This window comes from Arachis hypogaea, chromosome 4, assembly GCF_003086295.3.
Source record: "Arachis hypogaea cultivar Tifrunner chromosome 4, arahy.Tifrunner.gnm2.J5K5, whole genome shotgun sequence".
In the NCBI taxonomy this organism is placed as follows: Eukaryota; Viridiplantae; Streptophyta; class Magnoliopsida; order Fabales; family Fabaceae; genus Arachis; species Arachis hypogaea.
In genome coordinates, this window is record NC_092039.1 from 5,789,392 (window position 1) to 5,932,484 (window position 143,093).

The 143,093-nt window shown below is 35.1% G+C and overlaps 13 protein-coding genes across 25 annotated transcripts; 4 read left to right on the top strand and 9 right to left on the bottom strand.

Moving 5' to 3' along the window:
• Positions 1-2,338: 2,338 nt before the first annotated feature.
• Positions 2,339-6,689, bottom strand: LOC112795994 (uncharacterized). Of its 3 annotated transcripts, XM_025838229.3 has the most exons (6): positions 6,286-6,661; positions 5,881-5,923; positions 4,298-4,330; positions 3,295-3,827; positions 2,831-3,061; positions 2,339-2,679 (listed from the first exon to the last, which is right to left on the bottom strand). In XM_025838229.3, exons 4-6 carry the CDS (start codon positions 3,610-3,612, stop codon positions 2,593-2,595), a joined length of 636 nt encoding a protein of 211 aa, XP_025694014.2. In that variant the 5' UTR covers positions 3,613-3,827; positions 4,298-4,330; positions 5,881-5,923; positions 6,286-6,661; the 3' UTR covers positions 2,339-2,592. The 3 variants fall into 3 exon arrangements, with proteins under 3 accessions (XP_025694014.2, XP_072089996.1, XP_072089997.1); XM_072233895.1 differs by lacking the exon at positions 4,298-4,330 and having other exon boundaries at positions 6,286-6,689; XM_072233896.1 differs by lacking the exon at positions 4,298-4,330 and having other exon boundaries at positions 5,814-5,923.
• LOC112795991 (E3 ubiquitin-protein ligase UPL5-like) lies at positions 5,836-11,629 on the bottom strand. Its single transcript, XM_025838224.3, has 7 exons — positions 11,072-11,629; positions 10,093-10,867; positions 9,109-9,361; positions 8,896-8,969; positions 6,286-6,514; positions 6,120-6,156; positions 5,836-5,923 (listed from the first exon to the last, which is right to left on the bottom strand). Exons 2-7 carry the CDS (start codon positions 10,717-10,719, stop codon positions 5,836-5,838), a joined length of 1,308 nt encoding a protein of 435 aa, XP_025694009.2. The 5' UTR covers positions 10,720-10,867; positions 11,072-11,629.
• Positions 11,630-13,737: 2,108 nt separating this feature from the next.
• On the bottom strand, positions 13,738-20,762 carry LOC112795987 (phosphatidate cytidylyltransferase 1-like). Of its 3 annotated transcripts, XM_025838219.3 has the most exons (14): positions 20,270-20,653; positions 19,865-19,907; positions 18,281-18,313; positions 17,454-17,810; positions 16,997-17,250; positions 16,701-16,852; positions 16,399-16,540; positions 15,656-15,812; positions 15,291-15,338; positions 15,111-15,197; positions 14,742-14,870; positions 14,578-14,634; positions 14,207-14,290; positions 13,738-14,120 (listed from the first exon to the last, which is right to left on the bottom strand). In XM_025838219.3, the coding sequence occupies exons 1-14, from the start codon at positions 20,287-20,289 to the stop codon at positions 14,031-14,033; spliced, it is 1,653 nt and encodes a 550-aa protein (XP_025694004.1). In that variant the 5' UTR covers positions 20,290-20,653; the 3' UTR covers positions 13,738-14,030. The 3 variants fall into 3 exon arrangements, with proteins under 3 accessions (XP_025694004.1, XP_072089998.1, XP_072089999.1); XM_072233897.1 differs by lacking the exon at positions 18,281-18,313 and having other exon boundaries at positions 20,270-20,762; XM_072233898.1 differs by lacking the exon at positions 18,281-18,313 and having other exon boundaries at positions 19,798-19,907; positions 20,270-20,618.
• A 1,695-nt stretch (positions 20,763-22,457) lies between these two features.
• Positions 22,458-27,105, bottom strand: LOC112795990 (E3 ubiquitin-protein ligase UPL5-like). Its single transcript, XM_025838223.3, has 3 exons — positions 25,055-27,105; positions 24,076-24,850; positions 22,458-23,344 (listed from the first exon to the last, which is right to left on the bottom strand). The coding sequence occupies exons 2-3, from the start codon at positions 24,700-24,702 to the stop codon at positions 23,081-23,083; spliced, it is 891 nt and encodes a 296-aa protein (XP_025694008.1). The 5' UTR covers positions 24,703-24,850; positions 25,055-27,105; the 3' UTR covers positions 22,458-23,080.
• A 615-nt stretch (positions 27,106-27,720) lies between these two features.
• LOC112795988 (phosphatidate cytidylyltransferase 1-like) lies at positions 27,721-33,374 on the bottom strand. Of its 2 annotated transcripts, XM_072233899.1 has the most exons (12): positions 33,331-33,374; positions 31,422-31,564; positions 30,965-31,218; positions 30,669-30,820; positions 30,367-30,508; positions 29,624-29,780; positions 29,271-29,318; positions 29,091-29,177; positions 28,722-28,850; positions 28,558-28,614; positions 28,190-28,273; positions 27,721-28,103 (listed from the first exon to the last, which is right to left on the bottom strand). In XM_072233899.1, the coding sequence occupies exons 2-12, from the start codon at positions 31,494-31,496 to the stop codon at positions 28,014-28,016; spliced, it is 1,275 nt and encodes a 424-aa protein (XP_072090000.1). In that variant the 5' UTR covers positions 31,497-31,564; positions 33,331-33,374; the 3' UTR covers positions 27,721-28,013. The 2 variants fall into 2 exon arrangements, with proteins under 2 accessions (XP_072090000.1, XP_025694005.1); XM_025838220.2 differs by having other exon boundaries at positions 31,422-33,374.
• Positions 33,375-34,085: 711 nt separating this feature from the next.
• LOC112795989 (phosphatidate cytidylyltransferase 1-like) lies at positions 34,086-39,702 on the bottom strand. Of its 5 annotated transcripts, none has more exons than XM_072233902.1 (11): positions 39,459-39,690; positions 37,401-37,543; positions 37,004-37,196; positions 36,675-36,895; positions 35,993-36,149; positions 35,636-35,683; positions 35,456-35,542; positions 35,087-35,215; positions 34,923-34,979; positions 34,555-34,638; positions 34,086-34,468 (listed from the first exon to the last, which is right to left on the bottom strand). In XM_072233902.1, the coding sequence occupies exons 3-11, from the start codon at positions 37,046-37,048 to the stop codon at positions 34,379-34,381; spliced, it is 918 nt and encodes a 305-aa protein (XP_072090003.1). In that variant the 5' UTR covers positions 37,049-37,196; positions 37,401-37,543; positions 39,459-39,690; the 3' UTR covers positions 34,086-34,378. The 5 variants fall into 5 exon arrangements, with proteins under 5 accessions (XP_072090003.1, XP_072090004.1, XP_072090002.1 ...); XM_072233903.1 differs by having other exon boundaries at positions 37,401-37,496; positions 39,459-39,663; XM_072233901.1 differs by having other exon boundaries at positions 36,675-37,196; positions 37,401-37,496; positions 39,459-39,702.
• A 4,192-nt stretch (positions 39,703-43,894) lies between these two features.
• Positions 43,895-45,564, top strand: LOC112795992 (umecyanin). Its single transcript, XM_025838225.3, has 2 exons — positions 43,895-44,261; positions 45,031-45,564. Exons 1-2 carry the CDS (start codon positions 44,084-44,086, stop codon positions 45,396-45,398), a joined length of 546 nt encoding a protein of 181 aa, XP_025694010.1. The 5' UTR covers positions 43,895-44,083; the 3' UTR covers positions 45,399-45,564.
• A 560-nt stretch (positions 45,565-46,124) lies between these two features.
• Positions 46,125-50,341, bottom strand: LOC112795993 (uncharacterized). Of its 4 annotated transcripts, none has more exons than XM_025838227.3 (6): positions 49,702-50,220; positions 49,268-49,310; positions 47,683-47,715; positions 47,084-47,260; positions 46,616-46,846; positions 46,125-46,464 (listed from the first exon to the last, which is right to left on the bottom strand). In XM_025838227.3, exons 4-6 carry the CDS (start codon positions 47,252-47,254, stop codon positions 46,366-46,368), a joined length of 501 nt encoding a protein of 166 aa, XP_025694012.1. In that variant the 5' UTR covers positions 47,255-47,260; positions 47,683-47,715; positions 49,268-49,310; positions 49,702-50,220; the 3' UTR covers positions 46,125-46,365. The 4 variants fall into 4 exon arrangements, with proteins under 4 accessions (XP_025694012.1, XP_072090005.1, XP_025694011.1 ...); XM_072233904.1 differs by having other exon boundaries at positions 49,201-49,310; positions 49,702-49,995; XM_025838226.3 differs by lacking the exon at positions 47,683-47,715 and having other exon boundaries at positions 49,702-50,341.
• Positions 50,342-70,000: 19,659 nt separating this feature from the next.
• Positions 70,001-74,462, bottom strand: LOC112795985 (transcription initiation factor IIF subunit alpha). Its single transcript, XM_025838217.3, has 9 exons — positions 73,969-74,462; positions 73,580-73,738; positions 73,140-73,285; positions 72,639-73,015; positions 71,926-72,041; positions 71,674-71,817; positions 71,214-71,435; positions 70,493-70,723; positions 70,001-70,341 (listed from the first exon to the last, which is right to left on the bottom strand). Exons 1-9 carry the CDS (start codon positions 74,137-74,139, stop codon positions 70,243-70,245), a joined length of 1,665 nt encoding a protein of 554 aa, XP_025694002.1. The 5' UTR covers positions 74,140-74,462; the 3' UTR covers positions 70,001-70,242.
• Positions 74,463-82,685: 8,223 nt separating this feature from the next.
• On the top strand, positions 82,686-83,327 carry LOC140184023 (uncharacterized). Its single transcript, XM_072234302.1, has one exon. It carries the CDS (start codon positions 82,686-82,688, stop codon positions 83,325-83,327), a length of 642 nt encoding a protein of 213 aa, XP_072090403.1.
• Positions 83,328-102,157: 18,830 nt separating this feature from the next.
• Positions 102,158-106,512, top strand: LOC112795997 (fumarylacetoacetase). Its single transcript, XM_025838231.3, has 14 exons — positions 102,158-102,574; positions 103,027-103,105; positions 103,304-103,362; positions 103,458-103,582; positions 103,670-103,744; positions 104,091-104,166; positions 104,355-104,454; positions 104,544-104,603; positions 104,773-104,843; positions 104,968-105,030; positions 105,170-105,234; positions 105,462-105,558; positions 105,689-105,814; positions 106,101-106,512. The coding sequence occupies exons 1-14, from the start codon at positions 102,371-102,373 to the stop codon at positions 106,161-106,163; spliced, it is 1,263 nt and encodes a 420-aa protein (XP_025694016.1). The 5' UTR covers positions 102,158-102,370; the 3' UTR covers positions 106,164-106,512.
• Positions 106,513-107,443: 931 nt separating this feature from the next.
• LOC112795999 (BAG family molecular chaperone regulator 5, mitochondrial) lies at positions 107,444-108,629 on the top strand. The gene has a single exon (XM_025838234.3). It carries the CDS (start codon positions 107,883-107,885, stop codon positions 108,438-108,440), a length of 558 nt encoding a protein of 185 aa, XP_025694019.1. The 5' UTR covers positions 107,444-107,882; the 3' UTR covers positions 108,441-108,629.
• Positions 108,630-109,574: 945 nt separating this feature from the next.
• Positions 109,575-111,224, bottom strand: LOC112795998 (probable long-chain-alcohol O-fatty-acyltransferase 5). Its single transcript, XM_025838233.3, has 2 exons — positions 110,193-111,224; positions 109,575-110,033 (listed from the first exon to the last, which is right to left on the bottom strand). Exons 1-2 carry the CDS (start codon positions 111,042-111,044, stop codon positions 109,791-109,793), a joined length of 1,095 nt encoding a protein of 364 aa, XP_025694018.1. The 5' UTR covers positions 111,045-111,224; the 3' UTR covers positions 109,575-109,790.
• Positions 111,225-143,093: the final 31,869 nt, after the last annotated feature.

Consider the following 143,093-nt stretch of genomic DNA (forward strand, 5'->3'; position numbering starts at 1 on the left):
CTGTCATATGGTTGCTAGCTCCATTGTCAGATACCATGTACTATCTTCAGAATTTTGATCTTCCTTGAGCGTAAGGAATAATGTTGGTTTCTTTAATATCTTCACTATGCACAACAAGTTTATTTCTTCTTCTTTGGATGTCTGACACTCCCAAATAATTCCATTCTTTCCACATGAATAGCATTCAATGTGTCTTTTGTCAACTATTCTTCCTCTTCCACGACCTCGAACAAAATTTTGATTTCTTTTCTCTTGAGAATAATTTTTCTCATCTCTTCCTCTTCCGTAACCACGTCCTCGTCCTCGTCCACGGCCTCGACCTCGTCCTTGTCTTCCACTTTCGTTGGTTTTCCTCTACCATTCTACAAAAATTTTGCCTGCAACACATACTCCACACGTCTTGCTTGCCTTTATCCATTCTTTCTTCATGGGCCCGTAAGGAACCATTCAACTGATCAATAGATATCGATCCAAGTCTTTGACTCCTCAATGGCTACCACCACATGGTAAAATTTTGAGTTGAGAGAATGAAGAATTTTTTCAACAACACGAACATCTTCTAATTTTTCTCCAAGCCTTTTCATTTGTGCACTACCGTCAAAATTTTGGTGAAATAATCCGAAATGGATCCAGTCTCCTTCATCATTAGAGACTCAACTCAGCCCTTAGAGTTTGAAGACGAACCTTCTTCACCTTTTCAACTCCTATGACGGAATTTTGAAGAGTATCCAAAGTTTTTTTTGCATTGGTTATATCATCAATTTTCTCAAACATATCATCATCCAAACTTGAGAATGATAGTAAGTGCACATTGATATTTCTTTCTTTTATTTTCTAATTCTTCCTTCTGAGCTTCTGTTAGTTTCTCCACATTTCTGGTTCTACATAACCTTTCTCAACCATCTCCACACTCCTTGAGCACCGAGAATTGCTTTCATTCGAGCTGCCCAATTATCATAGTTGAGCTTAGATAATTGTGGGTATTGAAAAGATAAAGTAGTTGCTTTTGACGAAGACATTTATAAGTGGCTCTGATACCACTTTGTTGGAAAATAAAAGAACAAGGCACACACACTCACGAAGAATATAAAATGAAGAGGAATGTATGTATTGAATGTATTTATATGTTGTTATTTGAAATGATTGTTACATATGTAGTTATATCTTTCTTTGACATTTAAATTTAATACATCCTAATAAACAAATGATTTAAATTAAAACTAAATATAGATAATTTATTCAAACTGTAGTTTCTATTCATTCTTGAATTCTAACCATCAAATTTATTTTTAACATAAAGCAGAGAAGAATATGAAGCATGTGATGTGAGGAACCCTATCAGGATGTACAACGAGGGACTACATACCGTACCACTTGAGAGGGAAGGATCAGGTACTTCGCCAGCACAGACCCTCAAAACTGCAAGACTGGTCTTAAGCTACACCTTCACGTTCTTCCCAAGGATCATGATCATCATGATAACGCACCCCCAGTCACCAAAACAGTTGAGGCTGTTGCACCCTCTACCCCTTCTTCTGCTTATTCTCTCTCTTATCATTATGTCATGGAACGATTCTTGCGCTCGTGCTTATGTTCTTTGTCACCATGCTCCTTGCTTAGCTTCTTCATGCATGGTACAAGCAAGCACATATATTTACATGTATGAGAGGAGAATAATAATACAGAATATTTTCAGATCTTTCCTCTTATGTATCTTATTTTTTTTTAAAAAAGGAACATATTATTGTTTTATGAATGATTAAATTGGTTACCTGTGCTTACAGAATTTCTGTGTGTTCTCTAATTTGTGAATTTTACAAAGTCCGCTGATTCTGTTTGTTCTACTTTTGTTGGTTGCATTTTGTTTCAAATAGTAAATATTATGTAAAAAAAAAATACAAATGCTTTCTCATTTTATAATGAATTTAACTTTGATACATTTGCAACATAAAAATTTTTTAAACTGTTGACCAATTAAAAGTTGGCGTGACGAGAAAGGGAATTATATATCCGTTGTTATTTGGCGCTAATACTCCTAAACCTAAAGAATGCAGAGTTCGGATTCGAAAACCCAATGGAATTATATAGCAGAATAAGGCAGTCCATGAGTAAATAATTTCTGATTTTTCTTTGTCCCTATTTTGCTAGCAAATTCTCCTGCTTCATCAACTACATATGAAGAGAAGAATGGAAACCTGGTAAATGGGTATGAGGCAATTCTAATAAAAAAAATTATGTTTTCTGATTTATTATTTTTTAAAACTCGTAGCAGTGCTGGAGAGAACCCTTGTGCAGCGTTGACAGTGAATGGTGCGTGTGCTTGTGTTATGACCAAAAATAGATTAGAAAAAACTTAATTGATAGAAAACCAGTCATAATGATGTCCAAAATGTCAAGAATATACAAGGCATATTAAGTATCAACTGTTCTTTTGTTTTCTATATGAAGCTGCATCATCAGTCGCAGCCAATTATTGGGATAAAACATTTACAGCCATCTCTCAGGACAACAGAACTGGATCCATTTTTTCCGTTTGAATGCTACATCATCAACCACATTCAATAGGTGGGGCAGTTGATTTTCACTTATCTCTCAGGATAACATAACTGGGTCTATTTGAAGTTGGATTTCTCTGTATTTTAGATATTCTTTCAGGATCTCTGCAAATGCATCCTTATCCTGCACATAGAAGAGGCAGAAACCTTCAAAAACTGAACCGGGGAGAATACCAACAGTCCAATATAACTTCACAGATGTATTATAGGAATAATCAAGCAAATATATCAGTTTAAAACGAGGGTAAAGGCATATTAGCAGAAGCAGAGCTTACCTCTTTACATCTTAGTCTTGCCTTAAATTTAGCTACAAGATCCTGTGTGGTCACTCGAGTCTTTTGCTTAAACACAGCTCTGATTTCTTCTTCACTCACAGGTCCAGAAGCTGAAGTGGAAGTCCCAGGCTTTTGACGATGATGATGATGGCGGTGGTGGGCCGAACCTTTTGCAGATGCATTACTTTTAGAAGCAGTCCCGTGTACATCTTTACCGGATGACTTTTGTTCCTGAGTCAATAAGATAACAAAGAAAGTTCGATAGTAGTAATCCTAAGTTCCTCTTGTAATCCAAGAACCGGAAAAAAATATTTGACAATACATTTCAAAAATCCGGGAAAAAATATTTGACAAATATTAACTATTTTTTTATGTAATTTCCAATCCAAATCAACAAAGTGTGCTGTCAAACTCATATAAGTAAAATTTTGAATTGAAGTCCAAGTGTTAGTGGTTAGACATACTCTACCACAATTTGCCGAGAGAAAATCTTGCAACTTCATCTTCTCTTCAGCATTAAGAGCTCCAATGTCACGTGCTAATGTAGTCTGTGAAGGAACTTTGAATGTTGCTTGTAGGGCATGCACAAATCTTCGGAATTTCGGGCTTTCAACGAAGCGAAATGGTAGCTCTTCCCCAATAAACATTTCCACAAGTGCCCTTTGAGCCTCCTCTTGGTCAAATTTGGAAGCACTGGGTGAATTTAAAGCACCATGCTCATCTATAGTCGGTGTGGTCGTTATTTTTCTTTTGTTCGAATCATTATTAGGATTTGCTTGCATCTTCTCAAATGACCACCCATTGAGCTGGTTCCATTCCAATATTGTATTAAGCTACCACAATATTTGCATTTAGCCTTCTTCTCGGTATCATTCTCTACATCAAAATGATCCCAGACAGCTGACCGATCCTTACGAACACCTGACAGTGGAGAAGATGGTTGAGTGCTAGCGGACATCCCTGCTGCTTCAATATTACTGTTTTCAGTCATCTTGCTCTGCATATAAAACAAGGTGTACATAACTAAAAACATGGTGCCAAACATGCTAAAATTAACACACACTAATCCAAAGAAATAGCCGCCAATAAACTTCAGCATGATTCATAAACTAATCCATGTTCATATATCTCGCAAAGAAAAACACGGCCCAAAGATTATGAAATTAAAACTTCATATTAAGAATGATTTCAGCAAGATTCATAAACTATACACAGCCCAAAGAGAGACAAACAACTGATTGTACCAACTTAGTGTCTTGCATTTTATGAAAATAACATTATATTTGCAAAGAGATATATGTACATGGATTATGAGGCTATTTCACATAAACTTAAACAGTCTAAGCAAAAAATACTAAAATATTTTGCTAGCCATTCAAGTCAAGAGCCAATCTAGTTAGTAAGCTAGTTTTGCTCCATTCTACTATCATCACACAAATCATAAAGCCACTTGTACGTGGACCCCACCTCTCTAATACCCTGCCTTCTTGAATCCGTTTGCTAAGTGAAAACATAGAAACAAATAAAAAAAAGTGTTACAAATAACCAGGGCTAACGAAAAGCATAATAGTTAATAACCTCTGCAAAATTAATTCTGTTTTACAAACTGGCTACTAGGTTCGAAGAAAAATTTGGCATACTTACTAATTGATATTTACAATATTTTCCCAAAATATCCACAACTAATAAAAGAAAGTGACTATTTTCTTGGATCGATGCAAAGCTTCTCTGGAAACATAAATTCCTGAGCGTAAAATTCAAGCCAAAAGGGATCAAACTCTGAAGGAAATAGCTAAAATCCCAACTAGCTATTAACTCTGATATTAGAGAAATACTTATAAATGAAATTCGTAAAATCGAAGAATCATAGTCCTAAACTACAGGAAATAAGGTCAACAGAATTAACCGCCTCCACATTCTTTTCAACCCATCTTAACCAAGACACCCAACAGCCATTGGATCTCTCCGAAAACATCATTGGACGGCACAAATTAGCAACCACATAAAAGTAAAACATTCCAGCCCAGTTTCTCATCAAAACAGCCCAGTTCCAGCAACAATTTCAGCAATTTTGCAATAACGTAGTAAATTTTCACACAAGCAAACAATGTTCAAACCTATGAAGGGTAGGATTGGTGGAAGCAATTCATTCCCTCTTAATAGAAAAAAATCACATTAAAGTATTCTAAAATCTAAAAGCATACAGAAAAACAATGTCACTATCCATATTTAATCAGAGAAGAATGTAGCACATCAAGAAGGAAGCTTTCTAAATCACAAATCAATAGTTAGAGTAGTTTTGTTATAGCTAGTTATGCTTTAGAGTTTAAGTCACCATTTGAAGTGCTATTTGGTAAATTTTCAAGTAAACTGCAGACTTTTATATTCACAACTCCTACTTCAACTGAAAACACCACACCAGATATGAATCTGTCCCCCACTACTATTTATGTTACATAATTGCTAATTTCAAGCAATAAGACTGTTATAGATGTAAGACATGAGATTTAGTTAAGTTCCCAAGCAATAAGACTATTATAGGTTCTAAGTGGATTTTGCTATCAAAAGAGACCGTTTAGGGATAACATTATACATTATACATTTGCTATCAAAAGGGACTGTTTAGGAGCATCACCATAGGGATAACATTATACATTTGCAGTATATATGCCATGTACGATTGCCTATGACATTTTATGATCTCAATGTAAAGACTCACAAATCATGGCTAATTTATAAAGCCAAAGAGATATTATGTTGGAAGACCAATACCACTCATGTTCATGGAAATGCAAGCCAAAAATACAGAATTCAATATAAAATATCATTAGCTTCCCATCTATAAAGTATGTAGCAAGATTCTTGGTATTGATACCAGGCCAAAATGGTGCTACTTAGAGGCAATAATATACATTAAGAACCACTATTAAATCTTGAAACTAACAACAAAGAGTAGAAGCAAGCAATCACATCACAATATTACCAATTAATAGCTGCTTCATTACTCAAATAACGATGAACAGAACAGAAGGATAACCAGAGATATCTACCTCAGCAGCACCCGAAGAGGATCCCAACCCTGCTGAGCAATCCCTGTGAGCATTAAAAAATTTGCATCAGTAAATAACTAAATATTTAGCATATCAATTTTAAACTTCAGGAAAAGTTAGATTCAGAAGCATCATTGTCGCACGTTCTTTTTCTGCCTGTTTCAAGATTCATAGCCACCTATGATTTTTAGAAAAAAAACAAACATGGTGATCTCAAATTCACTCAAGGGTGAACTGACTGTCCAGCCCTCTTGAAAATGAATGAAAGTAGAAACCCTAAAATTTACACGGGTAAGTCTTTCACACACAATAAGAATATTTTAGAAAACCAACACAACCCAGTGAACTCACTTTGTTGGAACTACAACTTTATAGTAAGAAGAAGGAGAAATGGGTGGTACTAACCGTGTGAGGCTGTGACCCATAGGCAAGAAGCACGAGCAGAGGCGAATGGAAGGCAAAAGAACCGGAAGCCCACACCTGTGACGGCGATCGGCGACGGTGAAGACGACGGCGGAGAAGACCAAAGGCAGAAGAAGAGAAACAGAGGTGAGGCCCGTTCAACGTTGAATCTTGAATGAGACAATAGGGTGCCGGTGCCAGTTGCTTGCTCCGGTGCCGGCTGCGGCGGAGACTACCCGGTCGAAGGAGAATAGGCGAAGGAGAAGAGGAACTGGATTTCAGAATTTGTGCGACTTAAGGTAGAACTGGTTCCCGAATCAGAAATTCAGAATTAGGGTTTTTTTGAAATCTTAATTTGGATCTAGATTTAAAATCATTTAAATGGATTGGATTAAAAATTAAATTATAAAATAAATATAATTTGATTTGAATTTATTTTGGTTTAAAACTGATTTTTTTAATGATTTGGTTTAAAATCTAAAATTTTGATTTCTTTTTGTCCATTCTTAGACACATGTTTTTCTTTTAATTTCAGTCTCGCCATCAGATTCGGTGATTCCAAATCGTTTGTATCATTAAATAGTCCCATAACAAAATATATTTTTTAAATTTTTTTAATAACTGCTAAATAGTTCTTTTTTAAATTTAATTACAAATTAACCCAATATACTTTATTTAATTATAAAAACTATTTTTTATTTTATAAATAATTATTTTATCATAAATCTATCATGTTTATTAACAATCAGGAACAAAAACAATAACGAATTAGATCTTCTATTGATGCTAATAAATTTTTTTGGCCATTCCAATCAATTAAAAGATTATATTTGATCCGTGATGTTCGTGATGAACCATAAAATCATGTTTGATTGAAAACCAATCGATTGGATTACAGTTTACCACTAAACAATCGATTAAAAATTGTAAGGAAGCGTGGTTTTCGCATAAATCAATCGATTGGTCATATTAACCAATCGATTGAACGATGAGTTAAATGTGAATTTTGTATAATTCAATCGATTGTTTAGAATTTCCAATCGATTGAATGCTTCAAAACAAGCTGAGGTCTTACAATTCAATCGATTATTGTAACAATCGATTGAATTCACCAAAATAATATGGATTTGCTAAATTCAATCGATTGAAGTGTGCTACCCAATCTATTGAAATGTGTACTACGCCTATTTCAATCTTGTTATCGTTTTTAGAAATTATCTTGTTATGCATCTATCTTATCTTTAAAATTCTATGTTCAATTTTTGCGATTTTATTTTGATTTAGATACTCTAATCTTATCTTTTCCTTAATATTAACATTATAAATTGGTGAATAATTCATCACCAATTATTCAATTCCACCATTGAAATCGTGTATAATTTTCTTTGTTATAAAAAATTTCATTGTTTTTCTTTGGAACATCCATCTACTCAATATCCAAATTTTTTTATTTTTTTATCCGTCTATTTAATATCCACTATATCTTCATCGTTCAATCGATTGGTTAATATGACCAATCGATTGATTTATGCAAAAACTATGCTTCCTTGCAATTTTTAATCGATTGTTTAGTGGTAAACTGTAATCCAATCGATTGGTTTTCAATCAAACACGATTTTATGGTTCATCACAAACGTCACGGATCAAATATAATCTTTTAATCAATTGGAACGGCAAAATAATTTATTAGGATCAATGAAAAAACTAATTTATTATTGTTTTTGTTCTTGATTGTTAATAAATATGATAAATTTATGATAAAATAATTATTTATAAAATAAAAAATAATTTTTATAATTAAATAAAGTATATGGAGTTAATTTGTAATTAAATTTAAAAAATAACTATTTAATAGTTATTGAAAAAATTTAAAAAACATATTTTATTATGAAATTATTTAATGGTCCTTAGAGATATTATAGTCACAGTAGAATACACCGATCTATATAATAATTTCGTGTGTCATTGGGTGAAAGAAAGGACTTTTCTAAATCAAAGACGCGGAACTTCCACAAATTAAGTGCAGCAAGAGGATATTAAACAAAAGAATCAATTTACTCAACAAAACATTCTTGAAAAGTTGGCGAAAAACCGAATGTAACTATTTAGCAAAATTACCAATAAATAAATTAGAAGAAAGAAGCCAAAAGACTCCCCAACTCCCAAGTATTATAAACTGCTACATAAAAGTATGAAGAAAATAACTGAATTTCCATTCTTTCTTCTTTTTCCCTAAACTCATCTAGAAGTATTCATACCAACCAGATAGGAATATCTAAAATCTAATGTAAACCCATATTTAATCCCTTGACATCTAATGATTTTCTGTCACTGAAACAAGTGCAGTTTCTCTCCTGTGGGTTGCCTTGGCTGGAGTAGACGAGAATGCATAAACCCATAAATAGATTAAATAGTGAGAATGTTAGAAATTCTCAAACTCCTAATAGATTAAAAGGAGGAAGAGTTGCCCCTTGAACATGATTTTGTCCAAACTTACATGTCACCGGGGAAGATGAACCAAGACCAACACCTATTTACCAGAACAATGACCACATCACCACCAATATAATGAAATTTTCTTTTTTAATCCTGTTTTTATTTTTGACACTAGACCCCGATATAAACATTTGACAGAGCAGCAATGACATTCCAACCCTGAATTGATTCGGGAAACAGAACTACAGAACCTTCTCACATTATCCAATTCAAGGATAGATGAAACAATGATGCTATAACTGTGCAAAGCAGAGCAGTGATACTTTTCTGTGCAGTCAAAATGAAAACCACTTGTAGCCCCCAAATTGCAAATGTATTCTCACCAGGTACCGAAACTGCAACCGATGTGTCCTTGAGTGATGGTTCTAAGGCGATCTTGCATGACAGCCTTGGATGAATATGGCGGGAAACACAGCCTGTAAAAGCATGTGTGCGATGAAGGAAGGCGGTCTTCAGTTTCCATAGACCTGTAAATGTATAGACGGGAAGCTAAACCACGGAAACCTTCAACTGGCAGATATTTCACGGATGTCCAAAAGAACAGAAGAATTTTCCTTTGTTCTGCTGGCATTCTACCAACAATCTGCCAAATTTTTTTGGACGGAATATAATGTTAGATTTATTGTATTTCTGCAATTCATGATCCAAATAGAAAAATTTATAAATATTAAATAATCATACAGTATAGCTCAAACTGGAAAGAATATGAAAACAATGCAATTCATTAGCATATGGCTTCACAAAAGTACAGTGGCCAAACTATAGAAGTACTTTTTTTTCTTTTTTCTTTAAACAAAGCATCACCAATTATGATTAAAGTTAAATATTTTAAAATCATAGTATTTGGGGGCAAATGAACTGAAGGGAGACATCTGAGTGAGTGTGATATGTACTCTAGAATTGGTACCAGTAAGTGGCTATTATGTAAAAGAGTAGTGTGTAGAAAGAGGTGTTCTCAGCATGCGCTGAACATTAGAAATTTCGGAAGAATGCATATGTTAATCTGAGAGATTCAAGGAGGGAGTTAGGTAGCACCTAAAAAATTGAAGATATCAGGACTAAATGAAGAGAGTTAGCTAACAAAATAGAAGAAGTTGTATCATAAATTCATAGTTGTATCAGTGGCTGATTTCATGGCTTGAACCTAAAACCATGAGGTCATTCGGAAACAACTCAACTGTTGCTCCAAGTTCTTCAAAATGGGGAAGTAAAATTACATTCACAAAAGAAAAAGTTAACAAAAAGGGAGAGGAGAGAGTGGAGCAGAGAGGATGTAAAGACATGTTAGTTCCAGAAAGCCAGTATCATTAATACCTCCCAAAACCATGATATTTGACAGTCAGTCTCTTTATAGCCATTATACTCAGTATGCGCCTTCCAATCTTCGACAGAAATAGTACTTTCGCTCCCATGGAGCATCCAATCAAGGTCTTCAAGCTCTAAACTTTTAAAGAAGAACGGCTGTTGCCTTGAGTTAGAAAGGATATCACCAAAACCCTTGGCAAAATGTGATACCTGCTCAGATATCGATGTCTCAAAATAATTTTGAATGAGAAGAGAAACATACTTCTCCCTGTTCTTACTATTCACTACAAGGTTTTTCCCACCAGAGCAAAGTTCAACCACTTTCCTGTGTCCTAATTCATCCACCTCTCTCACAAACGTCAGTCCTAAAGCATCTGAATCAATGAAATCAGCATCCATCTCCAATATTTGCTTGCAGCTACTGTACAAGTAAGGATCTGCCGCCTGTATATCTTCTAAAGTAACAGACTTTCCAGCCAATTGCTTGAAAAACAAACGGTCAAAAACAATACCCACTTGCACCTTATGCATTAAAGCTAATGCAATAACACGACCAGCAAAACTGAAGTACTTTAGATGCAGAGGATCTACCTTAGATGCTGCAAACAAGAAGACATAGTAAACTTGGCTATGCATGAGTGCTTTATTAATATTCACAGATGATTAATGCAAATCCACCAATCATCCAAAAGGATGAGTATGCACGGATTGACATGGACTTCTATTTGCTTTTGTCATCAACAAGCAACTGGCCTCCATTTGCTTTGGTAACTTCTGGAACAGCCTGAGATTAAAGACAATGAAAACCAAATCACCTCAAATAGCAGAGAAAAATTTGCCCAGATAGATACCACTGGGATTGAAAAGAAGTCAGATATTGCTTCCAATCATTTGGTTTTTTTCAATTAGTATCTTGACAATTTTTCACTCTCCAATATTTTATGCAAAATATGGTTTACAGTGAGAAATCAAGGTTTAAACAAATAACCTCGGTTGAGCGTTTTCGGTGCCTAATCTTGGCACCAGTAGATGACGGGGCACTGGTACTAGTATCCTTCTGCATAGCTCTTCAATAAGATTTCACCTGATTGGAAGACAATGTGAAAATCACGTGTAGCCAGAAGATGACACCTGCAAAGTAAATGCATAAAATATACTTCTCTATACATATAAAGCATACAACTCAATACGCTTATCACACTATGTCCTATCACCTAACAAAATATCAGGGGGTAAAAGAAAATTCAAGTGAACTGAATCGGTGATTCCCGTTGAACGAAATTAAATTCTGCAAAAGAGCCTTAAATATTTTGGTATTTGATCTCATTTGCTATTTACTTATTACATCAACTCTCTTGTTGTCACTATCATTATCATGTACTTCTTCTCCATTAGTACACCTACAGAATCTGCCAAGGAACTTGATTATTTCCCATTAATTTAGCCACTTTATTTGGTGTGAAATATTGAATTTCACCTAAAAGAAGTTTATAATCATGATCAGTCATCCCTTCTTATCAACTAGATATCTGATACAACTTCCCTAACTTAGTGGACTATAAAACAGAATTTAATACAAAATGCCTGATATGCCTTTTTTTTATATATAGATAGAGAGATACAAAAGGTGTCATCAACCACAGAAAACTCAATTTAACACTTTTTTATTTCATTCACAAAAGCTCAGAGATGCTACACAAAAATTTAATCATGTATTAGAATGGTTAAATAGGGCATCACTAGAGGCCCTAATAGTCATATAGGAGGGGAGAGGTTAGCCATTGGGAGATGCTGGGTGTCAGGGATGACCCTCGGCCAAGGAATGTCTGCCAATATGGAGAAACCTATACGGGGAACTACCTATACTGATGAGCCATGGAAGGCTTTTAGCCTTTAGAGATTTCACACTGCCTTTGCAGCCAGCCTACCCTAAAAGGACTCTATTTGAATTCTTATGGATATCAAAAGTAAATCCCTCTTGCACTACGCTCTAAACAAGCTCTCTTCACCCCACAACCCCAAAACCACCCTATCGCCAACTTATACCTTTTAGGAATGATGCTCCTTGATAATCCATTTTGCAGAACATTTTCCCTCCATAGTTTTGATCACAAGCAATCCAAAAAGGCAACTCAATCTGATCAAAGCTCCATGAGAAATCAGTTTAATGGAGTCAAAGGCTTGTCTCGTGTGAGAAACCTAGGAGACTTAATCCTACTTCAATAGACATCATCTGTTAAATTGATTAATGTGCATGGTTGATGACTGAATCTGAATTCAAAAATGGAGACTCAATTGAAGATACTAGTATTGCAGTACAAGTACATGAATACAGCTATCACCCAGATACTGTTCGTCAATGTATGATATCCATCGCATATTCACATTTGCATAACATAAATTCAGAAATTGAAACCAAATCCCCGACCCACCTATGTTGACTTCATGTGCATCTATATAACTTCCTAATTTGGAGGAATGCTACACTTTCACGAACTACTGAGTACTGATCCCTAATCAGAAACTCCTCTATCCATTCAAATGATAAGACCTATTCACCACAAAACCACTCCTGCATTACCAATACTCCATCCCCACACGCTTGAACTTCCATAAAGTCGCTGACTTTGAAATTTCCGTATCCCATTCATCCCTCAACTGCTCCATGATGCAAAACATTTTCCAGTTATATCACACATCTATACCACAGACAAAAATACAAATAAATAATGCACAACTAAAATTTCTTATTTTTTCCTTATTTATACAATAAAATCATTTACAATAAACTCAAAGCTTTGTGAGTGACGAATCTCGAAGACTAAAGGTGCTTGGTGAAGCATGAAAGAAAAAACCAGATTCAAAATCAGAAACAGTTCATTACAGTTAAACCTATACCAGACTCGAAAATAATAACAAAAGCACACACTTGAAAAATCAACAATCCAAAAAGGAAAAACAAAGTGTAAATAAAGAAAAAGATAAAAATGGAAGATAAGTAATAGCGAGATAGTGAGTGTTAAAGTGAGAAGTTAAAAGATCTTTTAGAAAAGTAAAAACAATTTCATATTTGGATATCTTATATAAAAATATCTTTTTATTTAATAATTATGTTTGACTACAACAATATAAAAATACTTTTTGTTTACTTATTATGTAAAAAATATTTTTTAAGTTAAAAAAATCTTTAAAAAAATAAATTATAATTTCTAAAAAAATATATTTTTTTATTCTTCTAGTGTATTTTTATTACTAAAATTTTGCTAAACATATTAAACAATAAAAAAATTATTAAATTTTTTTTAACAACTTAACATATAAACAAGCTCATAATCTATTAAAAGAATATTATTTTCAATACTTGAACTCTTCACTTAGTTTAAATGTAGATACCTGATCATTTCGATTAAATTTATATTATTAGTTCACATTTTAATTTATAAAAGTGAATTTATAGGTACACTATTGCCTATTAATATACTAAGCATAATCGGGTATAACCAAGATTATTCCATATGAAAAATTTAAAATATGTAGGTATTACTCTACTTTGTGTTGAATTTCTGATCATTAAATCCCAGAGACAACAATGCTGTAAACGGATAGATATAGCTATGTTGGTTGCCGCTTTGAAAACAATGTTGCAAATGAGAATTTTTAGGTAATTGAAACATGCTAAATGATCTCAAGGAATTTATACAAATACAGCCTCTCATTTACAGATAAATGTGTAGGCAAAAACCTGAGTAAATAATATTCAGGAAATTGGGAATGAAACATCAACGGTCAAGATATATATATATACACATCTTGATAGCTTCCTGAATCCTTTGATTCTTTTTTCACTCAAATGGTAGAATACAAAATGTACAAAGTATCTTTTTCCATTTCCGCTTCTAAATAAACTTTGCAATAAGAGAGAACAAATTACACCTTTGGCATTGGAACTAAGAATGGCTTTGAAACCCTTGTTGCAATATTTCCCCCAGCCTCCTGTATAGAGCTTGTTGTTCATCGAATGATAGGTTCATGAATATCTGGAATAAACCATGGTTAAACCATTTCTCAATATATTCATTAATTGACATACAAAGTAAAATACAAAATAACATCAACAGAGTACCTGATCCAGGATCATTTCAACTGATAAATTTTGCGGCACAACAAATGACTGATGATATATATAGGCAAACACGGCCATTACCATCTGCACCAAGGATAAATAAATAAATTTGTCAATAATTCACAACTATATAATATTATACTTACAATTCAAAGGAGGGTATACTCTTAGATTGGAAAACAAATATGACTACTACTATCTCCATTTATCATCAAAGACACACCTTTCTTCTTTTTTTTTTTTTTTTTTGTCTTTTTGGTGGTGTTAACGGTGTATCCGAGCACGAGAAACCATGATTTTGGATGTATGATATTCTATATAATTCTAAAAGTTGTAAAAATATTAGCAATTTGTGATAAATAAGAGTCTACCTGGCAGTCCATTCTGTCAGTAATTCCCCCGTGTCCCGGAATACTGTCACCAAAGTCCTGCAAAACGTGGAAAATTCAGCTAATCTGTTCATACCTTTGACCTAGATGGATGATATTCATTTGCTCATTTGTATATCATAAAAGCAGAACTAAAGAGAGGATACCTTTATTTTAAAAGCCCTTTTGAAGCCACTTGCAAAGAAGCCTCCAAAAGGTGCAATAATCGAAGCAAACAAACCAAGACATAGAGCATGCCCTTGAACTGGCAGGATTGTTATCTCTTGCCAAGGAAACTGCATATTAAAAGATAGAATGTCACTCGTTATAATGTCATATATTATAGGAATCTGGATTGGCACTTCATGATTACAGTATTGTCATATTTTATAAGCTGAATGTTTTATTTTCGAATCCCACAACATGCTTTCTTTAATTGTGACTTGATCTTAGAAGAATGAAACCTGCATCAACTGGTCAAAATATTGCGGAGTGAGTTTAAGGATTATGAATTCAGCCGAATGTTAAGTGCTTACCCAGTGTGGAATCCATCCCGATAAGGAGTAAGGTTCTGGCTTAAACAGTGGGCCAGGATCACAATCAAGCCAACCAGTTGTCAAGTCCTGCATGTTATTCCCAGCAACATGAACATAAATAAATCAGTTGTCAAATAAAACTTCACAATATATCAATTAGTTAAGGTAGGCAAGAGGTACCTTCCTTGGACATGTTAGCCACTTAGATCGACCCATGACGTTAGCAAGCTACAAGAGAGTTTTATACAATCATATTAACATTCAATTCAGCACACAGCTTTATTGATTTATAATAACACTTCAGAAAGCATGTAACTGCGAAGAATTTCACCAAAAAACTAATCAAGTTTTCCAAGAGCAGAGAGTTTATTCAGGATGTTGGGTCATTTAATGACACAGGAACACAAAGCATCCTTAAAGATTCTGGTTGATTGGCAATGGCCCCAGCCCCCACCCAAACCACTCCAATGGTTGCATCTTCAACATCCCCCCCCCCCCCCCCCTTCTTTTTTTTTTATAAAAGGAAACCCTGAATTTTTGCTCACCAGAAATGCAGAGATGATAGTTGAAATTGAAGCCCCAATAAACCCCTCCCAAGTTTTCTTTGGAGATAACTTGATCAAAGGAGTTCTTCCAAAGAAGAAACCAAAAATATAAGCAGCAATGTCATTAATGACGATAAGTGTTGCAGGAAGAAGAAACCTGTATAGTAAGTTCAAGCATAAAAATAGCATTAATCAACTCAATTGTCAAACCATGTGCGTAAGTCTTGAAGCCAAAAGAGACTAATGGTAGCAAGGACATTTTATTTGAATTAAAGTAACGGGTGGCATAGGAACACTAAATACATGAATGAAACAATTATATCAACGATATAGGTCAACATATAAAAATCACCTTAACCTACAACTTCACAAAGAAAAAGAATATACTCAACAATGAACCGAAGATAAGTTAACGGGCATATATTTAACCTATGAGAAAGGCACTAAGGATAGGAATTTATTCATACAGCAAAAACGATAGGTATGGATATGACTATATTAACATAATTTGCCCATCTCAATTTTACTTTGTTCATGTAACTATGAATTTGCATGGAAGCTCGACAGCCTTGCAAGCCTATTTGTTTTACGAACTGCATAATCAAAGAAAATTACATTATATAGCCAGTTCCCTTATCTCTGGAAAGTAGGCAAATAATCTTGGTTTTAGAATGACAATTCTCCAATAGTCCTCTATGATGAAAATGTAAATGTGAATAATAAATTCCTTTTATAGATCGTACCAGAAAATCCCTTCGAAAATGCTTGCCACAGTGAAGGAGGACTGCCCAAATACAACAATTAGAATCATGTGAGTCCAAGCATACTGGCCAAATTGGTACTTGTACATCTTCTTCTTTAATGTGAGAATGAACCACATAAATCCTGAGACCAAACAATAAAATAATACATTTAACCAAAGTATTAGTATTCCCACAGCAAGCAGCATCACAACCCAATAAAATTAGCATGAAATTCAGGCATCTGGTAGACATATTCCACAAGCACAACCAAATGGATAATAAAATTATATGTATAAAATCACCTGAAATATAAAGGGCATAGCAGATAACCATATGATACTTTATAAGACTGCTCACTAGCCGATATAATACCATGTCTGAAGTTACTGTGTTAACGAGGCGTGGACTAAGAATACGTCCATAAACAAATAACATCGCGGTGAAGAAAAAATGCCTGAAATGGTAAATGCCAATGAAAAATGAAACATAGACAAGCTATTAAATAACTAAGAACAAGACTTGTTTCTGGCCATTTGTTGACAAGCTTATCTTGAAAATAACAAATAGTAATGGTTTGAAACAATTTTGTCACTAGTACCAATTTAATAGCCTAAATCCTGGAAGTTGCCTATCTTCATGTGCTCTCCTGAGTAGATTGAAAAGCTCTTTTGCCATGAAGATTTGAATAACAACCACCATTGCTGTAATATAAAGGTGACCCATATAGATGATTAATGCAAAGCCACCAATCATCCAAATGGATGAGTATGCACGAATTAACATGGACTTGTATTTGCTTTTGTCATCAACAAGCAACTGGCCTCCATTTGCTTTGGTAACTTCCGGAACAGCCTGAGATAAAAGACAATGAAAACCAAATCACCTCAAATAGCAGAGAAAAATTTGCCAGAAAGATACCACTGGGATTGAAAAGAAGTCAGATATTGCTTCCAATCATTTGGTTTTTCTCAATTAGTATCTTGACAATTTTTCATTCTCCAATATTTTATGCAAAATATGGTTTACAGTGAGAAATCAAGGTTTAAACAATTAACCTCAGTTGAGCGTTTTCGGTGCCTAATCTTGGCACCAGTAGATGACGGGGCACTGGGTGAATTTAAAGCACCATGCTCATCTATAGTCGGTGTGGTCGTTATTTTTCTTTTGTTCGAATCATTATTAGGATTTTGCTTGCATCTTCTCAAATGACCACCCATTGAGCTGGTTCCATTCCAATATTGTATTAAGCTACCACAATATTTGCATTTAGCCTTCTTCTCGGTATCATTCTCTACATCAAAATGATCCCAGACAGCTGACCGATCCTTACGAACACCTGACAGTGGAGAAGATGGTTGAGTGCTAGCGGACATCCCTGCTGCTTCAATATTACTGTTTTCAGTCATCTTGCTCTGCATATAAAACAAGGTGTACATAACTAAAAACATGGTGCCAAACATGCTAAAATTAACACACACTAATCCAAAGAAATAGCCGCCAATAAACTTCAGCATGATTCATAAACTAATCCATGTTCATATATCTCGCAAAGAAAAACACGGCCCAAAGATTATGAAATTAAAACTTCATATTAAGAATGATTTCAGCAAGATTCATAAACTATACACAGCCCAAAGAGAGACAAACAACTGATTGTACCAACTTAGTGTCTTGCATTTTATGAAAATAACATTATATTTGCAAAGAGATATATGTACATGGATTATGAGGCTATTTCACATAAACTTAAACAGTCTAAGCAAAAAATACTAAAATATTTTGCTAGCCATTCAAGTCAAGAGCCAATCTAGTTAGTAAGCTAGTTTTGCTCCATTCTACTATCATCACACAAATCATAAAGCCACTTGTACGTGGACCCCACCTCTCTAATACCCTGCCTTCTTGAATCCGTTTGCTAAGTGAAAACATAGAAACAAATAAAAAAAAGTGTTACAAATAACCAGGGCTAACGAAAAGCATAATAGTTAATAACCTCTGCAAAATTAATTCTGTTTTACAAACTGGCTACTAGGTTCGAAGAAAAATTTGGCATACTTACTAATTGATATTTACAATATTTTCCCAAAATATCCACAACTAATAAAAGAAAGTGACTATTTTCTTGGATCGATGCAAAGCTTCTCTGGAAACATAAATTCCTGAGCGTAAAATTCAAGCCAAAAGGGATCAAACTCTGAAGGAAATAGCTAAAATCCCAACTAGCTATTAACTCTGATATTAGAGAAATACTTATAAATGAAATTCGTAAAATCGAAGAATCATAGTCCTAAACTACAGGAAATAAGGTCAACAGAATTAACCGCCTCCACATTCTTTTCAACCCATCTTAACCAAGACACCCAACAGCCATTGGATCTCTCCGAAAACATCATTGGACGGCACAAATTAGCAACCACATAAAAGTAAAACATTCCAGCCCAGTTTCTCATCAAAACAGCCCAGTTCCAGCAACAATTTCAGCAATTTTGCAATAACGTAGTAAATTTTCACACAAGCAAACAATGTTCAAACCTATGAAGGGTAGGATTGGTGGAAGCAATTCATTCCCTCTTAATAGAAAAAAATCACATTAAAGTATTCTAAAATCTAAAAGCATACAGAAAAAACAATGTCACTATCCATATTTAATCAGAGAAGAATGTAGCACATCAAGAAGGAAGCTTTCTAAATCACAAATCAATAGTTAGAGTAGTTTTGTTATAGCTAGTTATGCTTTAGAGTTTAAGTCACCATTTGAAGTGCTATTTGGTAAATTTTCAAGTAAACTGCAGACTTTTATATTCACAACTCCTACTTCAACTGAAAACACCACACCAGATATGAATCTGTCCCCCACTACTATTTATGTTACATAATTGCTAATTTCAAGCAATAAGACTGTTATAGATGTAAGACATGAGATTTAGTTAAGTTCCCAAGCAATAAGACTATTATAGGTTCTAAGTGGATTTTGCTATCAAAAGAGACCGTTTAGGGATAACATTATACATTATACATTTGCTATCAAAAGGGACTGTTTAGGAGCATCACCATAGGGATAACATTATACATTTGCAGTATATATGCCATGTACGATTGCCTATGACATTTTATGATCTCAATGTAAAGACTCACAAATCATGGCTAATTTATAAAGCCAAAGAGATATTATGTTGGAAGACCAATACCACTCATGTTCATGGAAATGCAAGCCAAAAATACAGAATTCAATATAAAATATCATTAGCTTCCCATCTATAAAGTATGTAGCAAGATTCTTGGTATTGATACCAGGCCAAAATGGTGCTACTTAGAGGCAATAATATACATTAAGAACCACTATTAAATCTTGAAACTAACAACAAAGAGTAGAAGCAAGCAATCACATCACAATATTACCAATTAATAGCTGCTTCATTACTCAAATAACGATGAACAGAACAGAAGGATAACCAGAGATATCTACCTCAGCAGCACCCGAAGAGGATCCCAACCCTGCTGAGCAATCCCTGTGAGCATTAAAAAATTTGCATCAGTAAATAACTAAATATTTAGCATATCAATTTTAAACTTCAGGAAAAGTTAGATTCAGAAGCATCATTGTCGCACGTTCTTTTTCTGCCTGTTTCAAGATTCATAGCCACCTATGATTTTTAGAAAAAAAACAAACATGGTGATCTCAAATTCACTCAAGGGTGAACTGACTGTCCAGCCCTCTTGAAAATGAATGAAAGTAGAAACCCTAAAATTTACACGGGTAAGTCTTTCACACACAATAAGAATATTTTAGAAAACCAACACAACCCAGTGAACTCACTTTGTTGGAACTACAACTTTATAGTAAGAAGAAGGAGAAATGGGTGGTACTAACCGTGTGAGGCTGTGACCCATAGGCAAGAAGCACGAGCAGAGGCGAATGGAAGGCAAAAGAACCGGAAGCCCACACCTGTGACGGCGATCGGCGACGGTGAAGACGACGGCGGAGAAGACCAAAGGCAGAAGAAGAGAAACAGAGGTGAGGCCCGTTCAACGTTGAATCTTGAATGAGACAATAGGGTGCCGGTGCCAGTTGCTTGCTCCGGTGCCGGCTGCGGCGGAGACTACCCGGTCGAAGGAGAATAGGCGAAGGAGAAGAGGAACTGGATTTCAGAATTTGTGCGACTTAAGGTAGAACTGGTTCCCGAATCAGAAATTCAGAATTAGGGTTTTTTTGAAATCTTAATTTGGATCTAGATTTAAAATCATTTAAATGGATTGGATTAAAAATTAAATTATAAAATAAATATAATTTGATTTGAATTTATTTTGGTTTAAAACTGATTTTTTTAATGATTTGGTTTAAAATCTAAAATTTTGATTTTTTTTTGTCCATTCTTAGACATATGTTTTTCTTTTAATTTCAGTCTCGCCATCAGATTCGGTGATTCCAAATCGTTTGTATCATTAAATAGTCTCATAACAAAATATATTTTTTAAATTTTTTTAATAACTGCTAAATAGTTCTTTTTTAAATTTAATTACAAATTAACCCAATATACTTTATTTAATTATAAAAACTATTTTTTATTTTATAAATAATTATTTTATCATAAATCTATCATGTTTATTAACAATCAGGAACAAAAACAATAACGAATTAGATCTTCTATTGATGCTAATAAATTTTTTTGGCCATTCCAATCAATTAAAAGATTATATTTGATCCGTGATGTTCGTGATGAACCATAAAATCATGTTTGATTGAAAACCAATCGATTGGATTACAGTTTACCACTAAACAATCGATTAAAAATTGTAAGGAAGCGTGGTTTTCGCATAAATCAATCGATTGGTCATATTAACCAATCGATTGAACGATGAGTTAAATGTGAATTTTGTATAATTCAATCGATTGTTTAGAATTTCCAATCGATTGAATGCTTCAAAACAAGCTGAGGTCTTACAATTCAATCGATTATTGTAACAATCGATTGAATTCACCAAAATAATATGGATTTGCTAAATTCAATCGATTGAAGTGTGCTACCCAATCTATTGAAATGTGTACTACGCCTATTTCAATCTTGTTATCGTTTTTAGAAATTATCTTGTTATGCATCTATCTTATCTTTAAAATTCTATGTTCAATTTTTGCGATTTTATTTTGATTTAGATACTCTAATCTTATCTTTTCCTTAATATTAACATTATAAATTGGTGAATAATTCATCACCAATTATTCAATTCCACCATTGAAATCGTGTATAATTTTCTTTGTTATAAAAAATTTCATTGTTTTTCTTTGAAACATCCATCTACTCAATATCCAAATTTTTTTATTTTTTTATCCGTCTATTTAATATCCACTATATCTTCATCGTTCAATCGATTGGTTAATATGACCAATCGATTGATTTATACAAAAACTATGCTTCCTTGCAATTTTTAATCGATTGTTTAGTGGTAAACTGTAATCCAATCGATTGGTTTTCAATCAAACACGATTTTATGGTTCATCACAAACGTCACGGATCAAATATAATCTTTTAATCAATTGGAACGGCAAAATAATTTATTAGGATCAATGAAAAAACTAATTTATTATTGTTTTTGTTCTTGATTGTTAATAAATATGATAAATTTATGATAAAATAATTATTTATAAAATAAAAAATAATTTTTATAATTAAATAAAGTATATGGAGTTAATTTGTAATTAAATTTAAAAAATAACTATTTAATAGTTATTGAAAAATTTAAAAAACATATTTTATTATGAAATTATTTAATGGTCCTTAGAGATATTATAGTCACAGTAGAATACACCGATCTATATAATAATTTCGTGTGTCATTGGGTGAAAGAAAGGACTTTTCTAAATCAAAGACGCGGAACTTCCACAAATTAAGTGCAGCAAGAGGATATTAAACAAAAGAATCAATTTACTCAACAAAACATTCTTGAAAAGTTGGCGAAAAACCGAATGTAACTATTTAGCAAAATTACCAATAAATAAATTAGAAGAAAGAAGCCAAAAGACTCCCCAACTCCCAAGTATTATAAACTGCTACATAAAAGTATGAAGAAAATAACTGAATTTCCATTCTTTCTTCTTTTTCCCTAAACTCATCTAGAAGTATTCATACCAACCAGATAGGAATATCTAAAATCTAATGTAAACCCATATTTAATCCCTTGACATCTAATGATTTTCTGTCACTGAAACAAGTGCAGTTTCTCTCCTGTGGGTTGCCTTGGCTGGAGTAGACGAGAATGCATAAACCCATAAATAGGTTAAATAGTGAGAATGTTAGAAATTCTCAAACTCCTAATAGATTAAAAGGAGGAAGAGTTGCCCCTTGAACATGATTTTGTCCAAACTTACATGTCACCGGGGAAGATGAACCAAGACCAACACCTATTTACCAGAACAATGACCACATCACCACCAATATAATGAAATTTTCTTTTTTAATCCTGTTTTTATTTTTGACACTAGACCCCGATATAAACATTTGACAGAGCAGCAATGACATTCCAACCCTGAATTGATTCGGGAAATAGAACTACAGAACCTTCTCACATTATCCAATTCAAGGATAGATGGAACAATGATGCTATAACTGTGCAAAGCAGAGCAGTGATACTTCTCTGTGCAGTCAAAACGAAAACCACTTGTAGCCCCCAAATTGCAAATGTATTCTCACCAGGTACCGAAACTGCAACCGATGTGTCCTTGAGTGATGGTTCTAAGGCGATCTTGCATGACAGCCTTGGATGAATATGGCGGGAAACACAGCCTGTAAAAGCATGTGTGCGATGAAGGAAGGTGGTCTTCAGTTTCCATAGACCTGTAAATGTATAGACGGGAAGCTAAACCACGGAAACCTTCAACTGGCAGATATTTCACGGATGTCCAAAAGAACAGAAGAATCTTCCTTTGTTCTGCTGGCATTCTACCAACAATCTGCCAAATTTTTTTGGACGGAATATAATGTTAGATTTATTGTATTTCTGCAATTCATGATCCAAATAGAAAAATTTATAAATATTAAATAATCATACAGTATAGCTCAAACTGGAAAGAATATGAAAACAATGCAATTCATTAGCATATGGCTTCACAAAAGTACAGTGGCCAAACTATAGAAGTACTTTTTTTTCTTTTTTCTTTAAACAAAGCATCACCAATTATGATTAAAGTTAAATATTTTAAAATCATAGTATTTGGGGGCAAATGAACTGAAGGGAGACATCTGTGTGAGTGTGATATGTACTCTAGAACTGGTACCAGTAAGTGGCTATTATGTAAAAGAGTAGTGTGTAGAAAGAGGTGTTCTCAGCATGCGCTGAACATTAGAAATTTCGGAAGAATGCATATGTTAATCTGAGAGATTCAAGGAGGGAGTTAGGTAGCACCTAAAAAATTGAAGATATCAGGACTAAATGAAGAGAGTTAGCTAACAAAATAGAAGAAGTTGTATCATAAATTCATAGTTGTATCAGTGGCTGATTTCATGGCTTGAACCTAAAACCATGAGGTCATTCGGAAACAACTCAACTGTTGCTCCAAGTTCTTCAAAATGGGGAAGTAAAATTACATTCACAAAAGAAAAAGTTAACAAAAAGGGAGAGGAGAGAGTGGAGCAGAGAGGATGTAAAGACATGTTAGTTCCAGAAAGCCAGTATCATTAATACCTCCCAAAACCATGATATTTGACAGTCAGTCTCTTTATAGCCATTATACTCAGTATGCGCCTTCCAATCTTCGACAGAAATAGTACTTTCGCTCCCATGGAGCATCCAATCAAGGTCTTCAAGCTCTAAACTTTTAAAGAAGAACGGCTGTTGCCTTGAGTTAGAAAGGATATCACCAAAACCCTTGGCAAAATGTGATACCTGCTCAGATATCGATGTCTCAAAATAATTTTGAATGAGAAGAGAAACATACTTCTCCCTGTTCTTACTATTCACTACAAGGTTTTTCCCACCAGAGCAAAGTTCAACCACTTTCCTGTGTCCTAATTCATCCACCTCTCTCACAAACGTCAGTCCTAAAGCATCTGAATCAATGAAATCAGCATCCATCTCCAATATTTGCTTGCAGCTACTGTACAAGTAAGGATCTGCCGCCTGTATATCTTCTAAAGTAACAGACTTTCCAGCCAATTGCTTGAAAAACAAACGGTCAAAAACAATACCCACTTGCACCTTATGCATTAAAGCTAATGCAATAACACGACCAGCAAAACTGAAGTACTTTAGATGCAGAGGATCTACCTTAGATGCTGCAAACAAGAAGACATAGTAAACTTGGCTATGCATGAGTGCTTTATTAATATTCACAGATGATTAATGCAAATCCACCAATCATCCAAAAGGATGAGTATGCACGGATTGACATGGACTTCTATTTGCTTTTGTCATCAACAAGCAACTGGCCTCCATTTGCTTTGGTAACTTCTGGAACAGCCTGAGATTAAAGACAATGAAAACCAAATCACCTCAAATAGCAGAGAAAAATTTGCCCAGATAGATACCACTGGGATTGAAAAGAAGTCAGATATTGCTTCCAATCATTTGGTTTTTTTCAATTAGTATCTTGACAATTTTTCACTCTCCAATATTTTATGCAAAATATGGTTTACAGTGAGAAATCAAGGTTTAAACAAATAACCTCGGTTGAGCGTTTTCGGTGCCTAATCTTGGCACCAGTAGATGACGGGGCACTGGTACTAGTATCCTTCTGCATAGCTCTTCAATAAGATTTCACCTGATTGGAAGACAATGTGAAAATCACGTGTAGCCAGAAGATGACACCTGCAAAGTAAATGCATAAAATATACTTCTCTATACATATAAAGCATACAACTCAATACGCTTATCACACTATGTCCTATCACCTAACAAAATATCAGGGGGTAAAAGAAAATTCAAGTGAACTGAATCGGTGATTCCCGTTGAACGAAATTAAATTCTGCAAAAGAGCCTTAAATATTTTGGTATTTGATCTCATTTGCTATTTACTTATTACATCAACTCTCTTGTTGTCACTATCATTATCATGTACTTCTTCTCCATAGTACACCTACAGAATCTGCCAAGGAACTTGATTATTTCCCATTAATTTAGCCACTTTATTTGGTGTGAAATATTGAATTTCACCTAAAAGAAGTTTATAATCATGATCAGTCATCCCTTCTTATCAACTAGATATCTGATACAACTTCCCTAACTTAGTGGACTATAAAACAGAATTTAATACAAAATGCCTGATATGCCTTTTTTTATATATAGAGAGAGAGAGATACAAAAGGTGTCATCAACCACAGAAAACTCAATTTAACACTTTTTTATTTCATTCACAAAAGCTCAGAGATGCTACACAAAAAGTTAATCATGTATTAGAATGGTTAAATAGGGCATCACTAGAGGCCCTAATAGTCATATAGGAGGGGAGAGGTTAGCCATTGGGAGATGCTGGGTGTCAGGGATGACCCTCGGCCAAGGAATGTCTGCCAATATGGAGAAACCTATATGGGGAACTACCTATACTGATGAGCCATGGAAGGCTTTTAGCCTTTAAAGATTTCACACTGCCTTTGCAGCCAGCCTACCCTAAAAGGACTCTATTTGAATTCTTATGGATATCAAAAGTAAATCCCTCTTGCACTACGCTCTAAACAAGCTCTCTTCACCCCACAACCCCAAAACCACCCTATCGCCAACTTATACCTTTTATGAATGATGCTCCTTGATAATCCATTTTGCAGAACATTTTCCCTCCATAGTTTTGATCACAAGCAATCCAAAAATGCAACTCAATCTGATCAAAGCTCCATGAGAAATCAGTTTAATGGAGTCAAAGGCTTGTCTCGTGTGAGAAACCTAGGAGACTTAATCCTACTTCAATAGACATCATCTGTTAAATTGATTAATGTGCATGGTTGATGACTGAATCTGAATTCAAAAATGGAGACTCAATTGAAGATACTAGTATTGTAGTACAAGTACATGAATACAGCTATCACCCAGATACTGTTCGTCAATGTATGATATCCATCGCATATTCACATTTGCATAACATAAATTCAGAAATTGAAACCAAATCCCCGACCCACCTATGTTGACTTCATGTGCATCTATATAACTTCCTAATTTGGAGGAATGCTACACTTTCACGAACTACTGAGTACTGATCCCTAATCAGAAACTCCTCTATCCATTCAAATGATAAGACCTATTCACCACAAAACCACTCCTGCATTACCAATACTCCATCCCCACACGCTTGAACTTCCATAAAGTCGCTGACTTTGAAATTTCCGTATCCCATTCATCCCTCAACTGCTCCATGATGCAAAACATTTTCCAGTTATATCACACATCTATACCACAGACAAAAATACAAATAAATAATGCACAACTAAAATTTCTTATTTTTTCCTTATTTATACAATAAAATCATTTACAATAAACTCAAAGCTTTGTGAGTGACGAATCTCGAAGACTAAAGGTGCTTGGTGAAGCATGAAAGAAAAAACCAGATTCAAAATCAGAAACAGTTCATTACAGTTAAACCTATACCAGACTCGAAAATAATAACAAAAGCACACACTTGAAAAATCAACAATCCAAAAAGGAAAAACAAAGTGTAAATAAAGAAAAAGATAAAAATGGAAGATAAGTAATAGCGAGATAGTGAGTGTTAAAGTGAGAAGTTAAAAGATCTTTTAGAAAAGTAAAAACAATTTCATATTTGGATATCTTATATAAAAATATCTTTTTATTTAATAATTATGTTTGACTACAACAATATAAAAATACTTTTTGTTTACTTATTATGTAAAAAATATTTTTTAAGTTAAAAAAATTTTTAAAAAAATAAATTATAATTTCTAAAAAAATATATTTTTTTATTCTTCTAGTGTATTTTTATTACTAAAATTTTGCTAAACATATTAAACAATAAAAAAATTATTAAATTTTTTTTAACAACTTAACATATAAACAAGCTCATAATCTATTAAAAGAATATTATTTTCAATACTTGAACTCTTCACTTAGTTTAAATGTAGATAGCTGATCATTTCGATTAAATTTATATTATTAGTTCACATTTTAATTTATAAAAGTGAATTTATAGGTACACTATTGCCTATTAATATACTAAGCATAATCGGGTATAACCAAGATTATTCCATATGAAAAATTTAAAATATGTAGGTATTAATCTACTTTGTGTTGAATTTCTGATCATTAAATCCCAGAGACAACAATGCTGTAAACGGATAGATATAGCTATGTTGGTTGCCGCTTTGAAAACAATGTTGCAAATGAGAATTTTTAGGTAATTGAAACATGCTAAATGATCTCAAGGAATTTATACAAATACAGCCTCTCATTTACAGATAAATGTGTAGGCAAAAACCTGAGTAAATAATATTCAGGAAATTGGGAATGAAACATCAACGGTCAAGATATATATATATACACATCTTGATAGCTTCCTGAATCCTTTGATTCTTTTTTCACTCAAATGGTAGAATACAAAATGTACAAAGTATCTTTTTCCATTTCCGCTTCTAAATAAACTTTGCAATAAGAGAGAACAAATTACACCTTTGGCATTGGAACTAAGAATGGCTTTGAAACCCTTGTTGCAATATTTCCCCCAGCCTCCTGTATAGAGCTTGTTGTTCATCGAATGATAGGTTCATGAATATCTGGAATAAACCATGGTTAAACCATTTCTCAATATATTCATTAATTGACATACAAAGTAAAATACAAAATAACATCAACAGAGTACCTGATCCAGGATCATTTCAACTGATAAATTTTGCGGCACAACAAATGACTGATGATATATATAGGCAAACACGGCCATTACCATCTGCACCAAGGATAAATAAATAAATTTGTCAATAATTCACAACTATATAATATTATACTTACAATTCAAAGGAGGGTATACTCTTAGATTGGAAAACAAATATGACTACTACTATCTCCATTTATCATCAAAGACACACCTTTCTTCTTCTTCTTTTTTTTTGTCTTTTTGGTGGTGTTAACGGTGTATCCGAGCACGAGAAACCATGATTTTGGATGTATGATATTCTATATAATTCTAAAAGTTGTAAAAATATTAGCAATTTGTGATAAATAAGAGTCTACCTGGCAGTCCATTCTATCAGTAATTCCCCCGTGTCCCGGAATACTGTCACCAAAGTCCTGCAAAACGTGGAAAATTCAGCTAATCTGTTCATACCTTTGACCTAGATGGATGATATTCATTTGCTCATTTGTATATCATAAAAGCAGAACTAAAGAGAGGATACCTTTATTTTAAAAGCCCTTTTGAAGCCACTTGCAAAGAAGCCTCCAAAAGGTGCAATAATCGAAGCAAACAAACCAAGACATAGAGCATGCCCTTGAACTGGCAGGATTGTTATCTCTTGCCAAGGAAACTGCATATTAAAAGATAGAATGTCACTCGTTATAATGTCATATATTATAGGAATCTGGATTGGCACTTCATGATTACAGTATTGTCATATTTTATAAGCTGAATGTTTTATTTTCGAATCCCACAACATGCATTCTTTAATTGTGACTTGATCTTAGAAGAATGAAACCTGCATCAACTGGTCAAAATATTGCGGAGTGAGTTTAAGGATTATGAATTCAGCCGAATGTTAAGTGCTTACCCAGTGTGGAATCCATCCCGATAAGGAGTAAGGTTCTGGCTTAAACAGTGGGCCAGGATCACAATCAAGCCAACCAGTTGTCAAGTCCTGCATGTTATTCCCAGCAACATGAACATAAGTAAATCAGTTGTCAAATAAAACTTCACAATATATCAATTAGTTAAGGTAGGCAAGAGGTACCTTCCTTGGACATGTTAGCCACTTAGATCGACCCATGACGTTAGCAAGCTACAAGAGAGTTTTATACAATCATATTAACATTCAATTCAGCACACAGCTTTATTGATTTATAATAACACTTCAGAAAGCATGTAACTGCGAAGAATTTCACCAAAAAACTAATCAAGTTTTCCAAGAGCAGAGAGTTTATTCAGGATGTTGGGTCATTTAATGACACAGGAACACAAAGCATCCTTAAAGATTCTGGTTGATTGGCAATGGCCCCAGCCCCCACCCAAACCACTCCAATGGTTGCATCTTCAACATCCCCCCTTCTTTTTTTTTATAAAAGGAAACCCTGAATTTTTGCTCACCAGAAATGCAGAGATGATAGTTGAAATTGAAGCCCCAATAAACCCCTCCCAAGTTTTCTTTGGAGATAACTTGATCAAAGGAGTTCTTCCAAAGAAGAAACCAAAAATATAAGCAGTAATGTCATTAATGACGATAAGTGTTGCAGGAAGAAGAAACCTGTATAGTAAGTTCAAGCATAAAAATAGCATTAATCAACTCAATTGTCAAACCATGTGCGTAAGTCTTGAAGCCAAAAGAGACTAATGGTAGCAAGGACATTTTATTTGAATTAAAGTAACGGGTGGCATAGGAACACTAAATACATGAATGAAACAATTATATCAACGATATAGGTCAACATATAAAAATCACCTTAACCTACAACTTCACAAAGAAAAAGAATATACTCAACAATGAACCGAAGATAAGTTAACGGGCATATATTTAACCTATGAGAAAGGCACTAAGGATAGGAATTTATTCATACAGCAAAAACGATAGGTATGGATATGACTATATTAACATAATTTGCCCATCTCAATTTTACTTTGTTCATGTAACTATGAATTTGCATGGAAGCTCGACAGCCTTGCAAGCCTATTTGTTTTACGAACTGCATAATCAAAGAAAATTACATTATATAGTCAGTTCCCTTATCTCTGGAAAGTAAGCAAATAATCTTGGTTTTAGAATGACAATTCTCCAATAGTCCTCTATGATGAAAATGTAAATGTGAATAATAAATTCCTTTTATAGATCGTACCAGAAAATCCCTTCGAAAATGCTTGCCACAGTGAAGGAGGACTGCCCAAATTCAACAATTAGAATCATGTGAGTCCAAGCATACTGGCCAAATTGGTACTTGTACATCTTCTTCTTTAATGTGAGAATGAACCACATAAATCCTGAGACCAAACAATAAAATAATACATTTAACCAAAGTATTAGTATTCCCACAGCAAGCAGCATCACAACCCAATAAAATTAGCATGAAATTCAGGCATCTGGTAGACATATTCCACAAGCACAACCAAATGGACAATAAAATTATATGTATAAAATCACCTGAAATATAAAGGGCATAGCAGATAACCATATGATACTTTATAAGACTGCTCACTAGCCGATATAATACCATGTCTGAAGTTACTGTGTTAACGAGGCGTGGACTAAGAATACGTCCATAAACAAATAACATCGCGGTGAAGAAAAAATGCCTGAAATGGTAAATGCCAATGAAAAATGAAACATAGACAAGCTATTAAATAACTAAGAACAAGACTTGTTTCTGGCCATTTGTTGACAAGCTTATCTTGAAAATAACAAATAGTAATGGTTTGAAACAATTTTGTCACTAGTACCAATTTAATAGCCTAAATCCTGGAAGTTGCCTATCTTCATGTGCTCTCCTGAGTAGATTGAAAAGCTCTTTTGCCATGAAGATTTGAATAACAACCACCATTGCTGTAATATAAAGGTGACCCATATAGATGATTAATGCAAAGCCACCAATCATCCAAATGGATGAGTATGCACGAATTAACATGGACTTGTATTTGCTTTTGTCATCAACAAGCAACTGGCCTCCATTTGCTTTGGTAACTTCCGGAACAGCCTGAGATAAAAGACAATGAAAACCAAATCACCTCAAATAGCAGAGAAAAATTTGCCAGAAAGATACCACTGGGATTGAAAAGAAGTCAGATATTGCTTCCAATCATTTGGTTTTTCTCAATTAGTATCTTGACAATTTTTCATTCTCCAATATTTTATGCAAAATATGGTTTACAGTGAGAAATCAAGGTTTAAACAATTAACCTCAGTTGAGCGTTTTCGGTGCCTAATCTTGGCACCAGTAGATGACGGGGCACTGGTACTAGTATCCTTCTGCATAGCTCTTCAATAAGATTTCACCTGATTGGAAGACAATGTGAAAATCACGTGTAGCCAGAAGATGACACCTGCAAAGTAAATGCATAAAATATACTTCTCTATACATATAAAGCATACAACTCAATACGCTTATCACACTATGTCCTATCACCTAACAAAATATCAGGGGGTAAAAGAAAATTCAAGTGAACTGAATCGGTGATTCCCGTTGAACGAAATTAAATTCTGCAAAAGAGCCTTAAATATTTTGGTATTTGATCTCATTTGCTATTTACTTATTACATCAACTCTCTTGTTGTCACTATCATTATCATGTACTTCTTCTCCATTAGTACACCTACAGAATCTGCCAAGGAACTTGATTATTTCCCATTAATTTAGCCACTTTATTTGGTGTGAAATATTGAATTTCACCTAAAAGAAGTTTATAATCATGATCAGTCATCCCTTCTTATCAACTAGATATCTGATACAACTTCCCTAACTTAGTGGACTATAAAACAGAATTTAATACAAAATGCCTGATATGCCTTTTTTTATATATAGAGAGAGAGATACAAAAGGTGTCATCAACCACAGAAAACTCAATTTAACACTTTTTTATTTCATTCACAAAAGCTCAGAGATGCTACACAAAAAGTTAATCATGTATTAGAATGGTTAAATAGAGCATCACTAGAGGCCCTAATAGTCATATAGGAGGGGAGAGGTTAGCCATTGGGAGATGCTGGGTGTCAGGGATGACCCTCGGCCAAGGAATGTCTGCCAATATGGAGAAACCTATACGGGGAACTACCTATACTGATGAGCCATGGAAGGCTTTTAGCCTTTAGAGATTTCACACTGCCTTTGCAGCCAGCCTACCCTAAAAGGACTCTATTTGAATTCTTATGGATATCAAAAGTAAATCCCTCTTGCACTACGCTCTAAACAAGCTCTCTTCACCCCACAACCCCAAAACCACCCTATCGCCAACTTATACCTTTTAGGAATGATGCTCCTTGATAATCCATTTTGCAGAACATTTTCCCTCCATAGTTTTGATCACAAGCAATCCAAAAATGCAACTCAATCTGATCAAAGCTCCATGAGAAATCAGTTTAATGGAGTCAAAGGCTTGTCTCATGTGAGAAACCTAGGAGACTTAATCCTACTTCAATAGACATCATCTGTTAAATTGATTAATGTGCATGGTTGATGACTGAATCTGAATTCAAAAATGGAGACTCAATTGAAGATACTAGTATTGTAGTACAAGTACATGAATACAGCTATCACCCAGATACTGTTCGTCAATGTATGATATCCATCGCATATTCACATTTGCATAACATAAATTCAGAAATTGAAACCAAATCCCCGACCCACCTATGTTGACTTCATGTGCATCTATATAACTTCCTAATTTGGAGGAATGCTACACTTTCACGAACTACTGAGTACTGATCCCTAATCAGAAACTCCTCTATCCATTCAAATGATAAGACCTATTCACCACAAAACCACTCCTGCATTACCAATACTCCATCCCCACACGCTTGAACTTCCATAAAGTCGCTGACTTTGAAATTTCCGTATCCCATTCATCCCTCAACTGCTCCATGATGCAAAACATTTTCCAGTTATATCACACATCTATACCACAGACAAAAATACAAATAAATAATGCACAACTAAAATTTCTTATTTTTTCCTTATTTATACAATAAAATCATTTACAATAAACTCAAAGCTTTGTGAGTGACGAATCTCGAAGACTAAAGGTGCTTGGTGAAGCATGAAAGAAAAAACCAGATTCAAAATCAGAAACAGTTCATTACAGTTAAACCTATACCAGACTCGAAAATAATAACAAAAGCACACACTTGAAAAATCAACAATCCAAAAAGGAAAAACAAAGTGTAAATAAAGAAAAAGATAAAAATGGAAGATAAGTAATAGCGAGATAGTGAGTGTTAAAGTGAGAAGTTAAAAGATCTTTTAGAAAAGTAAAAACAATTTCATATTTGGATATCTTATATAAAAATATCTTTTTATTTAATAATTATGTTTGACTACAACAATATAAAAATACTTTTTGTTTACTTATTATGTAAAAAATATTTTTTAAGTTAAAAAAATTTTTAAAAAAATAAATTATAATTTCTAAAAAAATATATTTTTTTATTCTTCTAGTGTATTTTTATTACTAAAATTTTGCTAAACATATTAAACAATAAAAAATTATTAAATTTTTTTTAACAACTTAACATATAAACAAGCTCATAATCTATTAAAAGAATATTATTTTCAATACTTGAACTCTTCACTTAGTTTAAATGTAGATAGCTGATCATTTCGATTAAATTTATATTATTAGTTCACATTTTAATTTATAAAAGTGAATTTATAGGTACACTATTGCCTATTAATATACTAAGCATAATCGGGTATAACCAAGATTATTCCATATGAAAAATTTAAAATATGTAGGTATTAATCTACTTTGTGTTGAATTTCTGATCATTAAATCCCAGAGACAACAATGCTGTAAACGGATAGATATAGCTATGTTGGTTGCCGCTTTGAAAACAATGTTGCAAATGAGAATTTTTAGGTAATTGAAACATGCTAAATGATCTCAAGGAATTTATACAAATACAGCCTCTCATTTACAGATAAATGTGTAGGCAAAAACCTGAGTAAATAATATTCAGGAAATTGGGAATGAAACATCAACGGTCAAGATATATATATATACACATCTTGATAGCTTCCTGAATCCTTTGATTCTTTTTTCACTCAAATGGTAGAATACAAAATGTACAAAGTATCTTTTTCCATTTCCGCTTCTAAATAAACTTTGCAATAAGAGAGAACAAATTACACCTTTGGCATTGGAACTAAGAATGGCTTTGAAACCCTTGTTGCAATATTTCCCCCAGCCTCCTGTATAGAGCTTGTTGTTCATCGAATGATAGGTTCATGAATATCTGGAATAAACCATGGTTAAACCATTTCTCAATATATTCATTAATTGACATACAAAGTAAAATACAAAATAACATCAACAGAGTACCTGATCCAGGATCATTTCAACTGATAAATTTTGCGGCACAACAAATGACTGATGATATATATAGGCAAACACGGCCATTACCATCTGCACCAAGGATAAATAAATAAATTTGTCAATAATTCACAACTATATAATATTATACTTACAATTCAAAGGAGGGTATACTCTTAGATTGGAAAACAAATATGACTACTACTATCTCCATTTATCATCAAAGACACACCTTTCTTCTTCTTCTTTTTTTTTGTCTTTTTGGTGGTGTTAACGGTGTATCCGAGCACGAGAAACCATGATTTTGGATGTATGATATTCTATATAATTCTAAAAGTTGTAAAAATATTAGCAATTTGTGATAAATAAGAGTCTACCTGGCAGTCCATTCTATCAGTAATTCCCCCGTGTCCCGGAATACTGTCACCAAAGTCCTGCAAAACGTGGAAAATTCAGCTAATCTGTTCATACCTTTGACCTAGATGGATGATATTCATTTGCTCATTTGTATATCATAAAAGCAGAACTAAAGAGAGGATACCTTTATTTTAAAAGCCCTTTTGAAGCCACTTGCAAAGAAGCCTCCAAAAGGTGCAATAATCGAAGCAAACAAACCAAGACATAGAGCATGCCCTTGAACTGGCAGGATTGTTATCTCTTGCCAAGGAAACTGCATATTAAAAGATAGAATGTCACTCGTTATAATGTCATATATTATAGGAATCTGGATTGGCACTTCATGATTACAGTATTGTCATATTTTATAAGCTGAATGTTTTATTTTCGAATCCCACAACATGCATTCTTTAATTGTGACTTGATCTTAGAAGAATGAAACCTGCATCAACTGGTCAAAATATTGCGGAGTGAGTTTAAGGATTATGAATTCAGCCGAATGTTAAGTGCTTACCCAGTGTGGAATCCATCCCGATAAGGAGTAAGGTTCTGGCTTAAACAGTGGGCCAGGATCACAATCAAGCCAACCAGTTGTCAAGTCCTGCATGTTATTCCCAGCAACATGAACATAAGTAAATCAGTTGTCAAATAAAACTTCACAATATATCAATTAGTTAAGGTAGGCAAGAGGTACCTTCCTTGGACATGTTAGCCACTTAGATCGACCCATGACGTTAGCAAGCTACAAGAGAGTTTTATACAATCATATTAACATTCAATTCAGCACACAGCTTTATTGATTTATAATAACACTTCAGAAAGCATGTAACTGCGAAGAATTTCACCAAAAAACTAATCAAGTTTTCCAAGAGCAGAGAGTTTATTCAGGATGTTGGGTCATTTAATGACACAGGAACACAAAGCATCCTTAAAGATTCTGGTTGATTGGCAATGGCCCCAGCCCCCACCCAAACCACTCCAATGGTTGCATCTTCAACATCCCCCCCTTCTTTTTTTTTTTTATAAAAGGAAACCCTGAATTTTTGCTCACCAGAAATGCAGAGATGATAGTTGAAATTGAAGCCCCAATAAACCCCTCCCAAGTTTTCTTTGGAGATAACTTGATCAAAGGAGTTCTTCCAAAGAAGAAACCAAAAATATAAGCAGCAATGTCATTAATGACGATAAGTGTTGCAGGAAGAAGAAACCTGTATAGTAAGTTCAAGCATAAAAATAGCATTAATCAACTCAATTGTCAAACCATGTGCGTAAGTCTTGAAGCCAAAAGAGACTAATGGTAGCAAGGACATTTTATTTGAATTAAAGTAACGGGTGGCATAGGAACACTAAATACATGAATGAAACAATTATATCAACGATATAGGTCAACATATAAAAATCACCTTAACCTACAACTTCACAAAGAAAAAGAATATACTCAACAATGAACCGAAGATAAGTTAACGGGCATATATTTAACCTATGAGAAAGGCACTAAGGATAGGAATTTATTCATACAGCAAAAATGATAGGTATGGATATGACTATATTAACATAATTTGCCCATCTCAATTTTACTTTGTTCATGTAACTATGAATTTGCATGGAAGCTCGACAGCCTTGCAAGCCTATTTGTTTTACGAACTGCATAATCAAAGAAAATTACATTATATAGCCAGTTCCCTTATCTCTGGAAAGTAGGCAAATAATTTTTAATGAGAAGAGAAACATACTTCTCCCTGTTCTTACTATTCACTACAAGGTTTTTCCCACCAGAGCAAAGTTCAACCACTTTCCTGTGTCCTAATTCATCCACCTCTCTCACAAACGTCAGTCCTAAAGCATCTGAATCAATGAAATCAGCATCCATCTCCAATATTTGCTTGCAGCTACTGTACAAGTAAGGATCTGCCGCCTGTATATCTTCTAAAGTAACAGACTTTCCAGCCAATTGCTTGAAAAACAAACGGTCAAAAACAATACCCACTTGCACCTTATGCATTAAAGCTAATGCAATAACACGACCAGCAAAACTGAAGTACTTTAGATGCAGAGGATCTACCTTAGATGCTGCAAACAAGAAGACATAGTAAACTTGGCTATGCATGAGTGCTTTATTAATATTCACAGATGATTAATGCAAATCCACCAATCATCCAAAAGGATGAGTATGCACGGATTGACATGGACTTCTATTTGCTTTTGTCATCAACAAGCAACTGGCCTCCATTTGCTTTGGTAACTTCTGGAACAGCCTGAGATTAAAGACAATGAAAACCAAATCACCTCAAATAGCAGAGAAAAATTTGCCCAGATAGATACCACTGGGATTGAAAAGAAGTCAGATATTGCTTCCAATCATTTGGTTTTTTTCAATTAGTATCTTGACAATTTTTCACTCTCCAATATTTTATGCAAAATATGGTTTACAGTGAGAAATCAAGGTTTAAACAAATAACCTCGGTTGAGCGTTTTCGGTGCCTAATCTTGGCACCAGTAGATGACGGGGCACTGGTACTAGTATCATTCTGCATAGCTCTTCAATAAGATTTCACCTGATTGGAAGACAATGTGAAAATCACGTGTAGCTAGAAGATGACACCTGCAAAGTAAATGCATAAAATATACTTCTCTATACATATAAAGCATACAACTTAATACGCTTATCACACTATGTCCTATCACCTAACAAAATATCAGGGGGTAAAAGAAAATTCAAGTGAACTGAATCGGTGATTCCCGTTGAACGAAATTAAATTCTGCAAAAGAGCCTTAAATATTTTGGTATTTGATCTCATTTGCTATTTACTTATTACATCAACTCTCTTGTTGTCACTATCATTATCATGTACTTCTTCTCCATAGTACACCTACAGAATCTGCCAAGGAACTTGATTATTTCCCATTAATTTAGCCACTTTATTTGGTGTGAAATATTGAATTTCACCTAAAAGAAGTTTATAATCATGATCAGTCATCCCTTCTTATCAACTAGATATCTGATACAACTTCCCTAACTTAGTGGACTATAAAACAGAATTTAATACAAAATGCCTGATATGCCTTTTTTTATATATAGAGAGAGAGATACAAAAGGTGTCATCAACCACAGAAAACTCAATTTAACACTTTTTTATTTCATTCACAAAAGCTCAGAGATGCTACACAAAAAGTTAATCATGTATTAGAATGGTTAAATAGGGCATCACTAGAGGCCCTAATAGTCATATAGGAGGGGAGAGGTTAGCCATTGGGAGATGCTGGGTGTCAGGGATGACCCTCGGCCAAGGAATGTCTGCCAATATGGAGAAACCTATACGGGGAACTACCTATACTGATGAGCCATGGAAGGCTTTTAGCCTTTAGAGATTTCACACTGCCTTTGCAGCCAGCCTACCCTAAAAGGACTCTATTTGAATTCTTATGGATATCAAAAGTAAATCCCTCTTGCACTACGCTCTAAACAAGCTCTCGTCACCCCACAACCCCAAAACCACCCTATCGCCAACTTATACCTTTTAGGAATGATGCTCCTTGATAATCCATTTTGCAGAACATTTTCCCTCCATAGTTTTGATCACAAGCAATCCAAAAAGGCAACTCAATCTGATCAAAGCTCCATGAGAAATCAGTTTAATGGAGTCAAAGGCTTGTCTCGTGTGAGAAACCTAGGAGACTTAATCCTACTTCAATAGACATCATCTGTTAAATTGATTAATGTGCATGGTTGATGACTGAATCTGAATTCAAAAATGGAGACTCAATTGAAGATACTAGTATTGTAGTACAAGTACATGAATACAGCTATCACCCAGATACTGTTCGTCAATGTATGATATCCATCGCATATTCACATTTGCATAACATAAATTCAGAAATTGAAACCAAATCCCCGACCCACCTATGTTGACTTCATGTGCATCTATATAACTTCCTAATTTGGAGGAATGCTACACTTTCACGAACTACTGAGTACTGATCCCTAATCAGAAACTCCTCTATCCATTCAAATGATAAGACCTATTCACCACAAAACCACTCCTGCATTACCAATACTCCATCCCCACACGCTTGAACTTCCATAAAGTCGCTGACTTTGAAATTTCCGTATCCCATTCATCCCTCAACTGCTCCATGATGCAAAACATTTTCCAGTTATATCACACATCTATACCACAGACAAAAATACAAATAAATAATGCACAACTAAAATTTCTTATTTTTTCCTTATTTATACAATAAAATCATTTACAATAAACTCAAAGCTTTGTGAGTGACGAATCTCGAAGACTAAAGGTGCTTGGTGAAGCATGAAAGAAAAAACCAGATTCAAAATCAGAAACAGTTCATTACAGTTAAACCTATACCAGACTCGAAAATAATAACAAAAGCACACACTTGAAAAATCAACAATCCAAAAAGGAAAAACAAAGTGTAAATAAAGAAAAAGATAAAAATGGAAGATAAGTAATAGCGAGATAGTGAGTGTTAAAGTGAGAAGTTAAAAAGCATGGAACCTGGTTGGGTTGAAGAAGACGCTATGAGAGAGAAGAAGAAGAAGAAGAGAATGTGAAGAGTGAAGAATAATAGAGGAGGGAGGGAGGGGTAATAAGAGAAGAGAAGAGAAGAGAAGAGAAGAGAATCAGAGAATATAGACGAAAGCACGCAAAAACGGTGAAGCTTTTTTGTTAACGAGAAAGTGTAGACCAGAATTTCTTTGTTGTCAAACTCATCAACACCACCAACATCAAATTATTTGAGACTCCTTTTAATCAAATTAAATCATTCTTATGCAATTTATTATGCTTTATTTGGTTGTAATAACAGAATAAGATAAAATATTAGAATAAGACATAAATAATATAAACATAAAAATTAATATTTTTATATTTGATGGTAAATTAGATTATATTTATTATTTTTTATTATATAATATATAAAAATATTAAAAATTATTATAATATTACTTTTGTTAATTATTTTTAATTATTAACTTAATTTTTTTAGTTTAATAATCTAAAAATATATTTTAGTCTATATTTTTAAATATTAATAATTAATTTATGATAACAAATAAATAAATTATCATGATCTTTAATATTTTTTTATAATATATATTACATTATTATTTAAAATGTGTTTTTTCATTATATTAAGAAAAAATATTTGACTCTTTGAAGGTATATAAAAGGCTTAGAGAAGGGAGGAGTTAAATTTATGACTTTTTTTTTTAGCTTAATGAATTAACCCTTTTGAAATGAATTTGCGGTCTAAATCTGTTTGCATTAAGCAGCGGAAAATTTATGAGACAATTTCATTTTGTCTCACGAATATCAAAAAACAAGACAAAGTAGAGAAGAAAAAAGCTAACACCTCCATGTATCCTGATTCGGTTGCTTGTGCTATGCAACATATGTCCAGTCTCCTCCACAACAATGGAAGAGAACCTTAATTGTCGACGAAGAGATAATACTTATTGGTCTCTGAAATGTTGTTCGTATTTCAATACATAGTTGTAAAAACCGAACTGGATCGACTGGTTCGACCAGAAAACTAGTGAACCGGATTAGATCGGTTTACTCCTTGGACTGTTTAAGGAATAAATCGGTGTGAACCATTAAGAATCTGTGCAAACCGGTTTAACCAAACTGATATGCTTGAAAAAAAATTTAAAATGTTTTCACAAGGTCTCGAAGCAAGAACCTTGAAGCAAAAACAACCTCTACTTGCCACTTAACCATTACACTTCTAAGTGTTATATTTGACAAATACTAATTATATAGCATACATAAATATCTAATTTAATTTAATTTTTGTTTTTTCTATTTTTAAAATTAATTATATTTTAATTATATACTATTATTAATATAAATATAAATTTCACTAAAAATTTATTAATTTACTTGATTTATTTTATTGCTAGTATTGTGATTAAGGTTGTTTGTTTTGATGTTAGTGTTAAAATCTACTGATATTATAGTTAGATGATAAGATTCGTGAATTAATTATTTTTTTTATTGTGTCAAAATAAGATACTATTGTAGTATGAAAATTTTATGGTTTTTTTATAGGAAAAATTATTCTGAAGGACCGTTAGAGAGATTTAATTATTAAAAAGGACCTTTAATACAAAAATTAGTAAGAAGGACCAAATTTTTTTATAATATTTAAGAAGACAACCAAATCTTTTTATAACAAAGAGATAAATCTTTTTATAAAAAGTCCTCTTGTCATGAAAGGTGCCCTTGAAGCTTAGCCCATACTGCTGAAGAAGTAAATCCACCTTCCACTCCTCCATGATTTTATAGTCCCCTTTGGTGTAGTGTGGATAGTGAAGAGGCATTTGAAACTCTCAACAAGTAGTAGGATACTCTTATTGGGTCAATCCTTCTTCAACAGTTTTGTCAATAGTGTAGTACCCCAAAATATGGCAAGCTGAGTGAACAAGCCATCTAAGAGCCATTTAGTGCATGTTTGGGCGTCATTATTTTGTAAAAAAAAGATCTTTTTTATTTTTTAATGCGTTTGGCAAATTTTTAGTAGTAAAAGTAAAAGCACTAGTAAAATAAAAAAAAAAGATCTTTTTTGAGAAGCTGTAATTTACATCTTTTTTTAAAAGATCTTTTTTCCTTAAAAAAAGATGTTTTTCATGTAATAAATAAACAAAAAAGTACTTTTATATTGTTATACCTAAACATAATTGATAGATAAAAAGACCTTTTTATATGAGATATCCAAACAAAAAATTACTTTTACTTCTCTATAAGATCTTTTAAAAAAATATAACTCAAAAAAAGATCTTTTCTTAAAAGCTCACCCAAACAAGCCTTAAGGGTGAATATTAAACAATGTAATCTTAGAGGCAGTAGTGCTCCAATTTTTGTTTCAGGTGAATCTTGCACATATTAAACATGTTTATATATAGGTGCACTGTGCACAACAATAATGTATACATACATGAAACAATTTCGGACAAAATTAACAAAAAAATATTAAGATATTTGAATATTCATTCATACTCTTGCTAATAATTGAATGGTAGACATTTATTATTTGATTTTTTTTATTAATTACTTATTTATTTTTTTATTTTTGTGATCTTTAGCTAACGAAAAAAAAGACAAAAGATCATAAGAGTAAAAAATAAATAAATAATAAAAATGATTAAAATTTTAGAAAAAATAAAAATTGTTAATATAAAAATTATAAAAAAATAAATAAATAGTTAAAATTTAATATTTTAATAATTAAATATTCCTAACGATCTTTTAGAGTAATTTTTTTTAATTAATTAATTAATTAATCTCAAGTGAATATTCATACATATGTATATAACGTTGAGAATCAAACAACATATATTAAAGATTATAAAAAATAATTAAGGATATATTTATCTCCTTATAAAAAGATTTGGTCCTTCTTACTAATTTTGGTATTAAAAGTCCTTTTTAATAATTAAATCTTCTTAATAGTCCTTTAGAATAATTTTTCCTTTTTTATATTAGTTATTTTTAGAAGTTGAGACTTGATTCTTCATAAAATGTTAGTGAAGATATGTATTTCAAATTTTAATTTTAAGTTTTTAACTATTTTATATTTTATATTTAGGTGAGACCGATTTTATCGGTTCAACCAGTGATTTATCGGTTGAACCAATAAACCAGTGAACCAGTAGTTTGACCGGTTCGATCACTGGTTTGGTTCTAACAACTATGTTTCAATCTAATTTCAAAAATTTCGATTTACTCAATTTAGTCTCCCAACTTAATAGTTATGACTCACATTGGTTCCTAATCTTATTTTTGTCACTGTCTCACAAAATCGTTAACGACATGTTGAGATGGACTAACGACTGCTACATTATACATTCTAGCGACTATTTGACGTGGCAATCGAAATTTTTTTTTACCTTATTTTTTTCAACTAAATACTTAAAAAATCAAATTAAAGCTCGAATCTAACTTCAAAATATAACTTTAACTTATGTAGTGATTAATTTAAATGAGAATCAAATAAATCAAAATTCAACATCATTTTTATTAATGTTTTCAAATTCGAAATTTCTATACCAAAATTAACTAGGATTTTTTTTTAAATTAAAAATTTAATGAAATAGTGACTTTAATTATCTTAACCAATGTCCTAATTAATTACTTTTATGTCTTAAAAAAACTATATATGAGAAAAAAATAATTCATTTATCTACTTTAATAAATAGTTATTTTACTAAAATGAAAGAAACTATTTTTTTAGAATTTTTTAAGAACTAATTAATATTATATATTTTTTTTACACTACATTTAATTATAAAAAATTTATTTATTTTTAATGCTTATAAATAAAAAAATTAAATTAGTGAATCTTAATTTATAATATAATAATAATATAGTAATTATTTTATATATTGTACGAATATAAATTAATTGTTTTTTTATTTATAAAAATTTTAAGAAGCTTGAGCATATATATATATATATATATATATATATATATATATATATATATATATATATTGATGAATGTGATATATCTTTTTATGTAAATAATCTTTTAAAAAAAATCTAATAGTTAATCTATTACCTTTTTTGTTTTAGTCCAAATTAAATGTTTTTTATTGTTTTTAGAAAAAAAATATTTTGAGGAATTTAATAATATGTGATAAGAAACACCAAATAAATTATACAGAAACCAATTAAAACATAACATGAAAATATCTTTAAAAAAAATATTTTAAGCGTCTTTATCTGAGTGGCCTCCTTATTATTATATACGTTGTGTGCAATGAGGAAAAAAAATTATACAGTAAAAAAGTACACTTAATAATGTACTAAAAAATAATAAAAATATAATTTTCCACAATAACAATGATGATGATAGTAAATAAATAAATAAATAAATAAAAGAGAAATGGAAGATAGGCATATATAATAGCAAAGAGAGCGTGGGAGGGAATATACTCAATATAGACGATTATTGAGTGTGAGCGTGTGATCATGTGAAGTGAAGGTACCATCCATCAGCATTTTCCTCACTACATTTCGTAACTACCATTCTTCTATCTTCAGCTACGCGCAAATTAAACTCATCACATCTATATAAATATATATATACTCTTCACTTTCTCCCCTTCGCTCGACGGAAAATGAGTCGGGGAATGTCTGGTGCTCTTCTTCTTCTCGCTTTTGTTGTGGTTGCAACCAGCAAATGGCGCGTGGTAGCGGAGCTGCACCATGTCGTTGGTGGTGATCGTGGCTGGGATCCCGATTCTGACCTCCTTTCATGGTCTAATCACAGGGTCTTTAGGGTCGGAGACCAAATCTGTAAGCTTCTATCTATTTCTTCTTCTTCCATTTTCTTTACATTATTTTTCTTGCTTTCTTATTTAACACTATTAAATACGATGAATACTCATGTGTACTTATTTTATATGAAGTTGATAGTTAAGAGATATTAAATAATAATTTAATTAAATAAATTAAATTATCTAACTATCTTCGAATATAACTGTATGGATATAAATTTTTATCATTAAATATTTGTTGAGTTTATATACCATGGATAACTCGACCTCACACTCTCTCTAATAATAAAATATTTATAATCTGTATAATTTCTCATATATATGTTAGTCCCTTATTTGTTAAAAAAAAAGCATATTAAAAGTTAAAACATGACATAAAAATTTTCCATTGTTAGATTTGTTTGGATGTTCATAGACACCTCTTTTAATGTCTAAGTATCTAAACAACTCTTCTAAGGAAAAAAAATAACTGAGAAAAAATGTGATACTTTAACTTGCTTGTTTAAAAATCTCTTTTGTATTATTACGTGTGGGTATTGCCCTTGATTTTGTTCTTTTTCATTATGGTTTTGATGATTCTCAATCTGTTCGAAGCTTCCTATTCGTTTGTCATATGGCTTGGGACCTGGAGACACTGGGACCTCTACTTTGTGTCTTTTAACTTATATGAGAAAGAATGAGAAAAACTTAAAAATGATCTTATACTTATAAAAATGACTAGTCTTAATTGAATACATTAATATGGTTAAATTTTTGGTGGGGTACGTGGCACGTGCCAAAATGGGCAGGGTTCACATACTCAGTGGCGCAGGGACTAATAGCTGAGGTGGAAAGCAGAGAAGAATATGAAGCATGTGATGTGAGGAACCCTATCAAGATGTACAACGAGGGACTCCATACCGTACCACTTGAGAGGGAAGGGATCAGGTACTTCGCCAGCACAGACCCTCAAAACTGCAAGACTGGTCTTAAGCTACACCTTCACATTCTTCCCAAGGATCATGATCATCATGATAATGCACCCCCAGTCACCAAAATAGTTGAGGCTGTTGCACCCTCTACCCCTTCTTCTGCTTATTCTCTCTCTTATCATTATTGTCATGGAACGATTCTTGCGCTTGTGCTTATGTTCTTTGTCACCATGCTCCTTGCTTAGCTTCTTCATGCATGGTACAAGCAAGCACATATATTTACATGTATGAGAGGAGAACAATAATACAGAATATTTTCAGATCTTTCCTCTTATGTATCTATTTTTTTTAAAAAAAGGAACATATTATTGTTGTATGAATGATTAAATTGGTTACCTGTGCTTTACAGAATTTCTGTGTGTTCTCTAATTTGTGAATTTTACTAAGTCCGCTGATTCTGTTTGTTCTACTTTTGTTAGTTGCATATTGTTTGAAATAGTAAATATTATGTAAAAAAAATACAAATGCTTTTCTCATTTTATAATGAATTTAACTTTGATACATTTGCAACATAAAAAATTTTAAACTGTTGACCAATTAAAAGTTGGTGTGAGGAGAAAGGGAATTATATATCCGTTGTTATTTTGGCGCTAATACTCCTAAACCTAAAGAATGCAGAGTTCGGATTCGAAAACCCAATGGAATTATATAGCAGAATAAGGCAGTCCAGTGAGTAAATAATTTCTGATTTTTTCTTTGTCCCTATTTTGCAAGCAAATTCACCTGCTTCTTCAACTTCATATGAAGAGAAGAATGGAAACCTGGTAAATGGGTATGGAGGCAATTCTAATAAAAAAAAAATTGTTTTCTGATTTATTATTTTTTTAAAACTTCGTAGCAGTGCCTGGAGAGAACCCTTGTGCAGCGTGTGACAGTGAATGGTGCGTGTGCTTGTGTTATGACCAAAAATAGATTAGAAAAAACTTAATTGATAGAAAACCAATCATAATGATGTCCAAAAAGTGAAGAATTTACAAGGCATATTAAGTATCAACTGTTCTTTTGTTTTCTATATCAAGCTGCATCATCAGTCGCAGCCAATTATTGGGCTAATAGATTTACAGCCATCTCTCAGGACAACAGAACTGGATCCATTTTTTCCGTCTGAATGCTACATCATCAACCACATTCAATAGGTGGGGCAGTTGATTTTCACTTATCTCTCAGGATAACATAACTGGGTCTATTTGAAGTTGGATTTCTCTGTATTTTAGATATTCTTTTCAGGATCTCTGCAAATGCATACTTATCCTGCACATAGAAGAGGCAGAAACCTTCAAAAACTGAACCGGGGAGAATACCAACAGTCCAATATAACTTCACAGATGTATTATAGGAATAATCAAGCAAATATATCAGTTTAAAACGAGGGTAAAGGCATATTAGCAGAAGCAGAGCTTACCTCTTTACATCTTAGTCTTGCCTTAAATTTAGCTACAAGATGCTGTGTGGTCACTCGAGTCTTTTGCTTTAACACAGCTCTGATTTCTTCTTCACTCACAGGTCCAGAAGCTGCAGTGGAAGTCCCAGCTTTTGACGATGATGATGATGGCAGTGGTGGGGCCGAACCTTTTGCAGATGCATTACTTTTAGAAGCAGTCCCGTGTACATCTTTACCGGATGACTTTTGTTCCTGAGTCAATAAGATAACAAAGAAAGTTCGATAGTAGTAATCCTAAGTGCCTCTTGTAATCCAAGAACCGGAAAAAAAAATATTTGACAATACATTTCAAAAATCCGTTAAAAAATATTTGACAAAAATTAAGTTTTTTTTTTTATGTAATTTCCAATCCAAATCAACAAAGTGTGCTGTCAAACTCATATAAGTAAAATTTTGAATTGAAGTCCAAGTGTCAGTGGTTAGACATACTCTACCACAATTTGCCGAGAGAAAATCTTGCAACTTCATCTTCTCGATAGCATTCTCTACATCAAAATGATCCCAGACAGCTGACCGATTCTTACGAACACCTGACGGTGGAGAAGATGGTTGAGTGCTAGCGGACATCCCTGCTGCTTCAATATTACTGTTTTCAGTCATCTTGCTCTGCATATAAAGCAAGGTGTACATAACTCAAAATTTGGTGCCAAACATGCTAAAATTAACACAAACTAATCCATGTTCATATATCTCGCAAAGAAAACACGGCCCAAAGATTATGAAATTAAAACTTCATATTAAGAATGATTTCAGCACGATTCATAAACTATACACTGCCCAAAGAGAGACAAACAACTGATTGTACTAACTTAGTGTCTTGCATTTTATGAAAATAACATTATATTTGCAAAGAGATATATGTACATGGATTATGAGGCTATTTCACATAAACTTAAACAGTCTAAGCAAAAAATACTAAAAAATTTTGCTAGCCATTCAAGTCAAGAGCCAATCTAGTTAGTAAGCTAGTTTTGCTCCATTCTACTATCATCACACAAATCATAAAGCCACTTGTACGTGGACCCCACCTCTCTAATACCCTGCCTTCTTGAATCCGTTTGCTAAGTGAAAACATAAAACAAATAAAAAAAAAAAGTGTTACAAATAACCAGGGCTAACGAAAAGCATAATAGTTAATAACCTCTGCAAAATTAATTCTGTTTTACAAACTGGCTACTAGGTTCGAAGAAAAATTTGGCATACTTACTAATTGATATTTACAATATTTTCCCAAAATATCCACAACTAATAAAAGAAAGTGACTATTTTCTTGGATCGATGCAAAGCTTCTCTAGAAATATAAATTCCTGAGCGTAAAATTCAAGCCAAAAGGGATCAAACTCTGAAGGAAATAGCTAAAATCCCAACTAGCTATTAACTCTGATATTAGAGAAATACTTATAAATGAAATTCGTAAAATCGAAGAATCATAGTCCTAAAGTACAAGAAATAAGGTCAACAGAATTAACTGCCTCCACATTCTTTTCCACCCATCTTAACCAAGACACCCAACAGCCGTTGGATCTCTCCGAAAACATCATCGGACGGCACAAATTAGCAACCACATAAAAGTAAAACATCCCAGCCCAGTTTCTCATCAAAACAGCCCAGTTCCAGCAACAATTTCAGCAATTTTGCAATAACTTAGTAAATTTTCACACAAGCAAACAATGTTCAAACTATGAAGGGTAGGATTGGTGGAAGCAATTCATTCCCTTTTGATAGAAAAAAATCACATTAAAGTATTCTAAAATCTAAAAGCATACAGAAAAAACAATGTCACTATCCATATTTAATCAGAGAAGAATGTAGCACATCAAGAAGGAAGCTTTCTAAATCACAAATCAATAGTTAGAGTAGTTTTGTTATAGCCAGTTATGCTTTAGAATTTAAGTCACCATTTGAAGTGCTATTTGGTAAATTTTCAAGTAAACTGCAGACTTTTATATTCACAACTCCTACTTCAACTGAAAACACCACACCAGATATGAATCTGTCCCCCACTACTATTTATGTTACATAATTGCTAATTTCAAGCAATAAGACTGTTATAGATGTAAGACATGAGATTTAGTTAAGTTCCCAAGCAATAAGACTATTATAGGTTCTAAGTGGATTTTGCTATCAAAAGGGACCGTTTAGGGATAACATTATACATTATACATTTGCTATCAAAAGGGACTGTTTAGGGGGATCACCATAGGAATAACATTATACATTTGCAGTATATATGCCATGTATGATTGCCTATGACATTTTATGATCTCAATGTAAAGACTCACAAATCATGGCTAATTTATAAAGCCAAAGAGATATTATGTTGGAAGACCAATACCACTCATGTTCATGGAAATGCAAGCCAAAAATACAGAATTCAATATAAAATATCATTAGCTTCCCATCTATAAAGTATATAGCAAGATTCTTGGTATTGATACCAGGCCATAATGGTGCTACTTAGAGTAAATAATATACATTAAGAACCACTATTAAATCTTGAAACTAACAACAAAGAGTAGAAGCAAGCAATCACATCACAATATTACCAATTAATAGCTGCTTCATTACTCAAATAATGATGAACAGAACAGAAGGATAACCAGAGATATCTACCTCAGCAGCACCCGAAGAGGATCCCAACCCTGCTGAGCAATCCCTGTGAGCATTAAAAAATTTGCATCAGTAAATAACTAAATATTTAGCATATCAATTTTAAACTTCAGGAAAAGTTAGATTCAGAAGCATCATTGTGGCATGTTCTTTTCTGCCTGTTCCAAGATTCATAGCCACCTATGATTTTTATAAAAAAAAACAAACATGGTGATCTCAAATTCACTCAAGGGTGAACTGACTGTCCAACCCTCTTGAAAATGAATGAAAGTAGAATCCGAAAATTTAGACAGGTAAAGAAAGTATTTCACACACAAAAAGAATATTTTAGAAAACCAACACAACTCAGTGAACTCACTTTGTTGGAACTGCAACTTTATAGTTGTGAACGGGAAAGGCATTTATAGTAAGAAGAAGGAGAAATGGGTGGTACTAACCGTATGAGGCTGTGACCCAGAGGCAAGAAGCACGAGCAGAGGCGAATGGAAAGCAAAAGAACCGGAAGCCCACACCTGTGACGGCGATCGGCGACGGTGAAGACGACGGCGAAGAAGACCAAAGGCAGAAGAAAGAGAAACAGAAGTGAGGCCCGTTCAACGTTGAATGAGACAATAGGGTACCGGTGCCAGTTGCTTGCTCCGGAGCCGGGTGCGGCGGAGACTGCCCAGGCGAAGGAGAAGAGGAACCAGAAATTCAGAATTAGGGTTTTTTTGAGATTTGAATCTTAATTTGGATCTGAATCCAAATTTAAAACTATTTAAATGGATTTTCCAATAGTCACAAAAAAAAAATGGATTTTTCAATCAAATTATAAAATAAATATAATTTGGTTTAGATTTTTTTTATTTAAAATTAATTCTTTTTTAATGATTTGATTTAAATTTGGTTTAAAATTCAAAATTTGGAATTTTTTATCCACTCTTAGACACAGGTTTCTCTTTTAATCTCAGTCTTCTTTTCAAATACAGTCATGCTGACACTTTTATAGTCATATTAGAATACACCGATCTATATAATAATTTCGTGTGTCATTGGGTGAAAGAAAGGACTTTTCTAAATCAAAGACGCTGAACTTCCACAAATTAAGTGCAGCAAGAGGATATTAAACAAAAGAATCAATTTGGTTAAACATGCATAATGGATTTGAATATTTAACTAAGCACTACTATTTTGATCACAGTTTTTAAAGCAGAAATAGATCTACCTTTAAGAGCATGATTAGTTAAGCAATTCAACTGGGTATTTTTTAAAATTTTAAAAATGTATAATATTTAATCTTTTATTATAATAATTTAAAAAAAATTAAAATAAACACATCTAAAAATTATGAATAAATTTAGTGTTTTTTTTTAAATTAAATACGCATTTAAAATACAAACTAAATAAAATTTAAATTTAAATTTTAAATTTTAATTTCAGATTTAATATATTTAATTATTAATATATTATAATTTAATTACATATCTAAAAATCAAATTATTTAAATTTAAATTTAAAATTTTGATTTTAAAATTATAAAATAAATCTTAAACCATTTAATTATTAACCAAATCCGTACAAAACACTCAAAGAAACAGAAAAGTCACGTTCATCGAAAACCAGAGGCGCACATGGAAAACTCAGAGGCCCAAATCGAGAAGTCATCATCCGCCGTCCGCGCTACCTTTCTCTTCCACGCTCATCTTCGACGCTGCTTTTTTCGTTCTCGGTGCTTATTCACAACGCCACATTCCCCTCCGTTAACACTCATCTTCGTCGCCGCCTTCCTCCTCCTCGTCGCCGTCTTCCTCCTACTCGTCGCTGTTCGTCCGCATCAACGTCGCCGTTCGTCCACGCCGAAAACTTACTTAAGGTTTGGATGGGTCTCTGACACCATTATTTTTTTTATTATTCTGTATAAATTTTTTATTTTTTAAAATAAAAAATCGAATAAAATGGTTTGAAGAGATTTTCATATATATTGCAATGTTAAATTATTTTTGCATGTGCAATTTCTGGATTTTGGAAGTGTTTCAAGAATATTTTCTATATAACTTATTAATTTTAGATGTGTTACAATTGTTTTTTAATGTTTAAATTTAAATTTTAGATTTATGATTTTGGATATGTTTTAAAAACATTTTCTGTATAACTTAATAATTTTAGATTTGTTACAATTGAAAAAGAAACTATTAGTTTGTATATATAATTATATTCGACCATTCATCACTAGAAAATCATAAAACAGATCCTGCATTTTATCAATGGTACAATAAGTAAGGGATTAATTTTATTCAAAATGTACTGACTTTTAATTCTTTTTCTTCTGCAGATATAAATTAAAATATTGTAGCAGAATAGAAGAAAAAAAGAAAACCGTATTACACAGAGAGAAAAAACGTAAAAGAAAAAAATAATAACTAACTATGAAGTGGATAAGAAGTTAAAAAAATTTTTGTTTTTAAAATTTAAATTAATCTTAATTATAAATGTATATTCTAAAAAATATTAATTAAAAAATAATTAGATAATATTAAAAGCTGACCAAAGACTGAATTTTGTTATACAAGTAACATTTTCCTTAGTTAAGTGATCATAAAGGGCTTTTTTACGTAAATACGCATGGAAATAACTTTAATTCCCAAAATGCGCATGGCTGAAAATGCGCACTGCCAACTCGTTAGGATCACCCACGAAATGGAAATGGGCTACATTTCAAAGAGGGTGTCCACGAAATGGGTTCTGGGCACTAACATCAACCATTTCATTTGTGGCAGGAACGAAATGGAGCATGTCACACATGGTGTCCACGAAATGCACCACTACACCCATGGCAAACACGAAATGGGCAAGTTCACGGATGGCACACACGAAATGGGCCAACTCGCATATGTCATCCACGAGTTGGGCATTTCATGGGAGGCACACACGAAATGGCCTCTTCAAGTGTGGCAGGCACGAAATGGGGGGGGGGGCAGTCAAAGCAGCAACTCTCAGTGTTGCAGTTCCCGTACGAGCATGCATTGGGTGAAAGTGAGGCAATTTTATTATTGTGTTGTGAGGGTGAAGGATATAAAAGGAGGTGAAGGGAAGGGAGGGGACCAAGCAGTGACGGATCCAGAAAAATTTGTTAGTGGGAGCAATGCATATATAATATGATAATAATTTTTATAATTATATTTTATTATGGTAAAATATAATTAATTTTTAAATTGTCTAACAAATAAATTTAAACACTAAAATAATAAGTTAAACAGGTTTTATATTTTCTTCAATTGTCAATACAATCAAATATTTTTCTTTTTATATATGTTATTAAACAATTATTTAAAAATTCATCTCCCATATAATTACGAAATCGACTTTTTATAATATTTATAGCTGAAGAGATTTTTTCAAATAATGTTGTGGTTACTGAAAACCTAAAAACTAATTTAAAAAAAATATCAATAAAAAATAATATTCTTTCGGGTCTATGTAAATTTTTTTTATTTTAGAAACAAAGCTATTTAATTTCAGACAACATTTTTTTTGTTTTATTTTCAATCTTTTTTTTAGTCTTTTATTGATTAGATTTTAAAATTTTGCTACAAATTTTGATATAGGCAATTTATAAAAAAAATTCTTTAATAATATTTATTTACATAAACATACAAAAAATCTAAAATTATTTTTAAATATTCAAATAATTTAGATATTAACTTTTTATTAATATTAAGCAAACTAAATATATTTTTTTGGATAAATTTTTAATATTTTATAATAAAAAAATATTTAATGGAGTCAAATTTTGGCTCTTCATTATATTTATTTAATTTATTTAATTTGTTAAGCACTAAATTAACGAAGAAAAAATAATTTTATTTTAACATTGCTACAGTATATTAACTTTTAATGATAATAAATTTATTTATTAAAATTGAATTGATGTATTTTATTGGTGTTTTTATATATTTATTATTGATTAATATTTATATTTGGTATTTTTTTTCCATTTCTATACGGTGAGAAGTGTGTGAATCAACAAAAAAAAAAATTAGTGGGGTCAAATTTATTTTTTGAGTGGGGGCAATATATTATTTTTATATATTCTACATGAAGTTTCATAAAAATTCAATGGGAGCACTTGCCCCCACATAGTTAAAGGTAGATCCGTCCCTGGGACCAAGGTAAAAAAGAGGAGTGAAGTAGTTGGTTGCAGGAGAGATTTTTATTTGTTGCTTCGGTGAAAAAAAAGAGAGGTGGAGTAGTAATTTTATTATTAAAAAAATGAGTGAAAGTGGAATTAATGTGGAAGAAAACCTTAATAGGTTGGATGAATTTCACATTTCTGCTCATTTACATGTTTAGGTGAGTTTATTTTTTTAATTAAAATTAATAAAAAAATTTTGTTAATAATTTAAGAAATTGTTGTAAACTATATAATTGTGTTTTGATCTATTTCAATTTTAGCCGGCACGTGTGTTGACTCCGCATGGCACGCTGGTTGATGTTTTCTCTGTAGACGAAGCAGATCCGAGCATGGAGATTAGGAGGCAGATGCTGGAGCCGTATCTAAGAAGAGCCGGCTTCTATTATGCGTCTCTGATAAAGCGTTTTGAGTACGACAACCCAATGATTAGCGCTCTTGTGGAGAGATGGCGTCCTGAGACCCATACATTCCACCTCCCATGGGGTGAGTGTACTATCACTTTGGAGGATGTTGCCATGCAGGTGGGGTTACCAATCGATGGTGAACCGGTGAGCGGCACTCTAAGGTCATGGAGTAAGTTCCACCAGAGGGATATTTGGCAATGGTGTGAGGAACTCCTTGGAGAAGTTCTTGACGGACATGTTGGGACCACGAAGTATAACATAAAACTGAAGTGGCTCAGGAGTAGACTTCAACGGATGCCTCTTGACTCTCCCCAGGAGGCCCTCGTACGGTATGCACGTTGTTACATTATGTACTTATTGGGTGGCGTTTTACTTCCTGACAAAGCGAACAACACGGTTCACGTACGTTATCTTCCTCTCCTGGCAAACTATGAAGCCATTAGTACATATAGTTGGGGTAGTGTCGTGCTCTGTTGGTTGTATAGAGGCATGTGCCTAGCGACTGATTATAACGTCGAGGGAATGTCTGGTTGTCATACACTGTTGATGTCTTGGATATACTTCAGGCTTCCTTTCTGGGCACCGGACGTGACGAGCCCATACACGTTTCCGTTAGCTACAATGTAATATAATTTCTTGCATGTTTTCTGTATTTGTGCTTTGTGTTCTTATTTCCTCTGCGTATTTTTTTAAATGTGGTTATAAGATCATTGTGTTCTTTCGCAAGTGGGCGGGCAAGAGAGGAAAGAATGACTACGCCGAGCAACGCTTACAAAGGCACCGGCTTAGGTTGGACAATTTGAAAGTGGATGAGGTAACTATTCCTGTTGCATGACTCTCGCATGAATTTGTTTGGTCCCATGAAATTTGAGATTTCTTTGTAAATGACACTCAGATTTGGTAGTCTCTGTGGATGCCGTACAGGGATGCACGTATTTTGTCGAGGGTGCCTGCGGAATTTCTTGGTGCTCCACATGGGGATTTCTATACGGCGGTCGTGCCACTTATTCAGTTCCGTCTGTGCTATTCCCATCAACAAGGTACCCGTGTACTTACCATACAGGTGTGTTCCATCAACCGAAACTAAAGGTTTGCAGTGCTTGAATGCCTCGACACACGATGGGAATGACCAGAATACTTGATGAAACATGACACTTTCACGATCGAGGGTGTTGCCCACGTAGTATGGTCGGGTTTGTAGGTCAACAATTGTCCCTATGACGAAATTGCAAATTCGTAAGAGCGTGCAAAATATTACAAAACTAGTATGCAATCCGATAGATAGGCTTACCTGGAACAAAAGTTTGCAACGCGTTGAAGTATCTCTGTAGCTGGTTATAAGAATTATCCCAGTCTCCATAGATTCTCGCTATTGCCTTTTGCTTCGCTAGCCAAACCTTTTTGTAAGACACCTTGTATCCGTATGCCGACTCCACGGACCCCTGCAACACTTTTATGCAAATGGTTGCATCTGCTTGAACCATGGAGAATATGTGCTGGCATATGACATTTAAATCCAGTTGAGCATGATCTTGCGAAGTCGCAGACGCCAAACAAGTGTGAGGCCCTTGGTATTTTCGAACTTCCCAAAATCTGGACGCCCTCGTCTTCGCAACCATCACCATCCAGGAACATTGGTCACCAAAAAGTTTGCATCGACAAACATACCTAGTATGATCTGACTCAACTACTTTGAATTCTGCACTTCGACGGATGTTGTAGTTCTTAACAGCAAGCATTGCTGCATCCTTAGTCAGGAATTTCAGGCCAACCTCAAGCTCCATTTCACCGGTCAAACCATAGTTACTGGGTATGTCCTCTGCATTTGTCGAGTTCATTGGACCAAGACTGAGGTGCAGGTAATGGTTGGGGGTGCTGCTGGAAAGAGCTCCGACCCTTGCAACATTGATCGGTTCAACAACACTTGGGATGACCCTTTTGCCCTGAACCGGTTGGGTTTCCGGAACAACCTCTGCTTCCTCTCTACTATCATTCTCAATCTCGTCTTCCTCAGATGAGTCAGCCAACCCGTCAGCCATTCCTTCTGGATATGCAACATGGACATTGGGAAAGGGACGTCGGTCAGGTATTTCTGTATTCTGGGCAGGGGCCACGAAGGCATTAAAGGACGGACTACGACCCCTACCTATGTCCAAAAATGGAATGCCTTCACCAGCACCGGAATTTCGCATTTCCTCCATGTTATTCGAACTAGATGAGCTACCCCCCACATTTTGGAGCTTCACGCAGAGTTCCATCGAATAGATGCTTCCGATGCTACGATGATATGAAAACATCATCGACACGTGCTGGTCAGATTTAATATGCATTTTCTGATATGTAAACGAACTTGCTACAGCAACGGGCATCCTGTAAATGAGCGTATTGATCTCCTTTTTTCCAATCAGCCCAGTGTTCATCAGAATCATATTTTTTAGTTGTTGCAGACACGACTGTGAGGAAATCATTATCCAAAGTGGGTCGTCACACATAAAGGTCACTCCCTCAGCTGTATACGAAATTTCACCGTTGGGATATATGACCACATAAATATATTCAGATGCCATTATGACACCCAAAAATTAGTGAAAGTAGCTCCTGTGAGAGTGGAATTTTCGGAGAAAAAGGAATGGTAGAAGAAGTAAGAGTGAGAAATGTGGCTTTACTTCTGCTGGCGAAGGGTTTTTATTGCCTAGCCATTGTCCCAATTCGTGTGCAGTACACACAAATTTGTGACATTTCGTGTGCAGTACAGGAGACATGGATTCTGAACTCAGCCGTACACCCATTTCGCTGATGCCTGCCCACAGTTCCTCCTTCCATTTCGCTGCTGCACTCATGGAAATGGGATAGCCATTTCGTGTGTGGTTGGCATGACATGGATTGCCCATTTTGTGGGCATCTTAATTGAAATGGAGTTCATTTCCATTTCACGGGCAGAGGCCACAAAATGGCAATGCGCATTTACAGAAAGATTTCCAGCCATGCGCACTTTGGGAATTAATGTTTTTTAGATGCGCATTTAGGTAAAAAAGCCGATCATAAGGGGTAAAAAATTTTCATAGGCACGTCAAAATCATCCATCCATAGAAGTTTTACCTCATGTTTACTCAACTAAACATTCTTGAAAAGTTGGCGAAAAACCGAATGTAACTATTTAGCAAAATTACCAATAAATAAATTAGAAGAAAGAAGCCAAAAGACTCCCAACTCCCAAGTATTATAAACTGCTACATAAAAGTATGAAGAAAATAACTGAATTTCCATTCTTTCTTCTTTTTCATCTAGAAGTATTCATACCAACCATATAGGAATATCTAAAATCTAATGTAAACCCATATTTAATCCCTTGACATCTAATGATTTTCTGTCACTGAAACAAGTGCAGTTTCTCTCCTGTGGGTTGCCTTGGCTGGAGTAGACGAGAATGCATAAACCCATAAATAGGTTAAATAGTGAGAATGTTAGAAATTCTCAAACTCCTAATAGATTAAAAGGAGGAAGAGTTGCCCCTTGAACATGATTTTGTCCAAACTTACATGTCACCGGGGAAGATGAACCAAGACCAACACCTATTTACCAGACCAATGACCCCATCACCACCAATATAATGAAATTTTCTTTTTTAATCCTGTTTTTATTTTCGAGACTAGACCCCGATATAAACATTTGACAGAGCAGCAATGACATTCCAACCCTGAATTGATTCGAGAAACAGAACTACAGAACCTTCTCACATTATCCAATTCAAAGATAGATGGAACAATGATGCTATAACTGTGCAAAGCAGAGCAGTGATACTTCTCTGTGCAGTCAAAACGAAAACCACTTGTAGCCCCCAAATTGCAAATGTATTCTCACCAGGTACCGAAACTGCAACCGATGTGTTCTTGAGTGATGATTCTAAGGCGATCTTGCATGACAGCCTTGGATGAATATGGCGGGAAACACAGCCTGTAAAAGCATGTGTGCGATGAAGGAAGGTAGTCTTCAGTTTCCATAGACCTGTAAATGTATAGACGGGAAGCTAAACCACGGAAACCTTCAACTGGCAGATATTTCACGGATGTCCAAAAGAATAGAAGAATGTTCCTTTGTTCTGCTGGCATTCTACCAACAATCTGCCAAATTTTTTTGGACGGAATATAATGTTAGATTTATTGTATTTCTGCAATTCATGATTCAAATAGAAAAATTTATAATATTAGATAATAATACAGTATATCTCAAACTGGAAAGAATATGAAAAAAATGCAACTCATTAGCATATGGCTTCACAAAAGTACAGAGGCCAAACTATAGAAGTACTTTTTTTTCTTTTTTCTTTAAACAAAGCATCACCAATTATGATTAAAGTTAAATATTTTAAAATTATAGTATTTTGGGGGCAAATGAACTGAAGGGAGACATCTGTGTGAGTGTGATATGTACTATAGAACTGGTACCAGTAAGGGGCTATTATGTAAAAGAGTAGTGTGTAGAAAGAGGTATTCTCAGCATGCGCTGAACATTAGAAATTTCGGAAGAATGTATATGTTAATCTGAGAGATTCAAGGAGGGAGTTAGGTAGCACCTAAAAAATTGAAGATATCAGGACTAAAGGAAGAGAGTTAGCTAACAAAATAGAAGAAGTTGTATCATAAATTCATAATTGTATCAGTGGCTGATTTCATGGCTTGAACCCAAAACCGTGGGTCATTCGGAAACAACTCAACTGTTGCGCCAAGTTCTTCAAAATGGGGAAGTAAAATTACATTCGCAAAAGAAAAAGTTAACAAAAAGGGAGAGGAGAGAGTGGAGCAGAAAGGATGTAAAGACATGTTAGTTCCAGAAAACCAGTATCATTAATACCTCCCAAAACCAAGATATTTGACAGTCAGTCTCTTTATAGCCATTATACTCAGTATGAGCCTTCCAATTTTCCACAGAAATAGTACTTTTGCTCCCATGGAGCATCCAATCAAGGTCTTCAAGCTCTAAACTTTTAAAGAAGAACAGTAGTTGCCTTGAGTTAGAAAGGATATCACCAAAGCCCTTGGCAAAATGTGATACCTGCTCAGAATTGATTAATGTGCATGGTTGATGACTGAATCTGAATTCAAAAATGGAGGCTCAATTGAAGATACTAGTCTTGTAGTACAAGTACATGAATACAACTATCACCCAGAGACTGTTCGTCAGTGTATGATATCCATCGCATATTTACATTTGCATAGCATAAATTCAGAAATTGAAACCAAATCCCCAACCCACCTATGTTGACTTCATGTGCATTTATATTACTTCCCAATTTGGAGGAATGCTACACTTTCAGGAACTATTGAGAACTGATCCCTAATCAGAAACTCCTCTATCCATTCAAATGATAAGACCTATTCACCACAAAACCACTCCTGCATTACCAATACTCCATCCCCACACGCTTGAACTTCCATAAAGTCGCTGACTTTGAAATTACCGTATCCCATTCATCCCTCAACTGCTCCATGATGCAAAACATTTTCCAGTTATATCACACATCTATACCATAGACAAAAATACAAATAAATAATGCACAACTAAAATTTCTTATTTTTTCCTTATTTATACAATAAAATCATTTACAACTCAAAGCTTTGTGAGTGATGAATCTCGAAGATTAAAGGTGCTTGGTGAAGCATGAAAGAAAAAACCAGATTCAAAATCAGAAACAGTTCATTACAGTTAAACCTATACCAGACTTGAAAATAATAACAAAAGCACACACTTGAAAAATCAACAATCCAAAAAGGAAAAACAAAGTGTAAATAAAGAAAAAGATAAAAATAGAAGATAAGTAATAGCGAGATAGTGAGTGTTAAAGTGAGATGTTAAAAAGCATGGAACCTGGTTGGCTTGAAGAAGACGCTATGAGAGAGAAGAAGACGAAGAAGAGAATGTGAAAAGTGAAGAATAATAGAGGAGAGAGGGAGGGGTAATAAGACCATCTCCGGTAGGAACTCATCCCGGTTTCTGTTTATGGCCCACCTGTCATAAAAAGTAACTCCACATCAATAGGAACTCAAAACATTTCTCTCTTTTTTATTAGAAGGAACTAACTTGGGTCCCTATAATGGTCCCACTTAATTAATTAATTAAAATACTTGAAATTAATGTAATTAATTTTTTTCAATAATGTAATTTAAATTTATAAATTTAAAAATAATTCACTATTAAAAGATATTAATATTAAATAAATTCATATATAATAATAATACACAATATATAATTCGGAGTTATACTGATTTGTAAAATTACTTAATAAAAGAAAAACATAATTAAGCTTTATAGTTGACGACAAGCATTGTGAAATTGCCATGTATTCAGTCAAGTCCTCTTTCAATTGTCTATGTTGCTGCCTATTTCGAAGTTGGGCATTTCTTTGGAGAAATTGATGGTATGGTGCGAAATCTTATTCTCCCAACTGAGGTTGTGATAAGCCATTTTTGACATCATCATACTCTAAGCCCTGAGCAAAATTTCCTACATAAGTGTCTCTTTCATCCTCAACAATCATATTATGCAATATAATATAAGATCTCATTATGTTGGCAAGCTTCTTATTTTCCCAAAAACGAGCTGGACCACGTATAATTGCAAAGCGTGCTTGCAACACTCCGAATGCTTGCTCCACATCTTTTCTTTGCCCTTCTTGGTATTGTACAAATAACTTGCGTTTCTCCCCTTGTGGCTTTGAGATTGATTTGACAAATGTGGCCCATTCAGGATAAATACCATCTGCTAAATAGTGTCACATAGTATAATTATTATCATTAATAGTGTAATTTACCTCTGGAGCACGGTCGTTTAGAATATCATCGAACACTGGAGAACGATCTAACACGTTGATATCGTTATTTGAACCAGAAACTCCAAAGAACGCATGCCATATCCAAAGGTCTGAAGATGCTACAACCTCAAGTACTATGGTTGCAACCCCACGATAACCACTCATGTACGTACCTTTCTACGCCTTTGGATAATTTTTTCATTGCCAATGCATGCAGTCAATGCTACCCAACATGCCAGGAAAGCCACGACCCTCCGCCATTTGTAGCAGGCGTTATACGTCATTTGGTTTGGGTTTTCGCAAGTATTCATCCTCGAACACCGAAATGACACATTCAATAAAATTTTCCAAGCATTCAATTGTAGTGCTCTCACCTATGCGCACATAATCATCAACAGCATCAACTCCTACGCCATATGCTAACATGCGTATCGCAATGGTACATTTCTGGAGTGATGACAAGCCTCTTCTTCTAGTTGCATCAACCTTCTGTTGGAAATACGGATAGACGTTTGAGAGAGCATCTACTATCCGAAGGAACACATGTCTTCTCATTCGAAATCTCCGTCAAAAAATGTCAGCATTATACACTGGTTCATCTGCAAAGTAATCTTGAAAAAGGCGATCATGTCCTACTTCTCGATCTCTGTTGATCCATCTACGAGTAATTGGGATAGAGCTTCTATCGATATCTTCTTCTTCTGAATCTTCGAGTAAACACTCATCGATCCAATTATCTATGACTGTGTTATCTTGCCGTCTTCTTTTGCCATACAAAGCCTCATTAAATATATCATCAAAATTTCTAGCCATATTTAGAAATGTAATTTTTGGTTCTCTTTCGAGGTGAGAAATAAGAATTGAAGTGGAGTTGCAGAGTCATGGATAGTTGATATTTATAAGTGTGTCTGCAATAACTACCTTAACGGCTAGTTTTGCAACGGCTAGTTTTGCAACAGCTAGTTTTGCAACGGCTACTTTTGCAACGGCTACTTTGCAATGGCTACTTTTGCAACGGCTAGTTTTGTAACGGTCACCTTCATGAACAATAAGGGCACAATAATATTGACTAATTTAAAAACTTACATCAGAAATAAATAAAACAAACTACATCATAAACCAGTAATACGCAATAAAAATAAGAACATACTACATAACTCTACGAATACAAGGAACCACTAAGTAAACCACTTGACGATTATTTGCTCACATGCAATCATTTTTCACTCATTGTAGACGTGTCAGCATTAAGTATATATTTGCATATCCATTTCCCTTTCCCTTTTCTTGGCCATCCTTTCCATTTTCCTTTCTTTTGCTTTTATCTCCATTTCTTTAATATACCTCTGAGTTTGTAATTCTTTTTCTTTCATTGCTGCTTGAGCTTGTAATTCTTGTTCTTTCATTGCCGCTTGAATTTGTAACTCCTTCTCTTTGATTGTCATAATCTTTGCTCTATGTTCCTTCTCCTCTTCTCTTTCTTTTTCCCTATTCATTAGTTTCTTTTCTCTAACATTCTTAATATCTTCCATGAGAGATAATTTTTTGACAACCGATAATTTTTTTCGCTAAAATCTTCAGACATCTGTGCTTTTTCCTTACCTTTTCGCTTGCTCTTCTTTGATCCTTGTGGGCGAACGGGAGAGTCCACACTGGATTCGTCAGCCAACGGTGTTTCTGGGTTTGATGAGGATGAGTATGCTCCAGTTGCACTAACCTTGGTTCTCTTTGAGCCGCCACTCTGTGTAGGTAGTTGGCTTCTCCATTTTTGCTCCAACCGAAGCATGTTCCAATGCCTCTCAAAAGTGAACTTTTGACCATAATTTGTGGAATAAAGTTTATAAGCCAACTCCTTTATATCATGAACATTTGAACCACTCCTTATGTTTCGACTAGCTTGATCGTAGCAACCAGCAAATTGTGCAACAGCCTTGTTGATCTTACACCATCGTTTCTTATATGCAACTACCCCCCTTGTCATGTCGGAGCAAAATTCTACACAGTAGCTATGAATTCGACTCCAAAATGTTTTCCCCTTTTGATTGGTACCAACTACAGGATCAGTTGAAACATTTAACCATCCACTGATCAGCATCTCATCTTCTTTCCAATGCCAGTGTTGAATACTATCTTGCCTCCGATCTTCAATATCATCATCATTAAGGTCGATAGCATCTAATCCACGAGGGTTGGCAAAATCTGAATATTGCGAATTTGGACTAGATTGTATAGGAGTCTGAGAGGATGGGTTAGAAGAGCCACCAACACCAAATGAGTTGTCTTGATGCACTGAATTGAGTTGGAAACGGTAAGGAAGTTGGAGTAGCATTTCCGATAGAGGGGTTAAATATGGACGAAAATGGAAAATGGGGGTGTTTGTGAATTTTGATTTTGTGGTTGGAATATAGGAAACTGATTATTATAAGGAGCTTGAAAATTGAAATTAGAAAGATTTTGTGGATTTGGATTTTGAAATGAATTTGGTAATGTGAAGTTTTGATTTGGAACTTGAGAGTTTGAAGTTTGAGATTGTTGGGTATTTGGAATTTGAGGAAAGTTTTGTAAGTAATTGAAGAAAGAGTTGAGTTGGTTTTGATCCATTTTTTCGAACAAAAAATAATAGTAGCAGAACTTTGATTTCGTAAACTTGGAAGAAGATAAAGAAGAGTAGTAGATAGTGTGAGAATAGAAGTGTATCTAAGTGGTATATATAGAGTAATAAAATATTAATTTATTAATAATAACGGTAACATAATAACGGCTAGTTTCTAACGGCTAATTTTACAACGGCTAATTTAATATAATAATATAAATATAAATAATATTTAATATTAATTATGATATAAATAATTAATATAAATTATTAATTAAATAAAAATTTAATTATTTAATCTAATTAATTATTATAATTATTAATAAATTAATTGTAATTTAATTATTTAATTAATTATTATTTAAATAATTAATATAAATTATTAATTAAATAAAATTATAATTATTTAATTTAATTAATTATTATAATTATTATTAAATTGAATATTATTTAATTATTTAATATAATTATTTACTATAATTTAATTATTTAATATAATTATTTATTTAATTATAATTTTATATATATTTATTTAAAAGGTAACTTGCCATGTGGCAAGTTACCATTGATTGTCCTTGAGTCCTTTTGAGTAGGGACTCTTCCACCTTGAACTCCGTGAGGGAACTCGTTTCACTTCTTCTCCAACGGTAAGTTCTTCAAAGTGTCAGAAAAAAGTTGAATGGGGATCATTCATTAGAGGTGCTCTAAGAGAAGAGAAGAAAAGAGAAGAATCAGAGAATATAGACGAAAGCACACAAAACGGTAAAGAGTTTTTGGGTTTTTTTATTGAAATAAATAAAGAAAAAAAATTATTTCCCTAAATACACAGCTGTAAATAATTTTCAAAATGCGCAGTCTATCATCCACGAAGTGAATATACGCTCCAACTCGGTTTCAGTATCCACAAAATGACTCAGGTTTCCATTTTTTAGATAGCACCCACAAAATGAACGTTTCAAGAATATACGCTCCAACTCAGTTTCAGTGCTCACAAAATGGGCCAGGTTTCTATTTCTTGAATAGCGCCCACAAAATGAGCATTTCAAGGTTAACGTCAACGAATTAGACTATGACAATGGTGATACACGTAAAATGAAATTAGAAGAATATTGGCATATAGTTTTTATTTTATAACAAAATCTAATTATATATATAAATTATATATAAACTACAAAACTTTGGAATATATGAATATATATATATATATATATATATATATATATATATATATATATATATATATATATATATATATAGTTTAAGACATGTAAAGTTGGATCTAACAAAGGAAACACATTTTTCATTTGTTCAAGAAAAAAAAGCATATAATATTATTTGATGAGCGCTATTTCACTGTTGGTATTTTAAATTTAATACATACTAATTTACTTTCAATAATTACTATTCGCATTTAAGTGAAAATTCAATTTAAATGAAATATTGTTAAATACTAATATTTTTTCTAAACTCAATAAATGGGACAGGCCTTGTAATGTCTTAGTAATAACATCAGCAAAAAGGGATGCATTTTATTTATTTATTTTAACGATAAAAAAATTATATTATACAATTTCTATAATTCTATATACTCATATAATCAATGTTTAAAGTCAAAACCGGTATTTTTGTGCTTCAGAAGATAAATAAATTATAATATGGTAAGAACAAAGATAAAAAAGGCAAGATAATTTTGCCAATTTTTATTAAAATTAATTTTGATAAAATAAATATTATTTGAATAATATTAGTTAAAATTACTTATAAATAAATAATTAATTAATTACTAAAAAATATAATATTAAATTATAATATTTTTTTTAAGTATATATATATTTTTTTAGTATTTTTTATAATATTTTATTTTAGTATATTATAATTTTTTATTATTATAATAAAAATTAATATTTATTTATAAAATTAAAAATAACATATAAAAATTGATAATTTTTTAAGTATTTTTTGTATTAAAAATTAATATTTATTTATTAAATTAAAAATAATATACAAACATATTTTAGTATTTTTTTTATGTATTCTTAATACTCTTATTTTTAGTATTTTTTTAAGTACTCTTAATAATTTTATGTTTATTATTAATCTTAATCAATTGGTCAAAATTACTGCTCAAACAACTTAATCAATTAAATTAATTATTAATCTTAATTAATCATTTTATAATGTTCTATATTATATTGTTTAATTTTGTATTAACATTGGAATTAATGCGCAGAAATATCTTTATTGTTATAAAATGAAACTAGGTGCTAATATTCTTCTGCTTCCATTTCGCATGTACCATCATTGTCATGGCCAATTCGTGGACGCTCACCATGAAATGCCCATTTCGTGGGCGCTATCCAAAAAATGAAAATCTGGCTCATTTCGTGGACACCAAAGTTGAGTTGGAGTGTATATTCATTTCGTGGGTGATAGACCTGAGATGGAGTTGCGTATTTTGGAGATTATTTACAGTTGTGCATATTTAGAGAAATAATCATTTTTTTTATTTATTTCAATAAAAAAACCACTTTTTTGTTAACGAAAAAGTGTATACCAGAATTTCTTTGTTGTCAAACTCATCAACACCACCAACATCAAATTATTTGGGACTCCTCTTAATTGTTGTAAAATAACTAAATAAATAAGGAAGATGTAAATATAAAATAGAGAAATATAAATATAGAACTTTAGTTTTGATACTCACCAATATAATTATCGTAATATAATAATAGAAGAAACTTATATATTTATTGTTATTATATATTAGTAGCGTATAAAAGAGGGAGGAGAAAAGTTTAATATAAAGAGAAAGAATTGCTCTTTATTTTATTGTGTGTATATTGCATCTCATGATGCCTTCTATTTATACATGAAATGTGGCTTCATTTTCAACCTTCATTTATTGGATTTTGTCTTGTAAAATGATTCCTTTAATATTGAGAAGGTTAGCCCACCTAAGTCATACGTGGTCATCCACATCTTATCACAACACTCCCCCTTGGATGACTATTTAGGATTATACCTCGTTAAAACCTTACTAAAAAAAATCAAATGGGAAAAAACTTTAGTGAAGGAAAAAGAGTACAATATCCTTTGTGATGGGGACTGCCTCATTAAAAACCTTGTCAAAAAAAATTCAATGGGAAAAAATCTGATCAAGGAAAAAAGAGTACAGTCTCCCCCTCTTGCCGACATCATTTAATATCTCGAAATCGGCGCATACCAATCTCATTTACCAATCTTTTAAAGGAGGATTTTGGAAGTGATTTTGTAAATAAATCTGCCAGATTATCACTTGAACAGATCTGTTGCACATCAATTGTCCCTTAGTTTTGAAGATCATGAGTGAAGAAGAATTTGGGAGAAATATGCTTTGTTCTATCACCTTTGATGTATCCGCCTTTAAGTTGAGCAATACATATTGTATTATCTTCAAACAGGACAGTTGGAGCTATCTTATGGTCAATCATTCCACATGATGACATAATATATTGGATCAAACTTCTGAGCCAAAAACACTCGCGACTAGTTTCATGAATCGCCAGTATTTCAGCATGATTAAAGGAGGTTGCTGCTATCGTCTGTTTCGTGGACCTCCATGATATAGCTGTACCACTATATGTGAACAGGTATCCTATTTGAGATCTCCCTTTATATGGATCAGACAAGTAGCCAGCATCTACATAACCAACTAGTTGTGACTTGGATCCATAGGGATAAAGCAATCCCATATCAACCATTCCATGAAGATATCGAAAAATTTGCTTGATTCCGCTCCAATGTCTTCTAGTTGGAGAGGAACTATACCTTGCTAGTAAGTTCACAGCAAATGATATATCGGGTTGTGTATTATTAGCAAGATACATTAGCGCTCCAATGGCACTAAGATATGGTGACCAAGGATATCTTCATTTTCTTCTTTAGGACGGAATTGATCCTTCTCCACATCCAAAGATCTTACGATCATTGGGGTACTCAAGGGATGTGACTTATCCATATAAAATATTTTCAAGATTTTTTCTGTGTATGTTGTTTGATGAATGAAGATCCCATTTTTTATATGCTCGATCTGCAGGCTGAGACAAAATTTAGTCTTTCCAAGATATTTCATCTCAAACTCTTCTTTTAGAGTTTTTATAATTGTTGGAATCTTTTCAGGAGTCCCAATGATATTTAAATCATCAACGTACACAGCAATTATAATGAACCAGATGCAGATTTCTTTATGAAGCCACATGGACAGATATCATCATTCTTGAATCCATTTTTTGCCAGATACTCAGTAAGACGATTATACCACATTCGTCCAGATTGCTTTAGACCGTATAAAGATCTTTACAATTTAACTAAGTATAACCCTTGCAAATATTCATTGGATAGTTTAGATATCTTTAGTCTTTCAGGGATTTTCATATAGATATCCCGATCTAATGAGCCGTATAAATAGGCTGTTACCACATCCATTAAATGCATATACGGTTTATGATATGTAGATAAACTGACCAAATAACGCAATGTTATCGCATCCACTACAGGGGAATACGTTTCTTCATAAACTATACCGGGCCTTTGTGAAAAACCTTGTGCCACAAGTCGGCCTTTATAGCGCATAACTTCATTTTTCTCATTTCGTTTTCTCACAAATACCCATCTGTATCTAACAGGTTTTACATCTTCTGGTGTACGGACTACAAGTCCAAAGACTTCACGTTTTGCAAGTGAGTCTAATTCAGCCTTCATGGATGCTTCCCATTTTGGCCAATCATTTCTTTGTCGATATTCTTCGACTGATCTTGGCTCAAGATCCTTACTTTCATGCATGATATTTAATGCCACATTATATGCAAATATTTCATTGACAATTGTCTTATTTCGGTCCCATTTCTCTCCTGTAAAGACATAATTTATCGAGATCTCGTCATTTTCACAATTTTCATGTACCTGAACGTCTTTTGGCGTTAAAACTATATCAGAATTTTGGACAACTGCAGGTGTCTCTACTATGCTTTTTCAACAGGAATCGTATTTACCTCTTTTCTTTTTCGAGGATTTTTGTCTTTGGAACTAACAGGCCTGCCACGCTTCTGGCGTGTATTTGCTTCGGTGGCAATTTGTCCAACTGAGACATCAATTCGAATTGGGGCATTTTCCGCTGGTATATAAGAATTGGTTATCCTCTTTGTATCGGAAAATGCATCAGGCAATTTATTTGTTATTTTTTGCAAATGTATAATCTTTTGAACTTCTAGCTCACATTGCCCTGATCGAAGATCTAAATGCATCAACGATGATGCATTCCAATTAAGTTCCTTTTCAGGAAGCTTATTCTCTCCCCTCTAATGTTGAAAATTTTGATTCATCAAAATGACAATCCGCAAACCGGGTTTTAAATACATCTCCAGTTTGTATCTCAAGATACCTCACTATAGAAGGAGAATCATATTCAACATATATCCCCAATTTTCTTTGGGGTCCCATTTTGGTGCCATTAGGTGGTGCAATAGGAACATATATCGCACACCCAAATATTCTTAAATGGGAAACATTTGCATGTTGGCCAAATGCTAATTGCATAGGAGAGAACTGATGGTAACTCGTTGGCCTCAAACGAATAAGTACTGCAGCATGTAAAACAGCATGCCCCCAAACCGAGGTTGGGAGATTTGTTCTCATAAGTAAGGGTCTAGCAATTAATTGGAGGTACTTAATAAGTGATTCTGCTAACCCATTTTGTGTGTGAACATAAGCTACTGGATGTTCAACACTTATTCCATTAGCCATACAATAAGCATCAAAAGCTTGGGAAGTAAATTCACCAGCATTATGTGGACGAATTGCTTTGATTGGATTTTCTGAAAATTGTGCTTTTAATCGAATAATTTGAACCAGTAATCTCGCAAACGCTAGGTTGCGAGAAGACAATAAGCACACATGTGACCATCTCGAAGATGCGTCTATCAGGACCATAAAATATCTAAAAGATCCACATGGTGGATGAATAGGTCCACGTATATCACTTTGAATCCTTTCTAGGAATTCAGGGGACTCAAATCCAATCTTTACTGGTGATGGCCTTAAAATTAACTTTTCCTAAGAACACGCAGTACAACAAAATTCACTAGATTTAAAAATCTTCTGGTTTTTTAGTGAATATCCATGGGAGTTTTCAATAATTCTCCTCATCATGATTATTCCCGGATGACCCAATCTATCATGTCAAGTTATGAATTTATTTGGACTAGTAAACTTGTAGTTTACAATGGCATGTGATTCAATTACACTAATCTTAGTATAATACAATCTAAATGAAAATGATGGTAACTTTTCTAATATAACATTTTTATTTAAATCATGAGGTGTGATATATAAATACTCATGATTTCCCGCATTCATTGTTTCAATATGATATCCATTTAGGCGAATATCTTTGAAACTCAACAAGTTCCTCAAAGACTTGGTAGATAATAGTGTATTATTTATTATAAATTTTGTTCCTCCAGAAAACAAAATTATAGCTCTTCTGAGCCCTCTATTATAATTCCCTTTCTCGTCACACCAACTTTTAATTGGTCAACAGTTTAGCAAATTCACCTGCTTCTTCAACTTCATATGAAGAGAAGAATGGAAACCTGGTAAATGGGTATGGAGGCAATTCTAATAAAAAAAATTATGTTTTCTGATTTATTATTTTTTTAAAACTTCGTAGCAGTGCCTAGAGAGAACCCTTGTGCAGCGTGTGCTTGTGTTATGACCAAAAATAGATTAGAAAAAATTTAATTGATAGAAAACCAGTCATAATGATGTCCAAAATGTCAAGAATATACAAGGCATATTAAGTATCAACTGTTCTTTTGTTTTCTATATGAAGCTGCATCATCAGTCGCAGCCAATTATTGGGATAAAACATTTACAGCCATCTCTCAGGACAACAGAACTGGATCCATTTTTTCCGTTTGAATGCTACATCATCAACCACATTCAATAGGTGGGGCAGTTGAATTTTCACTTATCTCTCAGGATAACATAACTGGCTCTATTTGAAGTTGGAGTTCTCTGTATTTTAGATATTCTTTTCAGGATCTCTGCAAATGCATCCTTATCCTGCACATAGAAGAGGCAGAAACCTTCAAAAACTGAACCGGGGAGAATACCAACAGTCCAATATAACTTCACTGATGTATTATAGGAATAATCAAGCAAATATATCAGTCTAAAACGAGGGTAAAGGCATATTAGCAGAAGCAGAGCTTACCTCTTTACATTTTAGTCTTGCCTTAAATTTAGCCACAAGATCCTGTGTGGTCACTGGAGTCTTTTGCTTTAACACAGCTCTGATTTCTTCTTCACTCACAGGTCCAGAAGCTGCAATGGAAGTCCCAGCTTTTGACGATGATGATGATGGTGGTGGTGGGGCCGAACCTTTCGCAGATGCATTACTTTTAGAAGCAGTCCCATGTACATCTTTACCGGATGACTTTTGCTCCTGAGTCAATAAGATAACAAAGAAAATTCAATAATAGTAATCCTAAGTTCCTTTTGTAATCCAAGAACCGAAAAAAAATATTTGACAACAAGACATTTCAAAAATCCGTAAAACAAAGCAAAAGCCACATTGTGTTTATGCATTGAATGGAAAGTGCTTCCAAGCTAAGGTTAGAACCTTTGAGAAGTTGGAGTGTACGGGGTTATCAACTTTTAGATTATTCTCACAGGGGCCCCACAAATAATCCAAGATATTTATCCAAGGGTCTACAATGTACAATCCCACACTTTTCCCTTTAAATTATACAACCTCAGCTTTGATAATTAGCATATAACAGTTTTCCAGAATAAGCTGAAGGCCAACTTAATTGCTCAATTCTGAGTTATTTTCAAAAGTTATCCACTATATCTTTCAAAAAGCCAAAGTAGAGTAGTAATTACAATAGAGGGTCCTCATAATCAAGCTAGCTCAAAAAAAAGCAAGGACTTACATTTTCAGACTTAACCTTCTTTGGTGTTGCAGCATTCGATGGTTTTGGTTCCTCGGTTGTTTTCCTCTTTGCCTTTGAAGACTTCGAAGTAGAAGGTGCTCCCCGAGTTGCCCCTGCTGCTGCTGGTTTTGAAGGGCTGTTGTCAACAGGTTCTTCCTTAGGTTTAGGTGCATCCTTCTGCTTTGTAGCAGTCACAGGAGGGATGTTGACCTCATCATCCATCTACACAAACAAATGTGAGTCATAAAGGGATAAAAAGAGCTTATTGTCCAACTATAAATCTGAGATATTCACAAACTCAAAAGAAATAAAATAATCAGCCGCTTCCCCATGTAGAGAAGTCACAGAAAATGCAAAACGATATCCGTCCTACTCATCATAACAAGTAGTTTGCATTAAGCTATGCTTATCTTTCACCCTAGACATTACCCAAAATTAAAAGAAGGAACAGAGGCCATACATCATCGTCGTCGTCATCATCATCATCTTCCTCCGCATCGGATTCATTCATACCACTTGCTCGCCCTAGCAACTCCTTCAGCTCTTTCCCAGATTTACTCAGACCTTTCCCCTCTTCATTATCTTCGTCTTCTTCCTCTTCATCCTGCACGTATAATTCAAGAAAGAATCACCAAATATGCTACAAGGGTAACTGAACATGAGTATGTCCCCAGGTCACTGCTCAAACGTGTTGGTGGAGATGAACACTAACCTGCTTGATTTCAGGAGGAGCAGGAACTTCTGGAGCCAAATCTTCCCTTTCCTCGGGATCATTGCCTACAGCTTCATCATCATCAGTGAAGATCTCTTCATGCTCCCAATCATCACCTGTATACTCAGGAGAAAGAATGCTAAGCATAACTTACTGCTCTGTAAGTTTGAATAACAAGCCAATCAGCTCATGCATTTCATATGCCTAAATTAACTGTCTATTAATGCTTTTTAGTTCTAATTCATATCAAAAAATAAAAATTTTGGTTCCTGATGGCTATGCCAAGAAGGGGCTGCAGTAGGAAGTTATTTTTCCACACACACACACACACCACACAAGAAAAAAAAAGGCAGAATATGGTCACTCTTTGCATAACATTCCAATGAGTCAGGTGTATAGACCAATGTCAAACTAATATGGAAAGCTGTAAACTCAACACTGTTATTGGACTAAACCCGCAGCTATTCCTGAATGGACTTTTTAAGTTCTGGTATGGGAAAAATTCATGCTCTGACATTTCCCATTTCATAAACGATCGTTTATTATGGCTCACCTAGTTTGACATACAAACTGATTGATGTTTTCTTGACACAACAGCCAAGCCTTTTCAAAAACTACCCAGATATAAAATGATATGATATGACCTTCACCAATCATCACCATTCTAATCAAAAGATACAATGACTAACGAGCAAACAAGGCAAGATTCTCACCCTTCTCAATATCATCATCATCTAGATCAAGGTCTCCACCCCTTAGACCTTCATCATCATCATCATCACCATCTCTTTTATTAAGTCCAAGTCTATTCTTTCTTTCTGCTTCCTCATCTTCGTCCTCCTCCCCTTTATCTGAGGCCTGACCTTCATCATCCTCGCTAGTTTTTTTCCGGCTTCTTCCTCCACCACCGCCTGTGTTGCTTTCCTTGTCATCTAACTTCCCATGTTCCCCGAATGCAGCAGCCCCATTATTTGCTGCTTTCATCATCCATCTTTGATATCCATCTGCAGTTTTCTTTCTATTCCTTATCTTCTCTTCTGCTTCCTCCAAAGTCAATTGCTTGTACTGTGCAACCTTATTAAAGTTGTACCTAAAAAACCAAACATGGCATATTACACATCTGCCTACTTTCTGTGATTGGTAATTAAAATAGAAAATTTCAAGAAAATAAAATCAAGGAAAACTAAAGGAAACTTCTAGCACAGCAAAAATACCAAGAACCAGAGGGGATGGCGGAAAACTCCTTCTTTTCCATCATAAGCAGGTAATATGAAGATGATTGTGCACCCTCTAGATGACCCTGGTACTGGGATTGACCAGTTTCATCCTCAAGGAGCCAAGGCTTGTTCTTGTACTTTTCCTGCATAGCACAATAAAAAATTATACACCAAAAATAAATAAATAATCACAATTCACCTCAATTGTTCACATCCTTCCTAACTGAATATAACCATATATCAGAATCCTCAACAACCATGCACTTAGCAACTCAAGCCTCCGTTAAATGGCACAACAACACATGGGTTTTTAGAAGCATTTACACGTTTACAACCTCTAATGAGCATTTCCTCTATGAAAGATAGTGCTTAGAAGATACAAAAATAAATGATAAAAAGCAACCAAAGAATCGATAATGAAAGTATAGACTCAATACCCTCAACGAATCAGTAATTTGGCGGTTCTGGAGCCCATCTTTCTGCAAAGACCACTTGTTCTCGGCGCTTTTCTTCTTCGAAAAATCTGGCAACCCAGACATGAATCTCCCAATAAAGTAGTTTTTGTCACTGCTAGAACTCGAACGAACATTATATTCCTGTTACAATCACACATATGTAATCAAAACCTCCACGCCCAACGACCAACAACAACAATAGCCCTACAGTAATAATTATTCTTGCAGAAAACAATGATAAAAAAAATTCCACCAAAATAAGCATTTAATCGAATTTATAATTTCAAAAAACAGTAGAATATAGTAACAGCAAGAAAGTTAAGGGGTAGGGATATTATACGAGGGGAGTAAGAGAGGGAGAGAAATCAAACTCGAATCAAGCGAGTGAGGGTGGCGCCACAATCGTGGCACTTAGCGCGTTTCTGTGCCATGGCCTTGCCGCAGTTCAAGCAGAGAGTCATGTGCTTGCAGTTGCTTCCGTAAAGGTCAGTCGTCGATCCACAACCGCCGCAAGACGGTTTCAGAACGAGGTCTGCCGACATTCTGAGGGGCAACAGAAAAAAGATAAGAAAAAATAAAGAATGAGAAATGATTATGGAGATGAGGAGAAAATGCGGAGTAAGACGAATGGGAGAGATTCTAGGGTTTCATGAATAGGATTTTAGGTGAAATGAAAGTTGGAGAGGTGCTCCGCGCTCGCTAAATGAGTTTCGGAAACGAATCGCAGAGTTCCAACGCAACCCCCCCGCACCATGAGACACGAATAAATCATCTTTCGTTACCAAAATTTCTATTTATAACTTTTTAATCTAACTAATAAAGTTTAGAGGAAAGCAGCCATTGACCTTATGATATGCGAATATTTGAGTTTTTAAAAATTTAAAAATATATTTAAGTTTTTGACATTTTAAAATTTTGGATTTATTGATTTTTTATGTTTATTTGAATCTATTATATTCAATAAAAAAATTAAATATGGTTCTCATTATACTGACCTAATTGATATAGATGTACACGTAAAAAAATTTTTAATATATAAAAAACTTAGATTCAAAAATTTATATATCCAAATTTTAAAGAGATCAAAATTTTAAATATATTTTTAAATTTTTAAAAACTTAAATATTTATACACCAAAAGTAGAAATTAATTTGTCATTTTTTCTATAGTTTAAAATAAAAAACATAATTAATAATTAATTTACTTAAATTCAAACTTTTTACTTGCGATATGTCTTCTTTAAAGAATGCCCTTACGATACTCAAGACACTTGTTTCCAGTAAAAAAAATAATAAAGACACCTGTTAGGATAAAATTAGTGGAGAAATGATTTTGCATTTTAAAAGTAAGTATTTAACTTTATATTTGATGAATAAAAAAATATGTCATTATATTTTTTATTTTTAAAAATTAGTGATATTTTTAAAAGTATCTATAAATATAATTTTTAAATATAATTTATGTTTTTAAAATAAAAAACTTAATAGAATTTTATATTTATTCTTATTTTAAAAATTACAAATTTACCTAACTTACACTTAATAAGACCATTGTAATAATGGATTACACGATATATCTTGAGTGATGTTAAAGTTTTGTCTTAGGTAAAAGAAAAAGAACTTAACCATGATTTGGAAAAAGCGAAAAGATTATTAGAACACAGTTTTAAGAGTTTTTTAGATAAATTCTAATATATTAGAATAATAAATCACACTAACATCAGATACAAATTTTTCTTATATACAAATTATAATAAATTTAATTAATAGTTAATTATTTGTGCTATTATAACTAACCATCTATTATACATTACTAAGTAAATTTTTTAATTGATTAACAAATACAAGTGATCTAATTTGTTAACCGAATTATATTATATTATCAAAGAGTTAATATTTCTATTCCCAACATCCCCCTTAAGCTTGGCGTGTAAAAATTTATTAAGCCAAGTTTGGAATAAAAGGTTGAAAAAAGTCATGGAACAAGTGATTTGGTAAGTACATCGGCAGTTTGATTTGCTGAATATATTGACAGAAGTTTAAGGACACATTCTTGAGTCATGTCACGAACCACAGGACAATTAATATCTATATGTTTGATTCTTTCGTGAAAAACTGGATTTGTGACAATATGGAGAGCTGCTTGGTTGTCAATAATACAAAGTAATTGGTTTTTCTTGTTGAATTTTGAAATTATTGAGGATATAAGTCACCCACAGACCTTCACGAGTGGTTGCCGCCAGAACTTGATACTCTGAATATGCGTAGGAGTAAGAAAGCCAGAGCTCGATACTTTGTCTCTGCGGAGGAGCAAGAAATAATAGTTTGCTTTTTTCTTTTCCAGGAGATTAGGGCTAATCCGAGGAAGAAGCAGTAACCTGTCATGGATATTCTTGAATCTGGACACGTCCTCCCATCTGAATCTAAGTAATCGGTGAGTTTAGAATCTGATTGAGTTGGGAAGAAAACTCCATTAGTTGAAGCTTGTTTGAGGTATCTAAGGATGTGTAGGGCAGCCTTAAAATGAGTATTTGTTGCACAATCTAGGTATTGACTCAATTCGCTAACAGCGAAGCAAATGTCAAGCCTAGTGTTTGTGAGATATATGAGTCGGCCAATTAATATTCGATAAGGTTGGAGATCATACAAAGGAAGCTCTGGTGATTTCGAGAGTGTTGGTGTGTAGTTCATGAGAGTGGCAGCTGGTATTGCATCTTGTAATCAATACTCTTTTAATAAATTTAAGGTGTATTTCCATTGATATAATGAAATTCTTTGGCTGTTTCAAGCCACCTCTAGCCCCAAAAAGAACTTTAGTTTCTCAATATCCTTAATTTAAAATTTTTCATCCATCAACTTCTTTACAAATTTGATCTCTTGCATATCATCCCTAGCCAATATCAAATCTTCAACGTACACCAATATTGATGTAACGCCAGAACCTAAATTCTTGGTAAACAACAAATGGTCAGCCTTTGACTGCGTGTAACCTAAACTGAGGAGTACAGAATATAATTTGGAATTCCATTGCCTCGATGCCTGCTTCAACCCATAAAATAACTTCTCAAGTTTGCAAACCATGCCATAGGGGCTTCAAGGCCTGGTGGGGGTTTCGTGTAAACGTTCTCTAGTAAATCACCATGCAGAAACTCTGTATTAACATCTAGTTGGTGAACGTGCTAATGCTTCTTAACTGCCAAAGCTAGCATGATGCGCAATGTGGTCATGTTAATCACGGGGCTGAATGTGTCGAAATAATCGAAGCCTTGAACTTGAGCAAAACCTTTAACTACAAGTCGGTCTTTGCGCCTTTCAATAGTGCCATCCGCTTTGAACTTTATCTTGAATACCCACTTGCAGTCGATCGCTTTCTTTCCGGGTGGAAGTTTAGTCAGTTTCCAAGTCTTATTTCCCTCTAATGCATCAAGTTCGGTTTTGATTGAGGCTGGTGCTCATCTTTGCAGCTTGTGATTGAAACAACGAGAATTGTGCCATTATTTTCGCAAACTTCTGAAAATCTGACACGGTAAATTCTTGATTCTCTGGATTTGTTTGATCCATCATTCTTTTCCGTGTGTTCGTCAAAATTGGGCTTGAACCACAGTATCAGAATTCATGAAGCAATTAAACCTTGAATGGTGGAAAGTACTCGCGGATCTATGCAATCGTCCATGCTCACCGTACCATGATGAAGTTTTGTATCAGGCAGCAGAACAAGAGCTTGATGATGATTTGGTGAGAGCGAAAAGATTGTTAGAGCATAATTTTGAGAACTTCTTAGATAAGTTCTAATTTATTAAAATAATAAATCACACTTACATGATATACAAGCTTTCCTTATATATAAGCTTAACTAATAGCTAATTATCTGCATTATATAGCTAGCCATCTATTCTACATTATTAAGCTAATTTTTCTAAGTGACTAATAAATACAAATGACTTAGCTTACTAATTGAATTCTATTATATTATCAATGAGCTAACACTTATTCCACAACAAGTAAAAGTCTTAACCTATTAAATTAATGAGTGTCTTTATATTATATATTTTATTTAATTCATTCTCAAATATCTCAATAGTTATTAACAAAGACTTCGTTCGACTAACTAAAAAAGTTTAAGTTTTTATTAGTAAAAAATAATCTTCCTATATATAATAGGAGACTAGTGGTTGGTTTGGTGCTCAACAAGTAGTAGATCTATTCACTTGACACGTGTTGAGTCATATAGTAAAGAAAAAAAAGCATACATTCACTAATAGATTCTAGCAAAAAAAAAACATGAGAATACAGTAAAGATTTATATCTTCCTCTCTTTTGTACTCGCTTTCCATCAGTCTTATATAAAAGGCCATCTGAAGGAAGAATAGTATGCACAAATCATTCTCACAAGTAAACAAAAAAAATGAGAAAATGTCTCAAACCTTTGATTACCTGACTGATTTAAATGCAAGAAAACTACAATGGAATTTTAAAGTATATGTAATAAGGGTGTGGGAACTCCCTAACAGATACAATGAGAGAGAAGTTGGCACCATTGAAGTGATTATTCAAGGTAGTCAGGTAAATACATTAACTCTATTCAAAAGTTTCAAAATTTTTATTGATATAAGCAAGTTCTAAATATATTCAAAACAATACAGGGCACTAGGTTGCAAGTTTCGATCCCTAAATCCCCGTTGAGCAAGTGGCGGGGTGTCTTGGTTCAGTTTCAAATGTATATTATGACCAACTTCGTTGTTGTTGACAACCAAAAGGGTAACATATCAAGAGGGAAGTATTTATTATTCTTCAGTCATAGGACAATTGCTAGTCATGTTGAGAATCCCAGTTTTCCTCTAAATGCTTTCCGATTCAAAACCATCCGTGAGTTACTAAATCATGACTCTACATTGTTTGGTAAGTTGGTTTTATTAAATAGTTGTTCAACTTCTTTCATATTCAAATGCATTGCATGGCTATGGTTCTCTCAAATGTGTGTAATGTGTGTTTTGTTCTTTTCAGACATGATTGGTGAAGTAGTTGGTAAAGAAGATCCAAAAGAGTTGATCACCAGCAAAGGAAAAGAGACTAAACGACTGGCTGTTATCTTGGAGGACCTCGAGTATGTACACTCAACACTATAACAACTATATTGCTGCGTGTATATAGAAATTTCTATTTTCAAAGAGTTAATATGATGTCTTTTATATTTATAATGTTTCAGAAACAATAGGATTTGGTGCACTATATTTAGTGAAATGGTTGACCAACTACTTCGACCATGCAAGATGGAAGGGCTGAGCCACTAATAGTTGTGATCCAGTATTTTAAGGCAATGAGATGGAATGGCAAGACATCTATCCAAAGCCATTTTGAAATGTCGCACATAGAGCCCGACCTTAAAGATGTTTTTCAGAATTTAGGAGCAAGTGAGTTGATTCTATATTATATAATCACTAAAATGCATGACTTGATTTTATAATTTGTATGAAAATGTTGTGGGCTATATGTATATTTGTTGATGAAGTTGATGATCCTTTTGAACTAATATGTAGGCTTCTTGGCAGTGAACCATCATTCTCTGTGAGGATTAGTCAAGTTCCATAAAAAATAGCTTAGTCAGGGGCTGAAAAGCTCAAACAAGGTGCTGTGTCAGTGAAAATAATTGAAGAAGTCCTTATCCAACATGAGGTAATCACGGTTATGTTTTTGTGAATGCTTTTTTTCCAATGTCTATTTGGATTGGTTGCTGATGCAAAAGTAATCAACATTTTAATATGGCTTAATAGGAAGGTCCAGCTTGGATTGCTGCAACCATTGTTGCGATTAATATTACGAAGGATGATTAGTTCTACAAATCATATAGAAAATGTCCAAAGAAAGTAGAAACTCCTATTGAAAACAGATATGAATGTGGAAAGTGTGGCCATACACATAGATCTGCAGCCCTAAGGTTCTTTTGTATAATATTTGTATGGAACTTTTTAAATAAACTGCATGTTCATTTGTATTTTGTTTGTATTATAGGTTCAACGTCGAGGTGATGGTTTTTGACAGAACCGGTAGCATCCGCTTGCTACTGTGGGACAAGAAAACAAGTATGCTCTATGGGAAGAGAGCTGAACAGATTATGGAGGACCATGTAAGCACCTATTGTTATTCTTAGGAATTACTATCTATAAGCTATATAGTTAAGAGTAAAGTGTTGTTTTATTTGTTTACAGGTTATAGTGGGAGATGAATATCCCAAAACACTTGATAACATGATGGACAAAAGAGTCTTTTTCAAGATAAATATCAAGGAAGCCAACATTAATCAGTTTGATCATGTGTACACGGTTATGAAAATCTGTGATGATGAGGATATCATTGACAAAAATCTTCCCAAAGAGTTGTCTACTAATCTTCTGAGTAATGTCAGTATAAGTTCTCTAAACGATTGAGTGCTACCGATAAGCGTATATTCCTATACATGGTCAATTCACTATAACATCTAAGCAGAACAATTCATTTCCTAAACACAGGAAAATTGGTGCAACAACTATTTGGAAATTTCAGGAAATATGGCTAATCTTAAAACTAATTGTGATACTGAATCTTATATGGTATGTTCAAAATATCTATTTTCTTTTATGTTGCTACAAACAAGTGCATATTTCTTGACAGCTTTTAAGATGATAGTTTAACCTAATAGTTATCTCTTATTTATGTGTTATAGGATGTCATGGAGGAGTGCATCTCATCCCTCAAATACCAAACACCATCTAAAAGAATTACCAATGTATTGAAAAATTCTTCCCCAAGTCTAGATGAACATGAGGAAGAAGGCTAGCTGTCAACCAACATGTTTAGCAGGCAGATGAGAAAGAGACAGAAATGTGTTAACCTTGATGCAGATATATGAATAGTTGAAAATTGGGTTTATATTTTGAGTAGTAAAAGAAACTCTATTGCAGTCACCTAATTATGTGTTTTGTAATTGTATGACTTTGTTATTATCTTTCTATCATGGGAGACTTTGTTAGTCTGGTGGCATTCAATTTATGATGAATTTACCTTAAAAACTTGATTGATTCCTAATATGATTTCTAGATAGTTAACTTTGTTTTGACATGGTCAGTAGCTACCTACATACACACATTAAAAGAATTGTTTTTAGTAAGAATTCTTCTTAATGAATTTAATCATCTAATGTATGCTCTGGCTTATATCGGTAGTTACACTAACTAAAATTATTTCACATGGTTGGAAATAAACCATATACACATCAGAGTAAAAAGAAGTATGCATTCACTATGAAATTCTGATATATACTATACAACTACTTAGTTAGGTGTGAAATATGTATGAAGTGCTAGATATTACAATATAATAATTTATAAAATAAGTATGAAAAGCTACTATATGGATCATGATTGAGTTGAAATAGTATAACACGTGATATTGGACCAAAACCTATATAAGGATAAAAAAATCAATTAAATACAATTACATTTTTATCTTACAACACTAATAGAATTTAATAGAAAAGATGACCAGGTGTAATATAAAGCAATGTCTAGCTCAAATACATAAACCAAACATTTGTGATGGACTATGTTACGAAAATTTTTATCTGTGAAAAGAGACATAATTCAGTTTCATAATGAATTTCTATGTACTTTTACTAAAGTGGGTTCACTAAATATAGTTTGAGTTGTACTCAAGTAATTAAATATTTTGTTTGTTTAATTAATATTGCAAAACTATTAGAAGAAATAAATATGCCAAAAATTAGAATATAGTGAAAATTGACCTTTACGAACTTATTTGTTAGGGATGTTGACAAATAATTAATATGATCTAAGCTATTTAATATACTAACTTGGCAATGGAAGTGAAATTTTTTAAAGGAAAACTATCTACATTTACATGTAAGGTTAAATTTAACCGATTTTAAAACAATGAATATAAATGTTTAAAATGTAACTATCAGAATTTTATCATCACTGAAAAATTTGTCGATCACATGAGCAATTTCAATTTATGGTATAAGAGATATTATGTGAGGTATATACCCTGAAATTTTTCTTGGGCTATAGACACATTATACAACAAAAAAGGATAAGTTTATTTTAAGCATTCCCTATGTACATTATGTGAAGAAGAAGGGTAAAAAAATGTAAAAATATGTTAAACCAGATACAATGAAGGGACGCATGATGGATACTCTGAAGATTTTCCTGGGCTATAAACACAGTATAGATAATAAAAGATAAATTTATTAATTGTTATTATAATCAGATCCTCCCTATGTACATTACATGAAGAAGAAGCGTCTTCACTATGTACAGAAACTTAACAAAGCAGTGTTAGATGAGGTAACCGATGTACATGTTTTGAGTATACGTTGCCATATATTGCTAACAAATAACACTACAGATTAAAGTAATATTGTTGATAGCACTTTTAGCGTTTAAAAAACATCAACTAAGACAATCCATGAGCTACGATATGATAGACACAGATTAGCTGATGAACATAGCCTTTATTTACAATAGCTGACAGATGAACAACACCATGTTTATGACAAGATTATGCAATATGTCAACGATAGATTAGGTGGTGTTTACTTTTTATATGGATATGGGAGAGTAGGAAAGACTTTTGTGAGGAAGACATTGGCATCAGGGTTAAGATCAAGAGGTCAAATTGTCTTGACAGTGGCTTCAAGTGGCATAACTGCTTTGTTATGATCAGGTGGTAGAACAGCTCCTTCAAGATTTGCAATACCACTTAATCTTGATGAGTTTTCCACTTGTAATATAAATCAGGGCAGTGTATTAGCAGAATTGATCATAAAAACAAAACTTATTATTTGGGATAAAGCTCCCATGGTCAATAAGTATTGTATAGAAGCACTTGATAGGACAATGCGAGATTTATTGAGATTCAAGAATATTCACATTGAAGAGCAACCTTTTGGAGGGAAAACAATTGTGTTTGGTGATGACTTTAGACATATACTTCTTGTTATACCCAAAGAAAGCAGATAGGATATTGTGAATGCAACTATCATTTCATCCTACATTTGGAATAGTTGCACCATCTTGAAACTAACAAGAAATATGCATGTACAAGCAGATGATGCTAATGTACATTCGTCCCAGTTAAAGGATTTTGTAGAATGGATACTAAGCATTGGCGATGGTAAATGCGGGGAGTCTAAAGATGGAATTGATACAATTCAAATCCCCGATGACATTATGATAAAAGAATGGGATGATCCTATAGCTGCTATATGTAGAGCAATTTATCTCGAGATGTTTTGGCCTTCAAATTATGTCTATGAAGTCAAAGATCGAGCTATTCTTGCACCAACATTGCAAATAGTGGATGAGATTAACCGATACATGATGAGTTTAAATCCACGTGAATCACAAACATACTATAGTTCTGACAAAGCATGTCCAACAGAGCCAACTAATGAGTTAATCGCATCAATACATACTCTAGACTTTCTAAACACAATTAGGTGTTCGGGGATTCCAAACCATGAGTTGACAGTCAAGGTAGGAACACCTATCATGTTATTACGAAATATTGATCACTCGGTTGGATTATGCAACAGAAACCGATTGGTGATAACAAAGCTAGGAAAACACATTATTGAAGCAAAAAGCATGACAGGAAAGAATGCTGGTCAGAAAGTTTTTATTCCAAGGACGACCTTTAGTCCATTTGACCATAGAATACCATTCAAGTTTTAACGCAAACAATTCCCTATAATGGTATCCTATGCAATGACAATTAATAAGAGTCAAGGACAATCTTTATCAAAAGTTGGATTGATTTTAAAGAAGCCTGTTTTTACCCACAAGCAATTGTATGTGACTATTTCGAGGGTTACAAATAGGAAAGGTCTTAAGATACTCTTATATCACGAAAAAGAAAGGAGCAAAAAGACAGATAATGTTGTTTTCAAAGACGTATTTAGGAATGTTTGACAAAGGCTATATGTTTGCCACATTCTATATCAAAGTTCATCTCATGTAATTTATAGGTTTTAAAAGAGAGTTTTATTTAAAGATTCTATATTATTTTAGATGGACTGACCCAAATCACCACATATTTTATATTGAACCATGCTATCTCTATATATTCAATTATCAATGTGCACTAGTGAACATTTTTATCTTGTGGTACCTAGTGTAAACAAATCAATTGAATTCACGTACTATTGTATCAGGAGAAAATTCAAAGGAAAGATACAGATGATGTTATGTCACGAGTGGTATTGTCCATTATTTTCTAGAGATTGCAATGGATAATTTCCAACATATTTTTGCTCTCACGTTATTTTTTTACTAAGCTGAAAGGTCAATTATTTTTGCATTATTTAAAGATTTCTGGAATTCAACATATTTTTCTGTTCTAATCTTGATTAGGATGATTTTCATGTTACTTGTAGCAAGTTCTTATATGAAAAGCGCATATACATATATACTATAAAGAGTAACAATGTGATAAACTATAACAAGGAAAACACTACTAACAAATCAATTATTAGTTAGAATGAAATGAAATTATCACCTAAAGCTGAACTAATATATACATAACTAATAGAACACATATAATTATTGTCCACAACACACAACAAAGGTAACCCAATACAATGCTAAAATAAAATTATGAAGCAGCAAGGCATGAAAAATACAAGTAAAGATATGAATATTATGAATCACTAACATACTTGTTGTGCCTGTATAGTTTTCACCATGAGAGAAGTGTAGTTAATGACAGCACCATATCTAAAATAACAATGTATTCCCATTATCACTCTTACTTATGCTGTTAAACAATACTAGACATGCAAAGAAAATTTAAATTAGGCCTGAAAAAAATACTCACACGTGGATGTAACAACATTTAAAGAGAAATAGCAATATAATTGTTACTAAGCGAGTTGCATTGATTAGTTAGCTAAAATCAGTTTATTTAAATATCCTCTACCTCAAAATAAGCAATAATTGTTTAAATATCAACATTTATAAATGTGATAAATAAACATTTCAAATTCAGAAGTGATTATAAACACTTCAAAGTTACAATAAAATTATCGAGATGTTAAGTCTTGGCAAAATATCAAACCATTTCTATGTAAAATTGTATTATTTTACATGGAAACAATATCCTCAAAAATCTTTTACATATATGATTTCATAAATTGGATGAAGCTAAATAGGAACATAGAAGCATATAAAAAATTTAGAAGTAGAACATTTTATTAACAATAAAGAACATTTCATAGTGAGATTTCATAGTGATTGGACATTTTATTAACAATAAAGAACATTTCAGCACATATTTAATCAAAGTAGCACTAAACTAACAAATAATTAAATGAACAATAAACTATATTAAAGCACACTCACTTAGAACAAGTAAAACACAACAGTAAACATAGAAGAATTTGTAGGTGATTTTCCAAATCCTTGAAGCAGCTCCCCAACGTTGAAAATATTTCAATAATTTAATTTTTCTTTTCTAATTCTCAAACATCACGTCATGTTCCCAAATACTGTTAAACAAAACATGTCTTATTGAAACTATCATGTGTTAGGATTATTCAGTTAATTTTTTTTACAATTCATTTTTCAGTGATGCGTAAAAATTTTCCTTGACTGAATATAGTGTGTTTTTGAAACTTTAGAAGGAGGAGAGTCACATGTCACAAAGGTGATACAATAAGTTTTGTAAAAATATTATTTTATTTGATTGGCTTTCACATTGTCCATATAGGGATGAAGTAGATGGAAATTTAATAGAGTTCATTTCTCTACATACAAAATTAAATGCTATTTGTTGAAACCTTATCATTTCAGATGGAAGTGTATAGCTCTATATCCATCATTAGTTTTATATGGTCTTTAACCTTTAGAAAAAGATAATATTACATTGCAAATATTAAAATCAGTTTTATTTTTGGATTGCTTTTGGGGGGTGGTTGAAAATCTACTAAATCCAACTTATGTAATATATGGAATCAAGTTTACTAATACTAAACAATATATATTTTTTAATTAAAATAGACTACATATTAAATTTATTATATATGATTTTGATACCCGTATAAATTTATTCAAATTTTAATTATTTATAAAACAATTTGAAATTATAATAAAGTTATTAAATTTGTGTTAATTTGTATTCACAATCATTAAGTCATAATCTTCTACGGTTTAAAAAAAAGTGTCTATGCAATATTTATAAAAAATAGAAGTGGCAAAGAAATAAAATCATGAATAGTAAAAGAAGCATTGTATAACTATTAGATTAATTCTCCATTAACACCTTTCGAATAACTTGAGCATAGAGAGTTTACACCATATTAAATTCATATTAAAATGGAGCAAGAAAAGTGAAAAATGAAAGTAAATTACTATTGAGTAAAAATATACATTTAAATCATCAGCAACAAAAAAAATATAAAAAAAAAGCAAAAATAAAACCAACAAGAATGTGAGTTACAATTAAATTTATATTTATCCAACTCGAATCACATATTATGATGAGAGTTTTTTAATTGATGATTAAGATCAATCCTTAGTTCACATAGAACAATACTCTAATCATTATTATATCAAGTTGGAATCAATTGAAAAAAAACTCTTTTGTTCTTAGTCTTTTCTTGAACATGCAGCAAAAAGAGAAATATTTATTTAGTTATACTATATAAATTGAAACTCACTATCAACCTTCCTGTAATTATTTATCAAGAACTAATTGCTTAGTCATATCAAATTTTAATCCGATTACTATGAACAAAAAAAAATTCCAACTGTTGGAACTTGATTAAAAAAAATCTATTTTCACTAATAAGCTTTTGAGAATGAAAGTACTCACCTTTATTTTGCTCCCATTTACCAGCATTATCATGTACATTGGCATGAAGAACTAACTAAAAAGTAAAAAATAATTCAATTGAACAAAAGAGTATAGCAAACTTTATTAAAATAAAATTAAAAGCTCTAACAAATAAATTCTCAGACTTTGGCCTTTTACTTTTCATTCGCAAACCACTCCTGTCGTTGATGGTCGAATGCAGAAGAAAATTTTTTATAGGCAATCGTATCTACTCGGCAACAATATATTTGTTCGGCGATAAACTCCATACGTTTTTGTTTGAATAGAAGAATGAATTGAGACCATTTTTTAACACAGAATAGAAATTAATTATCAGAAGTTTTAGAGATTCAATAGAATTTAATGCAAATAACCTAATTTGGGTGTGCAAAGATGTGGCTATTACATGGTGGTGGTTTGGGTAAAGGTGGAGTTGGATAAACTAATTTTTATATGCGCATATATCAAATAGATATATTATACCATTACATTTTAGTTAAAGAACAAGTATAATAATCCGTGTCATGCACGTGATAAGATTGAAATTATAATTTTAAATTATTTTATTAAAATTAATTTTAATTATAATAATTTGATTAATAAAAAAGTAACATATTACGCATTGTTCGTTTTTTTTAATCTAGTGTTAAGTGTATCAACTCTAAAATAGTTATTAATCAGTTTTAGTAATCAATTTTTTTTCAATAAATTAGACATATATATCCAATGTGACCATAAATAACCTAGTAATACTTTTCACCAACAAATTTTTATTTGTTATTTTTCCATGAAGTAAGAACATATCAAAATCAGTTTAAAATGAACAATAAATTATTAGAGAATTCTAATGCACAAAGTTCTCTAATAAATAATAAATAATTTAAAACCACTAATATTATTTAATACATCATATGCTAATACTAAGAGTATTTTCTAAAAAGATATATTCGTAAAAATAGATATAATATGATTACAAATATAACATAAACAAATATGTTAAATAAAAAGTTAAACCAATGTGCTTACCAATGCCTTTATTAAATTTTGTAAATTGGAGAATATGTATGTATTCGGTTGTTTTGTGATCACATAAATAATTGAATAATTGAGTTGTAAATTGATCTCATAGTGTGCACCTTATTTTTTCTCATTTCTAAATAAAAGCAAGAATTAAGTGAAGTGAGTAGTAATATTAATATATAATGAAAAAGACAAAAATTTTTCTATATGTATAGATAATTGTTACAAAACAAAATTTTATTGTGAAATATTAAAATTTCACATACTCCAAATTATGAAGATCAACCACAATGTAATGGTCACTTCTTTCTATTTTTTTTATCATGATATAAGTTCTTCTTTTCTAGTCAAGAGTCCAATAATATCTAATTGAAAAAAAATAATTAAAAATATAAAATTAAGGACAAATAAATGAATAACATAATAAATTACTTATAAATTAAATTTTTTTTACCAATTTATTTTATATTAAACGATAAAACTAACAATATATTAATAAAATGATATACTTTTTAAAAAAGTTGCAATACAATTTTAAACATTTGCATAATTTAAAACCTCTAATATAATACACCATATGCTAATACTAAAAATATTTTCTAAAAAGATATATTCGTAAAAATAGATATAATATGATTACAAATATAACATAAACCAATATGCTTACCAATGCCTTTGTTAAGTTTTGCAAATTGGAGAATAAGTATGATTCGGTTGTTTGATGATCATGTAGATAATTGAATAATTGGATTGTAAATTGATCTCACATATACACTTTATTTTTTCTTATTTCTAAATAAAAGCAAGAATTAAGAGAAATAAGTAGTAATATATAATGAAAAAGATAAAATATTTTGCATATGTATAGATAATTGTTACAAAACAAAATCTCATTGTGAAATATTAAAATTTCACATATTCCAAATCATGAAGATCAACCACAATGTAATGGTCACTTCTTTCTATTTTTGATCATGATATAAGTTTTTCTTTTTCAGTCAAAAGTCCAATAAAATTTAATTAAAAAAATTAAAAGTATTAAATTAAGGACAAATAAATGAATAACATAATAAATTACTTGTAAATTAAAGAAATTTTATCAATTTATTTTATATTAAACGATAAAACAAGCAAGATATCAATAAAAGGACATACCTTTAAAAAAGTTACAATACAATTTTAAATATTTGCATAAATAAACTATTAAAATTTATGTTATCGATAAAATAATGCTATTATATAATTTATTGGCAAAAATAAAAAAAAGTTTTATACAAATTAATTATGTATTAAATAAGTTGAATTGTTCATTTGTTTATTTCAATATATCAGGATGAGTAAGAATAGAAATCAATTCTAACACAGAATAGAAATCAATTATTAGAAGTTTTAAAGATTTAATAGAATTCAATGCAAATAACCTAATTTTGGTGTGCAAAGATGTGGCTATTACATGATGGTGGTTTGGATAAAGGTGGAGTTGGATAAACTAATTTTTATATGCGCATATATCAAATGAATACATAACACGTGTGTCATTACATTTTAGTTAAAGAATTATGTTTAAAGCGTGCACACAAACACGTGTATTTTAATTTCTTAAATGATCAACACTTATAACATTAAGTGGCTTTAATAGAGTTTTTTTTAGTAAAATTAAATTATTTTTATTACATAAATTATTCTTTTCTTTTCTTTTTGGACAGAGACTTGGGCAAGCAGACCCGCCCAAGCCAAAAACAAAGAACCCCCGCCCCTATCCAACCCAGTACCCACTAAACCTTCCCATCTGTTGCACTAGAGAAACGGCTGAATTTTTCATGTTGTGAAGCATCTTCTTCTTCGTAGCACCGGTGTGGAAACCATTATTCTGAGGGGTGGTGGCATTCTTTCTTTTTGGTCTTGGGCTAAGCCCTTCAACCCTACCCAAACTTAACAACCCACCCACCCCAAATCCAGATCCCCTTTTCTACATAGACAGTTAGACTTTTATAACGTAATTTATGTGGAAGTTGAAAGTAGTGGGAGTTGAAAAACAATGCTCCCATGGCTTCCTTTTCAGACCGGTCTTCTTCTCTTTAACATCTTCTTTTTTCTTCTTTTTTTGAGATTTGAATTCGATGCATGGTATGATTGTGCCGGTTTGTTCAGGTCTCCTCCGCTGGCAGCGCCCCTGATGGAAGCTCTGTTGCAAAGGGTGAAGGAACCCACAATTTCTCATTAGGAGTTCCTCTTTACTAAATTCTTCGATTCCGATGTACAATCCTTGTTTCGGATTAAGCTTGAAAAGTAAGTTGATTGTCTTTCTCTTTTTCCTTACCGTAATTCTGTCATTTTTAAATTTGTACCTGTTTGTGACTATCTTCTGGCTCAAACGCATGTTGCTCCTCTGTCCACTGCCCCCTCCGGTTCCTTCCCTGACTTCAATGACCACCTGATTGGGTACCGTTAAAACCCAATTTTCATTTTGTTCGATTGCACCTTCGTGATGTGTAGGCCTTCCTCCAATTCTTCTAACTTTCTCTGCTTCTCTTCTCAATTGGGTTTCAATTATCACTTGTAATCTCACTGACCAATTGCTTGAAAGTGTACCTACTGCTCTTTGTGTTGCTATGAGATGCGCTAAATGATTTTCCTCTCCTGGAGTCCAGGTTATCCCGGCATCTGGTAAATCTTTCAAAAGATGTGCTATGTCCTTTAAATAAGCTAGTATTTCGCCTATATAAGATTTTGACTTTATTGATTGTATTAATTGTAAATTATCTGACTCTATTAAAACTTTTTTCAACTGCAGATTTTTTGCCATTATCAATGCTTTCTTGAGTGCTAATGCTTCAGCTTCAAGACTGGAGAAAGCTCTAATTTCTGTTGCTGATCCTGCAATAAATTTTTCTTGCCAATCTCTAAGAACCGTTGCCATTGCTCCCTTCCTGTTAAATTTTCTGAAGCTTGCATCCACATTAATTTTCAACCAATCCTTTGGTGGAGCCCTCCAGGTAGCATTTCTCATCCTCCTATTTTCTGCTCCTTTGTGCTTCATTTTTACCTGTTCGATTGCCGATAAAAATTCAATTTGCATTACCTTCACTGCTTGAATTATTCTGTTTGGACTGATTTCTTTTCCTTGAAAAATATGATTATTCTTTTGTTTCCAAATAGCCCAGCACATGAATCCTAAACTTCCTATCCGTTGTTCTTGTATGTCTCTGCCTTCCTGTTTTATTCTAAACTTCCTATCCGTTGTTCCTGTATTTCTCTGCCTTCCTGTTTTATTCTGTTGATTGTTTCCAGCAACCATTGAGCAAACGTTCGAATTGAATTATCCGTAGGTATTGCCTGAATTTGTGCTCCGAACCAAGTGGGTCTTGTCCATGGACATAATAGGATAGCATGCTCCACTGATTCTTCACCATCCCTGCATATCATGCATATTGGACTTTTAGTAATTTTCCTTTTCCAAAGATTATAATTAATTGCAATAATATTGTGTGAGGCCTTCCATAAGAAGAGCTTTATTTTATTTGGTATTTGCATCTTCCATATCTCACTCTATACTTCCTTTATATTATCACTAAAAGATGCCCAATTATCCTCACCAACTCTCTCTTCATATTTGGCAATGTAGTATCCTGATTTTATAGTATAATTTCTATCTAATATGTGTGGCCAAAAGAAGCAGTCTTCCTTATTGATGAGACTTATAGGTGTGCTTAGGATCTTTTCTTTAATATTAGGGGGAAACACCTGTCGTAATAACTTTTCATTCCATCCTCTCCCTTCCACCAATAAATCTTTAACCATTGATATCCTATTATTCCGGTAATTCTTTAAACTCCCACCTTCAATAATCCAATTGTCTTTTCATATATCAATATTACTTCCATCTCCAATGCTCCATCTTCCATTCCTTCTAATAAAGTCTTTTCCTTCCACTAAACTTCTCCAAACCCAAGAGTCTCCATTTTTTGCCTTTGCCTCCTAAAAATTTCCATCCGGAAAATACATTTTTTTTAATTTTTGCCCATATTGCCTCAAGATTCTTTACAAGTCTCCAAGCATGCTTAGCCAAATATGCCATATTCTGATTCTCTAAATTTTTGAATCCTAACCCTCCATCCTTCTTATTATTAGTCATTCTTTTCCAACTTATCCAATGTGTTCCTCTCTCCTTCCTTGATCCAGCCCACCAAAATTTTGCTATTTTGCCTTCTAATCTCTTGCAAAAACTCTTTGGCAGCTTCACTACATTCATAACGTATGACGGTATAGCCTGAATCACTGCTTTAATTAGGATTTCTTTCCCAGCTTGATTAAGGATTTTCTCTTTCCATCCCTGAATTTTCTTATTAGCCTTATCCTCTATCCATTCTAGCGCTTTCATATTAGATCTTCCCCATTTCGCAGGCAGGCCCAAATATTTTCCTGGATTATCCCAAGTAGCTATTCCAAGAATTTCTTCAATATGTACTCTTGTATTTATAGAAACTTGATTCCCAAATATTATTTCGGGTTTATCCAAATTTATTCTTTGACCAGAGGCTTCCGTGTAAGCATTTAAGATTTGAATAAGTTGATATATATCCTCTTGTCTAGCTTTTGAGAAAATGATACAATCATCAGCAATCAAAAGATGGGTTAAATTTGGAGCATTTGGAGCTAATTGCATACCAGGAATATCTCATTCTCTCTATTTTATTTATCAAGATAGTAAATACTTCAGCCGCAATAATGAACAAATAGGGTGAAAGCGGTCCCCTTGCCTTAAACCCCTCTGCAGTTTGATTTTTTTTTTGTTAGTTTTCCATTCACTTTAAACTTGTAATTAGCTCCTGTAACACAACTCATCATCATCTTCACCCATTTTTGACAAAATCCAAAGGCCTTTAATACCTCTTCTAAAAAGTCCCATTCAAGCCTATCATATGCCTTATTCATGTCCAATTTTATTGCTAAATCCTCCATTCCCTCTCTTCCTTTCTTTTCAATTTTATGAAATGCTTCCTGGACAATAACGATATTATCTTGTATCATTCTCCCTCCCACAAAAGCACTTTGAATTGGGGACACAATAATATCTAAAATCCTTTTCAGCCTGATTACTAAAATCCTAGATATTATCTTATAAATAAATTTGCAACAACTTATCGGTTTGAGATGATTCAAATTTTTCGGATTATCCACCTTAGGTATGAGAACCACTGTGGTTTTCATTAATATCTTCTGGAATTGTCCCATCTTCAAAAAAATTCTGCACCGCTGCTAAAACATCCTCCTGAATAATATGCCAATATTTCTGATAGAATAAACTATTTAAACCATCTGGTTCTGGGGCCTTTAAGCTTCCCATGCTAAACACGGGTCCTTAACTTATTTATCTCCTTGTTTAGTTCTTCATTCATATCATCTGTAACCTTCCTTGGTATTTCTTTAATGCACTTTTCAAAATTTCTTCTCCCCACCGTAGTGAACAGCTCCTTAAAGTGATTTTCAATTAAATTTAAAATATTTGTTTCTCCATGAATCCATTCCCCATAACCGTTCTTCAACCTTTCAACTCTATTTCTATCCCTTCTCTAAATGATTGTAGCATGAAAAAATGCCGTGTTCTTATCTCCCCGTCCCAGCCATTTAAGCCTGGACCTTTGACCCCAATATTTCTCCTCTTGTCTCCAAAGCTGAGAAATTTTTTCCTTTATCTCCCTCTCTTTTTGTTGTTGATTTCCTTTAAGATCAGAATTTTGTAGAATTGTAAGCTGCTCCTTTAATTTGCTTATTTCTTTATCCGCACTCTTAAATTTCTGTTTACTCCATCTCTTTAGATCCTCCCTGCATCTCTCTCTTTTCCTCTTGAAATTATTCCAACTTCTGACTTCTTCACCTGGTTGAGTCCAACTATTTTCAGTAACTTCTTCACAATCCTCATGATCTGCTCAAAATGCCTCAAACCTGAAAATCTTATTCGCTCTATCATTTGGTTCTGTGTTCAAGATCAAAGGGCAATGATTTGAAATTATAGCTGGCAGAGCTGTTAACTGAGCATGTTGAAAAGTTTTTCTCCATCTCCAATTCACCATAACCCTATCTAATTTTTCTCTAATAATTACTCTATTTCTTGGCTTGCTAAACCAGGTAAACCTATTTCCTTTCAATTCAATATCAATAAGTCCAATTTTGAATACAAAATTACTAAATTCCTCTAATTTTACCCTTGCTTTAGGATGTAAGCCCACTTTTTCCTCTTGATGTAAAATATCATTAGAATTCCCGATGAAAGCTAACGGCTCATTTGGGTCTCTCTTTCCCTCTGCCAAATTACTCCACAACTTCCTCCTTTGTTTGAAAATAGGATTTCCATAAATAAAAATACTAGTCCATTCCTCTCTATTGTTTTCCTTCATTTTTGTTTTAATAAAATTATTACTCCACTGGTAAATATCAACTTTAATATTAGATTTCCAAAGTAAACATAGACCATCGAACAATCTCTGGGGTTCTACATAAAATGATTCATCAAAATGTAATCTTTTTCTAATCTTATCTATCTTATCAGCCTTTAGCCCTAGTTTCCATTAAGTAGATAACAGCCGGTTTAATCTGTTTACACAGATTCACTAATTCTGAAATTGTCGAGGTGGCTGCTAACCCTCGACAATTCCAGCTTATGACAATCATGGTTGAGTTGGGAGCATGCTAAGGCCCGCCTCCTCAGCCATGATTATGTCCAAAACTAGTGAATCGGTTCCTTCTTCTAAGTACTTTACTAGTTTTTCTTTCATTTGTTCTGCTATTTTCTGCTTCTTTGGCACTTGATCTTCTCTTTTTGTCTCTTTCTCCTTCAATTCTTCCTTCATAATCAGCTTCAGAGTATCTTTTTCTCTTTTCCTTTTAAGCTGCAGTCCTTCGTCCATGTTCTTTATAAGCTCTATTTCCCATCTTGCAATCTCTTTTATATTCTCTTCAGCTGCTCCCTCTCCATTTTCTTCATCACTAGCTAGCTCCACATAGTATGCAGCCTCCTTTCCTGTCCCCAGATTCTCCTTTTGTTTATAATCTGTAGCGCCTATTTTTTCTCTTACTGATTCTCTATACTTCCAGTGCCACTCAGGTTGAACCTCAGCACTGATAAACTCCTTTCCTTTTCCAGCTATCCTTTGGTTGCTGAGCTCTTTAGTTTGTAATTTTCCCCCCATTATTATTTTGAGAGCTTCCCCAGTTGTTGTGTGTTCTGGAATATTATATTTAATTTGGGCTTCAACTTTACCCTTCTCATTCTTCTTTTCGGTATCTTGGCCTCTAAACTCTCTTAGATTTTGTTGTGGCATGTTCACACTATCCTCCTGACTCCTTTTTAGCCCATATCCTTCTATAACAACCTCTTTCCCTTTGGGCTGGTTTGTAGCCCTATATTCTTTTCTCCCTCCATTTTCAGCATAAGCCTCGATCTTGTTAGGCCTATCAGCATAACTTGACCCAACCTTGCTGCCCCTCCAAACTTCTCTTACAATATTTTTTTCCTGATTTTGTTTATTTACAACCTATGTTGCTTGCTCATTTCTCAACTATTCTAGATTTTTCAGTTGATAGGCTACCCCTACTTCCCTCTGTTCCTCCTCATATCCCTGAAAATCAGGTATTTCCTATACATTATCTGTCTGCACTCCAACTTCCACCATCTCTATCTCTCTCATCATTTTATTTTCCAAGAAACCTTCCTCTCCTAATCCCTGTTGTGGACACTGTTCAACCTTAACTGCGCTCTCTTCTGTTTCTTACTTTTCAACACTCTCCTTCTTGCTGTGTTGTTGCTCACGCACTAGGTCAACTTCTCCTTCATTTCTCCAGCCACTCTTCCATGAACTCCCTTCCTCCATGGCTGATAAAGGACGAACGGGATTCATCCCCAAATCAGCTGAGTATTTTGGCTTTGTCGGATCCCAGCATGCCATGGCAGTAAGCTTACTACAATTCTTCTTCTTGTGCCCTATTATCCCACATTTGAAACAGTAACAATCAGGTAGTCTCTCATATCTAAAAAATACCCATGTCTTAGGCATTTTCTCTCTGAATAAGCAAAATTCAGTTGGCAGCGCCTTTGTTATATCTCTACCCACTTTAATCCGTAAAAATGACCTTCTGAGTATGCCATCCACCAACATATTTTCAACCTCAGCAACAATTTCCATTATATTTCCCACCTTGGTAGCTATTTTCTTATTCATGTAATCCAAAGGAAGCCCGTGAACTTGAATCCAAAATTCCATGTAGTTATGGATAACATCAAAGACCGATTCTCTTTCAGACCATAGCTGCAAATTGATTAAAATGCCTCTGATGTTCCATGGGTCATTCTGAATAATTTGTAACCCTTTTTTGATATCCGTAAAACTGAACAGCAATTTCTTTCTCCCTATATCTGTGACTGCAACTCCTTGTGGGTTTTCCCACATCCCTAACAGAGTATTCTTGCACATTTTGAAGCTTATTTCCTTTTTTGTGATGATTTTTTCCACCAGATTTATGCAATCAACTTTATATCCAAACTCTCCTCCTTTGTTGAAGCTGATCAATTTTCCTTCTATAGACTCCAGCCCGTAGGTAGTCATTTTCAATATCTTTTTGTTGTTTCAAAAACACATCCTGAAAATAAGAATCCTAATCGAAGTATTTTGTGAATGTGATCAGGTATGGAACGATTGTGGCGATGATTGTATGAAAAGTAAATTATTGAAGATTTTCTGTTGGATAAGAACCAAACGTTCTAGTGAGACTCTCTTTATGTGAAAAAAGAGATCTCTCCTACTGAAAAAAGGAACACGATTAATCCGGCAGTTTGATATATTTAATATTTGGAAAAGTATAGGGTACCAAGAGTTGTATCTGCCAACTATTACCAACACTAATTAAAATTAATTAATTAAATATAATTTGTTATGTCAATTAGGGATTTAGTGGGTCCATGCAATTTGAATTAGTAATGAGTGATAACGTACTAACCTAACAAGAGACTTTCACGCCAATTACGAACTCAGCATGGCACACCATCAAGCAAACCTAATTCTCATTCTTCTCGCTGATTGCGTCTCCGTCGGGTTGCTTTTCATCTCACTGGGACGCCGCTATTTGTTCCATCGACGGTGATTGCGCCTACACCCGGATCCAGCTTCTCCTTCGTCGAATTGTTGAGGTCACTGACACGCCATCATTACCCTTATACGGTGATTGAATCTGTCACTCTGATCCCACATTGTTGCACCACTAGGCCCCTTGAATAGAAGTGTGACGTCAGTGGTACAAGGTGAGTCTCCATTGAAGTCAAGTGGACCAACCACCATTTCTATGGAAGAGAACTGCAACGTGAGTCTTTGAAGGTGTCACGCAACCCTCTTCTCCTCAACCATCTTCGATAAGACACATCTGCGATTACATGCAAACACAAAAAAAAACACATTCTTATAACACACGCAGGGTAATAGACACATCCATATGTACCTAGACACATCCGAGAAAACTATGGAAGACACATTTGTGGTCAACAAGCCATATCCAAACATAAGACACAACTCTGAAAAAGAAAACCTGTTAACATCACAGGACTATAATAACCACCTCCAATGTAAGACACATCCATGGTGAGACAACTCCGAAGATGTCACGATGAAATTAGGCAGGAACATAGAAGACACATTACATGAAAACACGAAAAAGACACATTCTTATAACCTGTGGCAGAAGACACATCCACGACGGTGCACTGGGAGGGTGATGCAGCGGCAAACGAGTTGCGATGAAGGTTTCACCTATGGATGCGTCTCCACGACGGCAACATGCAACTGGTTTCCCGGCGGCGTTAGTGGCGGCAACTGGTTAGTGGCGGCAATTGGTTTCCCGACGGCGTTGACTCCGTTGACGAATGCGGCCGGCGAAGACAGCAATCCGGCGTGCTATGCGGTGCTGCAAGTGGAGATGGGGAGTGGGGGTGTGTCTCTACTGTTAGAAGAAGTGAAAAAATGGTTACAGTAGGGTTAGAGGGGTAAACAAGTGGTATTAGAATAAACTAGGTTAATTTAAAATGTATTTTTTTAAATAAATGGGTTTTGTCTAGCAGCCCAATAACCTTTTGGCAGATATTGGCAGATTACTTATTGGTAGGGGTGTTCGCGGTGCGATTTGGATCGATTTTAAGAGAAAAAGTCATCCGATCCGAACGTTTAATTTATGTGCGGTGCGGTTTGGATTGGATGATCTTTTTTTGGAAATCCGATCCGATCCGATCCGATTACAAGCGGTTTGGATCGGTTTGGATCTGCGGTTTTTTAAATAAAAAAATAATAACTTAATTTATAGAGTTGATAACCTGTCCAACAATCTAACATAATAATAAAACATAAATTCCATAAAATATTATAAAGCAGCCTGTCCAAATATCCAACAATCCAATTATCCAACAGCAAGTCTTGAATAATAATTCTTCAACATAAAAATAACTAAACAAGTCTCAAAAACATAAAATTAAATAACATAACAAAGTCTTAATAAAAACAACATAAAAAACTCCAAGCTGAGAAGTGAAGCACCGATCACTAATCAGATTCATCACCAGAGTCTTCTTCATCTATTAGTTGAGGAATTGGCTCAAGTTCTACAATAAAATATAATAAAATAAATATTAGTAACTTAAACATATTATCAAGTAGTAAAGTTAATCAATATATGTAGATAGAATAAAACATAATAATAAAGAACATTACCTTTCTCAAGTTTTTCAAATTCTTCAAAAGACTCCTCAAGGTCAATTGGCAATGAATTGGTTCGAAACCAATTTTGTGCACAAATCAAAGCTTCAACAGTTTTTGGGGTAAGAGAGCTTCTATATTGATTAAGCACTCTACCTCCAGTGCTAAAGGCGGATTCAGAAGCAACCGTTGACACCGGCATAGCTAGAATATCTCTCGCAATTTGACTTAGAACAGGATATTTGTAATTGTTAGAGCTCACTTTCCACCAAGTTAAAATATCAAAACTACTTGGATCAACTGGTTTCTCCAAGGACTCCATGAGATATAAATCCACTTCATTTGTGTTGACACTCTCACTTGCTTGTACATCATTTTCAAATGCTGCTGCAAAGCGAACATCATCAAAGGCACTATCATCCATATCCACATCTTGGCTGTGTTGTGCAGATTGGTGTGCTTGATCACTATTGAGAGCAACCTTATAGCTGTTGAACAAGCCATTGAATACTTCCTTCACCTTACCACATAAGAAATCAGCATCTTCTTTCTCAAACAACCTTTGAAAACTCCACTCAACAAACTTAATCTTATATCTAGGGTCAAGTACCACAGTAACAAAAATCATCATATTCATGTTCCTCAAGTTACCCCAATATTTATCATGCTTAGCCTTTATTTTTGTAGCCATACCCTTAAGTAATATGTCATTACTATCAGCCCAAGTCTTTAAAGAACTAAGAATTGAACAAAAGTGATGAAAATATGAAGAAGAGGTCACAAATGTGGAACCCGAGACTTTTTTTGTTACATCAGAAAAAATCTTCAAAAACCTCACAAAGCATCTTGCATTATCCCAATCTTCAGTCTTTGGAATGCCCCCTTGCATCATTATAAACTCAGCATCCCTCTCACTTAATCTCTTAAAGGCTTTTTGAAATTTTAAAGCACTATCAAGCATTATGTAAGTGGAATTCCACCTAGTGGGGACATCTAATTGCACACAAGAGCAGTCTTGGATCCTAGCCTCTTTAATACAACTTTTGAACCTATCCATGCGACTAGGAGAAGCACGAACATATCTAACAGCATTCCTAATTTTACTAATTGAAGAATGCATATCCTTCAAACCATCATTCACCACCAAGTTCAAGATATGAGCACAACACCTAACATGCAAATGTTCACCTTTTAAAGGATGTGAATTCCAATCCTCCATTCTACCTTTCAAGTAACAAATGGCAACATCATTTGAACTAGCATTATCAACTGTGATGCTAAAGACCCTACTTATTCCCCAATTTAAAAGACATTTTTCTATCTTTTTACCAATTGTTTCACCTTTATGATTCTTGATAAGACAAAAGTTAAGAATTCTCTTTTGCAACTTCCAATCTTGATCAATAAAATGTGCAGTGAGGCAAAGATAGTTTAGATTTTGTACAGAAGTCCAACAATCAGTGGTCAAACACACACTTTGATTTGAATTTATAAAGACACTCTTCAACTTATGTTTTTCATTCATGAACAAGTTCCAACAATCCCTAGCAACTGATATTCTGCCCGGAATATGGAGTTTTGGCTGCAAAACACTCATGAAATAACGAAACCCCTCTCCTTTGACAAATCTAAAAGGCAACTCATCTACAATTATCATTCTAGCAAGAGCTTGTCTACATATATCAGGATCAAAAGATACAGCAGTCAAACAATTACCCATCCCATTTCCTTCTTCTTTTTTAAGTTGCTGCATAACAAGTGCTTTTTGTGTGGGATCAAGTGAATCTTTTGGAAATTTTCTACACTGACTCAACAAGTGACTTTTAAGGTTGCTAGTACCATTTTTATGTGAATCAGCAGCATAAGATGCTCCACACCACTTACATATAGCCCTAGGTTTAGGACCACTTTCATCTTTTTTAAAATGCTCCCAAGTCCAAGATCTAGGTCTAACAGGTTTTTTAGTGTTACCTGTACCTGGTTCCTCAGACTGGCTAGGATTAGTTGACTCATCAGCAACATTTGCTTTTCCCCTCCTCCTCTTAGATCTAGTTCCTTTATTGTTCTGATCACTGCGTGGCGGCAGCGACGGCAGCGATGGTGGCTGCATCTGTGTCTGTGTTTGTGGCTGGGACTGTGGCTATGGCAGCGGCATCGACTTCGACTGTCCCGAAGATCGAACTGATTCAAAAGTGGACGGAGTAGCACTAGTAAATCCTGGGTCACTGCTTTGAACATCCTGTGATAACCAAAATCAGTTTATGTTATTTTAATATTTTTTCAAATAATCAACATATTGAATTGTTACTAACATAAATATTCCAAAATAAGAATATTACCTCAGGATATGAAGCTGACATTGTTGACCTTCAGATTAAAAGTTAAAATCAATTGAACAAATATGAAATCTGCAAAAGTACAACAAAAAATTTAATATAACAGATTCTCAAAAATAATAATAATAGATTGTCAAAAATAACAAATTTAACATAATAAATTGTCAAAGTAAAAAGAACAGATTATTTAAGTCATTAACAGAAAATCAGAAATAGAAAAAAAACTGTTTTTTCATTTTTAATAAAAATGTCATCAAGAAAACAGAGTTGGTGGTGATTCGTAGATATTATTATTACAAGAATGGTTTGACCATCAAAGACACAGATAATGTTGATCATCATATAAAAAATAAAAAATAAAAACTCACCGAAAAGAGGAAGTAGAAATGACGTCGAAGAGGAGCGGCAGATGGCGTCGGCAACTTGGCATGTGATGGTGAGAGTGAGTGAGGTCTGAGTGGAGGTGTATGTAACGTGAGACTGTGACGGTGACTCGGTGAGGTACAGAGCTCGTGTTTCTTAGGGTTTGTGTTTCTTTTGTGGGAAAGGGAAAAATGGGGAATGAGTGCATGACTGAATGACTAGTGAGTGTGTGCAATGCAGTGGTGATTGGGTTTGGGATTGGTGGGAGAAAATTAAAGAAAATGGACTAAGGAACAAAAGCCTAAGGGAGTATGGGGCTATGGGCTGCCGCTGTATGCATATGCCACTAGGCTGTATCACGTATGGGAATGGGACTATGGGTATCATCATTATTATTAATTTTTTATTATTATTATTATTATTATTATTATTATTATTATTATTATATGCGGTTTGGTTCGGTTCGATTCGGTTGTGCAAAGAGAAACCGAAAACCGAACCGAACCGCAACAAAACCGATCCAAAATCCAAAAAAATCTAAAATTACGCGGTTTAAAACGGTTTTCGGTTTGAATCGGTGTGGTTTTGCGGTTTTTTTTTGACCGATTTGGATATGAACACCCCTACTTATTAGTAACGTAGCACGGTTGTTAATATTTTATATGGACCAAGCCCAAACTAAAGGACATAAATAAATGTAAACAAGAATTGAATCGAATATAAATAAATTTTGATATTTTTTAATTATAATATTTAAAACACATATTATTAGATTTTTTTATATATTTAGTTAAGATGTATTTTAAATATTACTAACTAAATAATAAAAGTGTAAATTAATATTATTTAAAATATTAAAAGATATTAACTATTTTACATTTTATATATTTATCTTTTTAATCACTCATATGTTTAATAAATTATTTTTTTAAACAATATATATTTTTTTTAGTAAATTACCTATATATATATATATACATTACTATAATAAAATAGATTAAAAAATATTTAAATATATTCAGGCCATTAATATTTCAATCATTTTAATTGTTAATTTTAATTATTAAAAATATAGTGTTACACTTAAAATTTTTTCAAATAAATTAACTACACGGCTATACTCTAATAGTTTATTGAATATTGACTGATATGATGTAAGTCATTGAAAAATGATGATTGCACAATGTGCGTAGTGAAGGGTGGTAGATAGACTATAGACGCATCTAATCATCTCTCAAATCCACTAAATTAACATTTGCCGGTCCAAGTAACCCGGGTCTCAAATCACGTTCCTTACGTGTACTCTCATTCTTCGCATCATCATTTTCATCTTCTTCTTAAATCTTACGTGTGTATAAAATTAAAATCGCATAAACCAAACCTTCCTTCTCATTGTTGACTAGGAAATAGGGATTACGAAAGCTTCATCTTTTTCACACCCTGCTCTACTCACTCATGGCTCTGAAATCGTTCATTGAAGTTCACCCTGACTCTCATTTCCCCATACAGAACCTACCTTACGGTGTCTTCAAGCCCCAACCAGGTTCTTCACCTCGACCCGGCGTAGCCATAGGCGACTACGTCCTTGACCTCTCTGAAATCGCTTCTGCTGCTCTCTTCAATGGTCCTCTCCTCAACAACTCTGATTGCTTCCACCAGGTTAACACAACTCTTTCTTCTCTCTCTCTCTCTCTCTCTCTCTCTCTCTCTCTCTCTCTCTCTCTCCAAAACAGCAGAAATCTGAAATTGAAGCTTACTTTCACTGAAATCTCAAGTTTGGTTTAGTTCAAGTGGTTCGGTTATTGTTTAACTGAGCTAATTAGTTGTACTCCTTTCGGATATCGATACTAGCACTAAAGGTGCTCCCATTTTTTGGGGCTAAGATATCGTAATTTATGAGCTTTTTGCTTTGCTGTGAAACCGGAAGAAACGCAAGCAATGTATGTACCTGTTAATTAGGTGAACTCTTTTGAGTTTTGACCCCATATTCTTCCGAAGATTTTTCCTTTTTTTTTTCAATTGAAAAAATTTTTTGAACAAGGCGTAGTTTTGGAACCTCTGTAACTACTAACTACTAATTGGTTCCCATGTTGTGTTTGTAATTGAAACAGCCTAATCTAAATAAGTTTGTATCCCTTGGAAGGCCAGCGTGGAAGGAAGCTCGCGCTACTCTTCAAAAGCTCCTTTCAGGTACAAGTTACAACCTCAATTTGTTCTTTTCTTTTACTTGCTTTATTTTTATTCACTCTTTGTTTGTATATTACAGCATTTTTTAATGGAAGAGGTTGATGTGTCTTTTAAATAGCTGATTCTCATGTCAAAATTGTGAGTTAGGGTCTTTTTTTTTTGTGCTGAAAAACAAATATATTTTCTTTTTGTTATATATAGCAACTGAGCCAACCTTGAGGGACAATGCTACTTTGAGGGAGAAATCACTTGTGCCTATGGTATGACACATTGTGATTCTTGTTTTGGTTATTTTATTACTTTGTGTTTGACACTTCTTACAATGGTTTTGATTTGTTGATGTATACATTTTCAGAGCCGTGTGGAATTGCTTCTTCCTGTTCAGATTGGAGACTACACTGACTTCTTTTCATCTTTGCATCACACTAAAAATTGTGGCCTCATATTTCGCGGGTCACAGAATCCTGTCCTAGAAAATTGGTATGTTCATTTGAAATGGAAGCCTTTTACAAATCAGCTAAGAGAAAAAATTGTTTGTAATGGAAGAATGTGAAACTTCTTTTGCAGGTATCACCTACCCGTTGCCTATCATGGACGAGCATCTTCTGTTGTTATATCTGGAACTGATATTGTTCGACCAAGGTTAGAAGTTCTGTTGCTAATTCTAACTTGTTCTATTCCAAGTCAATGTGCTTAAGCTACTTTTTAAGATATCTGCATTTTGTCGGTCTTATGTTTTTGAAGTTATCAAATTTTGCTCCATCCAAGTTGTGTTGGTTAACATAGGAAGCTTTGTCATGCACCTAAATATAAGTAGGCTAATATAACTTTATGTCAAATGCTTTAAGAGTAATTCTCAAGTGTATATTACATGAAGATTGAGAAAATTTAAATGAAAAAACTAAGCTTCGGCTAATTTTAGTTCATACAATGTTCTAATTGCTCTGCACCCTATCTCACAATGTATGCCACTTTGTGGTAATTCCAGAGGTCAAGCTCATCCAACACCTGGATCTCCACCTTACTTTGGTCCTTCTCGAAAGCTAGATTTTGAGTTGGAAATGGTTAGCCTTTTTTCTTTGTGGATATTCTTTTGCCATTTTATGATCTAAATACATGTATATGTTGTTGTTTTGAAGATATAAAACTCTGGATTAGATATTCATCCATTTGATTCTTCCCTTTTAATTGAGCTGTCAAGGTTCTTCTGCATTACTTTTCTCTTCTAGTAAAATTCTTAGTTTTCTTACAGGCTACTATTGTTGGACCTGGAAATGATTTGGGGAAACCTGTGGATATCAACAACGCAGCAGATCATATCTTTGGTGTTGTTCTAATGAATGACTGGAGTGGTAAATATCCAATTCAATCTCTTTTTGATGTCAATTTGCCGTATAGTTGACAACAATGTGCTGGCAGCTTACTAAATTATATTTTGCAGCTCGGGATATTCAGGCATGGGAATATATTCCTCTTGGCCCTTTTCTTGGCAAGAATTTCGGTATGAAGCTTCAACTAATTACTATTTCATATTCTTAAAGACCAACTGGGGAAAAATGGGAGTAGCATCTTGCATGCGTTATTTTTTCTAGAAGGAAAACTTTTGGTTTATAGCTGCTATTGTAGTGTTAACCTTCCGTTACGGTCTTTGATCATCAAACATTGTGTAGGCACAACAATATCACCTTGGATTGTGACCCTAGAAGCATTAGAACCTTTTGCGTGTGAAGCCCCAAAACAGGTGAATGGTTTCTTCCTTTGGATATTAACACTTTAGGAACTGTATTTTGGGCCTCTCACTTCTAATATTCATCATATAATGATAACCATGGCATACTATCTAATCTGTTGTGTGTGAAATGCAGGATCCTCCTCCACTTCCATATTTGACTGAAAAAGTATCCAAAAACTATGATGTTGCACTTGAGGTATTTCAGAGCACTTTTATATCCATGTGCTTGAATAGTATTCCTTCCTTTTAACATTCAGATTGAAATTGATGGTTTTCTTAGGTGATAAACCTTTTATATTATTATTCTAAATCACATAATTGTCTCCTTCCGCAAGGTTCACATTAAACCAGCTGAGCATGAGAAGCCAAGTGTGGTGACACGGAGTAATCTCAAGCACTTGTAAGAGTTTCTTTCCAATTAGCGTCAATAATTCAGCACATTTATTTAGCTTGTTTCCCAACTGTAATTTTTATACCTGTCATTTTACCTCAACGCACAATTAGGCTTACTACATGACAAATGCTTATGCTGACCTGTGAAAGTTCATCCATGAAATAATTAGTGCAAATAACACGTCTCTCATACATAGTGTATATATTCACATATGTAGCCCTCTTACTCTGCAGATATTGGACATTGACTCAACAGCTTGCTCACCATACCATCAACGGTTGCAATCTGAGACCAGGAGATCTCCTTGGAACTGGGACAATTAGTGGTCCTGTAAGACTTAATATCTTATGTAGTCTCGAGTTTTGATTCCTCACTGCGGGGTCTTCTTCAATCTTTTGAGTAATTGTTCCTTGACATTTGTGTGAGGAGATTCAGTTAAAATGGGTGTTCTTTATTGCAGGAGCAAGAGTCCCGTGGATGCTTGCTGGAGTTAACCTGGAATGGACAAAACACACTGTCATTGAATGGGGTAGATCGGAAATTTCTTGAAGATGGAGATGAAGTCACCTTCACTGGATATTGCAAGGTTACAAACTTACTATCAATTAAAGTGTTCTACTTATTTTCAATTTCTCTCTCTCTCTCTCTCTCTCTCTCTCTCTCTCTCTCTCTCTTCTTGGCTATCACTTAGTGCTTGTTCACCCGAACAAGTCCTTAGCCATCAACTCAATTTTTTTAGTTTAATAATCGAACAACATAATTTATCCCACAAAAAATAATAAATTCTGATGATCCTCTATCATGTCTCTGCTTTTATTTTGTAAAATGGAGTTTGCATAGAGAATAAGCTAAAATTTTTGGTTGCTTTGCAGGGAGATGGTTACACAATTGGGTTCGGCAAGTGCTCCGGCAGGATAATTCCATCAGCTCCCTGAGGACGCCATTGTTGTTGCATGCTTTTCTGCAGCTAAGAGTAGTTGAACTGTTGAAGATCCAAATCTGGTATGCAGCCTGGTTTTCCATTATCAAGTGAATTGATGTGTGATGAAATAAGTATACACATTTCTTCAATAATAAAACTAGTCCTAATCTTTTATCTTCCGGTCCATACTGTGGTCTGTGGATGTGATTCATTTTGCAACAGCGGACCTTATGACTTCATCTCATATTGTGCTACTAGAGGGCTGCACGCCAACCCCTCAAGGCTCGTGTCTATTGTAAATGGAATAATACCATGGTGTATTGTAATTTTTAATAAAAAATGAAAATCGTTTTTTTACAAAATGAAAATTATCAAGGGAAAAAAATGTGCATTGCACATGTTCTTTAGAAATTTGGTAAACAATTTCCTTCTTCACTCAATTTTACTTTTTATAAAAAATTTATCTTGAATAGGTTATAGTAACTACAATGGGCTTTGTTAACAAAAAAAAAAAACACTACAATGGTCTTCGTCGCATGTAGCCCTACTAGTGGCTGGTAGTTTTTAGTTAATTCCTTAATGTGGGTTCAAAATGTTAGCTTGCTCCGTTTTATGGTGGGTCTTGGAATTAGCTTGCTTGATTTTTTTTTTATTTAAAAAATAAAATTTATTAAAATTAATAAAAAAATTAAAAAATTAAATATAAATAAAAAATATTTAGATTATAATATAATTTTTTAATATTTTTTATATTTTTAATTTCAATAAAATTATTTAAAATGATATTTGTCAATAGAATTATTTTTATTTTAAAAAATAAATTACATAATTTGAATATATATAAAATTATAAAATAAAATAAATAAATATAATAATTAAAAGAAGAATAAAAAAAAATATTTAAAAATTATATAATTATTAGTTACAAAAATATTATATAATTATTAATTTTATAATAGTGATAACTCTTTTATTTATTAAAAAAAAAAATTTGGCCCGGTCCACTGCCTCCGCCAAAACTCACAAATTTGATAAATTTTTTATTCGGCGGATTTTAAATTCTAATCTACCTGTCTTTCTTAGCAAATTCGGCGGATCAGCTGGGATTAGACCGTTTTGCCACCCCTAACTCTTCAGCACATCATTTCCTATTAAAAATAAAAGATCGAGCAGCGTTAACTTCATTCAGCTGCTACTATAGCTTGAAACTGAGTCTGAAACCTTACTATAGAGCAAAGACTTGAGACTTGATGAGATCACAGAGCCATAAGAGCCCTTTACACCTGAGGAAAATAAACGAAGCCCATTCCTTTAAAAAGTGAAAAAGGAGCATGAGAATTAAAGCATTTACGCGCTAACACCATTCAATCAAGAACCAACAGTCAGCACTGCAAGGCTTGTTCAAGTGGCATGACCGTTGGTCTATGAATCCATATAATATGTGTGAGTTAAGTGTTATGAACCCAAAAAAAAAGAAAACAGAAAAAAAAAAAAAAACAGTCAAACCCCCATCCTCTAAACTAAAATTAAAAAATAAGGATACACCCAAATAAGTTTTTAAAAAATTTTACATCGATTTTGACTCTAAAAAATAAAATAAAATATTTATTTATTTATTTATTTATAATAATTTTCCTTCTCACTCTTTTGCGCACACAGAAACAGTCACCTACAAACTTTCTGTCTGCGACTGTTGCTGTCTGCAATCCCTGACTCTCAAGCACTCACTCCAATGAACCATTCTTCCAGATCCACCACCGCCGTTTCCCACCATAATGACCATTCTGCCCCTCCCGAATCCAAAATCTCCAACCCCGCTCTTACCATCCAATCCGCCTTCCGCGCCCACCGCATCCGCACCCTCTACCGCAAGATCTCCACCGTCGATTCCGAGGCCGACCGCCTCCAGCGCCTCATCCAGAGGCAAGAAACCGTGGACGCCGTCCGCACCAACCCACTTCAGAAGCTCGCCATCAACGAGTCCCTCATGTCCCTCCTCCTCACTCTCGATTCTGTCCCCGGATTCGATCCAACGGTCAGGGAAGCTCGCCGGAAGATAACACGCCGGATCGTGAGCCTCCAGGAGATCCTGGACTCCGTGTCCGAGTGCAAGTTCGATGAATGGGGTTGGTGGAACAGTTACGACGACGTTTTGGTGAGGAATTGGGACCAGGTGATTGAAGACATGGAGGAGAGTGTTTGCAGGGAGAGAGGTGGCGATGATATGGATAAGTTCTGCGCCCAATATTTAGGGTTCCGCTGCCTTCAAAGGTTCCTTCGTGAACCCTGATTTCAATTGCCCCCTTCAACATGTATAAGTTACTTTGTTGCTTGTGTATGAATATTTTAGTCTCTATAATGTACTTTAATTAGCAAGTGTTATATGGTGAAATGAATAGCATGTATAGATCTGTTAAAATACTACTAAGATAGCATTTGATGAAATTAATACACAATATATGATGTTATAGTTCACAAAGTACAGCATCCTTCAACTATTGGATTTGCCACTGTCCCGATTTAAGGGTGAAGAAACTTTTATTTTCTCACATGTTATAGTACCTTTAGATCTAGTAGTGTGGGTAATTAGGTGTGGAGTAGTAAGAGGTGATGGTGGTGCTAATTGAGGCAGTTGCACTTGCACTTGAACATGCATCTCTTGCAGTCAGAGAGTGTAGGGTAGCCGCCTTTGTTGCAGTCGCACTTGCTGATGCAATAGGGCCTTGAACCCCCACCCCACAAGCACCGAGCCATGCAGTGCAGGATTGGGGTGCATGAGGGACATGAACTACTCATCTGGTTCACTATGCAGTCCTTGCACCCCATACCATCTGACGGCATGCAACTCAGTGCAGGGGAAGCCATAACCACTACCATTATCACCAACACCGCTTCTACTTGGACCCCCATTGCATTCTTCTTTGCCTCCATATTAACCAGAGTTACCAAGTTATTCTTTTAGGTATCTATATACCAGTTTCAGAAGCTAGTATATAAATTTGGGGAAACAGTTTAAGGTAAGACTGAATTTAAGATCCATATGAGGCATCGAAAAGTGGGGATGCATTCATTTGGAGAGGGTTGCCTGATATTGATATTAAACTCGCACTTGCTCTCATAAAGTCTCTGGCAGCACAAATCTGTCTTGGTTTGCACAATACTCATATTTGTCAACGCTATCATCTATGGATTGCCATGGACATTTGATTTGAATAAATACTTGCATGCTCTTATTAAAGTGGGATGTTGTTTTTAATTGTTTACTAACTCTGTCATGAGTCAACTTTGAGTGTCAGCATAAGGATATGTTAAGTAGCAGCCTGATTGTGTGTGCATTGTGTGTCAGCGAGAACACATCACCAAAGTTTTTATCTTTTGATTTTTAAATTGTATTTTCAGGACATTTATTGATAAAACAGTAAAAAAACTAAAAAAAAAAGGTTTTATTGCATTTGTGAATTTTTTAACAAATGTCTTGAACAAAATCTAAAATTAGAGACAACGAATTGAAGGATCTAAAAATGATTCCTCCGATAAATTCAATAAAATCTATGCAGATCCTCAACTGCATGTCCAAAATACGCTCGAGTTTCCAATCAAACAAATGTACTAAGTAGGAATTCAAGGGTTCTCCCAAATGTCATTCTACATTTCTAGTCACGTGAAAACAAGCAAACCTCAAAACGCCATAAACTTCCTTCCCAAACTCCATCACCGCATTCAGCTCCCTCGTGGCCTTTTCATAAACCCGGCACCTTGCCAGCGCCGGAAAAAACAGCCGCAACGCTGTCTCGTACACAAACGCCACTGTCAGAATCCATGACACCACTCCCGGCAGACGCCACTTGCTCCCCCTCGCCCTCAGCCACTTCTTTACTGCCACCTGTAAGTAACATAATCAACCAGAACGAGTTTAGAAAGACAGAAATTCTAAACTGCCAATATTTTATCAATTTTTTACAGGTACACCTTTATGAATATAATAATATTAATAAAGAATATAGACAGATAAATTATTATTATTTTTTAGGAAGAAATGAACCTCAATAGCCAAACAAGTCCCGTGAAGCATAAAGAAACAAATGGCATCCCACGATGGCTCCCACGGTTCCCACGCGCCGCGCCTCTCACGCTTGATGTAATAGAACACGAGCTCGTGCATGGCGGCGGACACCACAAAAGTGGCGAGTATCGCGGGGATCGGGGCCCACCTCCTTCCAAGGAGACGGGTGGAGGCAGTCGCGACGGGCTGGTACACCGTGGGCTGCAAGACTTTGTGGACCACGATGTTCCACCTTCTCCCCCAGAAATCCTGCAACGACGTGGACAAGTAAGGCTGGTCGAACTGCGGCTCCAGCTGAACACCGAGAAGCTTCCGTGTGAAGAAGGAGAAGACGAAGAAGATGAACTCGAGACCAATGTACATGTGGAGACTGTACAAGAATAACACGAACTTTGGATGAAGACTCTGTTTGGCAGTATAGAGAGGGATGAGAGTGGCTAACGCCACAATCGCTGTGGGGAAAGCGTAGTTGAGGGATGGTCTTTGAATTTCAGGAGGGTAGTTTTGTAATTTGATAGGGAGGAGGGAGAGGGGGACGAACTGGCGGAGGGGGAGGAGGTGGTGGAGGGGACCCTTTCCGAAGGAGAAGAGGAGGAGCTTGAAGGTGGTGAGCCAGGAGAGGATGAAGGCTGTGGGGCCACCGAGGTGGACGGAGGTGAGTCGGAGAGGGAGGAGGAGGAGGATCACTATGGCGGGGAATATGGCGGCGAATCTTGAAGACCCTCCCTTTGGGATGAAGTTTCCGATCGCACGGCAGTAGCATACTGTTGCTGCCGCTGTTGTCCATACCATTATCAAGTTCAACGCTTCTCCTTCCATCAAATGCCTCATCAAAAATCAACTTTATTTGCACTTAATTATAAACTCTCCTATATCAACTTATTAACTTGCTCGCTCTTGTCAAATATATTAACATCATAAAAACAAGGAAAAGTCTACTGCATCAATTTTATTTATTAAATTTTTGATAGCATGTAATCAACAACGTTATTAAATAAAATTTTATATCATTAAAAATATTATTAATAACTATAAATTAAAAAAGTTGCTGACCTTCTATTACCCTTCTAAAAACAAATTTCAATTAAGAAAATAAAGTTATGTTAGCGACATATGACCAAAGAAATTGTATTTACACCTTTCTTTATTCAAAATAATACACATTCATTATATGTTATAATCTTTACTTAATTACTATATAAAGGTTTTTAATTGAATAGTTGTGTAAATAATGCATCAAAAAGCTTTTTATTAATTACTTTTATTTTAATACCAGAAATAAAAAATATATTAAAAATATTTGGGTTGGATAGTGGCCTACTGGCCTGAATTTATATTAGATAAATATTAAAATTAAATGAATTTAATATATTATAAAAATTAGATTAACAAATAAGAGGTGTTTCTATAATAAAATATGATCGGATCCATCAAAGTACAAACTATTTATAAGTAATCCAGTAATTAAGAAGAGAATTGAGTATAACAGGGCCATTTCAATTAACAAAACAACTTTATTTAGGGTTAATAAGATGGTTTATGTACTCTGTTATGATACATGCTTATTTAGTTATGAGGAGTGATAGGGGCAGCAAAATTTGTAATATGTAGCCATTAATTAGTCATCATTAATATTTTTAATGGTGTGAGATGACATCTAATGGTGTAGGATTACTTAATTTTCTTTTGATGATTAAGTGCTGACCAAATTTCAATAAAAATAATGTTCCTCTGAACTTTTTCTTTAGTTATTTATAATTTTTCATGTACAAATATTGTTACTTCTTGACTATTTTATTTTAAATGAATTAGACAACTTCTAATTCTAAACATTACAAATTTATTCACACCATACTTGTATACTTAATATTTAAAGGTTTCATACTTTCATCCCTACTTGCCCTAACTAAATTTAAACCCAAATACATTTATTGTAAGACATATGTAATGACCACTAGCTAGACCAAACTCTTGCAGCCTCCTTGGCTATTCTAGAAACCGTGACTCGTGTAACATGCGGATATTACATATTCTATTATTTCATTTATTTCCAATAGCCCACATGTTCTTTAAGAGAAATCAACCTCAGTCGTTTTATGGCTAAAATTTTATATATGAATAATTTTGATGTAAAATATAAAAATATTTGATTATTTTAGTATTCTATAAGGTTGTGGTGAAATGACGTTTTGTAATAAAAAATAAATTTTAATTATAAAAGAACAAAATATTATTGACATTTTATAATAAAAAAATATTATTTTAATTATTAAAATATAAAACGTTATTAATGTTTTGTTAAAAAATATTATTTTAATTGAAAAAATATAAAACATTTTGTACATGACCATAATAATATTTAACACACAGTTTAATTCATCATGGAGAATTTCACTCCCTAATAATACAATATTAAAAAAAAGTTCTCGTTTTATTTTTTTTGCTTTGCGATTTTTACTTTTTTTAATATCTCCCTTTACTATATAGGAGAATGTGATGCTTAAATTTTTTTATTTTATTATTTTTATTAATAAAAATATTATTTATATATTAAAATTAATCATATATTTTATGCATAAATATATGTGTTGTTTAATTTATTTTTAATATATATTTTGTATTTTTTAATGAACATATATTTTATATTTTAATGTCTAATTTTAATATAAACTTAGTTTATGAAATGCAATTTGAGTCTCTAGCTAGCAATGCTTTTCGTTTAATTTTGGAAGACTCACTAGTCGTGAAGATGATTTTTCATACCGTGACAAAAGACAACGACAAAAATAAGCTTATACTAAATTAATCGGCAATAATTAAGGTGGAGGATTCGCTTGGTACGTTTTCTTCGTTATGACTTATGAGTGTTACCAACCACCATTTTCCTTCATAAACTGTAAACAAAGTTATAAAAATAAAGAATGGCGTCCTTGCCCGTTCAAATTCAACCAAGCCCATGTTAAATTTAAAATACATCATGTAAAGTAATGAAATCAGTATTATATTAATTTATATATTTTTTTAATTAAATAATCAGTCATCAAAATAATTAAACTTAAAATAAATCAATAATCAAATTTATTTAAAACAGTATGATAAAAAAATAAAATAAAATGTCAAATACATATATTTTTTTGTGAACCAAATACATATGGGAAAGTATGAGAAGCCAATAGAATATTTGTACAATGTGTATAATGAAAGTTTATAGAATATTAGAAATATAATCATTAGTATTACCTTTTTCCATTAGTTGAAGTTTTTGGGATGAGTGGTGTTACGGTGGGTAACCGGAGATTAATGGGCTGGATGGCGTTGATTGGCCTAAACGTATGAAGGAGGAGACTTCACGTGGATCTGCAACTCGGGAACCTCCGTCCGACTTGTATGTGTGAAAGACTGTGAGGTGGTACCTGCAAAGATACTCTGATGCCTAAGTCAGCAAAAGTAAGCAGGTTTTTGAATGTATTGGAACTTAGAGATACCTGAGGGGTGTTAGTGTATTTATAGTGGTGAACCAATAACCACCGTTGGAGTAGTGCCATATTTTTAGGGTGTTAACCGTCCCATTATCTTAGGGAGGTTAAGATATGGCTCGTGGAAGTGGTTAGAGAGATTTTAGGGGCAGTTACTCATTTGAATGAGTGTTTATCCGCCAGCTAATCTCGTTCCCGACTTCTTTAGAGCAGGTCGTGATGAGTACCGACTTCATAGGATGGAGATTGGTACTGGTGAGGCCCAACCCTTGGGATTAGGTCTTTTGCTTGATCCTGGGCCTTTGTTATTGGGCCAGGGTATGAACAGTGCCCCTACTCGAGCCCAATTTTCCTTTCAAGATTTGGGTTCGAGTATTCTACTCGGGGTCGCAGCCGACTTGTAGGAGGACCAACGTGATGGTCCGAAACCGACGTGACTTTTCGTAGCCTTTTGGTTCTGACGGTTACGTCTAATCAAGCGTCGTGTCCGTTTAGGGATGTGCGTAGGGAGTGATGGTCTTGGTAATGGTGCATTCTCATTAATGACTGCCCCGTTTTTACCATTGTACCCTCCACGTACTTATAAATATTCTCCCTCTCTTTCATTGTTTCGTTTCTGCGATCTTTCAAAATTTTTCCCTTTCACTCGTTCGTGCTGCATTCTCGTGTTTTCGAAGGCTTTTTTCCTCCTCCAACCCTCATTTTCAGATAAAGGTTAGCTCTTTCTGTAACATGCTTTTCTATTTGCATGCTTTATTTTGTAGATAGATAGGTTGGTTTGTAGACTTTGGTTCCGTATCTCCTCCCTTTAGAGACCGTGTTTTTGATTTTTCTTTTCTTTTTCCCTTGTAGGTTTTCGTTACCTTTTTAAGAAAAAAGAAATGGCTTCCGTAGATGTTCTTTCTCAGTGGGTTGATGTCACGGTCCTAGGGGAGGAACCCTTGGTCGATACTGAATTTATCACCCACCTTCGTACTCGCTACAGAATTTGTACTTCTGAAGAGGACGAGCCGAAGTACGAGTTGGTAGTCCCGGGTCCAGAAGACCGGGTTTATTTTGGGAGGGATTCCGAGGAGGTCCCTCATTTTTTCTATATATATGAGAGCATGATTACCCGTTTGGGTGTTTTTCTTCCGTTTTCTGAATTTGAAATGGCTGTTCTGCGCCACTGTCGTGTTGCCCCTACCCAACTTCACCCCAACTATTGGGATTTTTTGAAAATTTATCAATTTATAAGTCACGCTTTGGATTTTCCGACCTCTTTGAGGATTTTCTTTTATCTTTTCCACATGACTAAGCCCTTCAGTGGGCTAAATAACAAGCAGCAATGGGTGTCTTTCCGAGCCATACAAGGTCGGAGAATTTTCACCCTTTTTAACGAATCCTTCCACGACTTCAAAAATTATTTTTTCAAAGTGCAAGCTGTAGAGGGTCACCACCCCTTTTTCTTGGATGAGAATTCTTCCCCTCGCTTTCCCCTCTATTGGTTGGAGGCCTCCCCTTGTGAGAAGTACGGTCTGGACGACCTGGATGAGGTGGAGGCGGCCATTGTGGGGTTTTTCCGAGAAGTGTGGGGGAGGGCCCCATACTTGAATACTAGGAAATTCCTCCAGGGATCGCCGACCTTTGTTCGGTCGCAACTAGGTAGTTTTTATATATTTCTTATTTCCGACTTGTGTCTGCCGACTTGAGGTTTGCCGACTTGTAATTTTTGCTAATTGTTTCTTTTGCAGATATGGCAAGGAAGAATGCTCAGGAATCTTACCAAAGAGTTCAGGAGGCTAAGGCAAGATCCCGGGCTAGGACTAGTGGTACCAGGGCGATCGTCTCTCCTCCTCCTCCTCCTCCTCCTCCTCAGACTATGGGGACTCAGCCCATTGTGATTTCTTCTTCAACTTTGTCTCGGCCACTCCCCTCCGCCCGACTTCTTTCTGAGCCAGAGAAGAAGAAGCGCAAGACTTTAGAGTCTGGCTCTTCTTTTGATGGTGGGGTTAAGGCGGATGCTCTTGCATTCGTCCGAAAGAACATCTATCCTCATATAAGTATGGATAATGTCTCTATTCGGAACCACCTTACCACTCTGGCTGAGGAGAGGTTTAGGGCGGCAGGTGTTTGTGGCAAGCTCTTGGATATTTTTGAGAAGACTCCTCTCAGCTCTTTGGGGTTAACCTCGAAGGTTGAGGAGCTGGAAGGAAGGCTTCTTGCTTATCAAGAGCATGAGAGGGAGTTGAAGGAGGAGGTCGCTAAGCTGAAGGAGGAGAGAGATACCCTTCGGGAGAAGGAGAGTAAGTTGCAGGCCCAATGCAACATGGAGGCGGGTTTGAGGAAGGCAGCGCAGGAGAGTTATCAGAGTTTATTTCAAGATCTTGTGTCTGTGAGGAAGGACTTGTTGAACTCTCGGAATGCGTATGCTGAATTGGAGGACTCTATTGCTGACGGCGCCGAGGAGGCTTGGAGGATTTTCAAGGAGCAGGTCGGAGTCATTGCCCCTGACCTGGACCTTTCTCCTTTAGATCCGGACAAAGTCGTCATTGATGGTGCTATTGTGGATCCTCATGTCCCTGTAATTGTTTCCGAGTCAGAGTTGAAGACTCGGGGGCAGAGGATTATTGAGTCCCCTCCTCGTTCCAAGGACGCTTCGAGTTCTTCTGTTGTTCCTCCGACTTCCTCTTCATCTCCTGTGGATGCCTCTCTTCCCGGTCCTGGTGGCGCTCCTCCTGACTCTGGTGGTGGTGATCCGTCTACTCCTCTGCATAAATAATTTCTATGTGGCTATATGGGGGCTCGGCCTGTGGGTCCCCCTTTTTTAAACTCTTTATATTCGTTTATTGGTGGTACTCGTTGAACAATTTCTTTTGGCCTTTCAAGGCCGTAAACAAAATATTTAAAAATACCCTTTTTTAATAAGGGTTTTAAATTAACAAAATAAATACCCTTTTTGGATAAAGGTTTAAGTTATCTTATGCGTGTATGCTTTTCTGATTTTGATTTTTCGAAGTCCCCTTGATCTTTTCCTGAAAACCTTTCCCTTTGCCTTGTCTGTTTTTCTGAGCCTTTTTGTTTAAGGACTTTTGGACAGCCTTTAGACTTTTTCCTAGGTTTTTTCAATCTCTTTTTGTTATTCCTTATACTCAACTTTGTTTCATTGAGTTATTTATGACTTAGGTTATTTTTGTGATGCGTTTTTCTTCTACTCGGTTCTTCATTCGAAGTGTTTCCGAGCTTCTCTACTCGGGTTTTCATTTCGACTTATGAGTCGGATTGTTTCCGAGTTTTTTACGATCAACTTATATAACCTCTTTACACCGACTTGTACCTCGTCGTTTTATCCTGACGACCATCTAGGTCGGTTCATGGGATTTTTACGTTTTGTCGAGCTTAAGTCGGCGCGTTTCGTAGAGAGAAAGAGAAAACAGAAAAGGAATTTACAAGAGATATTTGTAAGATGCAAAAGATCTTTATTAATTGGGGAGGGTACTTTATTGCTACTAAGGGTTTTTGACAATCTATTTCCCTTAGTCCCTACTATGATGCCTCGTTAAAAATCCACCTCCAGAAAAAACCCTTTGATTTTGGGAAAAAATCCTGAAGTTGGGAAAAGAGTACATCAGGGAGTAGAGTTCGCTTTTAACTGTAGTACCTTTTCATATTACAAGCATGCCACGACCTCGATAACTCGGTGCCGTTTAGGTCGGTCACTTTATAATAACCTTTTCCTAAGACCTCATTGACTTTGTATGGTCCCTTCCAATTTGCGGCGAGCTTTCCTTCCCCTGATTTGTTGACTCCAATGTCGTTTCTGATCAAGACCAAGTCACTTGGGGTGAATGCTCTTCGAATGACTTTTTTGTTGTATCTTGTAGTCATCCTTTGCTTCAACGCCGCTTCTCTTATCTGGGCTTCTTCTCGGACTTCGGGGAGCAAGTCGAGCTCCTCTTTGTGCCCCTGTATGTTTCCAATCTCGTCATGGAGAATTACCCTTGGGCTTTGTTCATTGATTTCTATTGGTATCATGGCTTTCACGCCATAAACTAGTCGGAAGGGTGTTTCTCCAGTGGCGGATTGGGGGTTGTCCTGTAAGCCCATAGCACTTGTGGGAGTTCTTCAGCCCAGGCTCTTTTTGCTTCTTGTAGCCTTTTCTTTAGCCCTGCCAGTATGACTTTGTTGGCTGCTTCGGCTTGCCTATTGGCTTGCGGGTGCTCCACCGAGGTGAATTGATGCTTGATTTTCATACTGGCTACTAGGCTTCTAAAGGTAGAGTCGGTGAACTGTGTTCCATTATCTGTAGTAATGGAATGAGGTATCCCAAACCTTGTGATGATATTTTTGTAGAGGAACCTCCGACTTCTTTGCGCGGTGATGGTGGCCAATGGTTCTGCTTCTATCCACTTTGTGAAATAATCTATTCCTACGATCAGGTATCTGACTTGTCCTGGCGCTTGGGGAAAAGGACCTAACAAATCCATTCCCCATTTTGCAAAGGGCCATGGAGAAGTGATACTGATGAGCCCTTCTGGTGGAGCCACGTGGAAATTTGAGTGCATCTGACATGGTTGACACTTTTTCACAAATTCTGTGGCATCTTTCTGCAAGGTCGGCCAGTAGAATTCAGCTCGGATTACCTTCCTGGCTAGTGACCTTGCTTCGAGATGGTTTCCGCAGATCCCACTATGTACTTCCTCTAATACCTCGGCAGTTCTTGAGGTCGGTATACATTTTAATAATGGTGTTGATATCCCCCTTCTGTAGAGAATATTTCTCACCAAGGTGTAGTGTTGTGCTTCCCTTCGGATCTTTTTTGCCTTTTTCTCCTCTTTAGGGAGGATGTCGAATTTCATGTATTCGACCAAGGGATTCATCCATCCGAGGTTTAAACCGACTACCTCAAGTACTTTTTGTTTGTCTTCTGTTTTTACTACTGAGGGTTCCTGGAGGGTTTCTTGGATCAGGCTTCTGTTGTTCCCTCCCGATTTGGTACTTGCTAATTTGGATAGGGCATTCGCTCTGCTGTTTAGATCCCGAGTTATGTGTTTGACCTCGGTTTCTGCAAAGCGCCCAAGGTGCTCCAGAGTTTTCTCCAAGTACCTCTTCATATTTGGGTCATTTGCCTGATATTCTCCACTTATCTGGGAGGTCACCACTTGTGAGTCGCTGTATATCATCACCTTTGTAGCACCGACTTCTTCTGCCAACTTCAATCCAGCAATCAAGGCTTCATATTCTGCCTGATTATTTGAAGCTGGAAATTCAAATTTTAGGGAAACTTCTATCTGGGTTCCTCTTTCATCTACCAATATTATGCCTGCGCCGCTTCCTATTTTATTGGAAGATCCATCTACATAGAGTTCCCATGTAGTTGGTTTTTCCTCCTGATCCCCTGTGTATTCTGCAACGAAGTCGGCGAGGCATTGGGCTTTGATCGCTGTCCGAGTTTCATATCTTAAGTCGAACTCGGAAAGCTCTATTGCCCATTGAACCATTCTCCCTGCAACATCCATCTTTTGAAGGATTTGCTTCATGGGTTGGTTCGTACGGACTCTTATGGTGTGAGCCTGAAAGTAAGGTCGTAGCCTTCGTGAGGCTATTACTAATGAGTATGCAAACTTCTCTAGTTTGTGGTACCTTAGCTCAGGGCCTTGTAGAACTTTACTGATGAAATAAACTGGATGTTGTCCGACCTCATCTTCTCTTATCAGGGCTGATGAAACAGCCTTGTCCGCTACGGATAAGTACAGGACGAGGTCTTTTCCAGATACTGGTCGGGTCAGAATAGGAAGTTGGCTTAAAAACTTTTTGAACTCCTGGAACGCCTCCTCGCATTCAGGAGTCCATTCAAACTGACATCCCTTTCTCAATAAGGAGAACAGTGGAAGGGATTTTAGTGCCGATCCTGCCAAAAATCTGGAGAGGGCTGCAAGTCGGCCATTCAGCTGCTGGACTTCCCTCAAACAAGTCGGGCTCTTCATCTCTAGGATGGCTCTACACTTATCGGGATTGGCTTCGATCCCTCTTTGTGTTAGCATAAATCCTAGAAATTTTCCTGCCTCCACTGCGAAAGCGCACTTTGCGGGATTTAGTCTCATCCCATGCAGCCTTATGATGTCAAAGACTTGTGAGAGGTCGGACAAGAGGTCGACTTCTTTCTTGGTCTTTACCAGCATGTCATCGACGTATACTTCCATTAAATTTCCAAGGTGAGAAGAAAACACTTTATTCATCAACCTTTGATATGTGGCTCCTGCATTCTTCAATCCGAATGGCATGACCACATAGCAGAAATTAGCTCTGGGTGTGATGAATGATGTCTTCTCCTGGTCTGGCTCATACATTGGGATTTGATTATATCCCGAGTAGGCGTCCATGAATGATAGGTATTGATACCCCGAGCTGGAGTCCACTAGGGTATCAATACTTGGCAGGGGATAAGGGTCCTTGGGACATGCTTTATTTAGGTCGGTATAGTTGACACACATTCTCCATTTCCCATTTTGTTTTTTGACTAGCACTACATTGGCTAGCCATGTTGGATATTTGACTTCTCTGATAAAGCCAGCTTCCAGGAGTGCCTGTACTTGTTCTTCTACTACTAGGGCTCGTTCCGGGCCGAACTTGCGTCTTCTTTGCTGTACAGGTCGGGACCCCGGGTAAACCGAGAGCTTATGGGACATGAGCTCGGGGTCTATCCCAGGCATGTCGGAGGCCTTCCAGGCGAAGAGATCGGAGTTATCTCTTAGGAGCTTAATCAACCCTTGTTTTAGGGTTTCCCCTAGGTTGGCTCCTATGTGAGTATTTTTTCCTTCCTCTTTGCCAATCTGTATTTCCTCCGTTTTTCCTCCCGGTTGTGGTCGCAGCTCTTCTCTGGCCTTTGCACCTCCGAGCTCTATTGTGTGAACTTCTATGCCCTTTCCTCTCAGATTTAGGCTTTCATTGTAGCATTTCCTTGCCAACTTTTGATCTCCCCTTACCGTTGCTATCCCCGCTGAAGTCGGGAATTTCATGCAAAGGTGGGGTGTGGATACCACTGCTCCGAGTCGGTTTAGAGTAGCTCTGCCGATTAAAGCGTTATATGCTGACCCTACATCGATGACTATGAAGTCTATACTTAGAGTCTTTGATTTTTCCCCATTTCCAAAAGTGGTGTGGAGGGGCAAAAATCCCAGTGGTTTTATTGGCGTGTCCCCTAACCCGTATAGGGTGTCGGGGTAGGCTCTTAATTCTTTCTCATCCAACCCTAGTTTGTCAAAAGCGAGCTTAAAAAGGATGTCCGCCGAGCTTCCTTGGTCCACTAGGGTTCTGTGGAGATGGGCATTTGTCAGGATCATAGTTATTACTACTGGATCATCGTGTCCAGGGATTATTCCTTGCCCATCTTCTTTTGTGAATGAGATGGTAGGGAGGTCGGATGACTCTTCTCCGACCTGGTAAACTCTTTTGAGATGTCTTTTGCGAGAGGATTTGGTGAGTCCTCCTCCCGCGAACCCTCCTGAGATCATATGGATATGTCACTCCGGAGTCTGCGGCGGTGGGTCTCTTCTATCCATATCATCTCGCTTTCTCTTCCCGTGACCGTCCGACCTTTCTATGAGATATCTATCAAGCCGACCTTCTCTGGCCAGCTTTTCTATCACATTTTTAAGGTCGTAACAGTCGTTTGTGGAGTGACCATATATTTTATGGTACTCACAGTAGTCGCTGCGGCTTCCCCCTTTTTTATTTTTAATGGGTCTAGGGGGTGGCAATCTTTCAGTGTTACAAATCTCTCTGTATACGTCCACTATAGAAACTTTCAGAGGAGTATAAGAGTGGTATTTTCTTGGTCTCTCGAGACCGAGTTCTTCCTTTTTCTTGGTTTTCTTTCCCTCTCTTTTGTTGAGGGAGGGAGCCCAGGGTGCCAACTCAGGTCTCTCAACTTAGCGTTTTCCTCCATATTGATGTACTGATGAGCGGATATTTTGTACGCTTTTTGGGGGTAATTTCATGTAGATTTTAGCATGTTTCAGTTAGTTTTTAGTAAAATAATATTAGTTTTTAGGCAAAAATCATATTTCTGGACTTTACTATGAGCTTGTGTGTTTTTCTGTGATTTCAGGTATTTTCTGGCTGAAATTGAGGGAGCTGAGCAAAAATCTGACTTAGGCTGAAAAAGGACTGCTGATGCTGTTGGATCCTGACCTCCCTGCACTCGAAATGGATTTTCTGGAGCTACAAGAGTCCAATTGGCGCGCTCTCAACGGCGTTGGAAAGTAGACATCCAGGGCTTTCCAGAAATATATAATAGTCCATACTTTGCGCAAGGATAGACGACGTAACTTGGCGTTAAACGCCAAGTTCATGCTGCTGTCTGGAGTTAAACGCCAGAAAAACGTCATGATCCAGAGTTGAACGCCCAAAACACGTCATAACCTGGAGTTTAACGCCAAGAAAGGCCTCTACACGTGGAAAGCTTTAGTCTCAACCCCAGCACACACCAAGTGGGCCCCAGAAGTGGATTTCTGCACCAATTATCTTAGTTTATTCATTTTCTGTAAACCTAGGTTACTAGTTTACTATTTAAACAACTTTTACAGACATTTCTTGTACCTCATGACATTTTCAGATCTGAATTACATACTTTGTGACGGCATGAGTCTCTAAACTCCATTGTTGGGGGTGAGGAGCTCTGCAACGTCTCGATGATTTAATACAATTCCTTTGTTTTCCATTCAAACACGCTTGTTCTTATCTAAGATGTTTATTCGCACTTAACTGTGGAGAAGGTGATGATCCGTGACACTCATCACCTTCCTCAATCTATGAACGTGTGCCTGACAACCACCTCCGTTCTACATCAGATTGAATGAATGTCTCTTAGATTCCCCAACAGAATCTTCGTGGTATAGGCCGGATTGATGGCGGCATTCATGAGAATTCGGAAAGTCTAAACCTTGTCTGTGGTATTCCGAGTAGGATTCTGGGATTGAATGACTGTGACGTGCTTCAAACTCCTGAGGGCTGGGCGTTAGTGACAGACGCAAAAGAATCAATGGATTCTATTCCAACCTGATTGAGAACCGACAGATGATTAGCCGTGCTGTGACAGAGCATAGGAACGTTTTCACTGAGAGGATGGAAAGTAGCCACTGACAACGGTGACACCCTACATAGAGCTTGCCATGGAAGGAACTTGCATGTGAGAAGAGGATTTCAAGGAAGAGTTGAAGTTCTAAGGACAAAGCATCTCCAAAACTCCAACATATTTCCCATTACTGCACAACAAGTAACGCTGTTATTCTCTATTATTTTAACTTACAATTTTAAGTAGTTTGTAGTTTGGCTTTTTACAAATAAATCCAAATAACTTCATTAGTCCCCTGACTAAGATTAATAAAATAACATTGGTTGCTTCAAGCCAATAATCTCCGTGGGATCGACCCTTACTCACGTAAGGTATTACTTGGACGACCCAGTGCACTTGCTGGTTAGTTGTGCGAATCACAAATTCGTGCACCAAGTTTTTGGCGCCGTTACCGGGGATTATTGAGTTTGAACAATTGAAGGCATATTTTATTTCTTAGATCAGGAATAATTTATTTTTGTTGTTACAGAGTCATTAAATTTTGATAGGATAGTTTCTTTTCAAAAATTTCTTTTCAAAAATTTATTTTCCTAATTAATTGTTAATTTTTCGTGAATTTAGTGTCTTATTCTAAGTTTGGTGTTAACTACATATTTTATATTTTCCTTAAAATTTTCGTATTAGTGTTCTTGGTTCTTCATTGATCTTCAAGTTGTTCTTGGTTATTTTTCTTGTTTGATCTTGAGTTTTTCTTGTTTTGTGTCTTTTCTTGTTTTTCTTGTGCTTTTTCAAAACATTAACTTTCAAAAAATTATACTTTTATCCACAAAAATAATACATCTTTAAAATACATTACATTTTTAACTCAGTTGGTTATAGCGTTGGCTTATGTTCTTGGCAATTGGGCACCATTTCTTTTGAAAATCTTTTTCAAAAATAATTTTTCTTGATTTAATCTGTGCCAAACTTTAAGTTTGGTGTTTTCTTGTTAATCTTTTTATAAATTTCGAAAATTTATTTTAATTTTCTAAAAATTTTAAGTTTGGTGTTCTTTCTTTTGTTCTTGGTGTTCTTGTGAACCTTCAAAGTGTTCTTGAGTTTTTCTTGTGTCTTGATCTTAAAATTTTTAAGTTTGGTGTTCCTTAGTGTTTTCCCTCCAAAAATTTTCGAAAATAAGGAGCATTGGATCTAAAAATTTTAAGTCTTGTGTCTTTTGTGTGTTTTTCTCTTTCATCATAAAATTCAAAATTCAAAAAAAAAATTATATCTTTTCTAACTAATTTTAAACTATATTTTCGAAAATTTTCTATAAAAATTCAGATTTCAATTTCAAAATATTTTCAATTTCTTCTTTTTGTTTCGTTTTTATTTTAATTCAAAAAAAAATATATATTTTTAACTTCTTTTTATATATTCCATTTTTATTTATTCCACTACTATAAAATAAATAATAGCAACATACATATCATCTCTTTTATTCCATTATGGAATTAAATGGGAATGATCAGTCCAGGAGGACTCTGGGGTCATATGCTAACCCCACTACTGCTTCATATGGGGGTAGTATCTGTATACCCTCCATTGGAGTTAGTAGCTTTGAGTTGAATCCTCAGCTCATTATCATGGTGCAGCAAAACTGCCAGTATTCTGGTCTTCCACATGAAGAGCCTACAGAGTTTCTGGCACAATTTTTACAATTTGCTGACACAGTACATGATAAAGAAGTGGATCAGGATGTCTACAGACTATTACTGTTTCCATTTGCTGTAAAAGATCAAGCTAAGAGGTGGTTAAATAACCAGCCTAAGAATAGCATAAAAACATGGAAACAGCTGTCAGAAAAATTCCTGAATCACTATTTCCCTCCAAAACGGATGACACAGCTAAGGCTAAGCATCCAAGGCTTCAAACAAGGAGATAATGAATCCCTTTATGATGCCTGGGAGAGATACAGAGAGATGCTAAGAAAATGCCCCTCTGAAATGTTTTCAGAATGAGTGCAATTAGACATCTTCTATTATGGGCTTACAGGAAAGGCTCAGATTTCTCTAGACCACTCATCTGGTGGATCTATACATATGAGAAAAATAATTGAAGAAGCTCAAGAGCTCATTGATACAGTTGCTAGAAATCAGCATCTGTATCTAAGCAGTGAATCTTCCATGAAAGAAGAAGCTAAAACAGTAACTGCTGAACTTAGTCCGGTGGATCAGGCTAATGAAATCAATCAGCAATTAGACTTTCTAACTCAACAGCTAGCCGAATTCAAGGAAATATTACAGGAAACAAGAATGGCTAACAGGAATATGGAAGTGCAATTAAAGCAGACAGAAAAGCAACTGTCAAAACAAATAGCAGAAGAATGCCAAGCAGTTCAATTAAGAAGTGGGAAAACATTAAATACCTCACTTCAAAGCAGCAGGAAGCCAAGAAATGAACAGATGTCTACTCAAAATCCCTCTGAGGACAATCAGAGCCCAGAGAGGAATGAAGCTGGCGCTGAACGCCCAGCCCATGCTTATTCCTGGCGTTCAACGCCAGAAACAAGCATGGATCTGGAGTTGAACGCCCAAAAGGAACATGGTTCTGGCGTTCAAACGCCAGCAACAAACAAGGAGATGGCGTCTAACGCCACTCCAGCTTCCACACCTGGCATTCAAATGCCAGTGGGTGATCAGTCACATACAAGTGCTGATAACAACCCTTCTAAAAAGGCTTCCCAACCCACTTCTGTAAGTAATAAACCTGCAGCAACTAAGGTTGATGAATACAAAGCCAAAATACCTTATCCTCAAAAACTCCGCCAAGCGGAACAAGATAAGCAATTTGCCCGCTTTGCAGACTATCTCAGGACTCTTGAAATAAAGATTCCGTTTGCAGAAGCACTTGAGCAAATACCCTCTTATGCTAAGTTCATGAAAGAGATCTTAAGTCATAAGAAGGATTGGAGGGAAACTGAAAAAGTTTACCTCACTGAAGAATGCAGTGCAGTCATTCTGAAAAGCTTACCTGAGAAGCTTAAAGATCCTGGGAGCTTTATGATACCATGCACATTAGAAGGTGTTTGTACCAAGCAAGCTTTATGTGATCTTGGGGCAAGTATCAACCTAATACCTGCATCTACTATCAGAAAGCTTGGTTTGACTGAAGAAATCAAACCAACCAGGATATGTCTTCAACTTGCTGATGGCTCCATTAAATACCCATCAGGCGTGATTGAAGACATGATTGTCAAGGTTGGGCCATTTGCCTTTCCTACTGACTTTGTGGTGCTGGAAATGGAGGAGCACAAGAGTGCAACTCTCATTCTAGGAAGACCTTTCCTAGCAACTGGCCGAACCCTCATTGATGTCCAAAAAGGGGAAGTGACCTTGAGAGTCAATGAGGAGGAGTTCAAGTTGAATGTTGTTAAAGCCATGCAACATCCAGACACCCCAAATGACTGCATGAGTGTTGATATTATTGACTCTCTGGTAAGAGAGGTCAATATGGCTGAGAGTCTTGAATCAGAGCTGGAGGACATCTTTAAAGATGTTCAGCCTGATTTGGAGGAATCAGAGAAGATAACAGAATCTCTGAAAGTCCCTCAAGAAGAGGAGAAACCTCCAAAACCCGAACTCAAACCATTACCACCATCCCTGAAATATGCATTTCTGGGAGAAGGTGAAACCTTTCCTGTAATTATAAGCTCTACCTTAGAGCCACAGGAAGAGGAAGCACTAATTCAAGTGCTAAGGACGCACAAGACAGCCCTTGGGTGGTCCATTAGTGATCTTAAGGGCATTAGCCCAGCCAGATGCATGCACAAAATCTTGTTGGAGGATGACGCCAAGCCAGTGGTTCAACCACAAAGGCGGCTGAATCCAGCTATGAAAGAAGTGGTGCAAAAAGAGGTCACTAAATTACTAGAGGCTGGGATTATTTATCCTATTTCTGACAGCCCCTGGGTGAGCCCTGTCCAAGTTGTCCCTAAGAAGGGTGGCATGACAGTGGTTCACAATGAAAAAAATGAACTGGTCCCTACAAGGACAGTTACAGGATGGCGTATGTGCATTGACTACAGAAGGCTCAATACAGCCACCAGAAAGGATCATTTTCCTTTACCATTCATAGACCAGATGCTAGAAAGACTAGCAGGTCATGAATACTACTACTTCCTGGATGGATATTCAAGTTATAATCAAATTGCAGTAGATCCCCAGGATCAGGAGAAAACGGCATTCACATGCCCATCTGGAGTATTTGCATACAGAAGGATGCCATTTGGCCTGTGCAATGCACCTGCAACCTTTCAGAGGTGCATGCTCTCAATTTTCTCTGATATGGTGGAAAAATTTCTGGAAGTCTTCATGGATGACTTTTCAGTATTTGGAGACTCATTCAGCTCCTGCCTTGACCATTTAGCACTTGTTCTAAAAAGATGCCAAGAGACTAACCTGGTTTTAAACTGGGAAAAATGTCATTTTATGGTGACTGAAGGAATTGTCCTTGGGCACAAAATTTCGAACAAGGGAATAGAGGTGGATCAAGCCAAGGTAGAAGTAATTGAAAAATTACCACCACCTGCTAATGTTAAGGCAATCAGAAGCTTTCTGGGGCATGTAGGATTCTATAGGAGGTTTATAAAGGATTTTTCAAAAATCGCCAAACCTCTGAGCAACCTGCTAGCTGCTGACACGCCATTTATCTTTGATAAAGAGTGTCTGCAGGCATTTGAGACTCTGAAAGCTAAATTGGTCACAGCACCAATCATCTCTGCACCAGACTGGACATTACCATTTGAACTAATGTGTGATGCCAGTGACCATGCCATTGGTGCAGTGTTGGGACAAAGGCATGACAAGCTTCTGCACGTCATTTACTATGCCAGCCGTGTTCTAAATGATGCACAGAAGAATTACACAACCACAGAAAAAGAGCTACTAGCAGTGGTTTACGCCATTGACAAATTCAGATCCTATTTAGTAGGATCAAAAGTGATTGTGTACACTGATCATGCTGCTCTTAAATATCTACTCACAAAGCAGGATTCAAAACCCAGACTCATCAGATGGGTGTTGCTTCTGCAAGAATTTGATATAGAAATAAGAGACAGAAAAGGGACAGAAAATCAAGTAGCAGATCACCTGTCCCAAATAGAACCAGTAGAAGGGGCGTCCCTCCCTCTCACTGAGATCTCTGAAACCTTTCCGGATGAGCAACTGTTTGCCATCCAGGAAGTGCCATGGTTTGCAGACATTGCAAACTACAAAGCAGTGAGATTCATACCCAAAGAGTACAGTAAGGTGCAATCAAAGAAATTAATCACAGATGCAAAGTACTATCTTTGGGATGAACCATATCTCTTTAAGAGATGTGCAGACGGAGTGATCCGTAGATGTGTGCCTAAAGAAGAAGCACAGAAGATCCTTTGGCATTGCCATGGATCACAGTATGGAGGACATTTCGGAAGTGAACGAACAGCCACAAGAGTCCTCCAAAGTGGCTTCTACTGGCCTACTCTCTATAAAGATTCCCGAGCGTTTGTGCTTAATTGTGACAGTTGCCAAAGATCAGGCAACCTACCTCACAGTTATGCCATGCCTCAACAAGGAATCCTGGAAATTGAGTTGTTTGATGTATGGGGCATTGACTTCATGGGACCTTTCCCACCATCATACTCAAACACTTATATTCTGGTGGCAGTGGATTATGTATCCAAATGGGTGGAGGCTATTGCAACACCCACTAATGACACTAAAACAGTGTTAAAATTCCTCCAGAAACATATCTTCAGCAGATTTGGTATCCCTAGAGTGTTAATTAGTGATGGGGGCACTCATTTCTGTAATAAACAGCTCTACTCTGCTCTAGTACGTTATGGAGTCAACCACAGGGTGGCTACTCCATATCACCCACAAACTAATGGGCAAGCTGAAGTCTCAAATAGAGAACTCAAAAGAATCCTGGAACGGACTGTAATTAACCGTAGAAAGGATTGGGCAAGAAGCTTGGATGATGCTCTGTGGGCATACAGAACAGCATTCAAGACCCCTATAGGGACCTCTCCATACCAGCTTGTGTATGGAAAGGCATGTCACTTGCCAGTGGAACTGGAACACAAGGCCTACTGGGCAACCAGATTCCTAAACCTTGATGCCAAGTTAGCTGGAGAAAAATGATTGCTCCAGTTAAATGAGCTAGAGGAATTTAGACTCAATGCTTTCGAGAATGCAAAAATTTACAAGGAGAAAGCAAAAAGATGGCATGATAAGAAATTGTCATCCAGAGTCTTTGAGCCAGGGCAGAAAGTTCTGTTATTTAATTCAAGGCTCAAATTATTCCCTGGGAAATTAAAATCCCGGTGGAGAGGTCCATATGTAATCACAAGCGTATCACCATATGGATACATAGAACTTCAGGATAGTGATTCTAACAAAAAGTTCATTGTTAATGGACAAAGAGTTAAACACTATCTTGAAGATAATTTCGAGCAGGAATGCTCAAGACTGAGATTACATTGAAGATCAGTGACAGTCCAGCTAATGACATTAAAGAAGCGCTTGCTGGGAGGCAACCCAGCCAATTACAAAGTTTATTTACTAATTAAATAAATTTTCTTTCTTTACAGGTTTAAGTCTAAGTATCTTCAAAGGTGAAATAGCAATTTTGGTTGAAGTCACAGAGTTACAGGGACATTTGGAAGCTCACTGGCATGAAAAAGCCAGTAAGAAATACTTTGGGCGTTAAACGCTCAAAAGAAGCACCCACTGGGCGTTTAACGCCAGTAAGGGTAGCCTTCTGGGCGTTAAACGCCAGAAAGATGCACCTTCTGGGCGTTTAACGCCAGTCTGCTAGCGTCCTGGGCGTTCAGAAAAACGCCCAGTGACAAAGGACTTCCTGGCGTTCAACGCCAGAAAGAAGCACCAGATGGGCGTTGAACGCCCAGGAGAAGCAACATGTGGGCGTTAAACGCCCAACACATGCACCATGTGGGCGTTTAACGCCAGGATGGTGGGAGGAGGTACAATTTCGTTTTTCTTTATAATTTTTCAAAATTTTTATGTTTCAATTCATGATTTCTTGCATAAACATATTTTAAATTATCACTTTCAATTCCAAAAGTTTTTATCCTAATTTCTAAAATCCCTTTTTCAAAAATATTAAATATATCTTAATCCATAAAGCCAAATGGCTTTCCAATTCAATCCATCATCTTTTCAAATTTGTTTTCAACACATCAATTATCTTTTAAAATTTTTTTTAAAAAAAAATAAATTTCAAATCTATCTTTTAAATTATAATTCATATATTTTTCCTTTCAAAGCTATATCTTTTTCTGATCATATCTTTTAAAATCATATCTTCTATCTTATCTATTTCTTAATTTTTTCGAAAATTCCCCACCCCCTCCCTTTATATTGTGTTCGGCGCCCCCCTCACCGTCACCATCCAACACTTGCTCTCCTTCTATCCCTCTTCTTTCTTCTCTTTTGCTTGAGGACAAGCAAAGCTCTAAGTTTGGTGTGTTTTATCCGTGATCACAAAAACATACCCACTTAAGATCATGGCTCCTAAAGGGAAACAACCTAACCCAAGAGGCAAGAAAGAAAGCACTCCAAAGCCACTTTGGAATCAAGGGAAGTTCTTAACTAAAGAACATTCAGACCATTACTACAAGATAATGAGTCACAGATCAGTGATCCCGGAAGTTAGATTTGATCTGAAAGAAGATGAATATCCGGAGATCCAAGAGCAAATTCGAAACAGGAATTGGGAAATTCTGGCCAATCCTGAAACGAAAGTGGGAAGGAACATGGTTCAGGAATTTTATGCTAATCTATGGCAGACAGAAAGGCAAAGAATCATTGGAGCTGCTCTCTTTGACCATAAGACCTTAGTCAGAGGAAAGATCATTCATACCAATTCTGACAAGATCAGGGAGATATTCAAGATTCCTCAACTGAAAGATGACCCAGACTCCTTTAATAGGAGAATGATGAGGGTCAATAAAGGGTTGGACAAGGTTCTGGAGGATATATGCATCCCTGGAGCCAAGTGGACTACCAGCACGACTGGCATCCCAGTTCAACTCAAAAGAGAAGATCTAAAACCAGTAGCCAGAGGCTGGCTGGATTTTATTAGTCGTTCCATATTGCCCACCAGCAACCATTCTGAAGTTACCATCAAAAGAGCTGTCATGATTCACTGCATCATGTTGGGAAAAGAAGTAGAAATCCATCAGCTGATCTCATGTGAGCTATACAAAATAGCAAACAGGAATTCTAAGGACGCCAGATTGGCCTATCCAAGCTTAATTTCTATGCTCTGCAAAGATGCTGGAGTAAAGATGGGAATAACAGAATATATCCTAATTGAAAAGCCCATTACTGGAATATCAATGGTCAGACAACAACAACAAGATGATGCAACCAAGAGGAGAGCACAAGAAGCCCTCCCAGAACTGCCCCAATTCGAATATTGGGAACAGCTTGAAGCTTCTATTTCCAGATTGCAAGAAGCTATGGATCAAATAAAGGAAGAACAGAATAATCAAGGTAGCATGATTTGCAAACTGCTCAAAGAACAGGAGGAGCAAGGGCGTGATCTAAGGGAGCTGAAGCGCCAAAAATTAATCCTTGAACAACACCCCACAGATTAGAGGAACATCTACTCCTCAAAACAACAGGTTGCTGAGTTCCTATTTTTGCTTTAGCTTAGTGATAGTATTATTATAGAAATTCACCTTAGGAGATATTTAGTAGTAATTAGTATGTCTATTTTGATTTTATTTCCAATTAAGCTATAATTTATTTTTCTCATCATCATTAGGCATGAATAAAGTAGTAGATTTTCTTTTAGAATAAAGAAGTAATTTATATTTTTCGAGTTCTTAATAATAAAGTATAATTAATTATATGTGGTGGCAATACTTTTTGTTCTCTGAATGAATGCTTGAACAGTGCATAATATGTACTTTGAATTTGATGAATATTGGCTCCTGAAAGGATGAGGAACACGAAAAATATTATTGATGATCTGAAAAATCATGAAATTGATTCTTGAAGCAAGAAAAAGCAGTTCAAAAAAAAAATATATTCACAAGCCATGGGCACTAGCCAAGAGTAAAAAGGATCCAAGGCTTTGAGCATCAATGGATAGGAGGGCCCAAGGAAATAAAATCCAGGCCTAAGCGGCTAAACCAAGCTGTCCCTAACCATGTGCTTGTGTCATGAAGGTCCAAGTGAAAAGCTTGAGACTGAGTGGTTAAAGTCGTGATCCAAAGCAAAAGAGTGTGCTTAAGAGCTCTGGACACCACTGACTGGGGACTCTAGCAAAGCTGAGTCATAATCTGAAAAGGTTCACCCAGTTATGTGTCTGTGGCATTTATGTATCCGGTGGTAATACTGGAAGACAAAGTGCTTAGGGCCACGGCCAAGACTCAAAAATAACTGTGTTCAAGAATCAACATACTACACTAGGAGAGTCAATAATACTATCTGAATTCCGAGTTCCTAAGGATACCAATCATTCTGAAAATTTAAAGATATAGGGAGATGCCAAAACTGTTCAGAGACAAAAAGCTACAAGCCCCGCTCATCTAATAAGAATCTGAGCTTCATTTAAAACTCGAGAATATTATTACTCCTTTATTTCTGTTGAAACCTATTTTATTTATCTAGTTGCTTGAGGACAAGCAACAGTTTAAGTTTGGTGTTGTGATGAGCGGATATTTTGTACGCTTTTTGGGGGTAATTTCATGTAGATTTTAGCATGTTTCAGTTAGTTTTTAGTAAAATAATATTAGTTTTTAGGCAAAAATCATATTTCTGGACTTTACTATGAGTTTGTGTGTTTTTCTGTGATTTCAGGTATTTTCTGGCTGAAATTGAGGGAGCTGAGCAAAAATCTGACTTAGGCTGAAAAAGGACTGCTGATGCTGTTGGATCCTGACCTCCCTGCACTCGAAATGGATTTTCTGGAGCTACAGGAGTCCAATTGGCGCGCTCTCAACGGAGTTGGAAAGTAGACATCCAGGGCTTTCCAGCAATATATAATAGTCCATACTTTGCGCAAGGATAGACGACGTAACTTGGTGTTAAACGCCAAGTTCATGCTGCTGTCTGGAGTTAAACGCCAGAAAAACGTCATGATCCGGAGTTGAACGCCCAAAACACGTCATAACCTGGAGTTTAACGCCAAGAAAGGCCTCTACACGTGGAAAGCTTTAGTCTCAACCCCAGCACACACCAAGTGGGCCCCAGAAGTGGATTTCTGCACCAATTATCTTAGTTTATTCATTTTCTGTAAACCTAGGTTACTAGTTTACTATTTAAACAACTTTTACAGACATTTCTTGTACCTCATGACATTTTCAGATCTGAATTACATACTTTGTGACGGCATGAGTCTCTAAACTCCATTGTTGGGGGTGAGGAGCTCTGCAGCGTCTCGATGATTTAATACAATTCCTTTGTTTTCCATTCAAACACGCTTGTTCTTATCTAAGATGTTTATTCGCACTTAACTGTGGAGAAGGTGATGATCCGTGACACTCATCACCTTCCTCAATCTATGAACGTGTGCCTGACAACCACCTCCGTTCTACATCAGATTGAATGAATGTCTCTTAGATTCCCCAACAGAATCTTCGTGGTATAGGCCGGATTGATGGCGGCATTCATGAGAATTCGGAAAGTCTAAACCTTGTCTGTGGTATTCCGAGTAGGATTCTGGGATTGAATGACTGTGACGTGCTTCAAACTCCTGAGGGCTGGGCGTTAGTGACAGACGCAAAAGAATCAATGGATTCTATTCCAACCTGATTGAGAACCGACAGATGATTAGCCGTGCTGTGACAGAGCATAGGAACGTTTTCACTGAGAGGATGGAAAGTAGCCACTGACAACGGTGACACCCTACATAGAGCTTGCCATGGAAGGAACTTGCATGTGAGAAGAGGATTTCAAGGAAGAGTTGAAGTTCTAAGGACAAAGCATCTCCAAAACTCCAACATATTTCCCATTACTGCACAACAAGTAACGCTGTTATTCTCTATTATTTTAACTTACAATTTTAAGTAGTTTGTAGTTTGGCTTTTTACAAATAAATCCAAATAACTTCATTAGTCCCCTGACTAAGATTAATAAAATAACATTGGTTGCTTCAAGCCAATAATCTCCGTGGGATCGACCCTTACTCACGTAAGGTATTACTTGGACGACCCAGTGCACTTGCTGGTTAGTTGTGCGAATCACAAATTCGTGCACCAAGTTTTTGGCGCCGTTGCCGGGGATTATTGAGTTTGAACAATTGAAGGCATATTTTATTTCTTAGATCAGGAATAATTTATTTTTGTTGTTACAGAGTCATTAAATTTTGATAGGATAGTTTCTTTTCAAAAATTTCTTTTCAAAAATTTATTTTCCTAATTAATTGTTAATTTTTCGTGAATTTAGTGTCTTATTCTAAGTTTGGTGTTAACTACATATTTTATATTTTCCTTAAAATTTTCGTATTAGTGTTCTTGGTTCTTCATTGATCTTCAAGTTGTTCTTGGTTATTTTTCTTGTTTGATCTTGAGTTTTTCTTGTTTTGTGTCTTTTCTTGTTTTTCTTGTGCTTTTTCAAAACATTAACTTTCAAAAAATTATACTTTTATCCACAAAAATAATACATCTTTAAAATACATTACATTTTTAACTCAGTTGGTTATAGCGTTGGCTTATGTTCTTGGCAATTGGGCACCATTTCTTTTGAAAATCTTTTTCAAAAATAATTTTTCTTGATTTAATCTGTGCCAAACTTTAAGTTTGGTGTTTTCTTGTTAATCTTTTTATAAATTTCGAAAATTTATTTTAATTTTCTAAAAATTTTAAGTTTGGTGTTCTTTCTTTTGTTCTTGGTGTTCTTGTGAACCTTCAAAGTGTTCTTGAGTTTTTCTTGTGTCTTGATCTTAAAATTTTTAAGTTTGGTGTTCCTTAGTGTTTTCCCTCCAAAAATTTTCGAAAATAAGGAGCATTGGATCTAAAAATTTTAAGTCTTGTGTCTTTTGTGTGTTTTTCTCTTTCATCATAAAATTCAAAATTCAAAAAAAAAATTATATCTTTTCTAACTAATTTTAAACTATATTTTCGAAAATTTTCTATAAAAATTCAGATTTCAATTTCAAAATATTTTCAATTTCTTCTTTTTGTTTCGTTTTTATTTTAATTCAAAAAAAATATATATTTTTAACTTCTTTTTATATATTCCATTTTTATTTATTCCACTACTATAAAATAAATAATAGCAACATACATATCATCTCTTTTATTCCATTATGGAATTAAATGGGAATGATCAGTCCAGGAGGACTCTGGGGTCATATGCTAACCCCACTACTGCTTCATATGGGGGTAGTATCTGTATACCCTCCATTGGAGTTAGTAGCTTTGAGTTGAATCCTCAGCTCATTATCATGGTGCAGCAAAACTGCCAGTATTCTGGTCTTCCACATGAAGAGCCTACAGAGTTTCTGGCACAATTTTTACAATTTGCTGACACAGTACATGATAAAGAAGTGGATCAGGATGTCTACAGACTATTACTGTTTCCATTTGCTGTAAAAGATCAAGCTAAGAGGTGGTTAAATAACCAGCCTAAGAATAGCATAAAAACATGGAAACAGCTGTCAGAAAAATTCCTGAATCACTATTTCCCTCCAAAACGGATGACACAGCTAAGGCTAAGCATCCAAGGCTTCAAACAAGGAGATAATGAATCCCTTTATGATGCCTGGGAGAGATACAGAGAGATGCTAAGAAAATGCCCCTCTGAAATGTTTTCAGAATGAGTGCAATTAGACATCTTCTATTATGGGCTTACAGGAAAGGCTCAGATTTCTCTAGACCACTCAGCTGGTGGATCTATACATATGAGAAAAACAATTGAAGAAGCTCAAGAGCTCATTGATACAGTTGCTAGAAATCAGCATCTGTATCTAAGCAGTGAATCTTCCATGAAAGAAGAAGCTAAAACAGTAACTGCTGAACTTAGTCCGGTGGATCAGGCTAATGAAATCAATCAGCAATTAGACTTTCTAACTCAGCAGCTAGCCGAATTCAAGGAAATATTACAGGAAACAAGAATGGCTAACAGGAATATGGAAGTGCAATTAAAGCAGACAGAAAAGCAACTGTCAAAACAAATAGCAGAAGAATGCCAAGCAGTTCAATTAAGAAGTGGGAAAACATTAAATACCTCACTTCAAAGCAGCAGGAAGCCAAGAAATGAACAGATGTCTACTCAAAATCCCTCTGAGGACAATCAGAGCCCAGAGAGGAATGAAGCTGGCGCTGAACGCCCAGCCCATGCTTATTCCTGGCGTTCAACGCCAGAAACAAGCATGGATCTGGAGTTGAACGCCCAAAAGGAACATGGTTCTGGCGTTCAAACGCCAGCAACAAACAAGGAGATGGCGTCTAACGCCACTCCAGCTTCCACACCTGGCATTCAAATGCCAGTGGGTGATCAGTCACATACAAGTGCTGATAACAACCCTTCTAAAAAGGCTTCCCAACCCACTTCTGTAAGTAATAAACCTGCAGCAACTAAGGTTGATGAATACAAAGCCAAAATGCCTTATCCTCAAAAACTCCGCCAAGCGGAACAAGATAAGCAATTTGCCCGCTTTGCAGACTATCTCAGGACTCTTGAAATAAAGATTCCGTTTGCAGAAGCACTTGAGCAAATACCCTCTTATGCTAAGTTCATGAAAGAGATCTTAAGTCATAAGAAGGATTGGAGGGAAACTGAAAAAGTTTACCTCACTGAAGAATGCAGTGCAGTCATTCTGAAAAGCTTACCTGAGAAGCTTAAAGATCCTGGGAGCTTTATGATACCATGCACATTAGAAGGTGTTTGTACCAAGCAAGCTTTATGTGATCTTGGGGCAAGTATCAACCTAATACCTGCATCTACTATCAGAAAGCTTGGTTTGACTGAAGAAATCAAACCAACCAGGATATGTCTTCAACTTGCTGATGGCTCCATTAAATACCCATCAGGCGTGATTGAAGACATGATTGTCAAGGTTGGGCCATTTGCCTTTCCTACTGACTTTGTGGTGCTGGAAATGGAGGAGCACAAGAGTGCAACTCTCATTCTAGGAAGACCTTTCCTAGCAACTGGCCGAACCCTCATTGATGTCCAAAAAGGGGAAGTGACCTTGAGAGTCAATGAGGAGGAGTTCAAGTTGAATGTTGTTAAAGCCATGCAACATCCAGACACCCCAAATGACTGCATGAGTGTTGATATTATTGACTCTCTGGTAAGAGAGGTCAATATGGCTGAGAGTCTCGAATCAGAGCTGGAGGACATCTTTAAAGATGTTCAGCCTGATTTGGAGGAATCAGAGAAGATAACAGAATCTCTGAAAGTCCCTCAAGAAGAGGAGAAACCTCCAAAACCCGAACTCAAACCATTACCACCATCCCTGAAATATGCATTTCTGGGAGAAGGTGAAACCTTTCCTGTAATTATAAGCTCTACCTTAGAGCCACAGGAAGAGGAAGCACTAATTCAAGTGCTAAGGACGCACAAGACAGCCCTTGGGTGGTCCATTAGTGATCTTAAGGGCATTAGCCCAGCCAGATGCATGCACAAAATCTTGTTGGAGGATGACGCCAAGCCAGTGGTTCAACCACAAAGGCGGCTGAATCCAGCTATGAAAGAAGTGGTGCAAAAAGAGGTCACTAAATTACTAGAGGCTGGGATTATTTATCCTATTTCTGACAGCCCCTGGGTGAGCCCTGTCCAAGTTGTCCCTAAGAAGGGTGGCATGACAGTGGTTCACAATGAAAAAAATGAACTGGTCCCTACAAGGACAGTTACAGGATGGCGTATGTGCATTGACTACAGAAGGCTCAATACAGCCACCAGAAAGGATCATTTTCCTTTACCATTCATAGACCAGATGCTAGAAAGACTAGCAGGTCATGAATACTACTGCTTCCTGGATGGATATTCAGGTTATAATCAAATTGCAGTAGATCCCCAGGATCAGGAGAAAACGGCATTCACATGCCCATCTGGAGTATTTGCATACAGAAGGATGCCATTTGGCCTGTGCAATGCACCTGCAACCTTTCAGAGGTGCATGCTCTCAATTTTCTCTGATATGGTGGAAAAATTTCTGGAAGTCTTCATGGATGACTTTTCAGTATTTGGAGACTCATTCAGCTCCTGCCTTGACCATTTAGCACTTGTTCTAAAAAGATGCCAAGAGACTAACCTGGTTTTAAACTGGGAAAAATGTCATTTTATGGTGACTGAAGGAATTGTCCTTGGGCACAAAATTTCGAACAAGGGAATAGAGGTGGATCAAGCCAAGGTAGAAGTAATTGAAAAATTACCACCACCTGCTAATGTTAAGGCAATCAGAAGCTTTCTGGGGCATGCAGGATTCTATAGGAGGTTTATAAAGGATTTTTCAAAAATCGCCAAACCTCTGAGCAACCTGCTAGCTGCTGACACGCCATTTATCTTTGATAAAGAGTGTCTGCAGGCATTTGAGACTCTGAAAGCTAAATTGGTCACAGCACCAATCATCTCTGCACCAGACTGGACATTACCATTTGAACTAATGTGTGATGCCAGTGACCATGCCATTGGTGCAGTGTTGGGACAAAGGCATGACAAGCTTCTGCACGTCATTTACTATGCCAGCCGTGTTCTAAATGATGCACAGAAGAATTACACAACCACAGAAAAAGAGCTACTAGCAGTGGTTTACGCCATTGACAAATTCAGATCCTATTTAGTAGGATCAAAAGTGATTGTGTACACTGATCATGCTGCTCTTAAATATCTACTCACAAAGCAGGATTCAAAACCCAGACTCATCAGATGGGTGTTGCTTCTGCAAGAATTTGATATAGAAATAAGAGACAGAAAAGGGACAGAAAATCAAGTAGCAGATCACCTGTCCCAAATAGAACCAGTAGAAGGGGCGTCCCTCCCTCTCACTGAGATCTCTGAAACCTTTCCGGATGAGCAACTGTTTGCCATCCAGGAAGTGCCATGGTTTGCAGACATTGCAAACTACAAAGCAGTGAGATTCATACCCAAAGAGTACAGTAAGGTGCAATCAAAGAAATTAATCACAGATGCAAAGTACTATCTTTGGGATGAACCATATCTCTTTAAGAGATGTGCAGACGGAGTGATCCGTAGATGTGTGCCTAAAGAAGAAGCACAGAAGATCCTTTGGCATTGCCATGGATCACAGTATGGAGGACATTTCGGAAGTGAACGAACAGCCACAAGAGTCCTCCAAAGTGGCTTCTACTGGCCTACTCTCTATAAAGATTCCCGAGCGTTTGTGCTTAATTGTGACAGTTGCCAAAGATCAGGCAACCTACCTCACAGTTATGCCATGCCTCAACAAGGAATCCTGGAAATTGAGTTGTTTGATGTATGGGGCATTGACTTCATGGGACCTTTCCCACCATCATACTCAAACACTTATATTCTGGTGGCAGTGGATTATGTATCCAAATGGGTGGAGGCTATTGCAACACCCACTAATGACACTAAAACAGTGTTAAAATTCCTCCAGAAACATATCTTCAGCAGATTTGGTATCCCTAGAGTGTTAATTAGTGATGGGGGCACTCATTTCTGTAATAAACAGCTCTACTCTGCTCTAGTACGTTATGGAGTCAACCACAGGGTGGCTACTCCATATCACCCACAAACTAATGGGCAAGCTGAAGTCTCAAATAGAGAACTCAAAAGAATCCTGGAACGGACTGTAATTAACCGTAGAAAGGATTGGGCAAGAAGCTTGGATGATGCTCTGTGGGCATACAGAACAGCATTCAAGACCCCTATAGGGACCTCTCCATACCAGCTTGTGTATGGAAAGGCATGTCACTTGCCAGTGGAACTGGAACACAAGGCCTACTGGGCAACCAGATTCCTAAACCTTGATGCCAAGTTAGCTGGAGAAAAACGATTGCTCCAGTTAAATGAGCTAGAGGAATTTAGACTCAATGCTTTCGAGAATGCAAAAATTTACAAGGAGAAAGCCAAAAGATGGCATGATAAGAAATTGTCATCCAGAGTCTTTGAGCCAGGGCAGAAAGTTCTGTTATTTAATTCAAGGCTCAAATTATTCCCTGGGAAATTAAAATCCCGGTGGAGAGGTCCATATGTAATCACAAGCGTATCACCATATGGATACATAGAACTTCAGGATAGTGATTCTAACAAAAAGTTCATTGTTAATGGACAAAGAGTTAAACACTATCTTGAAGATAATTTCGAGCAGGAATGCTCAAGACTGAGATTACATTGAAGATCAGTGACAGTCCAGCTAATGACATTAAAGAAGCGCTTGCTGGGAGGCAACCCAGCCAATTACAAAGTTTATTTACTAATTAAATAAATTTTCTTTCTTTACAGGTTTAAGTCTAAGTATCTTCAAAGGTGAAATAGCAATTTTGGTTGAAGTCACAGAGTTACAGGGACATTTGGAAGCTCACTGGCATGAAAAAGCCAGTAAGAAATACTTTGGGCGTTAAACGCCCAAAAGAAGCACCCACTGGGCGTTTAACGCCAGTAAGGGTAGCCTTCTGGGCGTTAAACGCCAGAAAGGAGCATCTTCTGGGCGTTAAACGCCAGAAAGATGCACCTTCTGGGCGTTTAACGCCAGTCTGCTAGCGTCCTGGGCGATCAGAAAAACGCCCAGTGACAAAGGACTTCCTGGCGTTCAACGCCAGAAAGAAGCACCAGATGGGCGTTGAACGCCCAGGAGAAGCAACATGTGGGCGTTAAACGCCCAACACATGCACCATGTGGGCGTTTAACGCCAGGATGGTGGGAGGAGGTACAATTTCGTTTTTCTTTATAATTTTTCAAAATTTTTATGTTTCAATTCATGATTTCTTGCATAAACATATTTTAAATTATCACTTTCAATTCCAAAAGTTTTTATCCTAATTTCTAAAATCCCTTTTTCAAAAATATTAAATATATCTTAATCCATAAAGCCAAATGGCTTTCCAATTCAATCCATCATCTTTTCAAATTTGTTTTCAACACATCAATTATCTTTAAAAATTTTTTTTAAAAAAAAATTAAATTTCAAATCTATCTTTTAAATTATAATTCATATATTTTTCCTTTCAAAGCTATATCTTTTTCTGATCATATCTTTTAAAATCATATCTTCTATCTTATCTATTTCTTAATTTTTTCGAAAATTCCCCACCCCCCTCCCTTTATATTGTGTTCGGTGCCCCCCTCACCGTCACCATCCAACACTTGCTCTCCTTCTATCCCTCTTCTTTCTTCTCTTTTGCTTGAGGACAAGCAAAGCTCTAAGTTTGGTGTGTTTTATCCGTGATCACAAAAACATACCCACTTAAGATCATGGCTCCTAAAGGGAAACAACCTAACCCAAGAGGTAAGAAAGAAAGCACTCCAAAGCCACTTTGGAATCAAGGGAAGTTCTTAACTAAAGAACATTCAGACCATTACTACAAGATAATGAGTCACAGATCAGTGATCCCGGAAGTTAGATTTGATCTGAAAGAAGATGAATATCCGGAGATCCAAGAGCAAATTCGAAACAGGAATTGGGAAATTCTGGCCAATCCTGAAACGAAAGTGGGAAGGAACATGGTTCAGGAATTTTATGCTAATCTATGGCAGACAGAAAGGCAAAGAATCATTGGAGCTGCTCTCTTTGACCATAAGACCTTAGTCAGAGGAAAGATCATTCATACCAATTCTGACAAGATCAGGGAGATATTCAAGATTCCTCAACTGAAAGATGACCCAGACTCCTTTAATAGGAGAATGATGAGGGTCAATAAAGGGTTGGACAAGGTTCTGGAGGATATATGCATCCCTGGAGCCAAGTGGACTACCAGCACGACTGGCATCCCAGTTCAACTCAAAAGAGAAGATCTAAAACCAGTAGCCAGAGGCTGGCTGGATTTTATTAGTCGTTCCATATTGCCCACCAGCAACCATTCTGAAGTTACCATCAAAAGAGCTGTCATGATTCACTGCATCATGTTGGGAAAAGAAGTAGAAATCCATCAGCTGATCTCATGTGAGCTATACAAAATAGCAAACAGGAATTCTAAGGACGCCAGATTGGCCTATCCAAGCTTAATTTCTATGCTCTGCAAAGATGCTGGAGTAAAGATGGGAATAACAGAATATATCCTAATTGAAAAGCCCATTACTGGAATATCAATGGTCAGACAACAACAACAAGATGATGCAACCAAGAGGAGAGCACAAGAAGCCCTCCCAGAACTGCCCCAATTCGAATATTGGGAACAGCTTGAAGCTTCTATTTCCAGATTGCAAGAAGCTATGGATCAAATAAAGGAAGAACAGAATAATCAAGGTAGCATGATTTGCAAACTGCTCAAAGAACAGGAGGAGCAAGGGCGTGATCTAAGGGAGCTGAAGCGCCAAAAATTAATCCTTGAACAACACTCCACAGATTAGAGGAACATCTACTCCTCAAAACAACAGGTTGCTGAGTTCCTATTTTTGCTTTAGCTTAGTGATAGTATTATTATAGAAATTCACCTTAGGAGATATTTAGTAGTAATTAGTATGTCTATTTTGATTTTATTTCCAATTAAGCTATAATTTATTTTTCTCATCATCATTAGGCATGAATAAAGTAGTAGATTTTCTTTTAGAATAAAGAAGTAATTTATATTTTTCGAGTTCTTAATAATAAAGTATAATTAATTATATGTGGTGGCAATACTTTTTGTTCTCTGAATGAATGCTTGAACAGTGCATAATATGTACTTTGAATTTGATGAATATTGGCTCCTGAAAGGATGAGGAACACGAAAAATATTATTGATGATCTGAAAAATCATGAAATTGATTCTTGAAGCAAGAAAAAGCAGTTCAAAAAAAAATATATTCACAAGCCATGGGCACTAGCCAAGAGTAAAAAGGATCCAAGGCTTTGAGCATCAATGGATAGGAGGGCCCAAGGAAATAAAATCCAGGCCTAAGCGGCTAAACCAAGCTGTCCCTAACCATGTGCTTGTGTCATGAAGGTCCAAGTGAAAAGCTTGAGACTGAGTGGTTAAAGTCGTGATCCAAAGCAAAAGAGTGTGCTTAAGAGCTCTGGACACCACTGACTGGGGACTCTAGCAAAGCTGAGTCATAATCTGAAAAGGTTCACCCAGTTATGTGTCTGTGGCATTTATGTATCCGGTGGTAATACTGGAAGACAAAGTGCTTAGGGCCACGGCCAAGACTCAAAAATAACTGTGTTCAAGAATCAACATACTACACTAGGAGAGTCAATAATACTATCTGAATTCCGAGTTCCTAAGGA

Excerpts from the sequence above, each read along its gene's own strand:
- LOC112795994 (XM_072233895.1), bottom strand. The coding sequence starts at position 3,612 with ATGCAAGCAAATCCTAATAATGATTCGAACAAAAGAAAAATAACGACC. Across the intron at positions 3,062-3,294 it reads TCTCGGCAAATTGTGGTAGA|GAACAAAAGTCATCCGGTAA; the intron begins GTATGTCTAACC and ends TTATTGACTCAG. Across the intron at positions 2,680-2,830 it reads CAAGACTAAGATGTAAAGAG|GATAAGGATGCATTTGCAGA; the intron begins GTAAGCTCTGCT and ends TTCTATGTGCAG.
- LOC112795991 (XM_025838224.3), bottom strand. The coding sequence starts at position 10,719 with ATGCATAGCCAAGTTTACTATGTCTTCTTGTTTGCAGCATCTAAGGTA. Across the intron at positions 6,157-6,285 it reads ATGGGTCACAGCCTCACACG|GGTTTCTACTTTCATTCATT; the intron begins GTTAGTACCACC and ends TGTAAATTTTAG. Across the intron at positions 5,924-6,119 it reads ATTTTCAAGAGGGCTGGACA|GGATTGCTCAGCAGGGTTGG; the intron begins GTCAGTTCACCC and ends TAATGCTCACAG.
- LOC112795987 (XM_025838219.3), bottom strand. The coding sequence starts at position 20,289 with ATGGGTCACAGCCTCACACG. Across the intron at positions 15,339-15,655 it reads CTATCATCTCTGCATTTCTG|CTTGCTAACGTCATGGGTCG; the intron begins GTGAGCAAAAAT and ends ACTCTCTTGTAG. Across the intron at positions 15,198-15,290 it reads GGCTAACATGTCCAAGGAAG|GACTTGACAACTGGTTGGCT; the intron begins GTACCTCTTGCC and ends AATAACATGCAG.
- LOC112795990 (XM_025838223.3), bottom strand. The coding sequence starts at position 24,702 with ATGCATAGCCAAGTTTACTATGTCTTCTTGTTTGCAGCATCTAAGGTA. Across the intron at positions 23,345-24,075 it reads AAATATCATGGTTTTGGGAG|ATTGTTGGTAGAATGCCAGC; the intron begins GTATTAATGATA and ends AAAATTTGGCAG.
- LOC112795988 (XM_072233899.1), bottom strand. The coding sequence starts at position 31,496 with ATGCAGAAGGATACTAGTACCAGTGCCCCGTCATCTACTGGTGCCAAG. Across the intron at positions 29,178-29,270 it reads GGCTAACATGTCCAAGGAAG|GACTTGACAACTGGTTGGCT; the intron begins GTACCTCTTGCC and ends AATAACATGCAG. Across the intron at positions 28,104-28,189 it reads TTGAAATGATCCTGGATCAG|ATATTCATGAACCTATCATT; the intron begins GTACTCTGTTGA and ends GGTTTATTCCAG.
- LOC112795989 (XM_072233901.1), bottom strand. The coding sequence starts at position 37,048 with ATGCATAGCCAAGTTTACTATGTCTTCTTGTTTGCAGCATCTAAGGTA. Across the intron at positions 36,150-36,674 it reads AATAGTAAGAACAGGGAGAA|GTTTCTTCTTCCTGCAACAC; the intron begins GTATGTTTCTCT and ends CTTACTATACAG. Across the intron at positions 34,639-34,922 it reads CTGATAGAATGGACTGCCAG|ATGGTAATGGCCGTGTTTGC; the intron begins GTAGACTCTTAT and ends TCCTTGGTGCAG.
- LOC112795992 (XM_025838225.3), top strand. The coding sequence starts at position 44,084 with ATGAGTCGGGGAATGTCTGGTGCTCTTCTTCTTCTCGCTTTTGTTGTG. Across the intron at positions 44,262-45,030 it reads TAGGGTCGGAGACCAAATCT|GGTTCACATACTCAGTGGCG; the intron begins GTAAGCTTCTAT and ends CAAAATGGGCAG.
- LOC112795993 (XM_025838226.3), bottom strand. The coding sequence starts at position 47,254 with ATGACTGAAAACAGTAATATTGAAGCAGCAGGGATGTCCGCTAGCACT. Across the intron at positions 46,847-47,083 it reads TCTCGGCAAATTGTGGTAGA|GAACAAAAGTCATCCGGTAA; the intron begins GTATGTCTAACC and ends TTATTGACTCAG. Across the intron at positions 46,465-46,615 it reads CAAGACTAAGATGTAAAGAG|GATAAGTATGCATTTGCAGA; the intron begins GTAAGCTCTGCT and ends TTCTATGTGCAG.
- LOC112795985 (XM_025838217.3), bottom strand. The coding sequence starts at position 74,139 with ATGTCGGCAGACCTCGTTCTGAAACCGTCTTGCGGCGGTTGTGGATCG. Across the intron at positions 72,042-72,638 it reads TGATGATGATATTGAGAAGG|GTGATGATTGGGAGCATGAA; the intron begins GTGAGAATCTTG and ends CTGAGTATACAG. Across the intron at positions 71,818-71,925 it reads CTCCTCCTGAAATCAAGCAG|GATGAAGAGGAAGAAGACGA; the intron begins GTTAGTGTTCAT and ends TTATACGTGCAG.
- LOC140184023 (XM_072234302.1), top strand. The coding sequence starts at position 82,686 with ATGCATGTACAAGCAGATGATGCTAATGTACATTCGTCCCAGTTAAAG.
- LOC112795997 (XM_025838231.3), top strand. The coding sequence starts at position 102,371 with ATGGCTCTGAAATCGTTCATTGAAGTTCACCCTGACTCTCATTTCCCC. Across the intron at positions 103,583-103,669 it reads AATCCTGTCCTAGAAAATTG|GTATCACCTACCCGTTGCCT; the intron begins GTATGTTCATTT and ends CTTCTTTTGCAG. Across the intron at positions 105,559-105,688 it reads CTGGGACAATTAGTGGTCCT|GAGCAAGAGTCCCGTGGATG; the intron begins GTAAGACTTAAT and ends TCTTTATTGCAG.
- LOC112795999 (XM_025838234.3), top strand. The coding sequence starts at position 107,883 with ATGAACCATTCTTCCAGATCCACCACCGCCGTTTCCCACCATAATGAC.
- LOC112795998 (XM_025838233.3), bottom strand. The coding sequence starts at position 111,044 with ATGAGGCATTTGATGGAAGGAGAAGCGTTGAACTTGATAATGGTATGG. Across the intron at positions 110,034-110,192 it reads GGACTTGTTTGGCTATTGAG|GTGGCAGTAAAGAAGTGGCT; the intron begins GTTCATTTCTTC and ends TGTTACTTACAG.